The 103,746-nt window shown below is 32.8% G+C and overlaps 1 protein-coding gene across 1 annotated transcript; it reads right to left on the bottom strand.

Moving 5' to 3' along the window:
• Positions 1–10,975: 10,975 nt before the first annotated feature.
• On the bottom strand, positions 10,976–94,779 carry LOC114337350 (DENN domain-containing protein 5B). The gene is made up of 19 exons (XM_028287758.2): positions 94,445–94,779; positions 94,284–94,393; positions 89,807–89,983; positions 79,993–80,234; positions 76,240–76,312; positions 75,949–76,171; positions 71,016–71,150; positions 70,728–70,927; positions 62,840–63,145; positions 60,996–61,377; positions 58,026–58,222; positions 51,284–51,657; positions 48,317–48,567; positions 48,096–48,235; positions 46,600–46,718; positions 45,962–46,173; positions 33,192–33,371; positions 31,122–31,317; positions 10,976–29,883 (listed from the first exon to the last, which is right to left on the bottom strand). The coding sequence occupies exons 1-19, from the start codon at positions 94,518–94,520 to the stop codon at positions 29,685–29,687; spliced, it is 3,792 nt and encodes a 1,263-aa protein (XP_028143559.1). The 5' UTR covers positions 94,521–94,779; the 3' UTR covers positions 10,976–29,684.
• Positions 94,780–103,746: the final 8,967 nt, after the last annotated feature.

Below are 103,746 nucleotides of genomic sequence, written 5' to 3'. Positions count from 1 at the left end.
AAATAAAACTTGAACTAATTGACAAATCGGCTTAAAATTTTTTGTGCATTATACGGACTGTTTGACTCAACTTTTCATGCAATATGAAAGTCTTAAGACCATTTTCGCAAAAGTTATAGCAATTTTTTATTTTTGAAATTTTAGTCTTATTTGGCAATTTCCGAAGCAAAAAATGATCTTACCAAAATTCAAAAAGTGCCATTTTAAACCTTGGCTCATCTACTAAAAGAAGAATATTATAAATAAGATTTAATTACCGTATTTTTATCTGTAGAGATTTAAACGAAAAAACTGCTATTTTTGACACTTATTTGTTAATAACTAAAATTCTCGTCCGAACTGTGATGGGCATTTTTGTATTTATAATGTATGTATTTAGGTATATAGTCAGAGATATGTCAAGAACAGATCTGGCTAGGGATATGCTACTCAATGCATCGGGGTGTAATGTCGATATCAAGTACGGTGGTTTAGCTATCTTTGTCTGTCGTGCGAGTGTGAGCGTATCTACCAAGAGGTGGGAGTAACGGAACGACAGAAACACAGAGGCGGCGGCCATCATATGCTAGAGAGAGAAAGCTAAGCGCCGGTAGAGGGAGATAGATAGACCACCGACCCGAACTGCTCCGCGTTACGCTATTTTTCCGAGTTGGCCAAATCTATGTGTATAAGATCTTTGTATATAGTACCTAAAAAACCCATTTGCAACCTGACTGCTCAAGTGTCCCGACAAAAACCTTATTTCTCTGGACTACAATAATTTCAATGTCATCAATCTTTTGATGAGCATGTAAAATTCCCATTTGAAATACGTACAATAATTTATTATTTCGGTACTTACTGAATTCTTTTGATTGATTTCTGTGCACAGATATGTAGTTTTTATTTCGCTTATATTAAGCCCCCATTTTTGTGCCTGAGGATCAATTTTATTGAACGCTTCCATTAGTTGTTGCTTGCTCTTACTAATGATAACTACATCATCTGCATATCTAGCATTGTGTACTGATTTGGTATTGATATGACCGGTTACATTTGTTTTTCTGACGACTGCCTCAAGAACTTGGTTGGTCAGTATAGCTGATAGTGTGTCTCCCTGTCTCACTCCCACAATTCTCTATGTACTCTAACGGCGGCTTTTAAACCCTATTTTTATGAGGCTGAATATTTGTTAGGTATATCTAGATTAAGAATATCTTCCAGCATTTTGTATCTTTTCTCACTATCAAAATCTTATTTAAAGTCTATATACATATTATATAGTTCTATGTCGTATTCATTTTAACTGACTGACTCCATATCTGTCTTTAAATCGTGATACATATTTTTTCGGAAACTTTCTATAGTTTTTAGCACTCTTTTTACTGTTTTTATTGGTATTTTAAAATGAATGGATCTGTTCAAACCTGCAAAGATTAATGATATTGTGAGCTCGTCGTTTAAAAATATTTACTTTCGCTATTGTATACTTCTAAATTTATATATACACCGGTATTTTAGGCGTCAACGCCCTTCCGGTAGAGATCTATGGGGGAGTATCACCGAGCCGCAAGCCCTTATCCCTTGCCGTACTGCTCCCTCATAGGCCGATCAGATGTCCACATATTCCAGTCTAAGCGCCAGATTCATATTTAGAATTTTATACTGACGCGTTAGCCTTTTTGTTTTTCCGATGGCCTGGCTAGGCTTGAACTCACATACCTCACGTCGAAGTGAAGTGCGGGTCAGCCGCTAGTCACACTGGGCTATCCGATCGACTTATAAATTTAATGTTTTAAATATTTAACAGTTTGCCGATGTAACATATATATCTTTCTACTTCTTTAGGTGCCTTCTTCATTACTGAAAGTTAGCTATCATTGCGGCAAGTATTGTGCAACTCTGAGTAGGGAATATGTATCCATGGCTGTCTAATCTTTTCCATTTTTTAGCCAGGAATGTGTTCTTTTTCTCGATTCTAGTTTTCTTAAAATGTCTCCGTGATTTCCTATGTAGCAGGTTATATTTCTCTTCTCATAAATATTTCCTAGATAACCACTCACATACTTGCTAAGTAATCTTAACTAAATATTGCATTTACTTGTTCGTGCTGTTTCGAGGTATTGTATCGAAAACTTGCCTGGAAGAATTAGAACAATTTTTTGGCATGACCAGATTCCAAATTATTCTAAAAATCCAAATATAAGTCCAGAGTAGTCCAAGAGTTGGCGAAACAAATTCTTTACACCGGTTGAAACATTTTATACAAACAATGTTGAGAACGCTAGAATAGAATATTGATAGTATAGTCCAAGTAACCAATATATAGTGAAATGGGTCAGTCCTTAGGTGTATACCGTTAACCCTTTGAATGCTGATGACGTCTAAGAACGTCATATCGTTACTGCTGCTGAGTGCGCATGACGTCTTTAGGCGTCACATGCAGATATGCACAAAATTCGTTTAGAGGTTAGTATTTGTTTGACTTTGACTAAAACAAGTTGTATTTCTATTAAAACACTACAATGTAAATGCAGCGAATAATCGAGTTTATGTAAGCACCCAGGACCCCGATGTTTGACCCTTCGCGTCGTTATCTATCATTTGCTATCTACACACACTACAGATACAGATAGCGAATGATCGATAACGAAGCGAATGGTCAAAAATCGGGATCCAGGTCGCGTTAGGTATATCTTGTCAGCAATGAAAGGGTTAAAGTAGGACATGTCCTGTGTGCTAAAACTAATGTTGACCATTTTTTTATTTACATTTCACCTTACAGGAACCCTTCTACTTTTATAACATCATGTTGAACAAGATGTTTGCAATCTGAATGCAAAACAACACTCTATTAACAACTTGCTTCCCAACTAAAAAGGTTATCTTAGTAAAACGATGTCGGTCAATTGTAAACAAGAAGGGATCAAATTTCGCCGCCTTTAAAGCCATTCTACAAAATAAGTTACTATGACTATACAGTCCGTGATATTGAAAAATCAGTTGCAGTGTGATACTATTGTTTGTTTGATATATTCACTTTAATAACCAGTAACGTGTATGTAAAAAATATTAACCGGTATAAAACACTGAATATCTTCGCCAGATCTTGACCTACAGTTTTTTGTTGTTTTTCTTATTACTTGTCACTCAGATTACGCTAGAGCACAATTTGTCATTTAATTAGTTTCAATTAATTAATGAATAGTTATCTAAGGCCTTCAGTATGTTACTTTGTAAGCCTCTTTTGGAAATGAAATTTATTCCTTTTACTATAATTTTGATTAAAAAAGCTGAACATCAAAAAGTGTTTTATTTCATACAGCTAGATTACAAATTACAATCAACCACAAATATCGACAAACTAAATATTACTGGAGATGATTTGCTTGAACTAGCAGTCACATTAGGCATAGTGGTTTTTACATACATTCTTCTTGAAGAGAGACAATTCGTAAAACAAGAAATAACCAGTGTATTAGAACAAAAAAATGAAGTTGACATCAAGCAAACAGGAAAGTACGAGAATTTACGAATAATTAAAAATCTATACTGGCATCAAGTGGCAAGAGTAAAAATTGAACAAGAACTGTCGGGATGAAATAAATATAAAAAGATGAGTGAAAGAAGGCTGTATACTATCGCCGTTATTCTTCAACTTGTATTAGTGCTGGCTAATTGTGGAAAATACCTTCAAAATTCGACCTAAAACAACAAGGTTTTAGGTCGGGAAGGTCATGCACTGACGCTATATTTATAATGAGGCAAGTTCAAGAGAAATCGTTGGAATACAACAAACTGGCATATTTATGTTTCGTGGACCTTAAGAAAGCATTTGACAGGGTCACATTAAAGGACGTTATCCACTTGTTATACTCTGGGAATAATTAAAACGATAGAAAACATCTACCAGAACAACACAATAAAAGTAAAAGTGGAAGATGAACTAACTGACGCAATTGAAGCCGGCAATGGGATAAGACAGGGGGATTCCTTGAGTCCTTTATTGTTCGACCTGATCATGGACGAAATAATAAAAAAAGTAAGAACTAAAAAAGGATACCAAATGGGAGAAAAACAACTTAAAATAATCTGCTATGCGGACGATGCAATACTAATCTCTCAAAGTGAAGATGATTTACAACGTATGCTGCACCAATTATCGCCAGAAAATTTAACATGTTAATTTCCTCAAAAAAGACATAATGCATGGTTATAACAGCAGATCCAATAAGATGTAAATTGGAGCTGAAAGGTCAGATAATGGAACAAGTGATGGAGTTGAAATACCTAGGCATCACACTATCTAGCTACGGAAGGCTCGAAACAGAAGTGGAAGATCAAGTGAATAGAGCAAACAGAGCCGTAGGTTGCCTGAATGACACAATATGGAGAAATAAAAATATCTGAAAAAGAATGAAAGGCAGAATTTACAAAACAGTCATCAGACCAATAATGACATACGCGGCAGAAACACGACCCTACACAGAGAGGACAAAAAGATTACTCGAAACAGCGAAGATGAAAATCCTTCAAAAAATCGATGGTAAGACTCTATGGAACAGAGCTAGAAGTACAGATATGGTTCTTTTCATGAGCATTTTTCAGTGCGTCACAAATGATAGAAAAAAAGGTTAGTCCGTGATAAATACACATTTATGACATTTATTCTAACATGACATTTTAGTTAAATCTGACAGTGTCACATTTTATTTGCAGTTTGGTATAAAAACAAATCAATTGTGTTTATTGCATTTATAAAATGGTATTTTCTTTGATTTGTATAGTTTTATAAATTGTACAGATTAAATTTTTTTTATATAGAATAATATATTATTTAATATTATATTATTAGCGCCATCTATTGACAACTAGATTAAATGGTATAAATGTCACCGACGAAATGTAATCAGAGACGTGCGTTTTTTTCTGTCACATACAATTTAATGCGTTAGAGAGAAATCGAAAAACTGTGACGCACTGAAAAATGCTCATGAAAAGAACCATATACGAAGGAGATGCAAGGTGGATAACATTAATAACTGGGTAAGAAACAGAATAGAATGGAATGACCACATAAGCCGAATGATAACAAATAGAGTAGTAAGGACAGCGAGAGACGGTTCCCCAATAGAAAGACGATCAGTGGGAAGTGTAATAATGTTTAAGGTCTTATGAATTGTTATAGTACTTTATTCAATAATTATATTTTATAATTCAAAGTCATTGCTCTATTGTCGTTACTTGACCTAACCCCTGCCATGAGGCCTCGTGTCCTTGTCCTGTGTCATCGCTCTGTCAACAAACACTTCAAGTGATCTATGATCACAGGACTTTACATTTATGAGCTATTCAGCCTCATGACATCTTTCCCTTCCTATAAAGCAGAGAACTTACAACAATAAACTCAGAATAAAATATTATAAAATACTAATACTACCTACGACTAACAATAATATTAAGTGATTACAAAACTAGTACATCTCGAAATCATTATATCGAGTTGGGGGTTTAATTACTCTTTTACCTCTGGTAGGAAACTGATTCGGTACTTCACTCTCACAGGCCATTGATGTTGAAGGTTTGTTACTCTGATTATCATCAAGATCATCTTCTAATTTAATGTGATGTTTAGGCGTATTACTAGATGGTCTCAAGTGATATTTATTTCTTCTTACCAATGTTCCATTTTCTTTCTCAATAACATATGATCTTGGCTCTTGTAAACATTGCCTGACCACAGCAGGTTTCCATTGCCCATCTTCCCTTATAACAACGTTATCGCCTTCACTTAATTCTTCTCTTGCAGCTGTATTTCTATCATAGTAGTGCTTGTACAATTTTCTTTTGTCATCCAATTTATTCTTTTCACTTGTTAGGTCTACTTGTTCTGGTAAATATTTTTCATGTAAGACTGGAAGTTTGCTTCTAAGTCTACGACTATTCAAGAGTTGTGCTGGGGACTTGTCTGATCCTAACAGTGGTGTGTTCCTATATTCTAATAAAGCTAACTGAAGATCACCACACTTTCTGAGAATATTTTTAGCTATCTGAACAGCTCGTTCCGCCTGCCCATTTGATCTAGGATATCTAGGGCTAGATGTCACAAATTTAAAATTCCATTCTCTAGAGAATTCTCTACATTCCTTAGAGCCAAAAGGCATATTGTCAGATACAATTTCCAAAGGAATCCCATGAGTGGCAAACATGGTCTTAAATGATTTTATTATTGACTGGGATGTTTTGGACGGCAACAGAACAATTTCAATCCACTTTGTGAGATAATCCATTACAATTAAATAAGATGCTCCTCCGAACTCACAAATATCAGCCGCTAGCATTTGAAATGGAAGTTCTGGAATTTCTCTTAGTATTAATGGCTCTTTAACATTACTTCTGTGATATTTCTCACAATCAACACAATTTCTAACCAAATCCACTATGTCCTTATTCATATTTGGCCAGAACAACACTTGCCTTGCTCTTTGCTGTGTCTTTGTAACTCCAAAGTGTGTTTCATGAAGAAACTTTAACATCCTAGGCCTTAAAGAATCCGGAACTATAACTCTGTCCATATAAAATATCAAATCATTCAATATGTAGATGTCATGCCTAATACTAAAATAATCTTTTACTACATAAGGTACCCTCGAAGAGCATGACGGCCACCCTTTTTCACAAAAATCTTTGATCAATTGAAGTTTTTTATCCTGTTTAGTTTCAGCTATAAATTCCTCTCTCCTTTCATCTGTTATATTTATTGTATGCACTATTTCTGTTACAAAAGCATCATCCTCTACCTTTTCCTTCACAAAATTACGAGATAACAAATCAGCTATTAGCATTTCCTTGCCTGGCATATATTCCACAGTTAAGTCATATTTTAATAATTTTACCTTCATACGTTGTAGTCTAGGAGAATCTACTTCAGCTATGCCTTTCTTCATTATCGAAATCAATGGCTTATGATCTGTGAATACCTTAACTTCTCTACCATAAATATAATTATGAAATTTAGTACAAGAAAATAGGATTGCATTTAGTTCCTTTTCAATCTGGCTAAATCTAGTTTCACAATCAGTTAAAGACCTAGAAGCAAAAGATACCGGTTTATGATTCTGCAGTAATACACATCCCACGCCATTTTGACTTGAATCTGTTTGAATTATTATTGACTTATTTTCATCAAAATTTGCAAGAACTGGTGGTGAGCAAATTAACTTTTTTATTAAATTTAATGCGTCTGTGTGACTTTTAGTCCACACCCAAAGTGTATTCTTTTTTAACAATTCTCTTAATGGGGCTGATACATCCGATAAGTTTGGTATAAAACTGCGATGATAATTGATCATGCCCAATATTTTTTGTAACTCTTTTTTATTATTGGGTTCTTTTAAATTAATAATAGCTTTTATTTTATCTAAGTCAGGTCTCATACCATTTTTATCAAATGTATTTCCCAAATATTTTACTTCAGACATTCTATATTGTATCTTATTAGAATTAAATTTTACCCCAATATTTCTAGCACGTTCCAATACTTCATTAAGGATTCTATCATGTTCTTTAAGACTATCAGCAAATATCAAAAGATCATCAAAATATATAAGACAGCCCTCAATATCACCAAAATTCTCTAAGTTAATTCTTTGAAAAAATTCGGGGGCAATATTTAGTCCAAATGGAAGTCTATCAAATTTCCAAATTCCAAAGGGAGTTCCAAATGCACAAACTCTACTGGACTCCTCATCTAGCTGAACTTGATAGAATCCCTCTTTAAAGTCTAAAACAGAAAAATAGCATTTGTTTTTTAACTTATTGCATATCTCTTCAATAGTAGGTATTAAGCAATATTCCTTTTCAAGCGCTTGGTTTAAATCTTTAGGATCCAAACAGATTCTTAACGTTTTATCAGGCTTTTCAACGATAACTAAATTGCTCAACCACTCAGTAGGACCCTCACATTTAGATATGATGCCACGTTTTTCTAAATCTAAAAGTGTGTTTTCTAATCTTTTTTTAATGGCTAAAGGGACCCTTCGTGGTGGTTTAGCTACAGGAACACAATTATCTTTAAGTTTTAGTTTACATTTTTGAGGACATTTGCCTAATCCAATGAATACATCACTATTTTGTTTAATAAAGGCACTTTTTGTTATGTTTAAATCTATGTTATCTACTCTTCGTATCAAATCTAAATCTAAGCATGATTTTAACCCTAAAATTGGTGTAAGGCTATCTTTAACTACAACAAATTCTAATAAATAATCAATATTTTTATATTTACAGACAAGTTTTATTGTACCAATAGGAACGACCTTAAAACCACCATATGTTTCAAGTATGACTTTAGTTTCTTTTAAATCATTAATTTTGCAAACTTTTTGAACAAAACCATTAGGCAAAATGTTAACCTGTGCCCCTGTATCTATTTTAAAAGGTATATCAACATTACTAATTTTTAAATTTTCGATCCAGTCTTTATTATTTTTGTTCTTGATTTCATTAACAGTGATTGATGATATCATAAAATCACCTACCTCGTTATTTTCACTTTCTTCCACTTGTACTTCTCTCACTAACCTGCTATGATAACACACTTTATCGAAATGGTTATTTTTACCGCACTTTCTGCACTTTTTTCCATATGCTGGACACCTCCTTGGCCCATGGACTCTCCCACAGTTTCTGCAGCTATATTCATCTCTAGAATTTGCACTCCTGAATGTTTGGACTGAATTTTGCCCCTGCTTGGCTTTACTCCCAATTGATTCAATTTTAACCTTCTCCAAGCTGTTCTGAACTTCTTTTATTTGAGCTTGGGATATTTCATGCATTTTACATATTTCAATAGCTTTAGCCAGATCTAAATTAATGGTCTTTAACATGTTTTGTTGTGCATCCTTACTATTAGTGCCTAATACTATTCTATCTCTTACCATTGAAGATGCTTCTGCTCCAAACTCACAATTTTTTACTTTGTTTTTTAAATCTGTTAAAAAGTGGTCAAACGGCTCTCTTTCTTCTTGAATGCGGTTGTAAAACACATATCTTTCATAGACCACGTTTTTTCTAGGCGTGACATAAGACTCAAATGCTTCCAATACATCTGCTAGCTTGCCTTTTTGGGCCTCCGTTAATTCCAAAGTGTTATAGATTTCAATGCCTTCTTCTCCAATTAGATTGAGTAAAATTGCTACCTTAACGTCATCACTTTTACCACTTTTTCCAGAGGCCATCAGATATATTTCAAAACTTTGTCTGAATCTTTTAAAATTTTCGGCCACATTTCCTTCAAATGACAATGTATTTGGTAACCTCACTTCCATGATTTTGGTTTATTTTCCACTAGACTGCGCCATGTAATAATGTTTAAGGTCTTATGAATTGTTATAGTACTTTATTCAATAATTATATTTTATAATTCAAAGTCATTGCTCTATTGTCGTTACTTGACCTAACCCCTGCCATGAGGCCTCGTGTCCTTGTCCTGTGTCATCGCTCTGTCAACAAACACTTCAAGTGATCTATGATCACAGGACTTTACATTTATGAGCTATTCAGCCTCATGACAGGAAGACTACGAAAACGATGGAACGACAAATTACTAGAGGCACATTGAAAAAACAGACAGAGTCATGTCTATACAAAAAGAAGAAGAAGACTTTCAAAATTTAATGAGCAAAATAAAACAAACCTGTGTGATCAGTATGGATTAAAACTCAACGTTAAGAAAACTAAGTATATGATAGCAAACAAAATTATATACTGGATGACAGTCAAAGATGGTGTACTGGACAGAGCAGAGAAACTCGTATATCTCAGCAGTAGTATCAATAAAAGTTCGGATAAGCCCGAATCATAAGCCGAATGGGAAATAAGCCACAATTTTACCTAAAAATGATTTTATTAACGTTTCGACGCCCAAGTATAAATGATAAATATAATAATATAATGATATAAATGAGTCAGATTAAATAAATTATTAGAAGAATTTTTTACTAAGCAACAACATTTTTGTTTATTTAGTATTATTTTGTATTTTGACAACGACACCCGACTTGGGCGTCGAAACGTTAATAAAATCATTTTTAGGTAAAATTGTGGCTTATTTCCCATTTGAATATACTTGATTATAAAAATGCCACAAGAAAATAGCTTCAGAACAACAATAAGCCGAATGGCAACAAAGAGAGTAGTAAGGACGGCGAGAGACGGTTCCCCAATAGGAAGACGATCAGTGGGAAGATCACGAAAACGATGGAATAACAACTTACTGCAGGCACATTGAAAAAACAGAGTCATGTCTATACAAGAAGAAGTTTAGATCCATCCGTAGAAATAAAAGCCGAATAGAACAAGCCCGAGCTACTTTTGTAAACATAAGAAACGTATTTTGCGGCCACAGTCTTAGTGTTGACCTTCGCATTCGAATGACATTGCTATATTTTTTCAGTGCTACTGTATGCAATGGAAGCGTGGACTCTACGTGAGGCTATGCTTAAACGCTTGGAAATCTTTGATATATAGGTTAACAGACGACTAAGAATAGCTGGATCTACAGAGTTAAAACTGAGTAAATCCTTATATGGCTGAACCAAACAACACAACTGGTCAATATAATAAAGAGACGCAAGCATCATTGTTTAAAGATTAAATTGCTAGTTATATAATCTTTAAATCAGTCTTCTAAAGGTACGTATCCATACAAGGGTGAACCCAGCTCCGTGTAGCAGCTCAAATGGATACGGCATGCGCTCCCCTATATATAAACCCCAAACCGGTTGAATCGAAGACGGTGAGCGGCTATCACCGACGTATCCAGTATGTGGAGCGGGATTCACCCTTGTATGGACACGTACCTTAATAACTAGTTCCTTTCTCCGCAGAAAATTTGCTGGAGGGTTCGATTTTTGGTTTCTGTATTTTCTCCTATCAAATATTGTGTGGGGATTGCTTTAATATGAACAAAAAGGTGTAATAAAAGGTATAAAAATGACAAGAATAAACTTTATTGTTCTATTCCTCTATCACATCTTTAATTCAAACAGTAAACAGGGAGTATTCATCCATTTTAATAATATTCTAGGTACTACATACAGCTTTTAAATATATAGATCTATCATTTACAAAAGTCTATGTTGTCTGTAAGATTTTCCGATAAATCTGATGTAGTGTACATTTATTTCATAAACAGTTATTTTAGAAACATTTTTGATACGATAAAAACATTTTCAAATATCTTAACAATTATGAACACTTTTAAAACACCCAGAGTTATTTTTCATGCGAGTAAAACATTGAAAACTACATGAGTTATTAGTAATAATTACCACATAGGTATTCAAACGTAACATTTTTTAACTGCATCTACAGGATGCTTCAAAAAAAGGTAACATCATCTCTAGGATAGGTAAAAAACTGAAAGATAATTGGGGTTTCCTTAACCCCTTAACGTGCACGCTCGAGTTAACTCGAGCGCGCCAAACTGCACACTCGAGATAATTCGAGCGGCATTGTACTTTATGCTCCTATAATTTTTCACACTCGAATGCAATCGAGAATTGAAAATAATGTGAAAACAAAAAAAAACAATCATTTTATTGCTATTTATCATTTACATGGGATTTTAAGCTATAATGCTATAACTCTTACTTATTCAAATATAAAATATAATCCTTTTTGTACTGATCAGTTACGACTTATCCCTTCTTTGTGAGACGCTTTCTGACAAAATTTGCGTATTCATATTCTGATTGGTTCATTTTTCAATATATTTATCACGCTCCTGCGCAGTAAAGAAATACGTTTCAACAAAATAATGATCGTCCATCGCATCGTCCTTCCGATTATTCCAACAAAAATTGTAATCGTCCAGTGACAGTTTCGTGACGATTATTTCAGTAATCGGATAAATGCAAGTACTAGTTGGGCTGACCTGCCCGCTAGGATAGCTTTTAACATTAAAAATAAATTGATTTTTTGGGCTGGTCTTTTTCAAAAATATTGTGCAATAAGGGGTTACCAAAAAATCTTTGTAACGCCACCCATTTTCAAGATCCAGGGCGTTGAAGAAAAAAAATTACACATTTTTACTATTTTGCCGAAACTACTGGCAACATGGTAATGAAATTTGGTGGTTTTAAGACGTAGTTATTGTGAATTCTTGGACATATATTAAGAATTATATAAATATATTGACCATTGGCGCGCATACGGGTAATGGTCTGAATTTTTGGAGAAAAAAAAAATAGTACGCCACCGCACCGAGATATTTCATATTAAAATCATTCTTAAATTCCACGTTCAATTTTTGACAAAAAATCTATCTTCCCTTCTTTATATGACGAGCCGTTTTAAAAAATAAATAAAATATCTTAAGCCTTATAAAGTATTCGAAATAAGTTTCTATCCATCAGAGAGAAACTTACAACGAATACTTTCGAAGCGTTAAGGGGATAAATGCAAAATCTTGGTCCAATGCTATTTAAATGCATTCATTATTTTCGAACCCTGAGAAAACTAATAGGTATTTTTGAAAAATTTAAACGCAGAAGATATTTTATTTTTTGAATGAAAACGGCGCGTCGAATGAAAAAAAGGGAAGATATATTTTTGTCGCAAAAATTAAACGAGGAATTCAAAAATGATTTTTAATTTGAAATATCTCGGTGGTGTACTTTATATTACACGTACCTACTTTATATTTAACCACCTCTTAAAACCCACCATATTTCATTACAATGTTGCCAGTAGTTTCAACAAAATCCTAAAAAATGTGTAAATTTTTTTTCTTCAACTCCCTGTATCTTGAAAACGGATGGCGTTACAAAAATTTTTTACTAAGCAAACCCCAATTATATTTCAGTGTTTTACCTATCATGAAGACGCTGTTACCTATCCTGAGTACCTGGTGCCCAGAGTTACTGCTAAGACACGTCATGTTCTAAGTTTCGAGGATTTCCGGCATTCCAGAGGCCTTCACCTATGTCATAATCGTAATCAGCAACCTCGAAAACCCCCGAGTGCTCCCTTTGCATCCATTTAGTGTGCAGAAGGTGTACCAGAAGATGACGTGCATAGCAGTCACGGTTCGCGCTAGGTGCCCTGTGGGTTGGTTCTGATGTCATATTCGTGTTAACAATCTCAAAAACTTTCCGAGTAATCTGTTTGCATCAATTCAATGCCGAAAACCATCGAAACTCCAGAAGATTACGTGCCTCAGCAGTGACCCTGAACACCAGGTGCTTCGGGTGTCGGTTTTGACGACGTTTCATGTTTAGCTACCCTAAAAACCCCCGAGTAACAAAACCTGACCCTCAATATACTGATTTTGACACGTTTATGCACTTTTGGCTGCATCTTGTGTACCTTCTAAAACATACAGGAAGAACAGCACAAAGAAGAGATCTATATCCTCTCAAAATCCCTCTTTTGAAGAAACCCAACAGGTCTTAAATAAGCTGAAAAATCACAAAGCGCCGGGTACGGACGAGGTACCAGCAGAATTTCTGAAATATGGGAAGACGCACTACATCGCCAAATCCACCAGTTAATAAGGTATATATGGTTAGAAGAAAAGATACCAGCAAGATGAAAGGAAAACATCATAGTGCCCATCCACACAAAAGGGTACAAAACAAAATGCGCGAATTATAGAGTAATTTCACTCATAAACACGGTGTATAAAAACCTCTCAATCATCATGCTTAGTAGACTAACCCCTTATGCTGAAAATGTCCTAGGAGAATATCAAGCCGGTTTTAGGGCAAACAGATCAACAATAGATCAACTATTCACGCTGAGGCAGCTTCTAGAAAAGGGCTTGGAGTATAACAGACCCATACACAATCCCTTCACAGACTTTCGACAGGCATATGATAGTATAGAAAGAAGCCAAATAAGGAATGCCATGGCGAAGTTCTCAATACCAAATAAACTAATTCGGATGACCAAAGTCTGTATGCAGGGTGGAATAGCTAAAGTACGTGTAAATAATAAACTGTCTGGCAGCTTTGAAATCAACAATGGACTCAAACAGGGTGATGCGTTACCTCCACTACTTTTAAACCGTGTATTAGAGAAAGCCATGAGGTCGACCGAAAAAAACAAACAGAATTGCTATCGGTTCAAGGTTCCCTATTACTAGCATATGCAGATGACATTGATCTCGTTGGAGACTTCATCCTATCCATAAAAGACATGTTCAACAAGGTGGAAGGAGCAACAAGTGAAGCAGAGCTGAAGATTAATGAAAAGAAGACGAAATATATGTGTATAAATACAACGACACGTAGAGACAGGATTGTCCAAGAAATTAATACAGAGCGACTAAGATGGGCAGGACACGTGCACATACTTCATAACGAGAGGCTTGTAAGACTGGTATGGGAGGAGATTCTTACAGGTAAAAGACCACTCGGACGTCCCAGAATGCGATGGAGAGATAACATCCAAGCAGATCTCCGATAAATGAACATTCCATTTGACCCTAGGTTGATGGAAGACTGAACAAATTGGAAAAAGGGTTTTAGCGCTACGTGATTATGATGATTATGCATTTTCACCCATTTTCTATTGTAGATTTTTTCCCTGGCGTTATCCCGAACACAATGCAAAAAGTTGCAAGTCGATAGGTGCTGTATAACAATCGATTTATTTTTTCCTAAATGCTCCGGTCTATACTTCTAAAAACGAAAGTTTTCAATATTTTAATTATAACATGAATGCTGACTTAAATATGGGCCTATTAATGAGTAATGTAAATACTCCCGCATTTCCAAACACACCATTATATCTACCTAAAAATATATACAGTATATCCCAATGAATACAATAAAAATATAGTTTGGCAAGAATAAGGACATTATCACAACATAAATTGTACTAAAACGTATTTTCAAAGAAATGATAATATCACAAATGAGAATCATAGTTAAGGTTTAATATTAAACTTAAATAAAAATCTTGATGAATCAAGAATCTCAAAACAAAACAAGAATTGCATCATATATCACGAAACTCCAAAGGAGCTCAATATAATAAGTTGTTTTAGGTTATTATTTACTTTTTAAGCTCAAACCTCCCACCTATCATTTTTCCGTCATACAGCACTGTATTCAAATAAATGCTGGCCTTTCACTCTTGCTATTTTCTATGTAAAATCTAGTAAATTGGGTCTACAAATTCACTGCGAATAAAAAGAGATCTTAATAGCAAGAGTAAAGGCTACAGCACACAACAAGACAACGGAGGACAATAACCACATAATTTTGATCCGCCAACAGTTTGGATGGAAAAATAGTTGGGTAGACGAACTAATTCGTCTGACTATGAACACTATCGATCGATATATTATCAGTATACGCTCTGAGCTTCGCTGGTGTCGCTAACTAGCGGATTACTAATGCAACTTTCGCCGGAAATTTTTAAATTTATTATTTAATTTTTATCGCGTAATATTTACAACTCAAAAAAGTAATTAAATTGTAATCGATTTTTTTAAGATTTTGCTAATCATTTTGAGGTTCTATTTATGAAATATTAATTTCTTACTTCGGATACTTTCACAATTATCGTGTAGATGGCGCTTAGATTAATTTATAATTACATATTACGAAATATTAAAAAAATTTTAATTCAGTATTTAAAACGTAAGTATATTTAAGGTAAAAATATACACCACAGCTTTGACCAACTAATATTTTTTCCTATTAATATTTTTAATTTCAATGTTTTAAATTAATCACTTTTACATATATGTCAAATTTCCAGAAAAAGTTCACTGACTTGTCACTACTGGCGCTCACGAACCTTAAATATCCCTTCTACGTATGAACTCACAGCGTATATTGCACATACAAAGGTGAACATATTCGTAAACTACCCAATCCCAAGTCCATTTTTGACAACTTGTCTACACTGATCTTTTTGTCCTAACTTTCTACAGAATTCTCTGTTAATTCATGTTAACGAGAGTTACATGAATATATAAAAAAGAGTATTACTTAAAAAGAAGGTAATATGACCCGCGCATACGGATCATATTACCCGTATGCACGCCAATGGTGAATATAAAATTCTTAATTGTATATCGAAAAATGCGCAATAAGCGCCTCTTAAAACCAACCAAATATATCAACCAGTTTTAGAGCAATAAATAAATCGTCAGTTTGTAAGAAAAATTTCAACACTCCGTATCTCGGAAACGAAGCATTTGCGGACATAAGTTTATAAAGCAAATTGTCATTTCTGTTTCATGTAGAATTACCCTTTAAAGTTTGTCGCACACCCTGTATTGATGAAAAACATGGCTAATTGTTACATTTTTTTTACGATAATAATGAAATGATGTCATTCTAGTTCTAGTAACTTTTAAATGTCCAACCATACAGCAAACTCCCTATGCATAGATTCTGATATAATCTAGTGACTTTTAGTGAATTATCAGTTAACAAAATATTGCAGTATTGCCAGTGCATTTCTCGCATCTTTTTGTTATGGTTCTTTTCATGAGCATTTTTCAGTGCGTCACAAATGATAGAAAAAAAGGTTAGTCCGTGATAAATACACATTTATGACATTTATTCTAACATGACAGTTTAGTTAAATCTGACAGTTGTCACATTTTATTTGCAATTTGGTAAAAAAAGAAATCAAAATTTTGTTTATTGCATTTATAAAATGGTATTTTCTTTGATTTGTATAGTCTTATAAATTGTACAGATTAAATTTTTTTTATATAGAATAATATAATATTATTTAATGTTATATTATTAGCGCCATCTATTGACAACTAGATTAAATGTTATAAATGTCACCGACGAAATGTAATCAGCGACGTGCATTTTTTTCTGTCACATACAATTTAATGCGTTAGAGAGAAATCGAAAAACTGTGACGCACTGAAAAATGCTCATGAAAAGAACCATATTGTGTTTGTGTGAATTGGAGGTTAGGTCGTGTTGGTTATTTACTTTGTCATTTCAATTTTTATTTTTAAGGTGGTGCGTTAATTTCTTTGAGTAGTGTATACGCTATGAGCTCGTAGGTAGAGGGGATAATTAAAAATTCGCGAGCGCCAGTAGTGACGAGTCTGTAAGCTTTTACTGGAAATTTGACATAAATGTCAAAGTAATTAATTTAAAACATTGAAATTAAAAACATTAATAGGAAATAATATTAGTTGGTCAAAGCTGTGGTGTATATTATATTTTTACCTTAAATATACTTACGTTTTAAATACTGAATTTAAGTTTTTTTAATAATTCGTAATATGTAATTATAAAATAATCTAAGCGCCATCTACACGATAATTGTGAAAGTATCCGAAGTAAGAAATTAATATTTCATTAATAGAACGTTAAAATGATTAGCAAAATCTTTAAAAAATCGATTACAATTTTATTACTTTTTTGCGTTGTAAATATTAAGCGATAACAATTAAATAATAAATTTAAAAATTACCGGTGAAAGTTGCATTAGTAATCCGCTAGGAGCGACACCAGCGAAGCTCAGAGCGTATAACTATTTGTGTATCCAAGAACCTTCAAAAGTTATTAACAAAATATTATCAGACATGAGACAGCTTTATTTATAATGAGTATAATTACTTACATCTAATTGTTACTGGTTATCTGATATTATATTCATTGGGCAAACTGTATACGTCAAATATCAAATGATTTTCATGCAAAAATAAAATAAACTTCATTCAGATTATATACAAAAAATCACAATATATAAATTGAACATCGACTATATACAAAAATAAATATCACTTCTACGGTAAATATCATTGGTAACTAACTCAAAAGCTAAAGAGACTAGAAATTTTAACAAAAAATCTATGTAACAAACAAACTTGTTCAACATTTCTGACTGCTCTCTACTTTTCCTAATATTTATCATAACTAACATTTCCTTTGAAGTTAACAGTACTAAAAAACGAACTTAGCATATTGGTTTATGATGAGGTGAAAAAATATCATCAATTTAGTTAAAGAAAATCAAATGATTACAGAATCAATAGAGAAAGGATACAATTCCGAAAAGGGCTGATATGCATTTTATAATCTTTTGTTGTAATAATATATTCTAAGAATAAAGGCAGTTTTTGTTTTTTTTTTATTCAGAGTTGGACCATATAGCTATTTCAGCATCCCATGCATCTTCAGTGAAGCTATGAAGTCACAACTCTGAAACAAATAACAACAACCTTGCCTATTTAAGGGAAACCATCGCGATACAATAAACCACCTTTTGAGACGCAATCTAGCGACATATCTCGCAATACGAGGAAAACAACGAAAAGCCCTAGATACAAAGTTTACTACTTTTTAAACAATTAGAATAATTGAAATAAAAATATAATAAACAATATTTTAATCTAAGACTTTTCGTTAATAAACTGCTTTCTGGCTGCATCCTGTATCTCTGGCTTTTACAATATATAAGCACAAGAGACGACGAAAATATGAGAAAGCAAATAGAGGACACTTTGGCCACGCATTTACCTTCTCGTCGTCTAGGAAAAGGACCGAAAGACAGTTTCTAAATACTCAAATCTGAGTAAAGATGAAAAGAAATATATTCTAACTATAACCACGGAAAAAGAAACTGGTGGTGTGTTCAGCATACTTTCCGGGTTATAAAGCTCTAGGGTCACCAAGCATTATAAGCGATATAGTTGTGTATTGTCTAAGTCTAAAGGATTACAGCTCATTATAGGATGTGATGCAGACGCACACCATATGGGACAGCATAAACATTAACGCAAGGGGTGAGTCTATTTTGAATTCCATCTTATCTGAAGGTTTAATTATATCCAATATAGGAAACAAACCAACTTTTGTCACTAGAGCAAGTATAGGAATGTTGGAATTAACACTCTGCATAAGCAAGGTTATACGGATATAATAACAAAACAAAAATTAACATAATGATATAATAACAAGTTGGCATGTGTCTGATGAACTCTCATGTTCGGTTCACAGCTTAGATTATTGAAAACCCCGAGATGTAACATCGTTCATTGCGCAGCGTGCCAAATTCTATTTTATCCCTACCTAAGCTATTCCACCAATTGGAGTCGACATTAGCTTCGTATCGTGACAAGAACCGCCGATAATGTTCGAAGCTCCAAATTCCAATGCCGCTTTGTTTACATTCGACACCAGGGTGGCATTATGGCAGATTGTTTGTAATTGTAAAAAGTACCGAGTTATGTACTTATTTTAACAATGTATTGCTTTGTTTATTTTTTTTTTAAATATATGCTCAAGATGTAGTCTGTTAGTTGTTGATTCTAAATATGTTTTATATTAATGCAATGTAATATAACTTAAAAAAAATATTACACAAAAATATACAAAATAAATACAAAAAAACTTTTTTTTGTGGTTGATTAGATCAATGGGGGGTTATAACAATAATCCAACTGCTAAACAGTTTAAGGCAGCTTATAAAAAAATGTTAAAACATTTAGAACTAAGAGATAGTTTTAGAGGAAATTGTATTCCTTTAGAAATGATTATAGGTCTGGATCCCGCGTATGAAAAAAGTTGATTAATAGCAAGCTAAAAATTTGTTAATAGCTTAAGGGTGTCTAGTCGGACAAACTTTGATATATGGGAACACTGGAACAGGGGAAGTTTTAATTGTGGAACAGGTTAAAAATTTGGAACGGTCAGACCACGAAAACGGCACATGTATTTTGTCCGACAGAACAGACTTAAACTCTCCGAACAGAGATTAAACTCTCATGCAAAAATCAGACTGCTATTAATGACAGGAATTATGACAGATGATAAATAGCAGTCTGATTTTTGCATGAGAGCTTAATCTCTATTCGGAGAGTTTAGGTCTATTCTGTCGGGCAAAATAAATGTGCCATTTTCGTGGTCTGACCGTTCCAAATTTTTAACCTGTTCCACAATTAAAACTGCCCCTGTTCCAGTGTTCCTATATATCAAAGTTTATCCGACTAGACACCCTTAAGCTATTAACAAATTTTCAGCTTGCTATTAATCAACTTTTTTTCATACGCGGGATCCAGACCTATTACAGTTATGGCTCCTGAAAAAAAAAAAATAATAAGTCTTATGGCAGAGAACGAATTGTTGAAGACAAATGTGTTGATGATAACGATGACATATCCAATACAAATTTTATATCACTTCAATTAAGGAACTTATAATTTATACATTACAAGAGAGAAGTTATTATATACATTTCAGGATATGTCATTTATAAAATATCGAGAATTTTGAAATGTGAAGATTGTGTAAACGCACTTATACGAGACCGAGCAGACTTGTTGACATCATTCATCAACCAAAGAGGTACATTAAATTTAACTTATCCATCCAAAGATGTTGTTATTATTTGCTCTACTGCCGAAAAAGTGCTACAGTGCCACATAAACGTTAATAAACGTATTAATGTTAATATTGTTAATATCCAAATAATAAAAGAATTAACAGAACAATTATTATTTAAGAACTTAAGCAACCATTGCAAACATTATTCCTTTTTAGAGTCACATTATTCCAGTTTAATAAAATTAATAATTTTCACCAACATTAACGTCCGAATTCATCATTATAATAAAACAGTTATAAATACTATTAAAATTAAAATAATTATTCATAATAAAATGACATTATTGTCTGGACAATGAATAGTTATTTTTCTACAACCACTATTCAAAGTGCACTTTTCTGCACGGTTTTATGTTAGCAAACTTGATATTTTCTCACAGTATAAGATATTTGATATTAGTGTGCAGAAAAGTGACGTTTCTGTGCCGCAAAGTGACGTTTCTGTGCTGCAAAGTTCTTTTCTGCACAGTTGACTACCTCATTCTGAGTAACGTTATATTCTGTTTACATCAGTGGACTACCGCATTCTGAGTAACGTTATATTCTGTTTACATCCGTGGTTAAACTTTAGACAAATATATAACCTATAAGACAATTATTATATTTAACTATAGCATATAAACTAAATTATGGATGTTACAACTGTTTTATTTTACAATTTTATTCTTATTAAACATTTTATAATTATCAAATAACCAATAAGGATTTAGCAACCTGTGCAAGAGACGTCGAATGAAGTAGGTTTTGTGTAAATCCGTGACTGCATAAATATACAATGTAATGTCAATAATGTGTAATAATTGTTTAAATTTAAACAAATTAAGGCAGTGCATTAATCTTTTAACTGATTTCTGTGCAATTTATTTAGGTATAAGGAATTTAAATTGATTAGTAGGTATTAATTAAATACAGTTTAAAATTTATCACATAGGTACCTATTATAATTAATCGTCGTTTGGAAATTGTGATTTTTATTTTTAGGAAAAACTGTGCTTGTAGAAAAAGTATAGTGTGAAACACGTTTTGTCGAACGACGCGAAGCGGGAGTTCGGCAAGCAGTCGAGTGCGGAAAAGAGACTTTCTGCAAGAGTTAGGAACAACATTTTTTCTAAGAGTCTTTAAAAAATTACCAAATCTTAATCAATTAATTTAATTAATATGAAAATACATACACAAATTAATTCTTTGACAAGGTTGTCAAAACCAAACTTTCAATATAATTAATTAGCATGACGACGATCTTGGTTTCCATGACGATGATTCAAAACGACTGTTATTGTCTACCGATTTGACTTTCGAATATTATGTCAAAATAATTTTATTTCATCGAATTGTCGCGTTAATTTCATTAAAACAGGAACACAATAAGATATATTTGAAATAAATTAGTAAATAATATCTAAATATTAGTTTATTGCATGTATTATAATTACTTTAAGGCCATATTAACATATCTAAATTAACACGCGTGCGGAAAAGTAAAAATCGCGTGCGGAAAAGTAACACGCGTGCGGAAAAGTGAAACTTTCTAAACTAAAATGCGTGCGCGAAAGTAGACATTTTTGCACGCTCGTAAAAAAAATATTTTTTAGTTTTTGATCATTGATTATTTTTATTGTAAAACCGTTGACTGATAAATATACTGGAAGATACGAAACTAAATGAGCGTTTATGTACGACACCAGTGGTTTTAGAAATAGATGGCGTTAGCAGCTTTCTAGGTGCGAGATTGAATTTACCTGAGACAACGATGAGACGTATTCAGGTAGCTTTGGTTATCGGAATTTGGGGTCGGTCGGGTCGATCGGATTAAAATAAAAATTATTTAATTCTTTTGATGCATTTAAATTTGAGTTCTCATTCAACGATAACAATGGCAATCTTTAAAATAATTATTGGAGTGTACCTGTACCTATGTATGACTTTCTAAACTCGTTTTTAAATTAGCAAGAATAATTTTGTAGTTGTAATTTGTCTTCTAATTTGAATTCTTGAAACAAATCATTAAATATTCTAAAGTTTATTTAATAATTTTATATAATATATATGTATAATAATATAATTTATTTAATAAAAAATTTATTTAACGAGAAAAATACTCACTCGGTGATTTTAGATATTGTACATTTCTTATTTGCCTCATAATCTCGATAAAAAAATAGGTAGTTATTTTCGTTAATTACAGTCTCTTCTGATAATTGTATATTTTGTTTGGAGATATTGCAAACGTATTTACTTAAATGAAATTGACTTAGTAACCCGCTCGGCCACTTTAAACTCTTCGAGAGCAAAATGGTAAGGACTCATGAATGGTTGCAATCGCGATTTCCAACAATTTCTTCCAAGTTTTTTCGTGCCGTTGATATTTTCCGAGTTAGGGGGAAAATAGAGACTAAGTATAATTATTGAATTATTTATTATTAACTTTACTTCTTAAAGGTGCCGTGTATTTCTGCGTAGACGTCCACCGTGCATTGTATTGTCAGGTGAGATATTAGATAGTCACGATTACATTATTCTATTAAGAGTAATTTCATTAATATCATTTGGCGAATATATTAACCAGCCATGACATCTTTTTCTAGACCTCTCTTACCCTCTATATTTCCTTTGAGTTCCAGTTGCCGACAAGTATATCGTTCTCCTCGCAATATGTCCCTAAATATGTCCATGATATTTTAATTACATACAAGAGAACAAGCCAAACGTAACACTTTAGCGTATTGTACAGTAGAAAAAATGAAAGAATACCCATGAACGAACATAAAAAACACGCTGTATTTTCCTGTCACCGTGTCACACAAAAAATTGGCCAGCACAGGTACATGTAATAATTATTATTACATGTACTTGCGCTGGGCAATTTTCTTTGCGACATGATGACAGGAAAATACAGCGTGTTTTATATGTTCGTTCATGGGTATTCTTTCATTTTTCCGACGTATCTTAGGTTGAAACCCAAATTTCAGTGAACAGTCATAAGAGTTTGGACGTCGACATCCCATTGTTTATGAGAGATATTTTTCATTAAGTTGAGCGGAGTGAGTGTATATTGTCTTACCAAGATAGACGATTATCCAGTTTTATTCCCAAGAAGTTAATCAATTATGAATAATTTATTGTAAACTCTTTAGGAACTACTTATTAACTTTTGCTCTCAGAACGAATTTCGAATAAACAATACGTTCTTCAGACACAAAGATCAAGAAAAATATACATTCAAAAATACAAGAGCACACAGATCCGATATTGATTATATATTGACAAAGAGAAACATCCATCATTCTCAAGTACTAGACATTAAGATGTTTAAGTGCAGCTAATATCGGAAGTGATCACAACCTAGTACTTGGAAAAATCAGAATACATCTACACAAAAACAGGAAAAAATACCCTATTGAATGTGAGACAAGAATAAAGGTAAAACAGCTACAAGACTTGTCAACACGAGATTTATACCAGAGAAGGACTGCAAAAAGTACTGAACGAAAACTACATAACACCAGATGAAGACATAGAAGAAATTTGGAGGAAGATTAGAGATAATATCAAAATGGCAGCAACGGACGCATTTGGAGATCGTAAGATAAGTAATCATATACGAAAGAAAAGGAGAACACCCCATGGATCTGTGAAGAAATAAAAATAAAATGCCAAAAAAAAAGAAAATCTAGCTAGAATACAAATTCAAAAGAACGAGACAAACATATGTGAAGAATATAAAAGAGTTTGAAATGAGTTAAACTCAATAGTAAGAAGGAAGAAAGCAGAACATTGGTAAGCATTTTTAAAAGAGATGGAGCACGACTTATACGGGATGCAAAAGGAAATGTGGAAAATGATAAGAGGTCAAACAGCAGAGATGAAGGAATTGATAGTAGAAGTAAAACATATTGATACAAATACATGGACAACTTACCTCGAAAACCTGTATCAAACAGCTAATCATGAAGAACTGGAAAACCAGGATTAGAATCGGATGAGCAAACAGAAATTAAAGAGGAAGATAACGAACGCCTTAAAACAGATGAAAAATCGAAAAGCACCAGGGAAAGATGGAATAGCTAATGAACTTTTAAAATACGGAGGAGAGAGACTTCACAAAGAACTGAATATCCTGATAAGTAAAATAATAAATACAGGAAGAATTCCAGAAGAATGGAGTACCACTTAGATGATAGCGTTATTTAAGAAAAGTGATAGGGCAGACCCCAGTAATTATAGAGGGATTAATTTACGGAGCACTATACTGAAACTCCCCAACAAAAATACTGATGAAGAAAATAATGGCGTGCATAAATATATCGGTTGAACAACAAGGATTTAGAAGGGGAAGATCATAACGATGCAGTTTTTGTGATAAAACAAATAGCGGAGAAATCATTAGAGTATAACAAGCGAGGGTTTTTCTGTTTTATATACCTAGAGAAAGCGTTTGATAGAATACAATTAAAAGACGTGATACACCTACTACATGACAAAAATTTACCACTGGATATTATAAAACTGATAGAAAACCTTTATGTACGAAATAAAATAGAAATGAAGTCAATGGAATAATAACAGAATCCATATAGAAGCAAACACAGGAATCAAGCAAGGAGATTCACTAAGCCCTCTACTGTTAAACATAACGCTGGCTGCAATGATAAAACAAGTGAAGAAAAAAGAGGGTAAAAAATGGGCGATAAAGAGATAAAAATACTCTGTTACGCTGATGACACCGTGTAGCAGAGTGCGAAGACGACCTACAAAGATTACTGCACGAATTCAACATTAGCGCAAAAGAAATGAATATGAAAATATTAGCCCAAAAACAAAAAGCTTAGTAACATCCAAAGAACCAATAAGATGCCAATTGGACTTAGACAATAAAAGTAAATACCTGGGAATTAATCTATCAGCCGACAATAATATCGAAGAAGAGGTTAAAGACTAATAATTAAAGCCAGTAGAACGGCCGGATGCCTAAACGACACAATTTGGAAAAACAAATACCTTAGAGTGGAATCAAAGGACCGAATATATAAGTCATTTGACTGAATTTATTAGACCAGTTATGACTTACACTGCCGAAACAAGACCAGATGCAAGCAAAATACAAAGATGTCTGGATACCAACAAAATGAAGATTTTAAGAAGGATTGCTGGAAAAGGACTACGGGACAGGGTAAGAAGTGAGGAAATCAGATGCATATGTGGGGTAGACAATATAAATACCTGGGTAAAGAATAGAAAAGAAGAGTGGAATCAACACATAAGAAGGATGTCTGAATCAAGGATAATAAGAATAGCCAGGGACAAGTCACCGTTAGGCCGAAGAAGTATAGGATGCCCAAGGAAAAGATGGAATGACAATTTAGGGACAGAATGAAAGGCACCGTTGAAGAAAAACAGGCAGTACTGCCTATATAAAAGAAAAAGTAGAAGAAGAAATTCTTTAGGTAGATTTTTGGTAGTATAATGTGCTTCTTTGGAGTTTTACTGAAGATTATTGTTTTCGTTTTAGTGGGAGAAAATTCTAGGCCAATAGTGTTTGACCAATTCTCTAATTTCTAAATGACTAGTGGGTTAAGTGATTTAGCGATGTCATTGATTGCAATAACGAAAAGTGCAACGAGTAGACAATTGAGGAATGTCGTTTAATTGGATTTTTGAGTCTAAAAGGACGTTATCTATTCGAATAAGTTTCGTCTATATAGGAAATTACTAATAAATTTTATGTTTCCTGGAATTGACCAACTTAATAGAATTCTTATATCTAATCCCCAAATGGCACGCGTTATACAATATAATAAAAGATAGCCATAAGCCAAACATACTTCATCACATCCAAATTACCCATGAATTACAGATTCAATATCCACTAGGTTGTCTAATGTAGATGTGGACTTTCTAAATCCACTTTGTATAAGGCTAGGTAGCTATAATATCAATAAGTCTAATACTATCTAGTATCTATCAAGTGGATAAACTGATTCATTGTAGCAAGTTTTATTCCATTCAGTTTTTTGACTAAGCTAATACTTTTCGAGTTATTTGAGAGTGAATATGTTCGTTTTTTAACAAAAAAATACACGTTTTTAGACGGTTTTACGCAAATAACACAATAAGTAAGTATTTTATCGAAAAAGGTATTCAATAAAAATATACTTTATAAAAAATTAAAAAAAAATGTCTGTATAAAATCTTTATACTCAGTAGAAGCAGAGTTGTAGTCCTGCTTCTTAGAGCAGAAAGTAAGTTCTTATTCGTCAAATTCCAAATCGAATATTCCAACGTGAAATAACCAAAAAATAAAGCACATTTCTTTAAAAAAGCTTTGTTTTTGTTTTTAAAAAAGTTTCTAGCATTAAAGTAAGCACGTTACCCTGAAAATAAAGTTGGTCCTTTTTTGTAAAAGATAGTTTTAAAAAAGCTTGAAAATCACCCTCTAAAAGGGAACTTGCATAACATTTTTATTTCGAAAGAGATGCTATAAATTTGCTAACTCATCGCAACTTTTTTAGTGTTTAAAAAGCTTTGTTTTTGTTTTTAAAAATGTTTCTAGCATAAAGTAAGCACGTTACGCTGAAAATAAAGTTGGTCCTTTTTTGTAAAAATAGTTTTAAAAAAGCGTGAAAATCACCCTCTAAAAGGGAACTTGCATAAAATTTTTATTTCGAAAGAGATGCTATAAATTTGCTATAAATCACAACAGCACACGATTTAAAAAGAAAAAAAGTAGTTTGTGTTTTTCGTTTGGCCCCTCAAGACGAATAAAATCAAATTATTGTTACCGCTTCACAAGTGACTTTACTTATGTATTGTTTATAATACACATGATCTGTAAATTTCATCGTAAATTTAGTTTTACAGTATTTTTTTATTTTGAAAAAAATGCCTTTTTTTTTAAATAACTTGTGATACGAAATATCCCAATAAAGGTTTTGGTTTTCTGAATATTTTGTTTTTCTGTAATACAAAAATTGGTTAAGATATGGCTGTTCCGAATTTGCATATACTCGTGATTAGTGACTCATTGAAGCCCTTTTAACTACAGCCTTTCAAAAATAAGCACTATGAACCGATGAAACTTACAGATCCTCTATAATAAGCATACATACGTAAAGTAACTTATGAAGCGCTACTGATTAATTTCATTTGAGATGCTAATTAGGAGGTGATTTTTAGATATTTTTTACAAAAAAAAAGGATCAACTTTATTTTGTGCGCAACTTGTTTACTTCTGATACTAGAAACTCAAAAAAATAAAGCTTATTTTAAACTTTTTAAAAAATTTATGATGAGTTTTCCCCGAAAAGTTCTTAATTTTTTGGTTATTTCATGTAGAAATATTCAATTTTGAATTTGACAAATAATAAGAACCTACTTTTCATTATAGCTATAGTATATATACTGCTTTTACTGGGTCTACGACTTCATAATATGTCATATTTATATAAAACATTTTTTTCACTTTTTGATAAGCTGTATTTTTGCTATGAATGTTTTTTTGGTGAAATACTTCCTTTTTTAGTTATTTGCGAAAATCCGTCTAAAAACGTACCTACTATTTTTTGAGAAATGAATATATTCACTCGCAAATAACTCGAAAAGTATTTACTTGTGAGGTCAAGAGTAGTGAAAAAAACTCTATAGTCAATTTATATTTTCAACATTTTTGCAGAAACAAAAACAAAAAAAAATTAATACAGATTAATATGATAGTGACTGCTGCGTTAAAATTTTGAATACGGGCCACGTGAAATAACCGCGTGTTCTTGGCTAGTTCCTTGAGTAGGGAGAATTTTACACTTCCCTCTAAGGCTAGTTCCAACAAATTTAAGCTAGGCGCGCCACTATACGGGCAGGTTTTAAAGACAACAAAATAATGCATAGGGTTTCGTATCTTTCCGTATTTATCAATCAACGGTAAAACTTTATGTTATAAATATACGGTAGACAAAGTAGTTTTTAAATTTAGTTCAAGAAATATTACTGAATCTTCCATTCAAAAAAGGGTTTATACATCATCTTCAGCTATCTCTACTTTGGAGTACATCCTAATTACCAGGAAAAAATGTGTGATCTTACAATACTACCTCCCAGAAAACTGTACACGGCATATTTCAAACGTGTGCATATCCTACATTTAAATATTAATTTTAAATTTAAGATATCTTCTTGTTTTTTGTGATTAATCAATACGATTAATGTAATTAGTTAAATAAGTTTATATTAATGTGTGTTATATTCGAAACTAATTCAATAAATATTATTAATTATTCTGAATCCAACTCTGTTTCATTTATGTAGAAGCTCCCCACCCCAACGATTCTGTTTAGAAACAAGGCAACATTCGCACAGCTATCTAAATAGGTTCATGTTACATCTCGGGCTTCTTAAATCTATGGTTCACAGACATATACGATTTGACCTCAATTTATTGCCACCGGAAATTACATACAAATCCTAGAGATACAAACTGGGTAGGATATATAGAATCCGTCAGTATTAGTAACTCAATAACATCGAAGATTGATCATTTATGTTTTAAAATGACATACACATAAAATCAGTTTGGTGTTAATATTCAGAGTAAACTAAATGTTAAGACCTAATACTTACCATGTCAGGATAGTATCATGAGTTGTTCACCATGATTTACTATGGGATCCTAACAAGAGAATTTTACTGTCATCATTGTATGTAGTTGTCTTTTTGAAGACAAATCACATGCTATGATTTTTTTGACGGATATTCTTCAGTTAAATATGATTTCATGTAATCGAATGAAATATCTTCCAATAAAGTCGTTCCAGGAACGCAACTCAAAAATATTGACAATATCATTTTAAAGTCATCCACTTTAAAATGTATAATACAAGTATGTCTGAATTGTCAATATGAATGAGTCAGATAAAGTGAAATTATTAGAGAATTTTTACCAAGTAACAAAAAACAAGATTTGTTTTTATTAATGTTTTGTATTTGAGAACGATTTTTGAAGTGGAAATCTAAACGTCAAGTAAACTTATATTAAAGTAAAATTGTGGCTTATTCCCAACACAAATAGTAAATTGCATTAAGACAAGAAAATAACTTCAGAACATTATAGATAGTAAAAAATATTGCATATAAAATTAATTTAAAGACCCCTTCTTTCTTATTCCTTCCTCTTCTCATTCCGTTAAAAAAAATAAAAGCAATTATTAATGTTTTGGACAAAATTTTTCAACTAAATTGGTAAAATTTAATTTTAAATTATTTTTCCACGTCATCATCGAATAACTTAATATTAAGAGCTGTATTTGACATTCCAAAAAATTTTACCCAACTAACTTAAATGTGGGAAGACGGCGAAGATATGCCATCTGAAACTGTTTTCTCAAGAACCACATCAAGTTCATCCAACGGTAGTAATATCTGCCACAAAAACGTCAACAGACCTTTTTTCCGAAGAAATGAATTTTCTTCGTACATCTCTTGGGTTACCTTACATTTTGACATGGGCACTAACATTCGGTGCAAAAGATGCTCTCTGAAAAGAAACAATGTATTAATCTAAGCTTCTTGTTTAAAAATGTATTCTGCTTGTATAAACCTGTTATATTAACTGCGAGTCAAAAATACGGACCATGGAATGTATAAGGATGAGTGAAGTCTATGAGCTGACATTTTTTTTTGTCGATGTTTGAAGATCCTCATGAGACTACTAGAGTAACTGCTGGGTAAGGTCGTATAATCCTTACTGCAAAACAGACGTTGTTTTGTCAAGCTGGAGGGCAAAGTAAGTAGGTGGAGAGCTCAAAAGAACGGCCTCCCACAGGGAAGTGTTTTAAAACCAATGCTTTTCAATATATATACAAAAAGTATTAATTTTAATATGACCCTGGTTTGTTATTTGTTGGTAATCGTCTATTTTTGTAATTTTAGCTTATAGTACTGTTTTATAAACACAAACTCTCTACTGGGCATGAGGATGGGGCATACATTGTTAGTCCCGAAACCGCCTCCTATAACATCTAATAATAATAAAAAAATAAGATTTAATAAGAATAAAAATAAGATATAATAGATATAAGTATTGACCATTTTTCATAAATAGAGTATTTTTCATAAATTTATACAACACGTTGTATTGGAAGAAGGGGTGCTATCGAATGCCCAGCAATATCTACGGATTTGACACCTCTAGATTATTTTTTATGGGAATATTTAAAAAGCAAAGTGTGTGTACATAGGCCACAGACTATCCAAGAACTGAACTGACATTAAAGAAGAGATAGCACTAATTTCTGCGAAAATTAAAAAGTCTTAGATGAATTTTCATTAAGAATTGATTTCTGTTTCTAAAGACAAAGTTGTCATATTGAACACCATTTTTATTTTTTTCTTTAAGTGCTTTCTGTTAATAAACAATATCAATTACAAAATAAAAATGTTTTTTTCTAATTTCTGGATATTAATGGTCAATATTGGCCATTAATAGGTTATGCTGTATCAGCAATAAAAAACTGTAACAGAAGATTGTAAAAAATACCGGTGGTCCCATTTAAAAATACACATAGTATCCGTATATTTCTGAAACTGTACGTTTGGCAACATCGAAAAAATAAAATTTTAAATCGCTGGTCCATCTAATATACATTTTGTTACTATATCATACGGGATGTCACAGATATTATTGTGTTTCTATACTTTACGTATATTTGTATAACATAAATTATTATGTTCATTAATTTTCGTCAGGTATAAGGTTAAAGTATAAATTCTTACCTAACACTGAGACAAATAAACTGCTGAAATTTTCCATCTTTCCCAAGAGTCTTACTAGTCTGGTTTATTTCTTCAATAAGATGGCAGTAACACCTCCAAACGGCTACGGTTTCCTGATGATTTCTCTCCAAACTATGCGTCCGGTTCCCAGATACTTCTTCCAGTAATTCCATCTCAAACTGTTCTTTGACTCGTACTGAAATAATATTTTAAACTAATATGACAATTATTGGGTACCCCCGTTAAGGCAAAATTCCCAGAATTCATTTCTTTTAATTTTTTACGTTCTACACTCACCGGCACAAAATTCCGCCACCCAAAATTTTTGATTAAGTTTGACAATTTATAACTTTATTAAAGATTCTTGCATCACTTTGTAGGGATATGTATTGATATCGTTTGGTATTATTCCGGTAACAAAAAAATTTTGCTTGCATGGCAGTATACAGGGGTGAATGGAAGCATTGTATTTTTCCCTAACTTTAAAGAATTCTGTGGAAAAATGGAAGAGCTGATTTTGTTTCATAGTCCTGTCGTGGTCCTGTCATACTATCCCGGAGGCATCACTAAAATTTTGTTTTTTGAATTATCCGAATATCTCTTTTCTTGTAAGAGCTGTACCATTTTTTGTAAATAAAAACACTGATTGACTCATAAAATACAGGTTGGATTGATAAGATTAGAATGGCCCGCAAGCAGCCCAGATCTCAATCCTATTGAGCATTTATGGGATGAATTAAAAAAGTTATTCGCTGACATCCTAGGCCATCAGAAAATTTGGTACAGTTATGGCTCTCGTAGAGGAATATCGAGCTATTACCCAGGCAAGGATAACACATCTTTATTCGATGCCAAACAGCTTGCGAGCAGTCGTTGCTGCAAGAGGTAAACATACCCGCTATTGAATTGTTTTGTTTTGTTGTTAATTTTGTTTTGTTTTGTTAATTTTAGTGCGATTGATAATTTTAATGAAATAAACCTTCAAAGCAAGTTTTTATTTACAGCTCTTACAATAAAAGAGATATTCGGATAATTCAAAAAACAAAACCTTAGTGATACCTCCGCAATAACACAAAAGGAGTATGAAACAAAATCAGCCCTTCAATTTTTCCACAGAATTTTTTAAAGTTAGGAGAAATTACAACGCTTCCATTAACCCCCGTATAATTCCATCTAAGCAAGCATTTGTTGTTACCGGAATAATAACGAACGACACCAAAACATGTACCTACAAACTGATGCAAGAATCTTGAAAATCGGAGCACAAATAATAAAGTTATAGATTGTCAAACTTAATCAAAAATTTTGGGTGGCGGAATTTTGTGCCGGTGAGTGTATGTGATTAAAAAATACTCCCCTTCCCCCGCCAAAAACATAATTTTTTCGTTTTTATTTTGTTTTTTAGGTGGGGTGCAATCAATTTAAAAATTTCAAATAATTCACACGCACAATTGAGCCATTCAAAAACACGCCAATCTTGACTAAAAAAAGACCCGTAGGTTGAGTGTATGTAACCTCAAGATGCATTGTTTTTTTCGAAAAAAAAAAAGAGATGGATGCAGGTCAAATTTATTTTTTTGTGTATTTTATCAAAAACTATATTTCTAATTTTTTTCAGATTTTTTATTAAGTTGTGCCACCTTCAAAAACCCAAGAAACTGTTTTTTTGGGGATTTTTTTCCATTTTATAGACTTCAAAACAGATCAAATCAAGGATTTTTATAGGTTATATAATTTGAAGTAACTAATATAATCTGTAAAAAATCTTGATTTGATTTATTTTTAAGTCTATAAAATTCCCAAAGACCCCTAAAAAACCAATTTACAGTTTTTGGGTGTTTGAAGATACACACCTCACCCTGAAAACTTTGGAAACGAATTAGAAATATAGTTTTTGATAAAATACACAAAATAAAACCTGCAGCCATCTACAAAACAAAGTCACACGCTTTTTTTTCGAAAAAAAAGCATTTTGAGGTTATGTACACTCAACCCACGAGTCTACAAAAAATAGGGAGAGACGGCATTTTGCCTATCTTAACTGGGGGCACCTTTTATTGCACAACTTACCAAAGTAGTCCCAAAGATAATGTTTTCCCATAAAAAGTCTTGCAGATTTGAAACCAAGTAGAAAAACGTTTTCTAGACAGAAAACTAGGCCGTTGTCACTACAAAGAAGGGCTGTTAGCGTTGTATGCCGTTCTGATGTTCTTCTATGATGCCACTTGATGATTTTGTTTACACAGTCACCTACAAAATGCAAAATAACCATGTAGGAAAACCGGGTACTTATCATTATTATGACAAATTCCAGTTCCAATTACAGTTATAAAGGTGGCCGGACGAAAACGAAACAGATACATTATCAGGAACTGCGACATTTTTGAAAAACCCAGCCACACGTCCCAAATTTATTATCTCAAGACCCTGTCATATAAGAAAAAACGCTGGACGGAAGGGCCGCCCGAGAACTTTATCGTACCGATCTATTATCGTTATCGTACTAGATACTGGCATTCTATAAAAATAACAAAGTTACTCGTTATTTTGATATTTTAGAAACACCTTGTATACTTGAAAATATTTTATGGTTCTACGCATCATTAATTCCTGCATTTGAGAAAATGTTCGGGGACACACTATAGATTATTGCATAAATCAATAGAATATTAGTCATACTTTCATTTCAAATTAGTTCATTTTTCTGAGAAATTAATAGCATTGTTTATATAGGGATAGTTGGTCAGCCCAATAGGAAAATGTGTTTGATTCAAATTGAGACAGTCACCAGATGTCCCCACAATTTCTGTCAGGGTCGCAACGTCAAAATACATAGACACCAAGTTGGATACGATCCTATTCATAACACCCCAACTCGCATACATATTAAGAAAAATAAATATATATGGAAGAATATATTTTGAAATTGAATTAATGATGTCATGCTATTATACAGGATGTCCCGAAAAGATTGGTCATAAATTATACCACACATTCTCGGGTCAAAAATAGTTCGATTGAACCTAACTTACCTTAGTACAAATGTGCTCATAAAAAAAGTTACAGCCCTTTGAAGTTACAAAATGAAAATCGATTTTGTTCAATATATCGAAAACTATTAGAGATTTTTTATTGAAAATGGACATGTATCATTCTTATGGCAGGAACATCTTAAAACAAAATTATATTGAAATTTGTCCGCCACGTAAAAATTTTATGGGGGTTTTGTTCCCTTAAACCCTCCCAAACTTTTGTGTACGTTCCAATTAATTCATTATTGTGGTACCATTAGTTAAACACAACGTTTTTAAACCTTTTTTGCCTCCTAGTATTTTTTCGATATGCCAGTTTTTATCGAGTTGCGGCTTCTTTTTTAATATATTTACATAAAAATGTTATAGGGATTTTGTTCCTTTAATTCCCCCAAATGTTTGTGTACGTTCCAATTAAACTATTATTGTGGTACTATTAGTTAAACACAGTGTTTTTAAAACTTTTTTGCCTCTTAGTCTTTTTTTGATAAGTCACCTTTTATCGAGATGCGGCTTCTTTTTCAAAATACACCTAAAAATGTAAATTATAAAAATAAATTTTCAGATTATTAACAGGTCTTTAATCGTACTTAACCATATACAAATATGTGGTGGATTCGACAAATATTCAAAATATCTCGATAATCACTGACTTATCAAAAAAGTACTAAGAGACAAAAAAGTTTTAAAAACATTGTGTTTAACTAATGGTGCCACAATAATAATTTAATTGGAACGTACACAGAAGTTTGGGGGGTTGAAGGGAGCAAAACCCCCATAAAATTTTTATGGGGTGCACAAATTTCACTTTAATTTTTTTTTAAGATGTTGCTGCCATAATATTGGCTCATGTCCATTTTAAATAAAAAATCTCTAAGAGTTTTCGATATATGAAAAAAAATCGATTTTCATTTTGTAACTTCAAAGGGCTTTAACTTTTCTTGTGTGCACTATTGTATATAGGTAAGTGAGGTTCAATCAATCTATTTTTGACCCCAGAATCTGTGGTATAATTTATGACCAATCTTTTCGGGACACCCTGTATACAGGGTGTCTGCGTAACTTGGAACCATATGGGAAACTTTTTTAATATCAATTTTAGTCTAAATAGTCTAAAACCTAAGATGCAATCATCAGATATCAAGTTTTGTCAACAGTATACGAGGTATGTCAAAAAATATGAATTTCGCTCAAGAGCAAACTACCTTTATATTTCAAAATATCAAAAAATTTTATTGTGAAAAGTTATTTGCAATTAAAAACCATATTCAAAAATGCAATAACAGCCTTTTAACTGAAAAAAAAAATTCTGAAATTTTCCTAAATTACCGATTCCATTTTTACATCATTTTTATTTATTAGACATGTAATAACTCTTTTATTAATAATTTTAGGAAAAAAAGTTATTCTTCATAAAAATCTGTGCATGGTCTATACCTCAAGATGCAACCATCAGTTATCCAAGTTTGTTAATTTTATACGAGGTGTGCCAAATAATATGAATTTAGAAAGAATTCATATTATTTGACACACCTCGTATAAAATTAACAAACTTGGATAACTGATGATTGCATCTTGAGGTTTAGGCCATGCACAGATTTTTATGAAGAATAACTTTTTTTCGTAAAATTATTAATAAAAGAGTTATTACATGTCTAATAAATAAAAATGATGTTCGGAATCGGTAATTTAGGAAAATTTCATAATTTTTTTTTTCAAGTAGAACGCTGTTATTGCATATTTGAATATGGTTTTTAATTACAAATAACTTCTCATAATAAAATTTTTTGATATTTTGAAATATAAAGGTAGTTTGCTCTTGAGCGAAATTTATATTTTTTGACATACTTCGTATACTGTTGACAAAATTTGATATCTGATGAATGCATATTAGGTTTTAGACTATGCAGAGCACTTTATAAAGAATGACTTTTTTTCGTAAAATTGATATTAAAAAAGTTTCCCATATGGTTCCAAGTTACGCAGACACCCTGTATATAATGTATAGTAGCATGCCATCATTAATTCAATTTCTAAATATATTCTGCCATATATAATTATTTTTCTTAATATGTATGCGAGTTGGGGTGTTGTGAATAGGATCGTATCCAACTTGGGGTCTATGCATTTTGAACGTTGCGACCCTGACAGAAATTGTCAGGACATCTGGTGACTGTCTCAATTTGAATCAAACAATCAGCCCTATTCTGTAACTTTTAACAAATCGAATAGAAATGACCAAGTCGAATCGTAATTACCCAAAATCGGAATGTTTGATATCTATCGCGTCATTTTTGTGTTTGGATCGGTATTCTGTAACTCATATCGTAATCGGAATCTCTGACTTCTATTTCACGCGGTTCTGAGGAGGTGGCAGCCGCGCAGTAACCAGCGAAATTGTGTTCTGTGACCTATTTTGTTACTTGAGATATGACACCGTTGCCATTTCCTCAATGTTTTCATACTTTCTTCATACTATCCTCAAAGTTTTGAGAAGTAAATAAAATATTCGTGTAAATACTGGATGCAAAAAGTTTAAAAGAGGATAAATGGTTTTAAATTAAAGTTAATTAAAATTGATATAAAAAAGAAGATAAACTGATAAATAAAAAAGATAAGTGAAGATAAGAAGTATAAATGCTTTTAAATCAAAGATATTTAAATTGATGTTATTAATTCATTATTATTAATAAATTATTTAAAATTGATATTACTAATAATATGCAATCTTTAAGATTCGATTTCAGTTGAAATAACTGCTAAACAACTTTTCCCAAAAATGGCATCTTTTCTATAATTTGTTCAGGCTATGAGCGTTGACTGATAAATATACAAGTATACTGGTATAATATTTATTTATCAAGCTATTCTTGTGCATTATACCATTGATTGCAATTGTACAAGAAATATACGAACAAAATATGGCAACAATGTGAATGGGAAACATTCAGACGCCAAGTAGCAAATAAATAAGGTTAGGTCCAATTATTCATACTCGTACAACATGTCTAAATGAAATATATATAGTTCTCTAAACAAATAACACCACAGACTAAAAATTAAGCAGCTAAAAAAAGGTACAAATACTATAAATAATTATAAATAAGTAGTATGTAATTAATTATTTTTATATATAAAATATAAACGTCAAAACAAAACAAAATGCGCTTGCGTTAACCACAATTCCGATAATTGGAATCTCATCTCGACAGGGTAAATGCTGTCGAAGTGATTTCTATTCACATTACGATTGTAGAGATTCCGAAGTAGTTATGGAATACGGATTTGGACTATTTCTATTCGACTTGGTCACTTCTATTCGATTTTACTGACTTCTATCATCGAAATGAGTTACAGAATAGGTATGAATATTTACCTATTGGGCTGACCAACTATCTCTCTATATAAACAATGTTAACAGTTTACAATATTTGCATTTTACTGCATGGATTTTAATGAAATTTTGGGAGTAGCCCAAAGCCCAATCTCCTAATTCAAAGTCTATCCTATATACTATATACTATGGCGCTTTTATCATGGGGGCGGTTCCCACCACTTCTCGGGGATAGAACATTTTTATTTTCGAACTGCATGAAGCAAAAGGAAGAATTTTAAGAAAATTTAAAAATGCGCTCTATAATTTGATCTTATTTTTTTCACCCGTCCAACTTTTTGAAAGTAGAAATAACACTATATTAAATATTAAGAGGTATTGCAAAAGAAAAACAATGCATTTAAATTCTGGTGGATGATGGGCTAAATGTATGTACTTCTCATTTTTCCTTAAAGTACATTAGTCATATATTCTTTTGCACCATATCTCGCTTAGTTTGAAGATAAACCGACATTTTAACGGTGCTCGTTTTAAATGCCTTTTCAAACACTACAAAAGCATGAGTACTTTGAGCATGCACCAAAAAACAAACTCTTTTTACCTACCATATCTCTTTGTTATTTATAATCTAAAAAAATTTTATAGTGTTTTTAGTTTGATGCATAGTTTTTAAGGTATTCACAAAAAACCGTCCGAAAACGTGTCATTTTTAAATGAAAATGGCCAATTTTCAACTACGCATAACTCAAAAAGTATTGAGTTCTCAAAAAAAAGTATAGATCAGTTTTTGCTTAAAAATAGGTTCTCTAGCCACTTCCATGCTTATTTTGACCAACAAATTTTCCACCCTCTTGAAGGGGTGGGAATTGCCCCAAGATAAAAGCGCCATATTATATAGGGTAGATTTTGTTTCTTGAGCTATTCCCTACTAACTGTGAAAATATCGAGTACATCGATGTAGTAGGATGGAATTCGGAGCCAAATACCCTCATTGACTGCCCTATAATAATGCTCTGCTATGATCGCCTGAGAGGGGACACACACAAGATTCTAGCAAAATTTCTATTTTCTGTAACTTTTCGAGTTTTTGAGTTACAGCAACGAGTTTTATGTCATTGGAAAGGTAATTTTACATTCTTTCAAAATATGTAAAAATATACCTAAAAAATTAAGATTTTTTTATTTCCGGTTCCACCGGAAGCCATATTGTGGGTAAAATTTATTGTGCTAATAGATAATAAAGTACTCTATATGTCTGCCAAATTTCAAATTTTAGTTTCTATTACAGAGGAAATTACGGGCACTCGAATATTTTTTTAAAAAAAATTCATAACTCCCCTCCTATGAGGAGTTAAGAAATCTGACTAATGTTATTCAATTTACCGATAGGATATTAAAAATATGTCCAAAAATAAACAAATTCCTTGGAGCCATTTTTGAGAAAATCTAGTTCAAAGTTATGTCAAATTTTGACCCCTTAAATATAGGCAACCCATAACTTTTTCTGAAAAACGATAATATTCTTGTTATAGCCCCATCTTTAGGCTATATAAATGTTTTTTCAAATTAAATTTATCTTTAACAAGTTTTTAGATTGGTAGGGAAATGTATCGGGTGGGCGGTCGGCCATGCTGGCCGCCATTTTGGATTTGGAAATGTCAAATTCCGTATTTCTATTCAGCTATCGATAAGCTAACTTTAAGTTAAATTTCATTCATTTCGGTCAAAATTTGCAAAAATGGGCCCCAAATAACCCCCATATTTCGGCCCCCCTTTGAGAGGTTTTTTTCAAAAGCTTAGTTTCTCGACAAAATTCTCTTAAAATTACTCATACCGAATTTCATCGAAATCAGTCCAGTAGTTTTTGCTGGGCGGTGGCGACATACGTACGTACATACTTCCGACATGTTTTTTACTTTATCGTACTATATACGTAGTATAGTATAATAGATAAAGTTATAGGATCGTGCAAAAAAAATTTTTTCAGATTTCACTTTTTTTCGACGTTTTGAGTCCCCCTGAGTCTAAAAAGCAAATAAAAAAAACATGTCGGAAGTATGTACGTACGTATGTCGCCACCGCCCAGCAAAAACTACTGGACCGATTTTGATGAAATTCGGTATGAGTAAGTTTAAGAGAATTTTGTCGAGAAACTAAGCTTTTAAAAAAAATCTCTCAAAGGGGGGCCGAAATAGGGGGGTTATTTAGGGCCCATTTTTGCAAATTTTGACAGAAATAAATGAAATTCAACTCAAAGTAAGCTCATCGATAGGTAAATAAAAGTACGGAATTTGACATTTCCAAATTCAAAATGGCGGCCAACATGGCCGACCGCCCCCCCGACACATTTCCCTATCTATCTCAAAAGTTTTTGAAGATAAGTTTAATTTGAAAAAGTCGTTATATAGCCTAAAGATGGGGCTATAAGAAAGATGTTATCGTTTTTCAGAAAAAGTTACGGGTTGCCTATATTTAAGGGGTCAAATTTTGACATAAATTTGAACTAGATTTTCTCAAAAATGGCTCCAAGGAATTTTTTTATTTTTTGATATATTTTTGATATCCTATCAGTAAATTGAATGACATTAGTCATATATCTTAACTCCCCATAGGAGGGGAGTTATGAATTTTTTATAAAAAAATATTCGAGTGCCCGTAACTTCCTTCTTAATAGAAACTAAAATTTGAAATTTTGCAGACATATATGGTATTTTATTATCTATTATCACAATAAATTTTACCAAAAACATGGCTTCCGGTTGAACCGGAAATGAATAAAAAATCTTAATTTTTTTGATACGCCCTGTATATTTTAACACATTTTGAAAGAATGCAAAATTACCTTTCCAATGACATCAAATTTATTGCTATAGCTCAAAAACTCGAAAAGTTACGGTAAATAGAAATTTTGCTATAGGCTAAGGCTCCACGGGCGAGAAATTGACGCTAGCAGTAGCCGTAAAACGAACTTAAGGTTCCGCGGAACGGAATAGGAATAGCCGAACTGAACCGACTACGCACAAGTTCTGTAGTCGGTACAGTTCGGCTATTCCTATTCCGTTCCGCTGAACCTTAAGTTCCTTTTACGGCTACTGCTAGCGTCAATTTCCAGCCCGTGGAGCCGTAGCCATAATCTTATGTGTGTCCTCTCTCACGCGTTCATAGCAGAGCATTATTGTAGAGCAGTCAATGAGGGTATTTGGCTCCGAATTCCATCCTACTACATTGATGTACTTGATATTTTCACAGTAAGTAGGGAATAGCTCAAGAAACAAAATCTACCCTATATACTATGGCGCTTTTATCTTGGGGCGGTTCCCACTTCTTCAATGGGGTGGAAAATTTGTTGGTCAAAATAAGCACGGAAGTGGCTGAAGAACCTATTTCTAAGCAAAAACTGGTCTATACTTTTTTTTGAGAACTCAATACTTTTTGAGTTATGCGTAGTTGAAAATTGGCCATTTTCATTGAAAAATGACACCTTTTCGGACGGATTTTTTGTGAATACCTTAAAAACTATGCATCGAACTAAAAACTCTATATAAAACATTTTTTAGATTATAAATAATAAAGAGATTCGTTCCTTCGTAAATGTTCTATTTATAATACAAAAAGAGATATGGTAGGTGAAAATAGTTTGTTTTTTGGTGCATGCTCAAATTGGTGTATTCAACTTGAAATAACAGAGGAACGGTAGGTTTTAGGTGTATAATGCTACCAACACCTTTTGTAGTGTTTGAAAAGGCCTTTAAAACGAGCACCGTTAAATGTCGGTTACTTACAAACTAAGCGAGATATGGTGCAAAAAATATAATGACTAATGTACTTTAAGGAAAAATGAAAAGTATATACATTTAACTCCCCATCCACCATAATTTAAATGCATTGTTTTTCTTCTCAATACCTTTTAATATAGTGTTATTTCTACTTTCAAAAAGTTAAACGGGTTTAAAATGAATGGTTTTTTTAAAAAATGTGATCAAATTATAGAATGAATTTTTAAATTTTCTTAAAAATCTTCCTTTTTCTCCATGTAATTCGAAAATAAAAATATTTCACCCCTGAGAAGTGGTGGGAACTTCCCCCATGATAAAAGCGCCATAGTATATAGGATAGACTTTGAATTAGGAGATTGGGCTACTCCCAAAATTTCATTAAAATCCATGCAGTAGGATAGAATTTGGAGATAATATCTTGTTCTTAATCTCGCGCATTGACTGGCCTAATCGAAATAGAATGAAATGCAAATATTGTAAACTATTAATTTCTCAGAAAAATGAACTAATTTGAAATGAAAGTATGACTATAATATTCTATTGATTTATGCAATAATCTACACATCTATAGTGTGTCCCCGAAATATGGCATCGAACATTTTCTCAAATGCAGGAATTAATGATGCGTAGAACCATAAAATACTTTTAAGTACAGTAGGTGTTTCTAAAATATCAAAATAACGAGTAACTTTGTTATTTTTATAGAATGCCAATATCTAGTACCATAACGATAATAGATCGGCACGATAAAGTTCTCGGGCGGCCCTTCCGTCCAGCGTTTTTATTTGCTTTTTAGACTCAGGAGGACTCAAAACGTCGAAAAAAAGTGAAATCTGAAAAAAAATTTTTGCACGATCCTATAACTTTATCTATTATACTCATACTACGTATGTAGTACGATAAAGTAAAACGATTTACATAATATTGCATTGCCACCGATCCGTCGGTCTAAAACAAATAGTCGAGGAAATGAAGCATTTTGGCTTGCAGTTTTTTCGTCCAGCATGGATTTACTTGAAATTTTTACAGAAGGTAGGGAATAGTCCAAGGATCATTTTCTATATCATGCCGCTGTACGCTAAAACCCATCTCGGGGATGGGAATTTTTTATTACATTTTAATCAAGTAAGTCGATGTACAAAGTAATTCTAAGAAAAAAATGTTTTTTACATTTTCTTCGCAAAACTAATAATTTTCGAGTTATTCGCGGTTGAAAGTAGCAGTTTTTCGACGAAAAAATCGACTTTTTTAGAAGTTTTTTTGAGAATAACTCGAAAAATATGTATTTAATCAAAAAAACTGTAGATATCAAAATTGTATCTTTTAGTAACACAAACCAAATTATTTTTCTATAATATTTTTACGACCAATACAAACCGAGATACGGCATGTTAAAGGTTAGCTTTTTTCGTCAAATGCATAATTTGAAATATTCAAAGCCAAATAACGGGAAAACTTTGCATTTTTCGAGGAAAACTTACATAATCTTTTTCAAGTATGCAATTAGATCTTTAAAAAATAATAATAAAAAGTTTCTAGCATAAAAATTGAGCGACATATGATCAAAAAAAGGTCAGTACCCTTTTCTCTACGAAAAAATCAGTGATAACAACCCCCTAACTACTCTCCTAATTAAAAATTGGTCGATACCTTGCTGTAAGTCCTTTTATATTTATATTATCAATACACCCAAGAAGTTTGACCTATAGTCCTGTCGCCAGGGGGGGGGGGGGGGGTACAACGGCCTCCTTAATTCAGATGGACTTACCCAAGTTTTTTTTATATATTTTGACCCGTAGAATACGAATTTTTTGGGTAACAGTTGATCCGGATGTCGATAAGATTGTTATATACAAAGAACTTGAGGAATTACATAACAGCGATTTCTCGCAAAACAAAACATCTTTTTGTATTTTTTGGGTCATTCTAAGCAAAAAATGTTCCGACAAGTTCTTTCGTATGATGCATAGTTTTCGAGATAAACGGGGTTAAACTTTCAAAAAATCGAAAAGTTGCAATTTTTGAACCCGAATAACTTTTGATTAAAAAATAAAATAACAATTCTGCTTACCGCATTTGAAAGTTCAAGTCAAATTATATCGGTTTTGATTATTTGCATTGCTAAAAATTTATTAGTTTATTCTTAAACAAAGCTATAAACACCTAGTGCGTGAGTGATGTTTTCAATGATTTCTCATTTAAAATCGAACGAGTAGGTAGAGTAGCTACAAGTGCAAGCGATGCAATTTCTACGTAGCATTCGTTAAAACGCATGTATTAGGCACGGGAAACACCATGTTTTTATAGCTTTGTTTAACAATAAAAAAATTAATTTTTAGCAATGCAAATAATCAAAATCGATATAATTTGACTTGAACTTTCAAATGCGGTAAGCAGAATTGTTATTTTATTTTTTAATCAAAAGTTATTCGGGTTCAAAAATTGCAATTTTGCGATTTTTTGAAAGTTTAACCCCGTTTATCTCGAAAACTATGCATCATACGAAAAAAGTTGTCGGAACATTTTTTGCTTAAAATGACCCAAAAAATACAAAAAAATGTTTTGCTTTGCGAGAAATCGCTGTTATGTAATTCCTCAAGTTCTTTGTCTATAACAATCTTATCGACATCCGGATCACCTGTTACCCAAAAAATTCGTGTTCTACGGGTCAAAATACATAAAAAAAACTTGGGTAAGTCCATCTGAATAAAGGAGGCCGTTGTACCCCCCCCTGGCGACAGGACTACTATTTAAAAAGCCTAATTTTAGAAAAATTGGAGTTTAAAGAATAATAGATTTTTTGCAATTTCGTATTTTTCACCTTTTTCTTCAAAATATCTCCGAAAATACTGGAAATACGAAAAAAATTATACATTACTAAATTGTAGCTTTTTTTAATAACTAAAATTTCCTTGTGCTTAGATTTTCATGACAGTGAATAGTTAGCGAGATATAGCTGTTTAAAACCTCTATTTACGAGCAAACACCCACTTATTCGAGCCCTTTACACCCACCCCAATTAAAAACTAAGAGGGATCTTACGGAATTTAATTTACATAGTCTAATAGCTCTTCAAAAATCCTACAAAATCATTTTTTAAAAAACTTTTTATCGCCAAAAATAACGAAGCTATGTTTATAAAACGAATTTTTTTTTCGCGAATAATTCGAATAGTCCCCTTCTAGAGCATTTTCAATGTATATTATACCACAGAACCGGTTCGTATACTGGAAGATGACTAAAAAACTATTTATATTTGTACATATTTGTAAATTCGTATTTTTGTGTAAATAAATGTTTTTGTAATTCTTTAATTCTACTTTTTTTCTGTATAGATCTATTAAATGATAATTATCTACTTATAAAAATTGCAATGTTATTAAGGGTGGTTTTTAAGGGTTGAAATATTAAGATATTATATCCTAAAGCATAAAACAATCACTATTTAACCAATCAAAACCAAATTTTACCCATATTACAATGTTTTATATAATTTTTGACAATAAGGGGTAGTTTACACCCCTAAAAATAATCAACGCCCTTGAGCATCATATAGAATATAAAGTACAGGGTGAGATGATGCTAATCCCAAATTTTTATGTAAATCGATGCAAGCCGAAATGATTCTTTTAGGATAAGTAAATTTTGTATATATAGCTCCAACAAGGGTGGTTTTAAGGGTTGAAATATTATGATATTATATCTTAAAGCATAAAACAATCATTATGTAACTAATAAGGACCAAATGTTGACAATATTAAAGTTTAAAATGTTATTTTATAATTTTTTACAAATAGGGATAGTTTTCACCCTTAAAAAACGAAAAGCGTACAACGGCTCAATATAGAAAATAAACTAGAGGATGAAATGAGCCTAATCCCAAAATTTGGTACAAATCGATGCTGGACGAAAAAATTGCGAGGTTTTGCCATTTTTTCAGCTTCATTTCCTCGACTAAAATAATTTAAAGCGATTATAAGAGATACTACCTAAAGCATTCCACACCTTCATATAAAGATTCGACCCTTTTTTATATAATATTATGTACATGATACCCGAAATGCTAATTTAGGCCAAGTGTTATTTTGTCGCTATAAACAATTTAAAGCACACGCCTGTATTTTTTGTCGTTATATTTTTACCAAATGTTTTCTTAGTCGATTATATGTGTCATGTACTAGAAAGCCATAAAAAAGATCGTTAAGTTCTTCCCTTGCTTAAAGTCCCTTTAAATAGCCGGTTTTTTGCAGTAACATTTCATTCTCAAGTCCACAGTCAGACGCGTAAAAATTTAAAGACTAATGTGAAAGGGCTTTAAAACCATATTTTATTTGATCCCCACTGCTAGTGCTGGGTGATGGCAATACAGGAATCGACAATACAGGAAAAATGTGTCCCCCTTTAATCAAAAATCGACGTGCCGCTTAATTTTTCAAAAATATTGTTCCTGATAATGCCCGGTTTTGTTTTCGTTCGGCAACCCTATATATGCCGCATATTTCACAATTTTTCATCAATACATATATGTCATAAAATATGGCCATATTATACATATTTTGATACAGTACACATAATTTTACCACAATAATATTACTTAAAATAGAAGAAAAATATGGATGAATTCAGTTATATTTATTGCACTGATAAACAGGTGACACTTAGTTTATACAGAGTTTCTAGAAAAAACTTTATATCTACCTAGCATATGTTGAATTTGCGATGGTTTCATCTCACTTCTTGGAGCAATAGCCGGCGATCTGGATCTTGGCGTTGACCTGCCCAAACTACCACCACTGGACTTTATCGTAATTTCTTCGACTTCTTCCTTTCTGGACATTAAACTACCAACTAGAAGCCTTTCAGTCGAACCGTCATCCACTCCTCGTCCCAACCAACGACCACACGGAAATCTACAATATTTCAAAGAGAAAACTGAGTGTATCCATAAACTAAAATGACAATGAAGTATAATGGTTGCGGGGTTGCAACCCATATAAGGGGGTTGATTTACTGGAAAACACTAAGTAGTCGTAGATATATTTATTTATTCACTAACAGTAACTAGTACTCAGTTGGTATCTGATGTTAGTCGCGTCGTCTGAACAACAGAATAACAGAAATAAAAATCGGTAAAAAATAATTTTTCATTACCGCTATAGTTTTTATTTTCTCCTGTAAAATATGTAAATACTGTGAAAGCAGTTCCTGTAAGACATCGCAAAAAATCGTTAAGAAGCTACGATTGGAATAAATATGTGTGTTAAAATTCATCATTATATGAATAACCTAAATATTTTCTGGTATATCTATACAATAAAATAAATCAAATTATTTACTTGTACGTGTGGCCAGATATGTCATTTCTTACGAAGATGTATTCAATCATCCACTTGGCATAAAGTCCTGTATTGTCATGGCCGATCCTCAATGTCGTTAAAACGCCCAAATTTTGATGCTAAAACCAAACGGTACATGTTATAAAAAATATAAACTTAAAAATAAAAAAACATAAAACTAACTTGAGTACATGGAATGTAAGAGGTACACCTGAAACGGGAAAAGTGTAATTAGTGAAATAAAAAAATGTGAATTGACATAAATATTAGCTTTACAAGAAACAAAACAATTAGATACATAAGTAGTAAAAAAAGAGGATATAGTATTGGTGGTGGGAAAAATACATTGTTAGGAACAAGTTTTATGATATAACAAAGATGGAAAAACAGAGTGATGAATTTCAAGCCGATATCAGATGGAATGTGTACAATCATCTTAAAAGGAGAAACGTAAGCGTAAGCAATGTTCATAGACCAATAGAAGACACCACAAAAGAAGCCAACGATGCATGCTATTATCTTGGTACTGGGGGTTCTTACCCCCGATGATGGGGTTGATTTAGTTGAAACACTAATTACCGAAATATATTTATTTATAACACTATGTACGACAGTAACTCTACTCTAACCACGTCGGTTTCTGAATAATCTCTTTACTTTCTACGTATCTATAAATAAATCCCAATTGTTTGTTATGATTGACCATACTTGAATGTGACCATGAATTCCTAATAGTAACATAATTGCTGACTCCGTTGTTTTCAAAACGAGTTTACATTGCAGAAGCAATGTCACCCATTTACGTAATGTAAACAGTACATGTAAATAATATTTGTTTGAGACTTTTAAAAATTAAATCGATATGGATTACTCTTATTTTTTGGATGCTAATATAAATCCTTTACATTATGAACAGCTAGAAAGAGAATAAGAAAACCTATCAGGATTTTATATTGGCATGTTCTGAAGCTATTTTCTTGAGGCATCTCAATATAATTTACTATTTTTTAATCCACAAATTTACTTTAAAATAGATATGTAATTTCACCCTTCATCCGCCTGATTTTCACACATACTAGAACAGAAGCGAAATCTGTCAAAATATAACCCACAAATTTGCCCAGGATGCCTTTTTGCTCTAGTTAGAATATAATTTCTCCAGAAAGGAGAAATATAGATGTCTTTGAAATGTACTGTTGGAGAAGAATTTTGTGAATTCCATGGACCGAGCATATAGCAAAGATCAGTAAAAGACCATCCAGCAAAGTCCAACTATAACAACTAAAATATTTTGGACATAGACACAGACAATATGGAAAGGAAGGTAGAAGGCCAAAGACCACTCGGAAGATCTTCAACAAGATGGATTGACCAGATCACAATAAGTTGCGAAAGCACGATGTAAGAAATGCACAGAGCCAAACAAAATAATGTTTACTCGTTCCAGCTCACGCTCGAAATCTCGAAAATGTTAATAATTTAACTCGTATAATTACCTTATATTCAAAATTTAACGTTGCTTTTGGAACTACAAGTCGATTCGTTTCTGAAAGAGTTCCTGACAGAACCATCCACACATTCGCCGACGATGTTGTAGCTTTCTTATTTGGTACAATCACAATACGGTACGGTATCACTGCAAATATAAGTCAAACAAATTAATACCAAATCATTGGTCGTTTTAAGAAACAAAAAAATATTAAATAATTTATAATACCAGTTGTTGGGTAGGTGCAGGTGAAACAGAAATAGTCCACAGCGTTCAAAGAGAGCAAATGGTAAAGGAATTGTTCGCGTTCTTCTTCGGATCGTACGAAAGCTAGTCGTTTGTACAGAGTCCTGAGCAAACTTTGATCGGACAGTAATGTTCGAAAATGTTTAGAGAGTTGTTTCTTTTCTAATGCTAGTCGTACCCAAGCCCTGGCCATTCCTATTGCTGTTTTTACATCTGTCATAGCTTGGATGTTCCTAAAAATTAAATTAAATGCAAAATAAATATTGTGTTTACATGGGATTGACTACGCTACAACTGAGTGTAACGACAATTTTTAACTAAAAAATTTGACGTTTAGACTTCCACTGCGGAAATCGTTCTAAAAAAAAAATTATTACAAAATGGACCTTACACGAAACTAACAAAAGGATAACACCAAATAACTGGAAAACAAAATATATAAAACCATGCACAAATTTAAAGATTTAAGGAACACCTGGTTTCAGGTGTCCATCAAATCACAGAAAAGGCCATCGAGTACAATAAACCAGCATATTTATGTTTTATAGACCTGACAAAAGCTTTCGATCGCATCCAAGTCGAAGACGTCTTATACTTACTGTACAGAAGAAACATACACCAATCAATATTATACAAACCATCGAAAACATCTACTTTCATAATCGAATGCAGGCAAAGATAAATGGAAAACTAACACAGTTTATACCTGTACAAAGCGGAGTCAGACAAGGTGACTCGTTAAGCCCACTTCTCTTTAATATAATAATGGACGAAATAATAGATACAATACGTAAAGGTCATGGTTACAGAATGGGGAACAAAGAAATATAAATATTATGTTATGCAGACGACGCCGCATTAATCGCCGAGACAAAAGACGATCTCCAAAAATTAACACACATATTCAATACAACAGCTAAGAAATACAATATGATAATATCAGCAGAAAAAACCAAACGTATGACAACATCTAAATACCCACTACGATGTAAAATCAAAATTGATGAGAAAATAATAAAGCAGGAAGCAAAGTTTAGATATCTGGTAATAGATATAATCAGTTACGGAGATGTTGAAGAGGAAGTACGATAACAAAGATTAAAAGCAAGTAAAGCGACGGAATATCTTAATGACACAATCTGGAAGAACAAACACCCAAGACAAGACACAAAAGCAAGAATCTATAAAGCAGCAATTAGACCTATATTCACATACACGGCGGAGACAAGACCTGACACATCTAAAACGAGAACACTACTAGAAACAACAGAGATGAAAATACTTCTAGAATATCAGGGAAAAGTCTGTTGGATAGGGAGAGAAGCGTAAACATAAGAAGATCATGCAATGTAGAAGACATAAATGGATGGGTGACAAAACGGAAACAGGAGTGGAACGAACACATTAGTAGAATGGCCGAGGATAGGATAGTACGAATAGCACGAGATATGTCACCAAATGGACGAAGAAGTATTGGCAGAACAAGAAAAAGATGGTGCGATAAATTAAACAATTTCGGAGGCTAACATTGAAGAAGAAACAGGCTTTAAAGCCTACATACAAGAAGGAAGAAGAAGAAGAAGAAGAAGAAAAAGAAAAAGAAGAAGAAAAAGAAGAAGAAGAAAAAGAAGAAGAATAAATACCTGACAGACTCCAAAAAACATTAACACCACACTACAGTAGGCCACCATACCTACAATACAACATACATTGAAAACTCACAACAATTCCTGCAAAAACTTTAGAAATAGATTACATTTTTACAAGAATATTCTAGTCAGTTGTGATGTGCCATTGGATAAAACTCAGCAGATATATTCATGGAGGACTTCGAAGAAAATATTGTACACAATTGAACAAAAGAAACAACCCACAGTATAGTGGAGATATGTAGATGATGTGTTCTCCATTTGGCCTGATGGACTAGAAGCATTGAATAAATTCCTGGTGGGCATCAAGAATAAAGAAGAATCAATCAAATTCATCATGAAAAAAGAAAACAACAATTTACTAGCTTTTCTGGATGTGTTAATCACAAAATAGGATACAGAATATGCAGCCAAAGATTACAGAAAACCAACTCACACCAATAGATATTTAAATTATGCTTCTTTTCATGAGCATTTTTCAGTGCGTCACAAATGATAGAAAAAAAAAGCTAAGTCCGTGATAATACACATTTATGACATTTATTCTAACATGACATTTTAGTTAAATCTGACAGTTGTCACATTTTATTTGCAATTTGGCATAAAAACAAATCAATTGTGTTTGTATTATACAGATTATATTCGTAGATATATTATATAATTAGTAAATAATTTTTTTCCGATTATAGCGCCATCTATTGACCACTAGAATAAATGTTATAAATGTCACCGACGAAATGTAATCACCGACGTGCGTTTTTTCTGTCACATACAAAAGAAATTAACAAAGCACTATATAATAAGAGCCCAAAACACCTGATCCAATGAAAAGGAATTTCGGGTAGAAAAAACCTGCTAACAAAGGTTTTAACAAAAAATGACTACCGATTGTAAACAAGAAATTCCACAAGATAGAAGAAAAAACAACAAAACACCACAAGCAACCCAGAAACACTAACAAGAAGAGAATCAAAGATGACAACAATACCATATGTAAAGGGCTTATCAGAAAAATAAAAAGGGATATGAAACAAGTACATCACAACAACATTCAAAACAACGAACATACTGAGATCGATCCTGTCCAAAACCAAACCCATAACACACAAAAAAGATAAAAAAAACTGCATCTATAAAATTATACCCTGTGAATGTGTGCCAGGAGAAACGAGCATGAAACATACATCAATACCTATTATTGTCAAATAAAATATATTTTTTTTGGTTTCTGAACATACAGTTACAATTTCTGCAATGTCTACCACTCACCCTTATAATTTAACATAAAAAATTGTCTTACGTTATATCAAATAATATAGACGAAGGCAACTCGGGTAACTCAGATCTTAATTTAGCATCTTCCAAATGTCCACTCCAGTTCTCTAAATTAGTGGTTAAGCTCGAGACGTCATTAGTACCGAAATGATTATCTTTCTTGTTGAGATACTGATATTTTTCTTGGTAGGCGAGTAGATGAGACCACAGCGCCGATTTGCTTCTTTTCTTTTGTAGTCCATGGGACCAAACTCTTTCCAGAAAATCGCACAACGACGTGATTAATGTACTTTCTTCCACGGCACCGAAGCTGTCCACTGCGTTGTTGCCACTGGATAAAGTGACACCTTCGGCTCCCAATTTGGCCAGTAGCATTCTTTTGGTTTTTGCTTTACAGTCCTATATTAACAAAAAAACCAATTTATTATAACACATTAATTGCTATTAAATCAATTGAATTAATAAAAAATTAAAAACTGTCGTTTCCAATACTTCCACAAAATTTAGTACAATTTATTCTCACTACAGCTGTTTCGGGGCAGAGTACCTTTCTCAAGGTACTTCAAGTGATCTAATTTTACTATGCGTCCACACTTTATAGTCTTTAACTTGTAACGTTACAAACGTCACATCTTTGATATTTTATTTTTAAATAATTATTTTACTTTATTTTATTTAATATTTCATTAGTAATTATTTTCTTCTATTTGTTTTACCAGTTTTCTTCGTTAAAAACTCGTTGGCGCCCTCTTTTATTATCTTCTATTTACTATATCTCTTTTCATTTAAATCATCAACTGAACATACTGAACGTACCCCGTATATCCTTACTCTCTAGATATCTGTCTTTCAATATAGAACATGCCTGCTACTTCATACATACTTGGTCGTCATTTCAAATGTCATTTTCAATGACAGTGACACTTCATCCCTACCCGCTGACACAAACTGAAAATGGAAGGGAAGAATTAATTTATTTAAAGAGATGAGCTTTAGATAAGACCTCATTTTGTTCCAAATCAAATCTTCTCTTGGGGTAAGAATATTATTATATTTTAATTATATTTCTACATCTAACAGTCTTTCTAATATTTTTTATACCTAACCTCCAATCTTCTAAAAGCATGTGCTCTGATATTTTAGTTTTAAATATATCTTTTTAGCTTACATATATATGCATTAGGGTGGAGCGCTGTTATATGGGGAAAAATGAAATAACAATTTTCACAAACGCGGGGTGCGGAATCGATGCTACTGAGGGAAAGGATTCGAAAAGTTAATTGTCATTTTTTTATATTTTCACTCTAAAAACTGCCCCAAAGTGATTTTAATTTTGAAATTATAAAAAAAAATTTTTTTGCCTTTTTACATACGCGGGATGCGGTATCAATTCGCTTTTAGGATACGAACCGAAAACTTCAATAACACTTTTTTCTATTTCTATTAGAATAACTGCCCCGGCGCTACTGAAATTGGTCTATTTTGAATTTGCAGGCCAACCCCTGACCTAACGGTGCAAAGAAACAGTTATAACCTGTCACACGAGTGGACCTTCACTCTCCCACTACAGTTCAATTCTAAGTAGGTATTAATTATTCACTATCTATTCAGTACTGTTTCGATAATCGGTTGGTATAGTACCGTTTTCTGTAGCTTCAAAGCTTAATCGTCAAAGTTTAGTGTTGTGACAAATTTTGTGTGAATTCGTTTACTGTTGTTATAAACAACTATGGCATTACTCCGGAGTGAATTATCTTGTCCAATATTTGGTTCTGGCAGTGAGCTCCCTAAAAATGTGTTACCTACGTTTAAAGATATAATGAAGTTGTTTATATTCGTATCTCAAAACTATAAAAGACAGTATAAAAACTGTGTGCGGAAAACCAGTGAAATTGTGACGGAAAGAGTAGAGGAGATGTGGCGCAAAGCTTCAATACCAATCGTAGAACACAAAACAGTATTATCTAGAATTATAGCTTACCACGATTTATAAGTATAAAACATTATTGAAACCTTATAAAGGCAGGAAGGACGAAGACGGTTACAAAGCGAAGCTGTTCAAGTTTGGTGAGGATAGCAAGAAATTATTTGATATTGCTACTTGCAAATGTTTAGAGTTCACAGATTGCAACTGTCCTAGAAACCGAAAAATTCCACTACCACAACGAAATTTCTTAATCGACCAACGAACTGACCGTAAAATGATGATTGGTAGTTTAGATCGTGAAACGACCAAAAAAAAATGAGATGAATTTACATAGATTACACCAACAAAAGCAACGTGAAGAACAAAGAGCCTTGCAAATGGAGGTGGAATCTATTCCTAGTACTTCTAAATCACCTACAACTCCAAAGGCACGATCGAATGTTCAGCAGACAGATACATTAAAGAAAAGTGATGAAATTGAGGACTTCCAATCGCAATCTCTTATTTCCACTACTTCACTCACGGCTGATGTCACATTTCCGTTTATTGCCAGAACATTAGATCGTTATGGGGTTTCAGGTCGTGCTGGTGCTGCAATCATTTCTGCAGCTTTCCAAGACATTGGTCTTATTACAGAGAGCGATTCATCACGGGTTATAGACCGAAGCAGAGTTCGAAGAGCTCGTTCTAAAGCTAGGGCTACTATCTCAGATGAACCTACAATTTTTGGTACTGACACCATCGGATTATTTTACGATGGTAGAAAGGATAAAACGTTAATACACGAAGATGGTCGTAGAAGAGTGACTCAGGAGGAGCATATTACCATATTGAAAGAACCGGACTCTGAATACCTAGGCCATATTTCTTTGAAAACTGGTGACGCCAAAACGATTTGTAACTCTATTTTGACATTTCTTTCTTCCAAGTCTATCGATGCAAATCAAATAATGGCTATTGGTTGTGATGGGACTGCTGTTAACACAGGAATCAAAGGTGGCGTTATTCGTTTATTGGAAATCAAGTTTCAACGTCCACTCCAATGGCTCATATGCCAACTACACGCTAATGAACTGACGTTGCGTCATCTTTTTCAACATCTGGATGGCACAACAACTGGACCAAAAGGTTTCATAGGTCCCATTGGAAAGGCTGTTACTAACTGTGAAGTATTACCAGTTGTTCCGTTCGATGCAATTCAATGTGCGTTGCCCGATATTACCAAATCGACACAAGAGTTAAGCACCGGTCAACTATATCTACTGCAAATATGTCAGTATATCAATAGTGGACATTGTGATGCAAGTTTTGCGAAAAGAAATCCTGGTAAACTAGTTCACTCTAGATGGTTGACAATGGCGAACTGGATTTTGAGATTATACGTCTCAAGTCAAAGTCCGTCAGAAAACCTAATCATATTAAGCACATTTATTTTAACGGTGTATGCTCCTATGTGGTTCAAGATCAAGACTGAGCCAATTTGTATTTTTGGTGCCAAACATTTACATGATACAATAAAACTGTCGCGCTATTTGCCAAACCATTTGAAGGATGTTATTGACCCAGTTATACAAAGAAATGCATTCTTTGGCCATTCAGAGAATATACTACTAGGAATGTTAGCCGACAACAGACAGTACGCCAGAGAACTGGCACTCCGCCGAATATTGAAGATCAGAGAGACATCAGAGATCGGAGTCTTCCGTATTTTCCAGGTACCTACCTTAAATATGGATGCTGATGATTATATCGATCTGATAGATTGGAAAACCAAGACAGAAGCTCCACTTACGAAGAGTATTAATACCGAAATAATATCTCAGGCAATCATAGAGCCACAGCTTGTGGAAAATGAAATCCTGAGAAATATCAGAAAAATTCCGTGTCACACACAATCCACTGAAAGGTATGTCAAATTAGTTACAGAAGTAAGTACTGCCGTCTGTGGGTCACAGAGGAGAGATGGATTCATTAAGAATAAGCTCAAATCATGCCTTTTGATGCCTAAGTTTGATACTAAGAGAGACTATAGTTCATAGCGATTTTAATGTTATTCTTCAATTTGTAATATATATATTTTTTATTTTATATTTACTATTTATTCTTTTTTCCTCATATTATAGTTCTAATAGCTCTAATAAATGAATAAAAAACATCATCGTTGACTCTATCAAATTAAAAAAAAATTTAAGAAATTCTAAAATTTCAATCGCAGTGGGGCACTTTTTAGACTGAAAATACGAAAAAATGTCATTTAAGTTTTTCATTCGAAAATGGAAGACGCATCAATTCCGCACCCCGCGAAAATGAAATTCGAAAAAATAAATTTGCGCTCCACCCTAATATGCATGTCAGTAATCGAATTACAGTCGAACCGGCTTATTAGAATACCTCTTATAGGAATATCCCGCTTTAAGGAATAGAAAGTTGAGGCTCTGAAACGTTTCTACTATCCACAAATGATCGGTTATTAGAATATCCCTGCTATAGGAATACTTTTGCTTAGCACGAAGGCTATTCCAATAAGCGGGTTCGACTGTATTTAACTATTCCTCTCATCCTAATTCCATTTAATTTACCCCTTGCCATCTGCTACTTTTTTGAATACTTTTTGGCAAGGTACCTATCTCTCTTCTTGATGTCAAAACTTATAATACACGTTTTGTATTCTAGTTTTTGGGAATAAATCAACCTTTCTCCCTTCGGGAGCTTCAAGCCGTCAACATCACCGGTGATGCTACTTATAAGGCGAAGACAACATGACATCTAGATAGACTGCAACGACTACCATCTCCAGCTGCAGGGGCATAGGGCCGAACATCTGCCCAGGTCTACAAGAAGTCTACAGCAGTACCATTTGACATCAAGAAGTTACCAGCGAACCAGATACCAAAAGCCATAAGTATAATCCAGAATTGTTAGTTTTTGGCAAGAATTTGAATATATTTGTTAATACATTTAATAAGTCATATTTTTATTATATCTTTATTGAACAGTAAACATGATTAGTTAAAAATACTGTTTTGTTTGCTTCCATTCTAAATTTTCAGAGTTCATATCTAAGATTAGGACAAGACGAACACACACCCTGAGACACTGAACGATAGCTATCTTGGTTGGTTAAAATATTATTTTCGAATGGTATTTCAATTAGCTGGGGTAGTTATTGTCGTTTTCGTTTCAAACTGAATAAGTTGAGGAAGGGAGAACAGTTTGTCTCAAGTTGGTCATTCAAAATCATATCTGTACTTTTTAATTTATTAATTTCCATAGATTCTAATAAATATAGCGTAAGGCCTTTATTTTGAATATGGAGAATTTTAAATAGGTCATTAAAAGAACGATTATTACCCAGAAGATGAATGCGTACGTAGAATCTGTTTTTCTATTATTTAAAGCCCTTTTGTGTTCTGCTACACGTTTGCTAAAGGTTCTACCAGTTTGACCGATGTAAGTTTTTGGGCAGTCACCACATGTAAGATTGTATACACCACTCTTTAAGTGCTTTTTCTTTTTGCTCATGTTGTTCTTAATATATTTGCTTAAGCTGTTGATTGTTCGGAAAGCTGGTGTTAATCCTTTCTTTTTTATGTATTTGGCTATTTGTTTGTTCATGGATTTGTTTTGTTCCGTTTCAATTGTAAATTAAATAAGGCACTTAACAATTTTCTTGATGTTTAGTTGTTCTAGTATTGACATATTCTATTTTTCATCAAAACATGTACCCCATATTCAGGTACGTAATATGAATACTAAGATTCAACCATCAGATATCAAATTTAATGAATTTTATACGAGGTATGTCAAAAAGTTTGTATTTCACTCAAGAGTAAAGTAGCTTTATTTTTCACAATATTGAAAATTGTTATCATGAAAAGTTGTTTCGAATTAAAAACTATATTCTAATAAGCAATTACATCCTTCTAATTGAAAAAATTTTTTTTTGAAAAATTATGGATAACTAACATTATTTTCAGTTATTTCAATTATTCTGATAGTAATTCCTTTATTAGTAATTTTACGAATAAAAGTGATTCTTAATAAAAAGTTCTGGATGGTCTAAAACCTAAAATACACCCATCTTATATCCAATTTTATCAATTTTATACGAGGTATGTCAAAAAAGATTAGATCAAAAGTCAAGTACCTTTATAGTTCAGAATATTTCAATTAGAAGGATGTAATTACATTCTGAAACATAGTTTTTAATTCTAAATAACTTTTCATAATAACTATTTTTGATATTTTGAAAAATAAACGTAGGTATGTTACTCTTGAGCGAAATTCATATTTTTTGACATACCTTGTATAAAATTGATAAAATCTGACACAAGATGGCTTGTGTCAGATGGTATTTTAGGTTTTAGACCATGCAGAACTTTTTATTAAGAATCCCTTTTTTTCCGTAAAATTAATAATAAAAGAGTTATCTGAATTGAAAGAACTGAAAATAATGTTAGTTATCCATAATTTTTCAAAAAAAAAATTTTCAATTAGAAGGATGTAATTGCATACTAGAATATAGTTTTTAATTCCAAACAACTTTTCATGATAGCAATTTTCAATATTCTGAAAAATAAAGCTACTTTACTCTTGAATGAAATTCAAACTTTTTGACATACCTCGTATAATATTCAAAAAATTTGATATTTGATGGTTAAAGACCATGGTTTAGGTTTTGGACCATGCAGAGCTTTTTATGAAGAATAACTTTTTTTCGTAAAATTAATAATAAAAAAGTTTTCCATATGGATACAACTTACAGGGACATACTGTATATTATGTAACCGCTAAATATAATAGGTCGTGTAAAGATATATAAAAAACATTTTGTACTTACTTTTAAAAGTTTTTCGACGAATGTCCAGTTTGCCTGTGCTATAACGGCAGGTGACACGTCTTGATTATTAGAACTTTTCAAATTTTTATCATTAGGCCCTACAGGCGGCTTAGAAAAACTCAGTCCTTTTTTTAATGCACTAGCTCTCGGTATGCTTCCTTTGTTTACTATAGGAGTTTTGTTCAGTATTTCGTTATCTGAAAATATGTTTTTATTAAACTATTGTTTTAAAATATTAATGTTATAGGAAGTAATGTTAATGGTATAAGATATGGAACGGAAAAATATTCATAAATATAGCCCGTCCCAAACCCTTTTTTCAGTGCGTCACATATTATCGATTTCTCTCTAACGCATTACAGTTGGAAGTGACAGAACAAAACGTACCTCTGTGATTATTATACTTTGACCTTGGAAAATTATGTGTATTCCTTGACGGGTATTTGCATATTAAAACGGATTTCTACCTATAGATGTATAATTGGTTGGCGATTACAATACTCTAAATATATAACCAATCAATGAGGCGAGTAAAGATAATTTGACACAAAATAATTGATCATGTGGTAAAATGACAATTGTAATTTCTAATTTTATATTAAACTATTTTAAATAATAATATTCTGGCAAATATTTGTATAAATATTAATGTTTATATAAATATAAATATTCTGACAAATGTCAGCTTAAAATGTTATGTAATGATTTGCGACATTCTTAAAATCCTATATGACGTCAAAATTAATGACGCACGAAAAAAAAAGGGTTTGGGATCTACTATAGTATTTTTTTAAAGTATGTTTATTTGCAACTGGCAGCTCATTACAAATGCAAATCGTCAAATAGAGGTTAAGGGTTACCGCCAGGGCCATAAACCATTGCCGTGCGGATGTAGTTGACACCAATAAGGTCACCAATAAGGTCACCAATTAATTTGTTTAGTTACATATACTATCTATACTATTACACTCTTGAATACTTTGTCTCATTAGAGAATAATATTTTATTAATGACTTTGATGAATTTTACAAATCATCTTTGGGGTATCTGCCAACAGAGTAAGGGAAAGTTCTGAAGAATCTGATTAGCAGTTCAGTCCATGCGTTAAAATGACATCATCGTTTCAATTTGTTGCTGCTAAAGCTAAAAACGGTGCGTATTCTCTAAAAACGGTGCTAAAAACGGAGAGAAAAAACTATTGTGTCAAATGTTCATGACTGCCTTGTTCATCAACAACCTTTAACTACGGTGAATAATGTAGTGACTATGTGGTCCGGTAAAGGAACCATTTACAGATTTTTAAGTGAAAGAAAATAAGGAAACATTATTGAGTAAAAAAGGCATAAAGGAAAACAACTAATGAAAAATAATGATTTTCATACAAACGTCTTTCAGAGAAGTTTCGTTTTACTTAAAAAAGGAGATTCCTACATTGGATACAATACTAAACGCATTAAGACAATAATTTTTCCCCCTTTGGCAGAGATAAGTTATGGAAATTACTTAAATAAATCCGTTTTTGCTAATAAAATCAAAGAAAAAACCTGTATTCAACTGGCTAAACGAACATCATATCATTTCAAAAGTATAGCTAGATAAAAACATTACAAGTTCTCGACAAGCCTAGCCTCTATAAGGATATTCTACTGGTTTATTTGAGTTCGTTTCAAAATCCACTGAAGATTACCACGAAGAAATGAACTCCAATGTATTTGAGGATTACTTTTCTCAGGTATTAAATTTTCTACCAAATAATTCGGTCGTTGTTTTCGATGACGCCAGCTATCATTCAAAATTAGTGGAAAAGTTACCGACGGTCTCATGGAAAAAGTAGATATAATTGACTGGTTCCAACTCAAAATAATACTATATGATCAGACTATGGGTGGAATGCATAAAACGTAGTATCTACTAATGCAAGTATGTACTTCATTTTAAAAGATTTTACTACACTTACACAGCATTACTACACTTACAAGTGCTTTGTAATTATTTTACTGCACTTACAAAGCATTTAATGCTTTGTAAGTGTAGTAAAATCTTCAAAAAAGTAGTACATACTTGAAGCATTAGCAGGTATGTACTACGTTTTGTACATTCCACCCAATGCTTAAAACGGAATTATCGAATTGCAAGGCAACATAAATCGTACTGTAAAATATATGTCATATGTCATTGACGAAATGGCAAAAACAAAACAAGTAACGGTACTACGCTTGCAACATTATCTTAAAACGAATAGAGTTAATATGGGCTTAAGTAAAAGGGGAAGTGGCCAGACAAAATGCAACTTTTAAATTAAAAGATGTCAAACAACTTTTATTAAATTCCATAAAAAACGTAACGAAAGATAACTGGATCAATGCCGTAAACTACGTAAAAAAAGAGTAAGAAAGATTGTAGACTGTTAATAATAACATTGAAGAACTTTGTCAATCTATAATCATTCCAATCGGATCTGACAACGAATCTGACACAGAAGAAGAGATGGAAATCCATAATTTATAAGTAAATCAGTAAGTTTTTAATTTATGCACATTGCTTAAATGTTAGATATCAATACGATGTATCCGCTTTAACATTAATTTTATTTAATAAAAAAATCTGCCCCTTTTTGATTCTCCAGCACCCACCCATGATTTTCATACCTATTAGGTATATAATGGGTTTGTATTGTTATTTCTATGGACTCTGAAAAATAATGTCTAAAACTACATTTCAACAGGAGACGATATTATTTTGAATGATTTCAGTTTGACTACTTTACCTGCTGTTTGCAGAATAGTGAAGATTTGCTCAAGGAGTTGTCATTTGAAAACAAATAAAGTATAATACTTTTAATTCTAATCAATATACATTTTACAAAGTGTTTTGCCACTCGCTTCATAACGATTGTCTCAATGGAAAAACAACATGCAAGCTCTATTTTTTTTAGGCTACGTTTCATAAGAATGTTCATATAATTATTACCTAGGATAGGAAACTGTCGACAAGCAACAATTCTGGAGCTCAGAATCTCCCTAGGCAGTGGAGACTCGAAATCGGGATACGCCAGTCTTCTATCAATCGGTTTTTGAGTATCGTGAGCGCTAATACAAGGCTCATAGCATACAGACCTCATCTCGTTCCCAAATCTTTTCTTGAGTACTTTTATTCTATTATCGAATATCGTAAGGTTGCAGTCGACTTCTCCCCAAATAGACAGAATTTTATTATCTATAAGCGTGGCGAACATTTGAGATTCGAGAAACCTCCACAAAAACATTCTGTCTTGCTCGGGTTGATCTGATAAAAAAGAAGCTTTGTCAAAGTTTTGCATGGAGTCTCTATTATTAAACCAGTCTTCTTTATCCTGTAATAAAATATTCATTAGCATTGAAAAATAATATTTTAGTTGCAAATTAATTGTTCAATTTTCACATGTCAAAAATATTATTATATTTTTTACTATGTTTAATCTCTTATTAAAACCCTTAACTTTAAATAAATCTCAAGCCAGCCCTGTTCAATAGTATCATTTCATCCCTCCTATTTCTTACCCTCTCTCCTCACCCTTACAGACAGACAATAATACTTAGACACTTGGAATCGCGACAGAAGAAATTTTTCTTGCTCATACCACTCGCCACGAGGGTGCCACCTTTTTTTTCTCTACGATCTTTCGACGGATCAACTCGATACCGCTGATCTCTTGACGTACAGCCTTTATTTTGGGCTGAAACGAACAATCAAAAGTCGGGCACGAACAGTTAATTCGGGAGTGACGCCATACACGATTTCGCAGCAGTAAAAACGCGAGGCACGTGGAACGAGAACAGTCAACTCGTGTGTTTGACCGGCTCTCATGTTCAACAAGGCTTCACAACTTGGTAAGACTCTTTATTTACATATCAATATTGTCTGTATAAAACCTTTATACTCCCACTTGAACCAGTAAACTAGCAATCCTCATACAGTCCAATCCTAAGATTGTATTCACAATCTCACCTATGTACAAGTTATCGTACATACATTAATATACTATTAACCCATTAATGCCCAAGGGGCTGTAAATGACCCACGAACTAAAAATAAATCTAGTGTGGACTGTGATTTACATATGAAGTCAGAATTGTCCCCACCTCTAACTAACACAACACATCAACACATTTTTTAAATAGGAGGAGTAAATTCAAAAGACAGATTCACACCCAATAATATCACTAGAAAAATACCCAGATACATCTTCTTTTTTGGTTGTCCATGCCGGTTCTCGACGGTAATCCATACATATTATATTATACGTCGCTGAAGAGTTCTAAAAACAACTGTTTTTTAATTAAATGAAGACTAAAAATCTAAAAATTAAAGGAATATGGCAGAAAGCACAAAAAACCGCCGATATAACTTAATTAACCTATGAATTTTAAATGAGATTAGTGTCAAAATTTCATAAATGTCAATTGTGTCAAAATTGTATAATTTAGTGGAGTAAACTTGCCTGTGGTTAGGCCAATTACAAACAAGCATTATGGACAAGGTAAATTTGAATTACTCCTATTTAAAAAATTAGGTATAGAACGTATTGCGACTGGAAATAAACAGAAAAAACATGTAAGGTAGTACCAGCTATCTAAGAGAATCATTAATATCCAGATCAGGGAGTGCTATTGTTCGAGGTGTGAAATTATATAAACAAGGGATCTACCTGCTTTATGAAATGATCCCTTGTTTATGTAATTTGACACCTCCAACAATAGCACACCGCTGAGCTGAATGTTAATGAGTCTCTTAGATACCTGGTACGGGTATATTTAAATTAGCTGATTACTTACCTGATTAGGAAATATAACAAAATTCTCATAGGATTGAAATATGTGCACAAATCTATTTAAAAATATCTCTCTAAGTGCATTGTTGAATCTGAGATCTTCAAAATAGGAATCTGAGGGTTGATTTGTTTCGTTTGGCTCTAAAGTTACACCAGTCCTGCGAACTATGTCCGCTATTCTTTGCAGGGCCTCCGATCTGGCTGAACCGGGAGGAGAAGGAGGCCGTTCGTTATCTAGAGTATCATGAATTGACAGTTTTCGCAGGTTGTGTGGACGACCCGGTAATGTACTGCTTCTTGAGATTATTTCCTGAAAGTGATAAACATGTATGAGCGAGTGAGAATGAAAGTTGCATAAGTCATAAAATTTCAAAAAAGGAACCAAGTTTATTTTTCAAATCGATTGACATAGTACTATTCAGAATGAAAGTGTCTTGAGTCATTAGTACATGAAATCGCCAATAGGGTCAGCACTAGTTCCCTTTAAAAAATATTATTTTTTGCAGCATTAACTCAAATTTTTGCCAGTTCATCATCGTTCTATGACATTGTTCTATACGAGTCGATGTAAGATTAACCGACGAATATTACATTCAAAGAGGCATCATACAGGGATGCATTATATCCCCTTTGTTATTTAATATTTAAGACTTTGGAGTAAAAATCAATGCTGAAATGATCAATAATCTTAGGTACGCAGACTAATACGATACAGATTGCATAAACACGACAAGAAGATAAATGGCTCTAAAAATGAATGCTTCTAAGACAAAATGTATGTATATAGGGCCAGTTTCATCAACAACAACTAAATCAATGAATAGTTATTTGTCGCATAAAATTTATTAGTCGATTATATCTTTATTGTGTTTTAATAAAATCTTGATAATATAAAGTAAAACTCACGAATTGTCTTTGTTATAGATATTTAAAGCGAGATTAACTTGTCAATTTATTCGAAGAGTAAATAGCTATTTGATAAATAAATAAATAAATAAATAAATAAAATGTTATTTGACGTTAGTGAAACGTAGATTTGCCAGTTTATTGGTCGAATAAGTTTATTCAGTGGCGTGCTGGCCATATAAACGAATCGGTGCAATCACCGAGAGGCTGCGACCTCTTGAGGCCGGTCGAATAAGTTTTTTTCACAAAAAATTTTAGATGTAACAAAATTAAATCTTTTTTAATTGTAAAATACAGTTAAATAAAATGAATGACTCACTACACATATAAAGGATTTGATACAGATAATATTTATTTTCATACATACAAGTATATTTATGGTTTTCCAATTTCCTTCAAACATCTAATATGTACTCTGCACAATATAAAAATGGAAAAACATCTTGCACATGTTTTACCGAATTATTGGAATTATCGAAAAACGATTTGTTAAGACACATCGTTTTATGATGATATAAGCACTCTACATCCTAGAAATTTTGATACAAATAAAAAATGGTATACCTTTAACGGCATTTAAATCATTTACTAAAAAATTAAGAAATTTTTATCCTGCCATATCTGCTACTGCAATTAAAGACAAACTCGTGGATATTTCTGATAAATGGATTGTATTAAAAAATAGGATTTTGCAAAATACTGAAATTAAAGAAGATCGAGTTAATAATGAATATTTTCAGTCTACAGAAAGTATGAAAGATGATGTTGTTAATCTAAGTGATAATAACCACGAAGTAACAAGTGACAATGTTGTTGATACCGTGAAAACTTCATCTCCGTGTAGTACTAAAAACTGTAAAGATTGTATAGCTTGTTGTTGCGCTGTTTTGCAGAAGTAAAACCCTATAGAACGTATATCAGTGTGCTTATCGAAATTTAAATATAGTACATAAGCATTTATTAATTCTTTCAATGACCCAAGTATCTTGCGAAAGAAGCTTTTAAACAATCCACAAGGAAAAAGTTTTCCTGTAGTTGGCTGTATACCATGTAATACAAAAAACAGTAAATCCTTTATAAATAGTATATTAAGTATGGAGAACGGTAAGGGTTTTATACCGATCGAAGACAATTGTTTGGAGGAGGAGCGGAGCGACGACTCCAATTATTGTCTGAGATCGGTTACCCTTAACGTTCGACATGCTTATAACGTTTTTTGCACGATTGATACCATTATAAATTATAAAATTAAACATTTTCGTCATATTGACTAGTTTCATTCATTTTATCAAGATAGATACTTTGGTTGTTAGGTAGTAACTAGGGTGCATAACAACAATGGAGAATTGAGTTTTTATTTAGTTGTCAATAATTTTAAGCACAATTTTGATTATTATAAATTAAAATATGAGCGAAAGTAAATTTGAAGAAATTGAACGGGCTTGGGAAGAAGGGTGTTCCGCAATTATTCCCGAAAAATCCAAAATCCGTTATCAAAATACCTACCAAAGTTTTAAAAAATGGTGCGAAGGCAAGAATTTAAGAATCGAAGAAAAGACTCTATTGGCATATTTCGATCAAAGACATATGCAGTAGAAAGCTCCTGGAAGCCTCTGGGCAGAATATTCAATGATTAAATCCACCGTTTTTCTTTATGATGGCATTGATATTTCCAAGTTTTCAACTTTGATCGCGTATTTGAAGAGAAAAAATGTTGGATACTACTAATGTATGCGATTCTGCAGGAGTTTCTGTTAGAAGTGAAACCACAGCCCAAACAAGTGGGATTTCATTAAATAATTTAACCAATTGTACCATAAGTTTCAATATTAATAAATAATTCGTTAGTTTTCTTTATTCTTTCAAAAAATAAATTAAAATTAAGAGATTTTTTAACTCGACGGTAAGTGAATTACTTACCGTCGAGTTGCTAGTAAATGTCACCTACTGACGTAAAATCTGTCACGGTAAACAGTCAAAAATGATCAATCGTGCAAAAAGGTATATTTTAAACCCCTAAAAAGGGCTACATCACAATCACAGAACTAGTTTTCGACTGGTGATTAGCATGTAAACTTCACGTAAGCACTGATGATGACTGGTAAACCAGTCGAAAACTAGTTCTGTGATTGTGATGTAGCCCTTTTAGGGATTTTAAATATACCTTTTATAAAGGATTTACTGTTTTTTTTAAGCTTTTAAACGTTGAAATATATAAAAAAATCGGTTAAGAAGTACCTTAACACAAGATCACTTGGAAACATTTTATTCTAAAGGCTATAGAAAAGGAGCTTTGTATGAGCTTAAAAATGATTAAATTATCGACGAATTTGCTCAAAAATCTACTTTAATGCGAAAATTATTGATCGAGAGTTAATTATTTTATAAAATAATTGTAAAATTAGGTATGTTTAGATTATTGCTTTGTATTAACATTTAAATATTGTTAAATTAAAGTATTTGCATTGTACTTGTATTTTTGTACCCTCTTGTATAATTGATTTACTAAAATTCAACTTAAGACACAATTAAAAATTCTCAAAATTCCATTTTACTTTTATCTTAATTAAATTAAATTCATATATATTTATTTTATTCAGGAAATTATGGTTTCTCCCTTACTGCATACAATATTGTCATACATGTGATAATGTTTATTATTTGTAAGATTGCTTATTCTGAAATAAAAAATATAGCAAATTTAAAAAAATTTCATTGAATTCAAAGTTTTATGTTTGATTTAAAAATAATTTATATTTTTGTATTTTTGTTTTATAAATAACGAATAAAACATTCTGATAATATGTAGAAGGTAAAATGAAGATGGGAGGCCGCTTTTTCTATAAAATGACCGGGCCGCTTGAAATGTTCCAGCACGCCACTGAGTTTATTCACCGAATAAACTACTATTCGTCGTTGGTGAAACGGGCCATTAGTCGCCAACTTCATGACAATGGTTCTCTATAGATAGATCAACAAAACATTGAGAGAGTTACTCACTTGGATACTACATTACAGACCAACTACACACACCGGCATAATTAGCCGAACACCTTCAAAATGGGACATGTTTAATATCTCGAATTTCCTAAACCAGTGGTCCGATTTGAGTGATTCTTTTAGTATGTTATAGCCTTATTATTTAATAATATCGTTGTAATAATATTGTTGCTACACAGGTAAATATCATTTTATACCGGGTGTACCAATCATACTGTGTTTTTTTCTTAAAGTTTGGAACACCCTGTGGAATATTCTAGCATATGTAAAATATTAAAATTAATACTCCATTGTAGAATTAGGCTTTCTTAACATTTTCCTTTTTGATTCATTTACTTATGTGAAATAATAAAAAAGTTATGTGCGTTAACAACTATCCATGTTTTTCATCAATAAATCCTCATAGTAGGGGAGGAAAGTATACTAAATTTGCAGGTACTCGAGCGTTATGGGGACCTATTGCATTGTGAAGAGTATGTGTTAAAATCAGAAAAAGGTTAAGTTAAGTTTTCCATAAAGTGGGGGACTTTTGATTTTTTAATTTAATTTTCCATTTGAAACAATCTTTTTTCTCCGATTATAGCGCTATCTATCCATACTTCGAAAAAATGTGTCGAATAAAATTTGCTTATTTTTACTTAAAGAATCCAAATCTGCAATAAAAATTGGGGGCTCCTATTTAAGATTTTAAATTAAATCCCCCACCCAACCTCCGTGGGGGCTCGTGACACCCTATGGAGAGGGGTGGGGGCTAAATTAAAAATTTTAAATACGAACCCTGCGATATTTCGCGAAATGAACATCAGATCGTAAAACTGCAAAATACACCTATTCAATATTTTTCAAAAATCTACCGAATAGCCCCAAACACGACCCCCACGGAGGTGGGGTAGGGGTTACTTTAAAATCTTAAATAGGAGCCCCCAATTTTTATTGCAGATTTGGATCCTTGACGTAAAAATAAGCAACTTTTATTCGCAACATTTTTTGTAATTATGGATAGATGGCGCTATAATCGTAAAAAAGGATTGGTGGAAATGGAAAATTAAATTAAAAAATGGAGAGTCCCACACTTTATGGAAAACTTAACTTAACTTTTTTTGGTTTTAGCACCCACTCTTCACAATCCAATAGGTCCCCATAACGCTCGAGTAACTGCAAATATTTAGCATACTTTCCTCCCCTACCATGAGGACTTATTGATAAAAAACATGGCTAGTTGTTAAAGCACATAACTTTTTTATTTTCCAACACAAGCAAATGAATCAAAAAAGAAAATGTTCCTAAGAAAGCCTAAGTCTACAATCGAGTTTTAATTTTAATATTTTGTATATGCTAGAATATTCCACAGGGTCTTCCGAACTTTAAGAAAAAAACACTGTATGATTGTTACATCCGGTATAAAATGACATTTACCTGTCTAGCAACAATATTATTACACCCATATTATTAAATAATAAGGCTATAACATACTAAAAGAATCACTCAAATCGGACAACAGGTTTAGGAAATTCGAGACATCAAACATGTCCCATTTTTAAGGTGTTCGGCTAATTTTGCCGGTGTGTGTAGATCCAAGTAAAGAGGTCAAATACATAATTGAAACAGCTCGCAAAACGTTTCTAAAAATGAAATAATTCTTCTATAATCAGAGCTTAAACCTGACATTGCGTCAAAGAATGATCAAATGCTATATTTGGTCAGTGTTGTTACCAGTGTTGCCAATCGCATTTCTCTAGATTATCCGATGATCGCTCGAAAAATATCCGATTTGTCACGAAAAGGTACGCTAGGTCAAAAATTATTCTGTTATTAAAATCAATGTTGACAATGTTATTCTTTTAGTCCCCTTAACAACCATCAAATAACAAAATCCGTTGTTCGTATGCCAATCAGTTGATTGTAATCAATTATCATTATGATAATTAACATAATTGATTGATTAATTAATTATTAATTAACAATTTACGTAACTATTATAATTATAATTGATTAATTAATCAATTAATCTCATAATTGTAATCAATTATGTTTTCAGCAACCTAATCAAAGTTGACATTGACAGTAATTAAATATTTGATAATGATCAGTTTATTCCATTTCTGATTAGCGTTCGAACAACCGGTCTTATAATCGACTGGATTTTCTATTTCAAGGCCGCGTCCCACCATCAAATAATTTGATCAAACTGGTTTGAGCAAACTGAAAGTGAAGACCGCGTCCCGCGATAATAATGAAAAATTTTAATTTTAAATAAAGTACAAACAAGTTAGACAACTCAATACAAAAAATTTGATCAAACTAGACTGATAGTGAGAGCACAGATTTTTAGAATTTCAAAAAAACTGCAATTGTGACGTCACTTTGACGTACTTCCGGAGTTTGCTCAAACTGTTTGATCAAATTATTTGATGGTGAGACGCGGCCTTCACAGTTTAAAAATTTTTGTTTATAGATGAAAATCTCGTATCCTAGCTGATTATTACCTAATTCATGTATGTATATAAATACTATTTACTGACTATTATTATATTATTCGTATTTTGTATTATCGTAAGTGTTTAATTTGGTCTAAAACAAATTCATTATTATATTTCAATATTCACACGTTAGTAAATTTTATTAACCATTTATCCATTATAAAAAAGTATTTTCACAAACCAAAACTGATTTCAACAGACGAAACGTTTGCAAGCACTACATAAAATGAAAATAAAACTAAATCGTGCGTGAATTAGCTTTCACATAGGCGTAACCAGGGGGGTTTTGGGGGTTGTAACCCCCCCATTGGGATGTACTTTGAGCTCTATACGCTTAACACCATAGCCCTCAGAGACCTTCCAGTAGTTGTAACCCCCCCTTTCAGGTAGTTGTAACCCCCCATTAGGATCATCCTGGTTACGCCTATGAGCTTTCATAGGTTTAAAGACTAAAAACTAAAAACTCATAAATAACATCGGACGGCAGACGGTTTTTGAAATTTGAATTGGATTAGTATGCCTTAAGTGGATGCACTTGTGCATTTAAATTCTAAACAAAAGAATCGGCACATGTCCCTTTTGTCAAAAGATGAGTATCGGATGTCACTAACATTCATCCAGTATAGGCTATTTATAAAAATTTGGGTGGAACCAAACAAAATTAATGTGTTGTTGGTGTTGCGAATATATGGATGAGAAAGTTTTAGTCGATGGTAGATACACTGAAAAATATCCGCAAATATCCGATTTATTTAAAGATACGAAGAAGATACGAAAACTCTCAAAAAGGTACGCAAATCGGATAATTATCCGCCGATTGGCAACACTGGTTGTTACATGGCACCGAGACCTAAATTTTGAATGCTGATACGATCAATCGCATAAAGGCGTTTGAAATAAGAGGTTGCATAGAAGAATGCTCAGAATACCCTGGACAGCGATGCAGACCAACGAAGATGAGGTAAATAGAGCAAATCTAGAGAATGCTCTTAGAGAAGACCGGTACATAATTCTTCAGCTAATCATGACAGGTAAAATAGAGAGACGCAGATGAATTTGAACGAAGCAGATGTCATGGCTCAAGAACATTCGCGATTGGATAGGGATATGCAGTGACGAACAACTATTACTATTAGCTGAGGACCGTGAACAACCCTCCAATGTAATGGCTAACATTTGGGGACCTAATATGGCATCCAAAGAAGAAGAAGAAGAAAACTACAGCATGCTCCTTCATTTTGATCGAGCACAGTAAAAAATCAATTTTCTTAACAAATTGTAGGTAAAAATTGCGTGTTTTGGCACTCATTAACCCTTTCAGCTCCGGTGATGCGTACGCGCGTCCAAATATGACTATAGATCAGAGCTACTGGACGCGTAAGCGCGCTTTGTGTGGATTATATTTAAACGAAATTATTTCTGCCAGCACAGGAGCTGAGGTTGGAAATATTAAAGAGGAGCTGAAAGGGTTAACACATATAATAAAATATAGTCTAACAGGTGTACCTGAGTATTTCTGGAGAATTCACTGTTAGGTATATGTACGCTGTACTTATCCAGAACAGACCAAATTTCAGCAGTGAACGGCTCTAAATGCGGAAATGCTGCCATCTCTTCGGGTAGCTGTACTTTACACTTATCTATATCTACATAACACAGATTAGCCTCTGAAGCCACTTTGAGATTTTCCGATGTCGCATACAACCCTAAAATAATTACGAACATTGAGGACATTACTTTCAGTGTTTTGTTTAGTTAAAAATGTTATTAATAATTGATTATTTAAGTACTCACCCATTAAAAAAGGTACAGGTGCGTCCAAAAAATGATGCAAAGATGCTGGCATGATTGGCACATACACATGGGGCCACGTAAAAGGAAATAGCAAAGAAGTAATGCCTTCTGCCACAACCATTAGTTTTTGAGGATCTAAAAATAAGTGCTCTAAATAAAAACTAACTGATCAAACTTAACTAAAAATTAAATTTTGTACAAAATTTTTAGTATTACAATTACAATTTTTTTCTTCTTCTTTTTGTATAGACATGACTCTGTCTGTTTTTTAATGTGCCTCTAGCAAGTTGTCGTTCCATTGTTTTCGTGGTCTTCCCACTGATCGTTTTCCTATTGGCGACTGTCGCTGTCCTTACTACTCTATTTCTTGTCTCTAATTATTACAATTTAATATAATGAATTAAATTCTTCTGTATTGATCTCTGAAAACGGAAAAATTGTAGGTCCAGACGAAATACCTGCGGAATTACTGAAATGTCTAGACGATGAAACTCTACCTGTACTACTGGATCTGTTTAATGAAGTATATAAAACCGGAAAAATCCCTCAGGAATGATTGGTGTCCACCTTTGTAACAATACCAAAAACAATATCTGCCAAAGATTGTTCGGACTATAGGACAATATCACTGATAAGCCATACCCTCAAAATATTTCTAAAGGTGATTCATGGAAGATTATACAGAAAGCTAGAAGATGATATGGATGATACCCAATTTGGGTTCCGCAAAGGACTTGGAACAAGAGAGGCATTGGTTGCGTTTAATGTCCTCTCTCAAAGATGCTTAGATATGAACCTGGATATTTATTCCTGTTTCATCGACTTCGAAAAAGAGTTCGACAGGGTCCGACATGAAAAACTAATAGAATTATTGAAACACAGAGATACAGACAGACGAGATTTGCGAATTATCATCAATCTGTATTGGAATCAAAAGCCAATATAAAGATAGAACAAGAGTCCGAGAATATTATTATAAAGAGAGGAGTAAGACAGGGTTGTGTTCTGTCGCCGCTACTGTTTAACGTGTACAGTGAAGCCATATTTCAGGAAGCGATAGCGGAACTAAGCGGAATCTCTATAAACGGAAGAATAGTAAATAACATCAGATTCGCTGATGACACCGTTATAATGGCAGACACCCTGGAATCGCTACAAGAACTGTTAAATAAAATTAACGATTATTGCATTCGATATGGACTTAAAATAAACAAGAAAAAAACTAAATTTATGATTATTTCAAAAACACAACATGGAAATGAAAGGTTAATGCTAGAGCAAACCCAAATAGAAAAAGTAACGACATACAAATAACTGGGAACCTGGGTAGATGACAAGAATAACCAAAGCAAAGAAATTAAAGTCCGAATTGAAACTGTAAGGCAAGCATTTATAAAAATGAAGACACTGCTTACAAACAAAGACCTTCAGTTACCTCTCAGATTGAGGGCTCTAAGATGCTACATATTTTCTATATTATGTACTATACGGAATGGAAGCTTGGACATTGAAGAGACAACACATAAGAAAAATAGCAGCGTTCGAAATGTGGTGTTACAGAAGAATATTGAAAATTCAGTGGGTTCAAAGGATTACCAATGTTGAAGTGCTAGAGTTAGAAATTATGAACAGTATAAAGACAAGGAAACTGGAATATTTGGGTCACATTACCAGAGGAGAAAAATATGAGTTGCTGAAAATTATTATGCAAGGAAGGATCCAAGGAACAAGAGGCATATGAAGAAGATGCATCTCCTGGCTGAGGAACCTTAGAGAATGGTTTAACTGTAGTTCATTACAACTGTTCAGAGCAGCAGCCGACAAAGTGACCATAGCCATTATGATATCCAACCTCCGATAGGAGATGGAACTTTAAGAAGAAGAAATTAAATTCTTCTGTATTGATCACTCAGCTATGGAACAAATACATTTAGATATCGTGCATACAACATTACTCTAGGGAATTCCTGTATTGAAAGAAGTAACGGGTTAGTTCGACCCAGCGTATTTTTATTAGTTGTCTGTATACCCATATATCAAAGGATTCCAACCATATAAGCATGGTCTCACTTAGAGTCCACATTTCCACTCCATATAGTAGTACTGTAAAGATATAACAATGTTGTAATTCCAATAGACTTCCCCTAATTTCTTCCAGTGCTGCCGGCATTCAGTTTCCTGCAGCCAGTTCTCAGCGATTCTTTCGACGTCGTCTGTACATCCTGTAGGTGGTCTATCTCTGCTTTTCTGTCTGCTCGTGGTCTTTACACTGTAATTTTTTGGATCGATCGGCCGTCATTCATTCTGGCCACACGACTCGCCCAATTCCACTTCAGTCATGCTATAATAGAACTGGTTCTATTCGGTTTTAATTTCTACGGTTGGATCCCAGCTCTTATTAATATGTATTACTTCTGATATCGATGAGTTTCTCCACTCTATTCAGTACTGCCTCTCAACTCTAATACCGTCATATGCCGAGCTTCGGAGGACATGTAAAGCCGTCAGTCCCGGCTACGAAAGAAGTCGTTAACTAGAAAACTATATCGTATATTTATTTTTCTTAACTTCGAGTCTTAATTCATTGATCACAGGTCTGGCTTATTTTGTTTATTATATTTTGAAGGTCCTCACTGCAGATAGCCAATACTAGAATATCGTTGGCATTTCTTATGTTGTTCACAGTTACGCCATTCACTACAATTCCTTCTGTTGCCCCCATTAAGTACCCTTTCAGACCAGGACACTGGTGTCTGACACCGGTGTTCAATTGCAGCAAAGCATTATTGAGCCACTAAAATTTGTGGACGAGACACTCAAAAGTGGCTCGTCAGTAGTCGTTCATTTAAAACAATGCTTTGCTGCTATTTGAACACCGGCGGCGGATACCGGTGTCAGACACCAGTGCCTTAGTCTAAAAGGGTACTAAGGCTTCACTTCCTCTGAATACAAGCACAGTATTAAAAACAAACTGTAGTGACACTCTCGTTGGCGTCTTTGAAGTTTCTGAAGTCTAGTTTTGTAGCTTATCTGTCATCTGAGGCGAGAAGTTAAGACCGGACTAGCTCAATGAAAAATCTTTCCGGTAATCAGAATTAGTAAAAGCCCTGTTGTAGGGCTTAGTGTTAGAAATATTAGATAAATTAAATAGGTCAAATAAATTATCAAATATTTGAATGATCTCGGTAGTTCCAACAGCTTCAAGAGAAAACATATTAAAACATATGTACAAGGTTAAATAAGCAGCAACTGTGCTACTACGCCTCTGTTGATAGTCAAACCTTCAAGATTGAAAGTACACAGAAGCGCAGCTAGTTCTGCGACTTTTCGCCTCAATCTGTCTGCGCGGAACAAATGCGTGACTTACTAGTTAAAGAGTAGAGGTGAGATTATCCAACGTTGTCTCGCTCTTTTTGAAGTTATACTGCTTTAGGCGCGATTGGGAGTTAATTTTTATTTTACTGGGCGCATGCGCACACCGACAGTATGGTATTAGTCGTTATACGGGCTCTGATTGGGTGTTTAAATGATCTGTCAATAATTGTTTAATATGGAGGTTATCGGTAAACAAAAATATTGTATATTATATTAGTTTTTATTGTTGTGAGGACAGAAATAAAATCAAATTTATAATTGTAGTGACTTTTTAAATAGTTTTGAAAAGCCACAGGTACGTAATTCTAAATGTTTCAGTTGTATTGCAATAAAAAATTATCTTCGTACTTATTTGAAAGATGTAAAAAAATAATGTATTTACATATTAGTAGGCAATGCTTTAATTTACATAATCTGATTACGAACAAACTTTCTACAAATCTTCATCTAATATATCGTTTTCTTACTCTATATTTTGTTGAATTTTAACTCGACAAAAATCAAACTAATAATTTTATTAAATTCATATAAATAAACAAAATGTCAAAAAGTTTATGGTGTAAACGTTCAGTTTGTGTATATTCCCACATGACGTATACGCGAAGGTGGCGCAATGGGAAATCGCTTTGACTTTCGATCGACGGGATAGACGGGAAGTGGGTTCGAGCCCCAATGCAAGTTATTATTTTTTTATTTTTTTTATACATTTTATGATTGTAAGTAACAATTATTGTTCAGAAATCATTTGTGGCATTTTTCAATGTGTTTGTGTGTGTTTTATTCTTTTATTTTTTTAACTTTTGGTATTGTTTTAATAAAAATTTTTGGAAAGTAGTAGAGAAACTGTTTAAAGTAATTCGTTGAAATCATATAATAGAATGTTGTTCTGAAGCTATTTCCTTGTGACATTTTTATAATTAAGTATTTTCTATGGGAAATAAGCCACAATTTTACTAAAAAATGAATTAAAAATGAATTAAAAATAAAAATTTAATAAAAAATGAAGCGAGAATTTTACTCTCATCGTTGCATTTGGTTGTCTTTTTAAAGACAGATCACATGCTATGATTTTTTTTTTTTTTGCGACGGATATTCTTGAGTTGGGATTGATTTCATGTAATCGAACTATCTTTTAGTAAAGTCGTCCCAGGAACGCAACTCATAAATATTGGCGATATCATTTTAAAGTCTTCTACTTTAAAATGTATAATATACGTCTGAATTGCTAATATAATTGAGTCAGATTAAATAAATTATTACAAGAATTTTTTTACTTAGCAACAACATTTTTGTTTATTTTAATAGTATTTTGTGTTTTGACAACGAAACCCGATTTGGGCTTCGAAACGTTAATAAATTCATTTTTTAGTAAAATTGTGGCTTATTTCCCATAGAAAATACTTAATTTACATATAATAGAAGTATAACTTCTTACGTGCACTTACAAAGTACACACATTCTTTTTTTTTTATATTTATTTCACCCAATTCTCGTTGGTAATCAAGCAAAAAATGCGGACGACATGTATACCAAATAAAAATATCGAATTCTGACTTACCTGTACTCCTCAAGAGTACCTGATACTCTAACAAAAGACAAGTAAATAGCTGCACAGCAATGTCGACTCCCAACCATAAAAACAGCAATCTGAGAGGGTAATCGTGATGTGGAAGTTCCAAGGGAGGCAGAGAATTTTGTATTATAACGTTCGTCGGCGGTAACTGAGGATCTGACGGTGGCAAGTGAACCAACAGGCTTTTTCCGGGAGTAGGTAATTGAACCTTAAATAATTGTTTTTATGAGAAAAATCAAAAAACAAAAACAAAACAAAAAATTATGGTATACTTACTTCATATAATAAATTGAACACATAACTTTCCAAACTTAGAGAACCAGCTGAGTTTGAATGTTTTGGAACACATCTAAAATTATAAATATTTTATTATTAATATCAAGTATAGCCTTTACTTGCTATTGAATTAAAAAATAATAATCAAAATCCTTTATAAAAGATATATTTATATTAAAAAGACCTTTTCGTTCTACATCATAGAATGTTTTCGAAATAAAAAGTTCGTCGTCAGTGCTTACAGATATACAGGGTGTTTCATTAAGAATGGCCACTCTCTGAGTTGTACATTTTAGACCTCAAAATATAAGATTTAACCCAAATCACTGAAATAAGCTCCTTACTGACTTACAGGGTGTTTTATTTAGAAATTTAAAAACTATTTTTAAACACTGCGATGAATACAAGTACCTGGGCATGAAGATAACTCAAGATGGAACACTCGATGCTGCTATAAAAGACAGAAACATGCAGGGTAGAAAAGCCATATCCATGATGAACGGCATTCTGTGGGACCAGACAATATCTAAAGCGAACAAACAGCTCATATTAGCATACTTAAAAGTATAATCACATATGGCAGTGAAGTTTGGCCACTGAAACAAAGAGCGCAGAAAATGTTACTAGTAACAGAAATGGACTTTTGGAGAAGAGCAGCAGGCAAATCAAGAAGAGATCGGATACCGAACGAGAGAATACGAGAAATGATGGGAGTAACACATACAATAATTGATGACATAAAAACAAAACAACTGGTATGGTACGGCCATGTACAGAGAATGCCAGATGACAGAATCCCTAAACAGATTTTGGCATGGACACCACAAGGGAGAAGAAAAAGAGGAAGGCCGAGAAGAAGCTGGAGGTAGGGAATTGAAAAAGAACTAGAGGAAAGAGAAATCCCTTCAGGTCTATGGTTAAACAGAGAAGAATGGCGGTTAGGAGTCGGAAGGCGTCGGAGAACGCTGTAAACCGATAGTAGTAGTAGTAGTAGTAGTAGTAAAAACTATTTTTGCTCAGTATTATAGAACTATTCGACGTATTCTTTTCATACTTAGCAGAAAGTGTAGGTACTATACACCCTATGAAATTATGTTAAATAAACGTTTCTGGCTATTACCAGAGGCGTACGACAGGGTACAGTGAATGGTAGACCCTTTCCAAATTCTACGTCACTGGCGGAATTGCCATTTTAGCGCAATTTTTTGATTCTTCAATATTCTCTATGTAAATAACATACTCTTCATTCGTAACGATAAAATCATTAGTTGTCGAGATATTTGAAGTTAAATATGTAACGGCACATATATTTTGATTAATGTATTGTGCCGCTTAATTTTAAACTTTAAATATCTAGAAATCTAACGATTTTATCGTTATATTATTTATTCTTAACGATAAAAGCAGATATTTCGGGATATTTGAAATTAAAAATTAAGCGGTACAATACATTAATCAAAATAACTGTGTCGTTACATGTTTAATCTCAAATATCTCAAAAACTAACAACTTTATCGTTATCAGTGAGGAGTATGTTATTTACATAGAATCGAAAAATTGCGCTAAAATGGCAATTCCTCCAATGGCGTAGAATTTGAGAAAGGTCAATCATTCGTCAATAGCCAGAAACGTTTATTTCACTTAATTTCATAGGTTGTATAGTACCTACACTTTCTTTCAAGTATGAAAAGGATAAATAGTTTTAAAATACTGATCAAAAATAGTTTTTAAATTTTCAAATAAAACACCCTATAACTCGGTAAGAAGCCATATTTTATTTAAGTGATTTTGGTTAAGTCTTAATATTTTGAGGTCTAGAATCTACAACTCAGAGTCTTCTTCTTGTAGTGTCTATCCCTTTCGGATGTTGGCGACCATCATGGCAATCTGTACTTTGCACACTGCTGCTCTAAAAAGATTTGTAGTGGTTATGTTGAACCACGTACGTAGATTTTTCAGCCAGGAAGTCCTTCGCCTTCCTGGTCCTCGCTTTCCTTCTACTTTTCCCTGCAAGATTAGTTGCAGCAGTCCATATTTTTCACTGTTCCTCATGATGTGATCTTGGTATTCGATTGTGGCTGTTTTTATTTTGATTAACAGCTTCTTTTTCTTTTTGCATTTTCAGCAAAACACCCTGATTAGTAATGTGGTCGGTATAAGATATCTTCAGGATTCGACGATAAAGCCACATTTCAAAAGCCTCAATTTTCTTGCAGGTGGCGTCTGTGAGAGTCCACCACTCAACTCCGTACAACAGTATAGGAAAGATATAACATCATAGTAATCTGACTTTTATGAGTATCGACAAATCATGACATTTGAATAACTTTGCCATTTTTTGAAATGAAGATCTTGCTTTCTCTAGAGATTGGAATCAGATATTTCACATTCTTAATGAAACACCCTGTATATGCTTGAGCCATCAAAATATATGGGTAAAAACCCATTAAATGTTATAAAGTCATAATAAAGTTACATTTTTATATAAAATAATGTGATGTTTAAACTTTAACTTCGAATGCTGAAGATAAGTTGAGTTGAAAGAGTCACAAACCTTGAAGTATTACGAAGGATAGGAAAAGACCCACAAATTTTGTTAAGGATAAAATGAAGAAAACTCGAATATCTGGGTCACCTGATGAGAGGACGTAAATACGCATTACTTCAAAATATAATGCAAGGAAAAATAGAAGGAAAACGCGATCCAGGCCGTAGAAGAATGTCCTGGTTGCGGAATTTGAGAGAGTGGTTTGGCTGCACCACTAATGAACTTTTTAGGTCAGCTGTAAACAAGGTCAGGATAGCCTTGATGATTTCCAATCTCCGATAGGAGTGGCACAAGAAGAAGATGTTTAACCTATTCCTTGATTTTACATCAGGCAAAGTATGACTCCTCCACACTGTGGGTTGCTGGTCCTGAGGATAAGAATCTCACAATGATTGTCTATATTGTCTACAAATATTCTCATGACCCATCCTCATGACATGTTCGCAAAAAGTATCCTTGTCTAACCCTTCTCTCTCCCTCTGCTCTTAATTGGCTTGATAACTTCTATTCTAGTCCTACTGCTGCTATATTACAGATTTTAATAAGTGTCATCAGGTGTATCGCTGCACCCATCTTCATGAAAATGGACCAAAGATTAATCCAGTTTATACAATTGAGTGAGGTTATCCGATTTTAATTCAGAAAACATTATTAAAATTCAAAATTTATTCTTCCTTTTGTATATCTTCGATTTTCATTTAAATATGGCGATACATGTAAAAAACGGCTCCGAATACTGCTGTGGAGGAGGTGTAGCAGATTTGCCAGTATCACTTGAACTTGAACATGATGATGACAAGAAAGCTTCAAAAGACAGTATTTTGCCTATTAAAAATTTATTTTTGATTGCTAAGCTCACTTGTGAAGTCAATGGAATATTTTTTGGATTGAATGTGCATCATTTATTGCATAAACTTATCGATCTAACTGAATTAAAAATAAAAGTTTTAAGGCACGTATCCACTACACTTGCGCTCCGCGCTGCTGCAATTGCTCCACATAGTGGATACGTTGGCGCTCCCGGACCATGCAACGGTGCGCGCTCCGCCTCAGTGCTGCAATCGGTGGCGGTTTATATGTAGAGAAACGCATGCCGTATCGATTGGAGCAGTTGCAAGGAGCACAGGAGGCAAATGTAGTGGATACGTGCCTTTAGTTGTCGAACTCGCGATTAAATATCATAAGGAAATAAAACTCTAACGTACCTGTACAAATTCTCCAAAAATATCCGCATAGCATGAACATAGCCATGCTGGCTGATAAGTCCAATACTTTTTGACACATACAATTTATCCTTAGAAATATCATAGTACGTTAAAGCTGCACCACTGGGATTGTGACTTAATTTGAAGTACCTGGGTAAAGATTTTGACTGAGGTCCCTGGTTTTGGCTATTTTGTAGAGATCTTACTCGTAGTCCACTGGATAGTTCTGTGATATACATGGACTACAAACAAAATATAATATATGGTAGTTACGTTGAAAAAGAGTTGTGTATTTTTTGAGTATTATTTTAGGTAATCCATGTGTGCCAATGCCAATGTAACTTTTGATGTTTGAAATTGGTCTGATTCTCTCATCTGTCTTATTAGGATCTATCGATATTTTAAAATTGATTTGGTATTCAAGTGGTTTCAATACATTTCCTAAATATGTGGCAAAATCTCGCTGCCTTTTGGTTATTACTTCTAGCCCAGCTACCGTCTTCCAGTAGAATGGGTGGAGAATAGGTTGCGGTGGTTCTCAACCTTTTTGAGGCATGTACCACAAAATTCTTTTAAATTATTTTTGGTACCACCTAACTAAAATAACTACATATCTACAGTCGGAAAAATGAAAGAATACCCATGAACGATCACATCAATCACTTATTTTGTATTTGCTGTCTTTTTCTATAAATAACCAACGTTTGTTATAGAAAAAGGTAGCAAATACAAAATAAGTGAGTGATGTGATCGTTCATGGGTATTCTTTCATTTTTCCGACTGTAGCTAGGTAATCTAATTAAATACAAATCTGCTAGATTTTGGCTGTGTTTTTGTGTCTTGTGTACCATCGCGAATAATGATATGTACCACCAGTGGTACATGTACCACAGATTGAGAAACACAGGGTTACTGGTCTTTTAGCCGATTTTTTACTTTCCATAGAGATTACTCTGTGCTGCTATCATCCGTCAACTCTCTCAGGTAAAAACTGATTGAATTATTTTATTTTTTATATTTTAAATTTCCCCTGGTTTGTTTGTTGCCACTTCTTTCTTAGTTTTCTATTTGTTTAACTTTTTAATTTCTTTCGGATAGTTGTTTCCTTTTAATTTTATCTTAGAGTAGTAGTAGTGTCTTATACTGATTTTTTTGTATTGATTTTTTGTGAAATTTTGCACAGGACTATAAGGTTAAGATGGATAATATAATTTTAAGCTATCTGGTAGTACAAAGCTGGTATGTATTTAAAATAGGAAAGAAAATGTCTATTCCAGCGGTCTCAATCTGTGGTACATGTACCACTGGTGGTACATTTCATTTTTTGAGGTGGTACACAAAACTCAAAAACAGCCAAAATCAGCACCACTATTATAGTTAATTAGATCACCTAGTTAGATATGTATTTCAGTTAGGTGGTACCAAAAATAATAAGAAGTATTTGGTGGTACATGACACAAAAAGATTGAGAACCGCTGGTCTATTCATTGTAGGATTCTTTCTATTTAAAATAAAAATAAATAAGTTTAAATCTAGAGGTTAATATACTTAATCTTGTTAACAGATTAAATATTATTTTTGGACTAATTTCTTATCTTCAACACACAGTTGATTTTAATACACTATAATGGAGGTTATAAATATAAACAACAAATATATTTATTACAAACTGATTAACTAATTTTAGAATATCGATCAATAAGGCTATACTTACCATCTATTAGATTATTAAGGAAACTAAAAAAATAATGGATCAAATGAAACTGGACATACTTAGTTATTATTTTTTTCTTCTTCCTGATGTAAATAAAATACTTTCATATTTCTAATTTTATATTTCTATTTTTGATACTGTTTTTTAATTCAATAAGATCCAAAATCGACGTGGATAGCAAAATAATTAATACACTAAGCATCAAAATTAACGCACAAGCTTAAAAATGGGACATTTTTGATGTCTCGTATTTCCTAAACCTATTGTCCGATTTGAGTAATTTTTGAAGTTATACTTCTTTACCGGCGATAGAGGGTGATTTTTTTATATGTTAAAACCTATCAGCCCGGCGCATTATAACTTTGTTCTGATTGGATGTTCAAATGACATGTCAAAAATTATCCGATATGGCAGCTGTGGTTTGGAGGTAAAGGTAAAGGTAAACAAATGTATAATATATTAGTTTTATTACTGTGAGGACAGAAACAAAAAAGTTTATAATATTGTAGTGACTTTTAAATAGTTTTTAAAAGCAACAGGTACGTAATAATTGTTAATGTATCATGGGTATAAACCTACCTATTTGATCTGCCAAAATACATAGTATGTAATACTTTTATTTATATAATTTGATTACCATCAAAATTTCTATCAATATTCACCTAATATATTGTTTTTTACTCTATGTTTTGTTGTATTTTTTCAATTCTAAATCATAACAATTCAAAATTAAAATAATTTGATCAATTTTCAAAATATCACAAGTTTAATCCGTTTAGTTAGTCGATCTTCGTAAATAATGACACATAGTGTCTGTGGCTAAGCGGAGAAGGCGAATGAATTCCAATACCAACCGCTCTTATCAGCGCTGGTTCGAGTTCCAATAGAAACTTCCTTTTTTGTTTTTTTTAATACATTTTATGATTGTAAGTATATTTATTATATAATTGTATTTTCAGAAAATACGTATTTAGTTAAAAAAATTTTCGACAATTAATGTTCAGACATCATTTGTGGTTTGTTTAATGTGTTTGTGTGTGTTTTATTCTTTTATTATTTTAATTTTTGACACTGTTCTAATAAAAATCTTTGAGAAGTAGTAAGTATAAATTAGTTTAATATTTAAACAAAATATAAATAAAAAGTATATTAATTTCGTTTAAATCATATAATAGAAGTATAACTTCTTACGTGCGTACAAAGTACACACACATTCTTTTTTTAGTATATTATAGCTTTATTCTTCAAAAATGTCATTGTAATAATATTATTGCTAAACAGGTGAGTGTAATTGTATACCGGGTGTAACAATGATAGTGTGTTTTTTCCTCAAAGTTCGGAACACCCTGTGGAATATTCTAGCGTATATAAAATATTGAAATTAAAACTCAACTGTAGCCTTAGCCTTTCTTAACATTTTGCTTCGATTCATTCGCTTATGTAGGACAATAAAAAAGTTAGGTACTTTAACAACTAGCCATGTTCTTCATCAATACAGGGTGTTTCTAAATAAGTGTGACAAACTTTAAGGTGGAATTCTGCATGAAAAAATATTGACTGTTTGCTTTATAAACAAATCTCCGTAAATGCTTCGTTTCCGAGATACGGGATGCTGAATTTTTTCTTACAAACTGACGATTTATTTATTGCTCTAAAACCGGTTGAGATATGCAAATAAAATTTAGTAGGTTTTAAGAGGTAGTTATTTTTTGACATACAATTAAGAATTTTATATTCATAATTGGCGTGCATACGGGTCATATTACCCGGTCATATTACCCGTATGCACGCCAATGGTGAATATAAAATTCTTAATTGTATGCCAAAAAATGCGCAATAACTACCTCTTAAAACCTATCAAATTTCTTTTGCATATCTCAACCGGTTTTAGAGCAATAAATAAATCGTCAGTTTGTAAAATAAATTCAACATCCCGTATCTCGGAAACGAAGCATTTGCGGACATATTATGTTTATAAAGCAAGCGGTCATTATTTTTTCATGCAGAGTTACTCCTTAAAGTTTGTTGCACTTATTTAGAAACACCCTGTATTGATGAAGAACGTTGCTAGTTGTTAAAGTACCTAACTTTTTTATTATCCAACAGGGGCGTAATTTGAAATTTTGATTGAAGGGGGGGGGGCAAGCATTATATACAATACATTATATATGATGTAATGATGAAAATTAATGTATTTTTTGTAAATTTCAGTCATTTTCAGGGTCAGGGGGACATTTGCCCCCCCCTGACCCTATCAAATGACGCCCCTGTTATCCAACATAAGCGAATGAATCAAAAAGCATAATGTTAAGAAAGCCTAAGGCTACAGTTGAGTTTTAATTTCAATATTTTATATACGCCAGAATATTCCAAACTTTGAGGAAAAAACACACTATCATTGTTACACCCGGTATACAATGACATTTATCTGTTTAGCAACAATATTATTAAATCGATATTATTGAAGAATAAAGCTATATTAAAACAATCACTAAAATAGGACAACAGGTTTAGGAAATACAAGACATCAAAAATGTCCCATTTTTAAGGTGGTACGTTAATTTTGATGCTTAATTCCTAAATATTTATAGGTCCCGATACAAAATGACTATAAATTAGTATATTAATTCCCCTTGTATTAAGATTAGTATATCCTTAAGATATAGGTACTTTAGATTAATATTAGATTAAGATTAGTATATCCTCGTGTATTTAATTGACTTAAAATGAGAATCTGCTGTATTATTCCGTGTTCTCTGATTGTCTATACAGGGTGTCCAGAAACTCTACCGACAAACGAAGACAGGAGATTCCTCATATAATTTTAAGACATTTTAACCCAATTCATCTAGTCCGAAAATGCTTCGTAAGGGAGCTAGAGCTCTTTGAAGATGGCGTCTTGTAATTAGTTTTTCTTAAATACCTCCAGAACGCTTCTATTTAGAAAAACAAAAATTGGTACACATATTTATCTTCCAAAAATAAATCGATTTCATCCATTGTGATTTCCTAGTACCTGTCACAGGCGTCCGTTTTGGGTAGGGCAATGGTTATTTTATCGCATAACTTTTTTGTCTTTAACTTTTAAGCATTTTTGATACTGGATTATTATATTGTGAGATATTCTAGTACTACAAGGTACTCTTGATTTAAGTTGGTAGGACACACCGTTTTCTAGAAAAATCGATTTGAAAATTTTTCGTTTTTTGAATTTGAAAAAAAATTGAAAATTTTTTTCAAAAAAAGCGGTGTATTTTACCAACTTATAGCAAGAGTTACTTTTATTACTAAAATACCTCACAATTTAATAATCTAAAATCAAAAATTCTTAAAAATTAAAGACAACAAAGTTATGCGATAAAATAACGCTTCACCTACCCAAAACGGACGCATATGACCGGTTCTAGAAATTCGCAATTAATGAAATCGATTCCTCTCTGGAATATAAATAAATGTACCAGTTTTCGTTTTTCTAAATGGTTTTTTTTTGAAATTTTTTTTTGGAATTCAATAAACGAAAAATTTTCAAATCGATTTTTCTAGAAAACGGTGCATTCTACCGACTTAAAGCAAGAGTACCTTTTAGTACTATCATACCTCAAAATTTAATAATTTAGTATCAAAAATGCTTAAAAGTCAAAGACATAAAAGTTATGCGATAAAATAACCTTTGCCCTACCCAAAACGGACGCCTATGACCGGTACTAGAAATTCGCAATAAATGTAATCGATTTATCTCTAGAAGATAAATATGAGTACCAATTTTTATTTTTCTAAATAAACGCGTTCTGGAGTTATTTAAGAAAAACTAATTACAAGACGCCATCTTCAAAGAGCTCTAGCTCCCTTAGGAAGCATTGTCGGACTAGAAGAATTGGGTTAAAATGTCTTAAATTTATCTGAGGAATCTCCTGTCTTCGTTTGTCGGTAGAGTTTCTGGACACCCTGTATATGTATGTTTTGTTGTTGAAAATGACCTATGTTTTATTCGTTCTCTGGATTAACTCTTTATAGAAGTTAAGACTAATTTTAATAGTTTTATTGTAATTAAAATACAAATGTATTGTTACAAACTTATCCGTCATTCAAACGTACTAACATCTTATAAAGTCAATAGTCAAAAGGAACTCTTCTTTTTTATAATCTTGTTTAAGGTAGGTAATACAACATCCCCCCTCAAGATGATACATCTTCAACATAACTACTGACTAATCTTCACGATAGCGTAAAGGTCTGACAACCGCTCTCCCAGAGCGCGTTGTATTCTTACTCTGCTCAATATTAAATGGTCCATCAGTTTTCGTTGGCGTTGGAAGTCGTACAGGCGTTTTGGGTTGAGTTGGGTGACTTTCCACTTCCTGACTACCTTTCTCAATGTTTGTTGGTCTTTGGGATGTTAGTTGTTGAGTAGTCGGTGTAGTTTCTGGAGTCGAATTTGTTTGTTGAATCCCTGGCAGTTGTTTCAATACTCCATCGGGGATACTGCTTAGATATGGAGCAGGGATCAGATGAAAACGGTTTCTCCTTATGGTGCTTATGGCGGTCTTAACTATGTATGATCTTGGATTAACTTCGTTAATGATTTCACCATGTCGTTTCAGGTCTGTGATCCATACAAAATCACCAATTTGAAGTCGACTCAAATTCTTCGGTCCATGTTTTCCATCATATAATTTTTTATATTTCGAGCGGTACTTCCTCTCCGCGCTTACTAGCTTTTTTGATGATTTAAATTCAGCTAATGCGATTGATGGTAGATTATCTCTCAATTTTCTTCCAAACATCATTTCGGATGGACTGAATCCGTTCTCTAGTGGTGTGTTTCGATAGGACAGAAGTGCTCTCTCTATGTTGTTCTTATTCTTCTTTATTAAGGCTTTTGCGACTTTTACAGCAGCTTCTGCTGCGCCATTTGCTTGGTGGAATTGTGGGCTACTTCTCGATGTAGAGAACCCCCATTCTCTTGCGAACTGTTGGAACTCTGATGTTTCAACAGCATGAAATTGTGTTCCAGTGTCGCAACAAACCAACTGTGGTATACCATATCTTGCAAATATTGTTTTGCAGATGTTTATTACTTCCTGTGAGCTCATGTTCTGAATAGGAAGTACTTCAAAAAATCTGGAATAGTTATCAGTTACGACGATATACCATTTTCCTTCAGTTTTAAAAAGGTCCATTGATATCACTTGCCATGGATAATCTGGAAATTTAGCTGGCAATAAAGGTTCATGATGGTTTGTCGAGTTTTGAATACAGATAGGACAAGATCTTACTTTGGCTTCTATCTCTTGAGAAATTCCTGGCCACCACATCGTTCCCAGAGCACGACGACGAGTTTTAGTTATTCCAAAGTGGCCAGCGTGCAATTTTTCCAACATCATTGCCCTGAGCTCACATGGAATGATCATACGGTTTCCTCTAAGAAGGATACTATCCACAACTAGGGCATTTTTTCGTTTTCTCACCTTTACTTGACTGTTGGCAATTTTGGGTCTTCTGTGATTTTTTGTAAGTTGATTGTTTTCTTATAGCAGAAACATTTGGTTCATTTAGGTTTTGTTTTTGACGGATCAGCTCTTCATGTTGTCTTAGACAGGTTACAGCTTTTTCGAGAGTAAGTGCAGCATCAAGTTGCAGTTTGTCACTTATGCTTGTATCTCTCATTCCGATAATCAACACTAATAAAACCATATCATTGTTTAAAGTCCCCCTATCACATGTTTTTGATAGACTACGTAAGTCAGTAATAAATTTCTCTGCAGTATCACTCCCTTGCTTATGATTTAGGAATTTGGCCCTTTCATAGATAATATTTCTACGGGGTATAAAATAATCTTCAAATTGTTTTAATGTCTCATCATATGTAGTTGGAACTGGTGAAAATGATGAGAATATTTCTTCAGCTCTTACCCCCATATTATAAATTAACACATCAATTTGTTTTCCATCAGATGCTTTATCAAGGCCACACCCTCGTCTAAAACGTTGAAAACGGTTTTTCCATTGTGCCCAATCACTTGGATGGAAATTAAATGACTCGGGAGGTGATAAAGTGAGGTTTATCGACGGTGATTCTTGAACTGGAACAATATCAGGCATTTTTTTTCCAATTGATGCTTAACTGTGCTGTTTTCGTACTTTGTATTTTTGTACTAACCAACCTCTAAATTTTTCGAGTTTTCTCATCCGTATTTTTACAAATCAGCTGCCACCATGTTTTATTCGTTCTCTGGATTAACTCTTTATAGAAGTTAAGACTAATTTTAATAGTTTTATTTTAATTAAAATACAAATGTATTGTTACAAACTTATCCGTCATTCAAACGTACTAACATCTTATAAAAGTCAATAGTCAAAAGGAACTCTTCTTTTTTATAATCTTGTTTAAGGTAGGTAATACAACAACCTATATCGTAATTTCGTCAAAGTCAGAATACAAGTCGCTCCTCTGCGATTCATAATTTTTATTGAAGTCTAAATTAACACTATAAACAATAAATGAATAACAAAGATCTAAAAGTCGGCGACCTAACTGGGCATTTGGAGATTTTAGGGCTTGGAAAAACGCAATCCATGAAGATGTTCTTCTTCTTCTAAAGGTGACTATCTTCTAGAGATGTCGGCGACCACATTGACCCATTTTATTCTATTTACAGATAGAAATAGATCAGTTGACGTTAGACCAGTCCACTTCCTAAGATTGGCCAGCCAGGATATACGTCTATGTCCAGGGCCTCTCCTGCCCTCAATCTTGCCTTGTAGAATCAACTGTAGCAGTCGGTATTTTTCATTAAGCATAATGTGGCCGAAGTAAGCCAATTTTCTGTTTTTACGGTGTTATTTCTTTGTCTTTTCTTAGCCTCTGGAGATTAGTTATAGTTATGTTGACTTCTGTTCACAGATGTGAAAATGTTCACAAACATTAAACCTGTAACTCAAGATTTTGAGCTTGTGTCTAAACTTTTGTACTAATTGCCTCAGGCCTCGGAGAGCCAATCTGCACAGAAGATTTTGAAGTCTACACGTTATTGAACACAGCTAGGAACTGCAAAAGGTCCCTTAATCAACTGGCGAAGCACAACAAAATAACTCTGTCATTGGTTCCAGCAAATAAAGGAATTATTGCTAATACATACTGAGATTGGTGATAATTTTAGATTAGCCACAGAAGGACCGATAAATAGTTAACAGTTATCAGTATTGTCAAATCAGTTTCGGTTTCGGTCAGTTTAAAACTTCTTCTAGGTGTGCACACTCAGAAAAATTTCTCCATTTAGCCTTTATCAACAGAAATTTTTGGTACAGTATATAAGCCCTCTTCTTCTTCTTTAAGTGCCATCTCCGCGACGGAGGTCGGCAATTATCATAGCTATTCGGACTTTTGAGATGGCTGCTCTGAAAAGTTCATTTGATAGCCCTCTAGGAAAGCTTAACGAATGGTTTAAATACTTTTTTTTGAGTTATACTTCATGTAAATAATAGATTTCTTCACAACTTCACAACACAAAGTTGTTCATCCTAGATCAGGAAAATTATGTTTGTTCTTCACAGTGCTTAGAATTATCAAATAATTACTAACGTGTCATATTGGCAAATAGGGAGACTACATTTCTAGTAATAGCAAATTATATTTGATGTACAAAGGCATCGTATTATGGATTTAACATTCAATTGTAAATTAAGTATTCTATTTTGTAGTACCAACTAAATTTATATTTAGATAGGTGTTAATATTTGTTTTATTCTGAAAATTAGAATACCAATATTGAAAGTGCTAATTTAAAAATGTTTCTAATTGACACTAAACTAGAGAATATTTCATCAACGAGTCTCAACATTACGTAATGTTAGTAATCCAAATATGTTCATATTTGTAATAAAATTTTTAAAATAAAAAAAAACAAATAAAAATAAATACAGAGAAATAGTGAATCATTGTATCTCTAACTTTGGTAAACATATTACATTAAAATGAATATTACTATCTATCAAAAAACTTGGTGCTCTTTAAGTTTGTTTTTATATCGCGAGAGTAAAGATAAGGAGAAAAATTCAAAAGTATCTTAATATTCAAAATAAAAATGTTATATACTATACCTGCAGTGTGTGCATTGCTTCCTTGATATCCCTACTTTGTACTTCTTCATAAAAGATAAGACTGAACCCAAAACACCTCTTTCCATCTTCTCGTGTTATGATATATGAATGAAAATTTGGAGCTTGAGTCACTGAATGTTTCTGAGTACGAAATTTGAGTCCAGCTGGTAGTGAAAACTATAAAAAATATATCATATAATAATAGTAACAATTGTTGGCTATTGTTATAATATTATTGATTCCACAGTTTTTTCCAATAATAGTATTTACAAGAATAAAAAACCGCTAAACGCCGTAAAAATGAGTGGCGCATACAATATTCCAGCTACAAAAGATATGATATGAATATTACGTGGCGCGAAAATGTATTTTCATTTTAATGCAAAACAAAATTCTAGTTTTATTTTAAAAGATTTTTCCATAATATTTTCTCAATTTGAAGTAAAACGCGCCACAAAAGAGTAACTTTGATACAGTTTGAATTTTGAAACTCTTTTGTGGCGCGTTTACTTCAAATTTAGCAAATATTATGGAAAAATCTTTTAAAATAAAACTAGAATTTTATTTTCCACCAAAATGAAAATTAATTTTCGCGCCACGTAATATTCATATCAGAGATCTTTTGTAGCTGGAATATTGTATGCGCCACTCATTTTTACGGCGTTTAGCGGTTTTTTATTGTATCAGGAGTTTTTCAAAATTATTTATAAATTAAATGTATGAAGTTGAATGCAATGTTTCTCGATTACACGTTAAGCTTTATAAATGGTCGCCTTTGTCGCATTACCTCCCAAATGATCTAGTGTCCATCGAATACACTAATTTTTTTTCTATTCGAAATGGATTGAAAAAAAGTATTGGGATGGCCGGTAAATAAACTCGGAGTTTGAAACGTATTGACAAGTACCTATCTGATGCATTTAAGGTCAAGTATGATAACTGAAGCTATTACAGGAATTATTGAGCTTGAAAACCGTTTTTCCCATAGATAATAGATTTGATCATACTTATGAAGCCTATAACTTAAAAATTCGAATTTTCCCGGATATGAGGTACACACCGTTAGATTCGTCTAGAGTCCTTCTACAAACGCTCAATTATTGGCGCAATTCGTAGGTTGAAATTTTGAGTAATTGTCGAAAAACCAAAATTTTCAAAGTTTAGTTTTTCAGTTTTTCGGCTATACTGAGCCGTGTGTATGTCTGATCCTGACGGCTTACACACCATTTGAAAGCTTAACTCAAGACTATTGATTTGGTGTATTTGCGGTTCTCCTGTCTCTTCTTGAACCGAAGATATTATATACCCCCAAAAAATATGCCGTTTTGTACCTACCAAGTCCTATAGCTGGCTTATGGGTGGTCAAAAGTCACAAACTACACCGGTTCTGAATCGGCCCTGACCCCCTCTTCAAACACAGAAAAAAAATTCAGATCGGTTTAACTTTTCCACACCCATACATACATACATATCCACAAACATTTTCCCTTTTTTAATTAGAAATTGAGTCATATTTCTGAGCTCGGTAACTTTTAAATGGTATAACCGATTTTCAAAATTAGACATGCATTGGAAAGGTAATGATCAGTACTATTAGAAGCCGCAAAGGTCGGACTTAAATTTTCGAAGTTTTTGGGAGGTTTGGGGACGGGGACGAAAAACAGGCCCTAAATAGGAAGGGCCGTAAAATCCACACCCTTGGACCAAAATGGATGGTTGACATATGAATGGGTGAATCTTTCCCTGAACTTTAAGATGGGAGTTGGCCCAATTTTCAATTCAATCAGATTTATAAAATCGAAAATTTTGTGTATATAGTGTCACATGTAGGGGGGTGTGGGTGTGGCCACTGGCGAGAATTGCCGTTCTCTGGTAATTCAGTTTTTAAAAAATTAAATCAGGATTTATTACTAGATATTATGTACTCTGAATAGAGAGAGTATCCTAATAGAGGGCTAGGACACAAACACAGAACAAATGTTGAGTAGAGATCACATTTAATCTTGGTAGCCAAGTTTTACACTGAGGTAATTTCCCAATGCATTACACACTGAATTACTATCAGGGAATCTTTCTCTTGGTTTAATAATCAAGAGAGAAAACATAATAGAGATCTTGAAGTTCTACATACATGGAACTTTGCCTTTTAATAACAAATAAATAATCCAGGGATTTTTCTTGTGACACTGACCTGGCCATCAACAGTTTTTTGAATAGTAATGACTTCTTTAAGAAGAACCTATATGTTTCCTGAATTAGATTGTTTAGACTTTATTAGTTATTAACAAATAAAGCAAAACACAGTAAATTTTCGATTTTTTCGTTTATTAGCAAAAAGGCAAACATTTGAAAGTAAGAGTAATGTGGTATAAAACCTTCAAAATTTAGTTTTTCAAATGTTTTGATCCTTATTATTTGTTGCTTAGAAAATTTCCAAATAAGTCAGCATTTCTGTTTTTATAAAAATGTTAGTATCTAACTATTTTTTAAATGAACTCGGAACCTTCATATTACATGGAATATTGGGTTTTGTAGAGTTTAAAATATGCTCAAAATTTCAAAGCGCCAGTCCAGTAATTTAAAAGTCATTTTATATATTTATCTCAAATTAAATTTTTTTTGCAAAAATATAAGTTGCAAAAAGCTTAAGTTTAAAAATAATTAAGTTACAATAATTCTAAGGGTCTTATGAGTCTTATGAGAGAAAAAGGTCCAGTTTATCAATAAGGGATCTAATAGGCTTTATTTTAAAGAACATACTTTAAAGTTTTATGTGCAAAATTCGAAAAAGATTTCCTTTTACCAAAATCATTCACAAAGCTTCAAAATGTAGTTCTTAAAATCGGCTAGCTTTGAAGCTCACGGGAGCTGTAGAGGGGGAAGAAGCTGTTAACTGTATCTCTGGTTCTTGTTTATGGATTTATGACATCTGATTTTTTTTTCATATTTAATTATTTTAGGCATATTTGAGGTAATTTTTATTGTAAAACAAATATTTATGCAGGACATAATAGGCAGGGTGTTGATATTTGGTTTTAGAGTTGTGACTGCATAGCTCCACTGAAGACTAAAGAATACAAATATTGCAGTGGGCCGGATATGTGATAAGAATGGGAGGATAGGCTACCAAAACGAGCACTGAATGCTAGAATGCAAGGAAAGAGACTGGTTGGGAAGCCACGAAAGCGCTGGGAAGACACAGTAAACAGCGACGCACAAGCCCTTTTAGGAGTCCGTGTATGGATAAGAGTAGCCACAGACAGGCAAGCGTGGAGGCAAAAAATAAAGGAGGCCAAGGCTCAATTTAGGCTGTAGTGCCGTAGAAGAAGAAGCTCCACTGAATCAAATAAAAACAAAAACTTTTTCAAATATTTATGATTGATATATACAGTTGAAACTGCTTATTGGAATAGCCTACGTGCCAATCAAAAGTATTCTTACAACCAGGTTATTTTATTAACCAATCATTGGTGGCTAGTAGAATCGTTTCAGGCCTCAAATTTATATTCCATAAACCAGGATATTCCTATAAACGATATTATAATAAATGGGTGCTGTACTTCTTTAATAAACTTTGTAAATAATTTATTTATAATAGATTTTATGAAAAAAAAATTATCATATTCAATTATTTCCAAAAATAGTATTGGTTTATGCATTGCTTTGGAAATAAAACCTCTCAACCTACTAAACATGCTATTAGATGAATGAAAAACTGAAGCTACAAAGTCATTTATTGAGAAATAGTACATTTTTCTGGACCTCGGAGGTAAACTACACTATGTCATTTCAAGCAACTGCGGAGTAGAGCATTTTGAATGTCAAAAAATCTGATATATCCCATAAAAAATGTGATGTATCCCTCGAAGGACAATGTCACCATATTTTAATGATAATAAATAACCAATTTGTAGAATCCAACTAATAAAATAAGTAGATTAAAAAACTAATTTAAAACAACACCATGTCAACTTAATGTACTCCGAGCTCCAGATTTATATATTCTATGGCTACTTCCCTAATAATAGTGAATAATGCCCTACCATTGTTACTCACGTGGGTTTTAATAATATTTGAATAAGGAATGTCTGTTCTTTGGACATTAAACTATTAATTAAATTATTATCATAAATAAATATTAAGCTAAAAGATATTAATACTTATAATATTGGTGTAGATTTAGGACTAATAGTTGTATTGAGAAAATTATAATGGGTTATTGTTAGTTCTATGACAACATACTTGTCCTAATCAATCATTTGAAACAGAAATATGTAATAAGAAAAAATAATATGTCTGCATTGCCTTTACATCTATTTCTCTAAAATAAAATGTTTTTAGGATAATATAATGTTTTATAAACATATTATGCAAGTTTATATCTATAATGTTATTATAAAAAAGTAGATTAAGATAAGGATTTATGTTTTTAAAAATATTTATGACAGAACATAACATAATATACAATTTTAATTACCATGCATACAGCTGATTCGTCAAACGGATTTGCTGGTACATTGTTAGGATAATGCGCCAAAACTTTTCCTTTATATGATCGTTCCAGTGGAGAGACATGTAGGTTGTCCTCTGAAAAGTAATGTAAAATAATAACATACATAACAAACTTCTTAGATTTACCTGTAAGTTTGTCTGGTTCTAAACCAGAGCTGTAATCAAGACCACATATTACAAAGTAATCAATTAACTTGCTCATTTTTTCTGCTTAATCTGATATCAAAGCTGTAAGGAATTGAGTAAATTGAACATCTTTTATAACACTTGATGATTAAACTTCGGGTTTATTCTTTGTATGCTCATTGAGACTAGTGTCAGCTTCAACTATCTCTACTTTAATTCATTATGTGATTTGTAATCTCATTCAACATAACAATCTAAAATCAGATTACCCAAACAACCTAACAACCTTTCTCTTGCCTTTCACATTTCACCATAATCATAATCTTTCATGTTGCTGTCAATGTCATATTGGAGCATTAAAATTTTGAAAGCAGACTGTCAACTGTCTACTTAAAAAACTGTCACATATTTTGTCAAAAATCAAATGACTTTTTCCGAGGAAATTATAATTCAGAATCTATTATTATGACTTTATTTGAGTACTTTTCATTAATATGTTTGTACGGTTTTGTTCACAGTACATGACAGTACTTATAAATTTGCATTTATTTTGTGATTAAATTTTTTTGTGGATAGATGACTAATATGGTTTAGACATCTGAGCGCAATTTTCTCACTTGGATCTACAGACCGAGCGCGTCTCGTAAATTGCACGGCTTCGCGCAATCGTACTTGAGACACTGTGTCAGGTGAGGTGTTTGAAAATTTGAGTAACTTGATTCTGTGGTGTGTGGTTTTTGACCATTGTGAGAAATTATTTATTTAGTGTTGTGTTTATAATATTATAATTTAAACTTTTGTTTTATTTTCAAAGTGTTTTAGTGTAGTATTTTTTGAGAAAATATAAAAAATACAGCATACTTACAGTACTTTTTTTGAAATGCTATTTTCCAAAGTTTATAAAAATTTTTACGCTCGATTTTATATTAATAAAGTTAAAGTGGACTTTAAATTTAAAGTTTTGTTTAACTGTAACAATTGCATTTTTTAAGGTAACACACACTTTAACTTTATTATGAAATCGAGCGTTAGTCAAAATTCTACATATGCTCAGTAAATAATAACAACAATTCGGTATAGGTACTTGTATTGAAAATAAATTTTGTAATTTGAAAAAAAAACAACATATTTGCAACATAGATAACAAAACAACATGCTTTGTTACGTATTTTAAAAAACTCTCCATCATGCATGCTCCATGAGAAAAGAAAATATAAAACTAATTTCATCCTTATCGTGTCTCAGATGGCGTAGCTACTTTTGCTATATAACTACTCAACGCTTTGCTACTGTACCTACCTACATACAATTCGTATTATTTTATCAAAAAACAAGCACTTATACATACCCTGCAAATTGTATATTTTGCTTTGCATTTTCATATGAAAAAACCGCGGTAATTATCTTGAACTTTTTTTGAAGAAGGTGCAATACTTAGGTAATATTATTATTAATAAAACAAAGTATATTAAAATACAATGTTAAAAACTTTAATAATATTATATACCTATTGCTTTGCATTTTCATATGAAAAAACCGCGGTATTTATCTTGAACTTTTTTTTAACAAGGTGCGCAATACTTAGGTAATATTATTATTAATAAAACAAAGTATATTAAAATACAATGTTAAAAACTTTTATTAAAATTAGCAATATTTAAACACTTTAATATATTATATTATACACTCCTGGCCAAAAAAACCGGGACACCTTTATAATATGGGTCATTTTTTATGTCTCGAATCTCCTAAACCTGTTGTCCGATTTTAGTGATATTTTTAAAATGTTATAGCCTTATTCTCTAAGAATATGAAGGTATAGCCTTATAATATGGGTCATTTTTTATGTCTCGAATCTCCTAAACCTGTTGTCCGATTTTAGTGATTTTTTTAAAATGTTATAGCCTTATTCTCTAAGAATATGAATGTATAGCAGGGTGTTTCTAAATAAGTGCGACAAACTTTAAGCGGTAATTCTGCATAAAAAAATAATGACCATTTGATTTATAAACATATGTCAGCAAATGCTTCGTTTCCGAGATACCGGGTGTTCAATTTTTTCTTACACACTGACGATTTATTTATTGCTCTAAAACCGGTTGAGATATGCAAATGAAATTTGGTTGGTTTTAAGAGGCAGTCATTGCGCATTTTTTGACGTACAATTATGTATTTTATATTCACCATTGGCGTGCATACGGGTCATATTACCCGGTCATATTACCTGTATGCACGCCAATGGCGAATATAAAATTTTTAGTTGTATGTCAAAAAATGTGAAATAACTACCTCTTAAAACCTACCAAATTTTATTTGCATATCTCAACCAGTTTTAGAGCAATAAATAAATTATCAGTTTGTAAGAAAAAAATTCAACATCCCGTATCTCGGAAACGAAGCATTTGCGGACATATGTTTATAAAGCAAACTGTCATTATTAATACGAAGCAAGTTTTCAATCCTAATAGCAAATAATTAATATTGAAAAATATCAAAAATTACTAAAAGATTTTTAAATTGAAAACTTACTGGTACATCCCCATGTATACGCCTCCAAGACTTCTACAATTTGCAAGTCATATGGATGCTGCAGTAAAGACGATAGGGAAGGAATTCTAAACCTTGCAATTCAAATCCCCCGTCTGCAGCTGGCTAATAGGAACTGAAAGATGCACCATAGTTACTCTACTGAGTAATAAGAAAATAAAATAAAAATGTGTGTACCATTTTTATATATTCGGCTGCAATACGAAGGAAAAACAATCTTACTTTTTAATTAGAATAAGGAGTGCAGCCAGTCCCTTTAACTGCAGTTTTCTGCTCTTATTGGAGCGTCATCAGAAGGAACGTAGGCACTGTTCTCCTTAATCCAATCAAATCGCATCGAAATGTTTTCCCAAATATTGCAGCCAAAATGATGGTAATGGGTGGCTAGCGCCATCTGGCCGTAAAAATACGAAGCAAGTTTTCAATCCTAATAGCAAATAATTAATATTGAAAAATATCAAAAATTACTAAAAGATTTTTAAATTGAAAACTTACTGGTACATCCCCATGTATACGCCTCCAAGACTTCTACAATTTGCAAGTCATATGGATGCTGCAGTAAAGACGATAGGGAAGGAATTCTAAACCTTGCAATTCAAATCCCCCGTCTGCAGCTGGCTAGGAACTGAAAGATGCACCATAGTTACTCTACTGAGTAATAAGAAAATAAAATAAAAATGTGTGTACCATTTTTATATATTCGGCTGCAATACGAAGGAAAAACAATCTTACTTTTTAATTAGAATAAGGAGTGCAGCCAGTCCCTTTAACTGCAGTTTTATGCTCTTATTGGAGCGTCATCAGAAGGAACGTAGGCACTGTTCTCCTTAATCCAATCAAATCGCATCGAAATGTTTTCCCAAATATTGCAGCCAAAATGATGGTAATGGGTGGCTAGCGCCATCTGGCCGTAAAAATACGAAGCAAGTTTTCAATCCTAATAGCAAATAATTAATATTGAAAAATATCAAAAATTACTAAAAGATTTTTTAAATTGAAAACTTACTGGTACATCCCCATGTATACGCCTCCAAGACTTCTACAATTTGTAAGTCATATGGATGCTGCAGTAAAGACGATAGGGAAGGAATTCTAAACCTTGCAATTCAAATCCCCCGTCTGCAGCTGGCTAGGAACTGAAAGATGCACCATAGTTACTCTACTGAGTAATACGAAAATAAAATAAAAATGTGTGTACCATTTTTATATATTCGGCTGCAATACGAAGGAAAAACAATCTTACTTTTTAATTAGAATAAGGAGTGCAGCCAGTCCCTTTAACTGCAGTTTTCTGCTCTTATTGGAGCGTCATCAGAAGGAACGTAGGCACTGTTCTCCTTAATCCAATCAAATCGCATCGAAATGTTTTCCCAAATATTGCAACCAAAATGATGGTAATGGGTGGCTAGCGCCATCTGGCCGTAAAAATACGAAGCAAGTTTTCAATCCTAATAGCAAATAATTAATATTGAAAAATATCAAAAATTACTAAAAGATTTTTTAAATTGAAAACTTACTGGTACATCCCCATGTATACGCCTCCAAGACTTCTACAATTTGCAAGTCATATGGATGCTGCAGTAAAGACGATAGGGAAGGAATTCTAATAAACCTTGCAATTCAAATCCCCCGTCTGCAGCTGGCTAGGAACTGAAAGATGCACCATAGTTACTCTACTGAGTAATAAGAAAATAAAATAAAAATGTGTGTACCATTTTTATATATTCGGCTGCAATACGAAGGAAAAACAATCTTACTTTTTAATTAGAATAAGGAGTGCAGCCAGTCCCTTTAACTGCAGTTTTCTGCTCTTATTGGAGCGTCATCAGAAGGAACGTAGGCACTGTTCTCCTTAATCCAATCAAATCGCATCGAAATGTTTTCCCAAATATTGCAGCCAAAATGATGGTAATGGGTGGCTAGCGCCATCTGGCCGTAAAAATACGAAGCAAGTTTTCAATCCTAATAGCAAATAATTAATATTGAAAAATATCAAAAATTACTAAAAGATTTTTAAATTGAAAACTTACTGGTACATCCCCATGTATACGCCTCCAAGACTTCTACAATTTGCAAGTCATATGGATGCTGCAGTAAAGACGATAGGGAAGGAATTCTAAACCTTGCAATTCAAATCCCCCGTCTGCAGCTGGCTCGGAACTGAAAGATGCACCATAGTTACTCTACTGAGTAATAAGAAAATAAAATAAAAATGTGTGTACCATTTTTATATATTCGGCTGCAATACGAAGGAAAAACAATCTTACTTTTTAATTAGAATAAGGAGTGCAGCCAGTCCCTTTAACTGCAGTTTTCTGCTCTTATTGGAGCGTCATCAGAAGGAACGTAGGCACTGTTCTCCTTAATCCAATCAAATCGCATCGAAATGTTTTCCCAAATAATTATTTGCTATTAGGATTGAAAACTTGCTTCGTATTTTTACGGCCAGATGGCGCTAGCCACCCATTACCATCATTTTGGCTGCAATATTTGGGAAAACATTTCGATGCGATTTGATTGGATTAAGGAGAACAGTGCCTACGTTCCTTCTGATGACGCTCCAATAAGAGCAGAAAACTGCAGTTAAAGGGACTGGCTGCACTCCTTATTCTAATTAAAAAGTAAGATTGTTTTTCCTTCGTATTGCAGCCGAATATATAAAAATGGTACACACATTTTTATTTTATTTTCTTATTACTCAGTAGAGTAACTATGGTGCATCTTTCAGTTCCTAGCCAGCTGCAGACGGGGGATTTGAATTGCAAGGTTTAGAATTCCTTCCCTATCGTCTTTACTGCAGCATCCATATGACTTGCAAATTGTAAAAGTCTTGGAGGCGTATACATGGGGATGTACCAGTAAGTTTTCAATTTAAAAATCTTTTAGTAATTTTTGATATTTTTCAATATTAATTATTTGCTATTAGGATTGAAAACTTGCTTCGTATTTTTACGGCCAGATGGCGCTAGCCACCCATTACCATCATTTTGGCTGCAATATTTGGGAAAACATTTCGATGCGATTTGATTGGATTAAGGAGAACAGTGCCTACTTTCCTTCTGATGACGCTCCAATAAGAGCAGAAAACTGCAGTTAAAGGGACTGGCTGCACTCCTTATTCTAATTAAAAAGTAAGATTGTTTTTCCTTCGTATTGCAGCCGAATATATAAAAATGGTACACACATTTTTATTTTATTTTCTTATTACTCAGTAGAGTAACTATGGTGCATCTTTCAGTTCCTAGCCAGCTGCAGACGGGGGATTTGAATTGCAAGGTTTAGAATTCCTTCCCTATCGTCTTTACTGCAGCATCCATATGACTTGCAAATTGTAGAAGTCTTGGAGGCGTATACATGGGGATGTACCAGTAAGTTTTCAATTTAAAAATCTTTTAGTAATTTTTGATATTTTTCAATATTAATTATTTGCTATTAGGATTGAAAACTTGCTTCGTATTTTTACGGCCAGATGGCGCTAGCCACCCATTACCATCATTTTGGCTGCAATATTTGGGAAAACATTTCGATGCGATTTGATTGGATTAAGGAGAACAGTGCCTACGTTCCTTCTGATGACGCTCCAATAAGAGCAGAAAACTGCAGTTAAAGGGACTGGCTGCACTCCTTATTCTAATTAAAAAGTAAGATTGTTTTTCCTTCGTATTGCAGCCGAATATATAAAAATGGTACACACATTTTTATCAAACTGTCATTATTTTTTCATGCAGAATTAACCCTTAAAGTTTGTCGCACTTATTTAGAAACACCCTGTATTGATGAAGAGCATGGCTAGTTGTCAAAGTACCTAACTTTTTTATTATCCAACATAAGTGAATGAGTCAAAAATCAGAATGTTAAGAAAGGCTAAGGCTACAATTGAGTTTTAATATGAATATTTTTTAAATGCCAGAATATTCCACAGGGTGTTACGAACTTTCAGGAAAAAAACACAGTATTATTGTTACACCCGGTATACAAAGACATCTACATGTTCAGCAACACTATTACTACTACTATTACTATAAAATTAGTTTTTATCAAGGTAGAACGTGTATTCCGTTTGAATATAAACTTGATAACACACCACTAGATTGTGTTAATACAATAAGAGATCTTGGAATACTGTTTGACAAATCGATAAAATTCGCAGACCATATTGATTCTATTATTTCAAAGGCTTTACAGATGCTTGGCTTCATGAAACGAAACTGCTATGATTTTAAAAGTCCCAATACCCTAAAATTGTTATACTGTTCTCTTGTTAGACCTTACTTGGAATACTGTTGTAGTATTTGGTCACCTTACTATAATGTTTACGCAGAAAAAATTGAAAAGGTCCAAAACAAATTCCTTAGGTTTTTGGGATTTAAAATTAGAGCTATTACTGGGAGTAACAGGTTTTACAGTTATGACGAAATTAGAGCATTTATAAATATCAATACACTGGAAGAACGTCGTTATCACCATGATTTGAAAATTCTATATAGTTTGTTAAATGGTACAGCAAATAGTCATTATTTATTGTCTAAGGTTGGTTTTAAAGTTCCTTCATATAGTACTCGAAATGCAGTCGAAACCACTTTTCATGTACCATTTCATCGATGTAATTATGGCCTCAATGAACCTATAACTAGAATGTTAGGTCTAGCAAATCAAAATACCGAGAGGCTTAATTTTAGTTCCACACCCAACCAATTTATACGCAACTTACAACAAATTAATATTGCCTCTTAATTGTTTTGTTATGTCCACCTTTACCAGTCTGTTTTTAATTTGTTTTGTATGTAATTTATATTATTTATGTTAACTCTATTTTAACTATTATATTTTATGTGTTTATATATATATATACAGTCGAACCCGCTTATTGGAATAGCCTTTGTACCAGGCAAAAATATTCTTATAACCGGAATATTCTAATAACCGATCATTGGTGGCTAGTCCAAATAAGTGTATACGTAATAATATTATTTACATACTATGCCAATGTGTAGTTTTACATACTATGCCAATACGTATATCATATATGTACACCTACATAATCAGTATATTATGTAAATGGTTTTAGGTCTTTTTACGTCAATAATACAGTAGTGTAACAACTACTTATCTATGTATGTGTTAAATACCAAATTACATTATATTATATATGTGAATGAATACAGTAGCAGTAGGTAATTAATATAAAATGTATGCAATATGTATATATGTAAATATTTTCTTATTAAAATGCATATAACAAAATTACTTATTTTTTCTTGAGAAATTATCGGTAATTATAGCTTTTTGTTGTTAATCCGTGCGGTCATCCTTAATCCATTGGTTGAATGGAACTTTTATTGGCGGCAAGAAATGGATGAATTGAATTTAACAAAGCCATAAGCCTCTCTGGGTGAATTCTAAATAAACTGCTTCTAACAATTTTATAGCAGGCAACAGTGCCTTTGTGTAGACAAATAAAAATTACTTTATGACCCATGCATTTGTCGGCTAAAAATCGAATTGGTACTCGTAACAAAGTAATAAATATTTATTACCCTAATAATATCTAATCCATAATCCTTGACGACTGACCATAATAACCAAACATAATTTAAATTTTTAGTAAAATTGTAAAAAAAAATAGTCGTTGACCTGCAAAATATGCTAATAAGCGGTATTATCTAATTAGAACCTATTCCAATAAAAGGATAAATTTATTAAGGAGTAAATGGAAACGTTTCGGGAACTCGAATTTATATTCCATAAGCCGGGATATTCCTATAACAGGGATTCTAATAAGCGGGTTCGACTGTATATATATATATATATATCAAATAGATGAAATAGAGAATGTGGAAAAATCCCCTTACGAATATATATATATATATATATATATATATATATATATATATATATATATATATATATATATATATATATATATATTAATGTGATATTCAAAGATCGGTGTGCTCAAAGCAATTGATTAGATAATTAATTAATTAATTAAATTTAATTTTAATGATGCACTTATGATTTAATCACACTATTTAATGCTCTAATCTCAGGGTTTTATATTCTCGTGCTTCAATATCTCCTTTGCTTTACATATGATAAATAAGGTCAAAGACTAACGGAATAAAACACATATATGGTACAAAAACATCTATTGAAATAAATTCACCCTCAAAATATCCTCTAAAAATAATATCTCCTATTCTGATTATTGAAATACTCCTACCACTATCTAAAGTACTTATTGAAATTTGCGTTATGAATAATTCTACAAAAAAAAATAAAACTGTCTCTCGGATGATGAGTTGTCCAAATTCTTGTCTCTGGTCGCCTACAATTTACTCTTAGCAGCCCCCTATGTAGTCAGCAATCTCGCAACAAACTATTGCAAGCCTATTGTCATCAATGACCCCCTACAGATGCACGTATCTTTCAAAAAACAATGCTAGCCTTTTCTCCTCTCAATAAACTGAATCTATTTCTCGTTCCGGCATGCAACGGTGACTCTTGGAATATAAGTAGAACAATATAACTTACAATGCTTTACGTGATGAGCCTCCGTCAGGACACTTATTTCAACAAACTCACAGCTATTCATTTATCTGCCTTACTACTTCAGGAGACTCTCAGAGATCACCACTATTCGACTTGACGATCATTTAACAACTATCGTCTAGAATCACATTCGTTTAAAGGCCAGCACTAAACAGTAACGTTGAAAAAATTATTCTACCGTAAAATTAAATTATGTAAAAATT

This window comes from Diabrotica virgifera, chromosome 5, assembly GCF_917563875.1.
Source record: "Diabrotica virgifera virgifera chromosome 5, PGI_DIABVI_V3a".
NCBI classification, from domain to species: domain Eukaryota; kingdom Metazoa; phylum Arthropoda; class Insecta; order Coleoptera; family Chrysomelidae; genus Diabrotica; species Diabrotica virgifera.
This window is presented reverse-complemented; position numbering and strand designations above follow the sequence as displayed.

Excerpts from the sequence above, each read along its gene's own strand:
- LOC114337350 (XM_028287758.2), bottom strand. The coding sequence starts at position 94,520 with ATGAGCAAGTTAATTGATTACTTTGTAATATGTGGTCTTGATTACAGC. Across the intron at positions 76,172-76,239 it reads TGTTCAATTTATTATATGAA|GTTCAATTACCTACTCCCGG; the intron begins GTAAGTATACCA and ends CAATTATTTAAG. Across the intron at positions 46,719-48,095 it reads CGTTAAATTTTGAATATAAG|CATCAAAATTTGGGCGTTTT; the intron begins GTAATTATACGA and ends GTTTGGTTTTAG.